General features: G+C 44.7%; 6 protein-coding genes and 1 pseudogene across 10 annotated transcripts; 6 read left to right on the top strand and 1 right to left on the bottom strand.

Moving 5' to 3' along the window:
* Window positions 1–5,170: 5,170 nt before the first annotated feature.
* adss2 (adenylosuccinate synthase 2) lies at window positions 5,171–26,755 on the bottom strand. The gene is made up of 13 exons (XM_030106657.1): window positions 26,476–26,755; window positions 18,886–18,988; window positions 14,901–14,969; window positions 14,732–14,782; window positions 14,509–14,575; window positions 11,572–11,679; window positions 11,077–11,158; window positions 10,872–10,998; window positions 9,785–9,939; window positions 8,359–8,483; window positions 8,016–8,113; window positions 7,640–7,789; window positions 5,171–7,522 (listed from the first exon to the last, which is right to left on the bottom strand). The coding sequence occupies exons 1-13, from the start codon at window positions 26,656–26,658 to the stop codon at window positions 7,470–7,472; spliced, it is 1,371 nt and encodes a 456-aa protein (XP_029962517.1). The 5' UTR covers window positions 26,659–26,755; the 3' UTR covers window positions 5,171–7,469.
* Window positions 26,756–31,309: 4,554 nt separating this feature from the next.
* Window positions 31,310–34,572, top strand: LOC115399862 (zinc finger and BTB domain-containing protein 49-like). The gene is made up of 2 exons (XM_030107499.1): window positions 31,310–31,539; window positions 32,375–34,572. Exons 1-2 carry the CDS (start codon window positions 31,365–31,367, stop codon window positions 33,322–33,324), a joined length of 1,125 nt encoding a protein of 374 aa, XP_029963359.1. The 5' UTR covers window positions 31,310–31,364; the 3' UTR covers window positions 33,325–34,572.
* Window positions 34,573–34,875: 303 nt separating this feature from the next.
* On the top strand, window positions 34,876–38,796 carry LOC115399365 (zinc finger protein 239-like; annotated as a pseudogene).
* A 14,947-nt stretch (window positions 38,797–53,743) lies between these two features.
* On the top strand, window positions 53,744–76,773 carry LOC115399570 (equilibrative nucleoside transporter 1-like). Of its 2 annotated transcripts, none has more exons than XM_030107010.1 (13): window positions 53,744–53,840; window positions 66,401–66,481; window positions 66,657–66,738; window positions 67,177–67,349; window positions 68,362–68,501; window positions 70,916–71,050; window positions 71,496–71,593; window positions 71,920–72,004; window positions 72,447–72,532; window positions 72,706–72,814; window positions 73,700–73,785; window positions 74,973–75,172; window positions 75,268–76,773. In XM_030107010.1, the coding sequence occupies exons 2-13, from the start codon at window positions 66,453–66,455 to the stop codon at window positions 75,377–75,379; spliced, it is 1,335 nt and encodes a 444-aa protein (XP_029962870.1). In that variant the 5' UTR covers window positions 53,744–53,840; window positions 66,401–66,452; the 3' UTR covers window positions 75,380–76,773. The 2 variants fall into 2 exon arrangements, with proteins under 2 accessions (XP_029962870.1, XP_029962871.1); XM_030107011.1 differs by lacking the exon at window positions 53,744–53,840 and adding an exon at window positions 65,740–65,759.
* A 4,941-nt stretch (window positions 76,774–81,714) lies between these two features.
* On the top strand, window positions 81,715–98,853 carry LOC115399483 (atlastin-2-like). 3 transcript variants are annotated; one of them, XM_030106890.1, is made up of 15 exons: window positions 81,716–81,831; window positions 87,129–87,295; window positions 87,404–87,616; window positions 91,829–91,963; window positions 92,054–92,158; window positions 92,232–92,282; window positions 92,368–92,424; window positions 92,654–92,746; window positions 92,860–92,998; window positions 93,107–93,234; window positions 93,529–93,585; window positions 93,669–93,740; window positions 93,893–94,324; window positions 96,143–96,157; window positions 96,358–96,999. In XM_030106890.1, exons 1-15 carry the CDS (start codon window positions 81,759–81,761, stop codon window positions 96,478–96,480), a joined length of 1,860 nt encoding a protein of 619 aa, XP_029962750.1. In that variant the 5' UTR covers window positions 81,716–81,758; the 3' UTR covers window positions 96,481–96,999. The 3 variants fall into 3 exon arrangements, with proteins under 3 accessions (XP_029962749.1, XP_029962750.1, XP_029962751.1); XM_030106889.1 differs by having other exon boundaries at window positions 81,715–81,831; window positions 96,143–96,999; XM_030106891.1 differs by lacking the exon at window positions 96,143–96,157 and having other exon boundaries at window positions 96,862–98,853.
* A 2,123-nt stretch (window positions 98,854–100,976) lies between these two features.
* On the top strand, window positions 100,977–103,349 carry LOC115399541 (amine sulfotransferase-like). The gene is made up of 6 exons (XM_030106967.1): window positions 100,977–101,178; window positions 101,265–101,473; window positions 101,585–101,711; window positions 101,830–101,924; window positions 101,997–102,171; window positions 102,284–103,349. Exons 1-6 carry the CDS (start codon window positions 101,025–101,027, stop codon window positions 102,409–102,411), a joined length of 888 nt encoding a protein of 295 aa, XP_029962827.1. The 5' UTR covers window positions 100,977–101,024; the 3' UTR covers window positions 102,412–103,349.
* A 15,547-nt stretch (window positions 103,350–118,896) lies between these two features.
* LOC115399649 (amine sulfotransferase-like) lies at window positions 118,897–121,488 on the top strand. Of its 2 annotated transcripts, XM_030107162.1 has the most exons (8): window positions 118,897–118,973; window positions 119,655–119,819; window positions 119,986–120,194; window positions 120,308–120,434; window positions 120,714–120,808; window positions 120,950–121,118; window positions 121,188–121,196; window positions 121,341–121,488. In XM_030107162.1, the coding sequence occupies exons 2-8, from the start codon at window positions 119,666–119,668 to the stop codon at window positions 121,343–121,345; spliced, it is 768 nt and encodes a 255-aa protein (XP_029963022.1). In that variant the 5' UTR covers window positions 118,897–118,973; window positions 119,655–119,665; the 3' UTR covers window positions 121,346–121,488. The 2 variants fall into 2 exon arrangements, with proteins under 2 accessions (XP_029963022.1, XP_029963021.1); XM_030107161.1 differs by having other exon boundaries at window positions 121,188–121,488.
* The last annotated feature ends 16,081 nt before the right edge of the window (window positions 121,489–137,569 follow it).

Here is a 137,569-nt window from a genome sequence, read left to right as displayed (position 1 = left end):
CATAAAGGAGGTGCATGGTGTAAAGAAAAACACAAAAAACAAGCTTCAGCAGGAAACTCTGCGGACTTCCTCACCTTCACACCCCTGGACAGTCACTGGTGAGGCGGGCAGCAGATACTTTACCGAGCAAGCTCTCTATAAAGCCTAATAAAGTCTAATTCCGCTCTAATGTGACCATGTAAATGCCTGGAAACTTTAATCAGAATTCATTTTAAATTCGAATAGCCCAGCAGGTTTCTTCTCCTTTGGAATCGGAATTATATGCTAATTAGCAGCGACTTAATTCTGGTGGTTCTGCGCATGCTCCGTCGTGATGACGCAATTTTCCAAGATGGCGGCCCGCTGTCCGCGTTTCGACTCATGTGGGGACAGTTTAGTTAACGGCAGTTTTAGATTAATTGGATACAAAGAAACGAACAGATTGACGGGCGCTCAACAACGCGGACATTTTCAAAACTGCAGCGTCAAAGTTAATCGAGAAAGAAAGACGAGAAAAGGCTATTTACTTCCGGGAGACGTCATACGTCACGGCTGCCCCCTGTCCAATTAGAACGCTTTGCTGAACTACTTAATTCAGAATAAAACAAATTCCAAATTAAAACCACCATGTAATCACACAGTATGTAGGGAAAACATGCAAACTCCACAGAGAAAGGCCATACAGCAAAAAGAAATATTCTACTTAATTTTGTGACTCTAATTCCTCCTCTGTCAAACAATTGTAGTATTTTAACATTATTAACTCCCTCAAATATTTAGAGCTTTTAATCAAATAAGGCTGAAAAAAACAACAACAACAAAACAACCCTTGTGTGAATGGCAGGTTGGATTTCACCCTGGAAGTTTGTCCTACAACTGTTGTCGATGGTCGTTTGGAGACCGCACACTGAAAGGTTGGAGTATGAAGTTACACACCGCACAGGAGCCGATATAAGAGCTGACAGCTGTTAACAGCGTTGGCCGTCACACATCTGCTGCATTCGGGCTGATTCACAGAGCGGCGGTGGTTCAGATGGGGGGGAGGGGCTGGAAAAATGAGTAGGGAGGACAACCGGAGCAGGTGAGCCAGGGTCAGAGGAGATGGCGAGGTGAGATCAGCCGTCACAGGCTTTTACAGCCACACATTCCTCTCAGAGGTCAGAGTCACGGGTGAGCGGTGGAGAAGATCAGGTAGAGGGGTCGCTGGCTCCGGAGCACTGCAGCAGTAGTGCAGGACTGTCGAGCTTCAAGAAAAAAGACTTGATGAAACACAGGAGATAAAACACAGAGACTTGAACTTCTCCTGATGGTCAAAAACCTGATTTCTGTAAGAAATCTGAACTGACTTTAAGGCTAATAGCTGTGAATATTTGGGAAAAGGAGGCCGGATAAAACTCTCACAGGTGAGACAAATGCTGCTCCCTCTTGACCTTTGAACACAAGTCAGACCACCAACCAAACCAGAAAGAGGATCCGTCCTCGGGGAGGGGCGAACTCGCCGAGAGCAGATCTGCTACGGTGACAACCAACAAGGAAACAACTCAAACTGCCGAAGGTCAGAGATTCAAAGAGTTTAAAGTGCATGAAAGACCAGGTTGTGTTTCTCTTCTAGTCCAGAACTCCAAATACGAACGGCAGACCATTTATTTCCTCTTTTAGATGAGTTCACTAAACAGAGAGATCATACCTGCCCCTGGTTTTCATTTCAAGTTCAAGTTTATTTCTCTTAACATGTCCACTAATATATTAGCTGAACAGACAGTAAGAGCTGGTGTGTTTCTGTCAGTGTGAAGCAGAAGCTTTAGATTCATTTATCTGGATTAACTCTTGAAGATGCACCTCCCTCCTGATTACGGGCTTCCCTGACTTGCCTCAAATCCACCACAGCGTTATAATACATATGAATGTACGGTGAATGTATTCATGTATTTCAGGTCTTAGATTTAATATTTTACTCAGAGATTTTCAACCTGAGACGTTGTTGGTTTAAAGTGAGGTCTGTTAAAAGTCAACGAGAAATATCCCAAGAAATTCAATCAAAGATTTCACAATGCAGCCTGAAAAGATGTGAAGTTTTTTTTCCTTCTATTTTCTCTCTTTGTTTCCTTTTTCAACACATTTCCAGCTGCAGCAATCTGCAGGTGTTTAAGTTGAGAAAAAAAAAAAAGGTCACATGAATTTGGTTTCTTGGTTTTACGGTTAGTGACGGTGCAGAGAGGGTGGAACGATTCACAACGACGGAATTTAACAACGTGTGAGAAAGTATCGGTGGGAAAATCAATAAGAGGCAGCTTTTTTTTTTCCTTTTTCCTTCTTCCACTCATCAGAGCCGAGGACGCGGTGATATATGTCTGTCTCTGCTGTCTTCCCTTTGTCTCCGGGCCAAAGGCCGCAGACGATACAAAGGGGACGACATTCGGTTCAGAAAACGCTTCAAACTTCCTGAACGGCGGCGTCTTTTTGCATGTGGGTGTCTGTGCATGTCGGGCAGAGCAGGGCATCAGTGTGTGTGTGTGTGTGTGTGTGTGCGCGTGTGTGTCCAAACATCACAAACGTCTGCAGGAGAAAACTCATTTGCTTGTCCATTTACTCTGCTTCCCCTCGGCAGCACAATGCAGCGGCAGTGGCTGGACAAAGAGGCCTCGCTGTGGGATTCAAATGAAGGGGCGAGGAGGGGGGGAGGGGGGGTAATGAGAGGTTGACGGGGTTGTTGGTGGGGTACGGACGTTGAGTTTGGAGAGTAGGACTGAATGGGGGGGGGGGGGGGGGGGGGGGTTGTTACAAAATTAGAGCAGGCCCGACCCCAAACGGCGTGGCAGCGGTGCCCTGCGGCCCGCCGCGAGACGCCGTCCAGCCTCTCATCAGCGCCGCCGCACAACTCGGAGGAAGGCCAGGCTTTGTGCCAGACGTGTGCGTTTTCCGAGCGCTTCAAGGTGACACGGCTCATTCAACAGGATGACCTCTCTCTGGGGCAGCTGCCCAGAAACGTCCACTCACTCTGTGTGTGTGTGTGTGTGTGTGTGTGTGTGTGTGTGTTTTCTCGTCGCTGTACGCATCTGGGTGATTTCTCTGTGTGTTCTGTGGGTTTCTTTTTTCCCAAGGTTGTTTGTTCATTCAGATGCAGTCAAATAAAGAGAGGAAGCTTGGCCAGAGCAGGGAAATGAGCTGCAGGTGAAGCTGCGGTTGAAGCCAATCTGCGGTCGCAGCGAGTATTAAAGGCAAACACAAACACCGGGCGGGCTCGTATCTGATAAATTACACTTGCTTGTGGTTTCCCTGTCTTCCGGTGCACATATGATATAAAATCGGTTGATGCGTGTGCATGCCTTAAAAACTTCAGAGTAGAATTGATCCCACGGCTCCTATAAAGTGTTGAGCGGTGATTTGCAGTCGAATGGTGCCCCCTGGTGGTCTGATGGGGAACTAGATGAATAATTTGACACAAACTAATTAAACCAGAGGAGTCTGTTAACATTTTGGTATTATATTCTAACAATATTAACAAGAAAATATAAAAAATGGATATTTTATTTCTTTAAATGAAACGTAGGTTTTGTCTTTGTTAGGATCTGGTTCGGGACATTTTTCTATGCAGTTTTTATTTTGCTCAGATCTGTGAAGTGAAAAGCAAGAGAGCAACCTCTCATCAGCCAGAAACTGTGATCAAATTAAACTACTTCATCTCATTAATGTGAATAATGGGATTAATCTGGAAACTGGAGTCTGTCTCACCTGTGATTTTCAAGCCAAAACGTTCACTGTGAAGAAGCTTGAGACACAAAAGGCTGAATTAAAATACATCAGATGGACATATTGTGATATATACCAACAGCAGTCAGTGAAGTATTACCAGACAGACGTGGGTTTTCATATTAAAGCTCATCATTTCTCTTAACTCTCGATGAGCCTGGAGAATTTAAACACGGCCTGCTGGACGACATCACACAGCTTCCCATCTGAAATACCATGAAAAGAGAGCTGCGTGTTTTCACTATATAATGATCCTTGAATATATTTCTGATCAAAAAGAGATAAAAGTCATGACACGCTGGTGAAATGTCCCCAAAGAAAAGGGAACATGGAGAAGAATACCTGCAGCCGGCTGCAAACAGCTACAACTGCCCCTCCACCAATCCTCCAGGGGCAGCCTCCAATCCTCTGATATAAAAGTGCTGTTGGTGTTTTTGTCTCTCTGCAGCAGCTGTGCAAACTGCCTCCATGCTGCAGCTAAAAATACCCAATAAAACCAGTATTTTCAATGACGCTTTGCCAAGACTGAACGTGTTGTTTTTGGTAAACAGCAGGAACTTGGTGCAGGCCTGATGTTACAGTTTGGGGTCCTTGTTGTTCAGCTGCAGGCCGGGGTCAGGCCTTTCTTTAGATCAGGTTTCAAAATAAAAGGCGGCTGTTATTAAGGCGCCCAGGAAAACCAAAGTGAAACTAGTTCTGGGATCAGACGGTGCGGCGGGGAGTCCAGAGGAGGCAGGGAGCGTCTCCAATAACATCCAACCTCACCAGTCCAGAGTCTCCACCTCCCCGTCTGGTTCTGCAGGTTCCTTCATGTTTAAAGACTCTTTATCTATGTTTGCTCAAGGGCAATCGTTGGGTTTTCTCTGTAAAGGTGCCTTGAGATGACTGCATTGTGTTTGTTGCTTTATTAGAAGAATTGATTTGAAAGGAAAGTCCAGTGAGTTCACACTAAAACTACTTTCCACTTTCCATTACTCCATTTTTTCAGATTTATAATGCACAGTAACATAGAACATATTGTTCCGTTTTAGTAATTTAATCCCATGGAAGATAAAAAGTCCATATATATATATATACATTTTGGGCTTATTTTTGTATTTAATGTATTTAAATTGTTTCGTAATTGAATTTTCAAAGATTCCACCTGAAAATGTTTATAAAAACATTCAAAGTGTTTGCCTCTTACTATTTAGCTTGAGCAGTTTATTTTTCCTTGAAGTAAATTTCCTTGTTGTCGACCACATTTACCTAAACCATGTTTCAGATTTCAGTACATTTCTCTGGTCTGATGTTAAACATTCTTCAAACTCAATGAACTTTATATAACTTTAAAACGTCTCGGTGTGAATCTGCAGAGAATATGAAGAGGTATTGTTTTCCAACCTGAAAAGAGGAACACGGCGGGTGAAGGGTTAAATAAGGCCACAGGAAAGACAGCTGATACAATTTCTAAAAATCCCCTTTTTATTTAATGTCCTGAGGTTCAGACTGTATGAGAGCCGCGGTTCAGTCACAAGAGACAACATGAGTTACATCTTATACCACCGAAGGTGAATTTTCAAAAATCAGGCTTCATATTGACGGTGGGAGATTCCCATTCGAGTGCAGTACAGCCGTTCATGTCGCCGCGCGTTGAGTTGACGGCATCAAACTGTCTTTAAAGCGCTCGAATCTCTCGATGTGGGAAAAAAACTAAACAAAAAAAACAAGGATACATTCAGAGACCTGTAAGATGCCGTCTTTGCTTTTAGTGAAGGATTAAACATTTGGAACAATGTTGTTAGCAGGATTTGATCCACTTCATCACATGAAACAGCTCATTAAAGGGACAGTCCGCCAGCTTTATCTGTCTGAGGGAGCCTGCGGGGAGCTTTCTGAGTTCAGCCTCTTCTAATGCTACATTCATCTCTAATGAGTTATTGCACCTTTTTAATCATCATCCCGGTAAAAAAAAAACAAAAAACAAAACAAAAAACCAGATGTAACGGCGAGAAATTAGAAAATATTTTAAATCTTAAGTGATAATTCAACTATTTTGATCATTAAAGGACAAAGCGTCACACTGTCCACTCCGACGCCATGAAGAACTTTGTTTTCAGGAAAAATATTGGGATTAAATTTCAAAACAGAAAAAAAAGTCTGTTCATTTGTATGCAAATCAATGGAAAGCTTTACACCTGCTGGCTTTTAGCACCAATATTTACTTCAGTCCAGCAGTTATGAGAGGAATTCTGTGATATAACCTGCTAGAAAAGTTTTTTTTTTAACTCATGAATTCAATCCACAGAGCATTTTCACGCTTCTTGCTTAAAAAAAAAAAAAAATCTGGGGAGTTAAAATTGACTTAAGCTCAAGTTTAGATCAAAACCAGTCTCTACCTTTTCTTTTGTTTAAAGAAGCACGTTTAAAAAGTGAGGACGAAGGAAGGTTCGTCTGGATGTTCTGCACGGCGCTGCTTCCTGGTTGTACTGCACCGTTCATGGAAAACTCGCCTGCTGACACTAAAACTGTAACACTGGGCTCTCCTCACAGTACAGGAAGATGTGCATCGGCTTTACATAATCAGCATTCAGTGGAAACGATCGGTAGCTACAAGTAGATAAATGAAAAGCAGAGGTTTTTCTTCTTCTTCTTCTTCTTTTTTGGTTGAATGACAAGGCAACAGAAGTCCGAAGACAAAAACAAAACAAAAAAAAGGACACAGATTTAAAATAGTGAAAGGATCCCTTTATCGTGTCAGGATGTGCCGCAGACCTGGCAGAGTAAGATACCGAGCAGAATAAAGTCCAAAGCATCTAAAGTGCTGAGGTTCAAACTTTTTCAAAGGATTCACACCGAACTGGCACAGCGCGTTTAAATCACAGCATAGATCAACAGAAATACACTTGAACAGATCGATCAAACACCTGCAGACACCGTCCTGTGACTGCATCAGAGCGTGTGTGTGTGTGTGTGTGTGTGTGTGTGTGTGTGTGTGTGTGTGTGTGTGTGTGTGTCCCGCTCCCTCGTGTCCTCTCAGACCTGATGGCAGCTGGTGTCTCCTGCATGTCTGAAGCGAACGGCTACGACACGAACAGGAACCGATAAAAGGAGGAACGAGTGACGCTGCTGCTGCTGCTTTAAGCCAGGTTTCCACTTGCACGATATCTGTGGCACGCATTGGCACGAATCGAGCCGCAAACTAATCGTGAAGTGGCGTGAGGTGCGCGTAAACCCGTCGTGACTGCGTGCCATGTCGGGACGAGAATTTTGAGACGTTCAAAATTTTGGTCACGACAGAATATCGCGACCGGGCCGTGAACTATGCGCCAACTGTTCGTTAACTCCTCGTGAACGCGGGACGATGCGGGAGGATGCGTGCCAGTCGTGGCATGGCACACGACACCACGCCCGACGCGTTCACAAGGCGTTCACGAACAGTTGGCGCATAGTTCAAACGGTCGCGATAAATTTTGTCGTGACCAAAAATTTTGAACATTTCAAAATTCTCGTCACGACGGGTTTACGCACACCTCACGCCACTTTACGAGTAGTTTGCGAATCGATTCGTGCCAATGCGTGCCACAGATATCGTGCAAGTGGAAACCTGGCTTAAACCTGGCTTTACAGTTAAAAACCCGGGAGGAGACGTCGGGAGGGTGTGTGTGTGTGTGTGTGTGTGTGTGTGTGTGTGTGTGTGTGTGTATGTATGTGAGTATTAAAGGAGGGTACACTGGATTGGCTCCTCTTCCTCCTCCAGTCTAGAACAGCTGGATCATGGACTCCCGGCTCTTCCCCACTCCGATCCATTTCACTGAGGAGGAAGAGGCAGACGTGATTCAGTCCCCCAGCCCTCCGGTCCCCGTCTCTACAAACAGCTCTTCCTCCGTTTTCACAGGATGATCATAATGTGTGGCGCTAGGGGTCGTACCAGGCACTCCCACGTGGTCCTCCACGAAGCGGACGTACTTCTGGGCGTTCTCGGGCAGATCCTCGAAGCTCCTGGCGGCCGAGGTGTCGCTGTTCCAGCCGGGCAGCGTCTTGTATTGAACTTCCACGCGCTGCAACACCTCCTGATTGGCTGCCACCAATCAATGAGGGAGGAGGGAAAAAAAAAAACAACCCATCAGGCCATTATCTCTGCAGGAGAGCGCCGTCAGAGAGCCGTGACAGAAGATCGATCGGTCACGTCTCAGCCTCCTGATCAAACTCTAGAAATAACCTGGCAGTCAATATCCACTCCAGCCAGACGGCCATCAACTCCAGTTTGTGTGTGTGTGTTAACGATCTGACCTGCTCCGGCTCACCTGGGAAATGAGGTATTACTTGGTTGTCCACTTTGTAGGCGACGCCCACCTTGATCTCCGGGAGCACGTCCAGGATGTCGAGTTTGGTCAGCGCCAAACTGAAAGAGGAGCAGCGGCGGGACGTGACACACTGATTATTTGATTACTATCAGGAAGTAACTGATAGAAAGAGAACGAAAATAAGAAAACAAAACAGGTAAAGTCAGATTTTTGGGACTGTGAACTCTGCTTTTTTTTGGTGTGTAACAAAACTCCACATAACAGCAAACACAAGAATAGGAATCGACAGTAAGTTCTAATGTTCTCTGAAGACGAAGAGCAGGAAGAAACGGCCGAGACTCACGCAGTGAAGCCATTAATCATGTGTGCGTATTTGATCAGCACCAGGTCCAGCCAGCCACATCTCCGCTTCCTGCCGGTGGTCACGCCGACCTCCTTCCCCCGGGTCTGAAGCAGCTCGCCGATCTCCTGCACGCACGCACGCACACTCTACTTCAGCTCCGGTCACTTTCAACGTTGATGTATTTCAAATGCATCACACGCACTCAAAACATTCAACAATTTTTGGTTTGTTTGATTCTTTATAGGTTGAGGGTACACAACTTGGAAGCAAAAAAAAAAAAAAACACGACATAGTGAATTATTCAAGGTCTTTCCTACTATTTAAACTGGATGCATTCATTCATTACAATTGAAATTCAAAGCTTTTTAGTCTGTACATTCTTAGTGGAGAAAGGATCTTCACATCTTTAAGTATAATCCCTTTTTCAAATCCATCTGTTTAAATCAGATAGTGGTAGTGCATCACAATCTCCCCCAGGGGGCGCTGTTTGATTAGAAAACTGCAGGCTAGCGTTGTTGGACACCTTTTCTTTAGATAGTCTTTTTATGGAAACTAACATTTCATTCATAAATAAAATAGATATTTAGATACGCTTCAAAATTCCATTTCACATATTTTTCTTACTGATTTCAGTTGTAACATTATCATAATATTATCTATTACCATATACTTTAACTTTTTTATTATATTAAACTATTATCTTCTTTATTTATTGATTTGTCTTAGTGTTTCCTTCTCATTCACCTGCAAAACCCTTTTAGTAACTCTGGTTAACATGACTGCATGGCTTTCACACGACATAAATGTGTTCTGTACATAATATAGAACTAGAAGGAAATCTGATAAAAAAAATATGGAGGTGAAAAGTAGATCGAGGGTGAAGTTAACAGCTTCACGTCGCCTTCAGCGCAGACCATCCTCAGTGTTTCGGTTCAACTTTCAATCTGCACTCTTATCTTTAACCGCCGTTCGGTGCATTTCCACAGCAGAAGGTTGTTTTTCTCTTCAGTTAACTTCTGGCTAGAAGGAAACAACATGACTACAATACGTCTTTGGAATTGTTCTGCAGATATATGGAGCATGAAGAGTGTGTTATTGGTGTAACTTGGCTCCTCTGCTGTGTGCATTTGCCAAATCTCTCTCTCACATACACACACACACACCGAGAGATCGTAGAACGAAGTAACAGTAAATCTCTTGTTTCAGCTCCCATTTCAGGCAAATAAATCCTGCAGCACATGAAGTCGTTAAGTGACTCCATTTTTTCCCCTCCACGCATTGCTGGAATACTAAAAAGTTACTGTAAGAGTTAAAACTCGTAGAGGGGAGGAGATGAAGTGTGTGGTGAGCTGAGAAATGCAGGTACAGCGCACTGATCACACGTCTCCGATATTCAGCTCGTCGTGTTGGAATGTGCTCCTCTTACGTTGTCCTGCTCCGAGGGGAAGGCGCCGATGCCCACTCTGGTGGTGTACGCCTTCACCACGCCGTAGACCTCGCCCACGTTCTGGGGCGGCATGCCGAGGCCCGTGCACACCCCTCCCACCGTGCAGTTGGAGGACGTCACGAACGGGTACGTCCCTGAAACGACAGCGGGACGCAGGGAGAAAACTGAGTCTGCGGGCTCGGACGGAACCGTGTTCTGGATGAAGCTGACCGATCTGTTCTAAGTTTTGATCTGTGATCAGACACTTTCCTCTGCTTCCCTCGCTGACAGCAGCCTGCAGCCACTTGTCTTAATGACGGGTCGACCCGGGAGGAACAGCGGGTTTGAAGGAGCAGAAAAACCTCCAGTGACAGACGTCAGAGGAGCTCGGGCTCACGTATTCAGACAGCCGAGCTCAAAAGTATTTTCAACGCAAAGGAAGACTGTGTGAGTGAGTGAGTGAGTGAGTGAGTGAGTGAGTGAGTGAGTGAGTGAGTGACAACAGAGCGACTTTTAAAGCACCTTTAAACAAGTTTTCTTTCAAGATTATATCATTGAAGGTGAAACACCTCATGGAATGAAGCCCAGGTGAAATTTGACTCTTTGTTCACATTTTTCTGACAGGAACGCTTTAGTGTGTGTTTATTTTTTGACACACCGTCGTTGTGAAATGTTACATTTTCATTTCACGACGTCTGTAAAGTGAGCAGGTGCGTTTCCCGATGCCTTCCAGTTCAGTGTGGCGTGATGATCTGACGGGAAACAAACAAGAGTGTCATGCTCTGACAGGCCGGAGGAGCAGCTCCTTCTCCCTCTGACTGACACACGGTGCCCACGTGCTCATGCACAGGCTTGTGTTTGTGAGCGTGCACGTCGGCAGCGGCCCCGCCGCGGCCGAAACTCACCGTCTGCGGTCCCGAGTCTCCGAGCAGGACATTTGTAAAGAGAATCGAACGAGGCTTCGCGGTGAGAAACGAGCACGTTACTCTGAGAGCGCATGTTAGCACAGACAAGCTGGAAAATGGACAGAACCAAAGGAGGTTAGGAGCCGTGCACGCCGGAGGGGCCGGCCGGGGACGCCACTGACCGAAGTCGATGTCCAGCAGCGCCGCGTTGGCGCCTTCCACCAGGATCTTCTTGGGGGGGCCGTGGAGAGCCTCGTACATGTAATGCACGCCGTCCCGCACCATGGGCTTGATCTGCTCCACGTAGGTCTGCACAGAATTCAAAGCACAGCGCTGGAAAGGGGAGCGCCGGGCGTTTCCACGACGATCCGGTTAGATTTCCGTTACCTTCAGTTTGACCAGCTCCCCCTCGACGTCGATCTCCAGGGTCGGGTACATCGATTTGTACTGCTGGGCCAAAACCTTGAACCTGGAACAGCCAACATGCAGTTCAGCCTCTTTTACTGCAAGCCCTTAACTAAAACAGGTTAAGGAAATCAGTATTTTCTTCAAATCATTTCCAGGGCTGGATTAGGCTGCAATTTCCCTCCATGATCTACCGCTTAACCGCTTCCCGCTGTAACTAAACCGTTACAGAACCGTTTTCAGTGTGTTTGTCTGTTGAAATCATTTCGAGGTCCAAATGCACTTGAGGTTTCTGACCATTGGAAATGGGAGGGATAAAGTTTTACAGTCCTGGAAGACATAAACTGTTACTCAGAGACTTTTATTAACTGCTAAACGCTCAGCGATCTCTGGAGTGTGCTGCCATCGATAGTCGTGAATATAAAAATTAAGACCTTTATTTTAAAAGAAAACCAACCCGGCGCTGTGTGAACTGACCTTTCAGAGAACTGTGTGAAGTCCGCCAGCAGGTCGCATATCCTGAGGCCGCTGCGGGCCGCCTTGGCCGAGTACACCGGACCGATGCCCTTCTTCGTCGTCCCGAGGCTGAGCAGGGCAAAGAAGAAAAAAAAAAAACAAACAAAAAAAACCCCCAACAACATTAAAATTAAGTCTAAATTTATAATCCTCCTCCAGATGTGGAGCTTCACCGACACAATATCACATCACTCGGTGGTTTTAACTTACAGAAGCAATTATATGACTGCTTTCAGAGTCATGAGACGCCCCATATCAGATTCAACCTCACCAAAATAAATGGTAACTACAGTAAAGCACAGATGTGTAAAACAGCTGTTCCCTCAGATGTGGCGGGGAAACTTAAGGGTCTGACAGAGAGCAATTTCCTGCATCTCCGCAGAAAACCATCAAGCATCCAGACACTGCTGCTGCGTCTCCATTGGCATTTCCATAAAAGGCAAAAGTTGCTTTAAAAAAAAAAAAAGGTGTCAGAGAATGAGGGAAACACACATTTGCATATGTCAACATGCCGTGTCGACGCGTGCCACCGGTGACTCGGTCTATTAAAAGAAAAGCTCGGCGCGGCACTATTTGCTGACCCTGCATGCAAACCAGGGAACAGAAATAGAAGAAGGCCCTGAGTGGTTATTGAGTTTCCTCATTAGGCCTGGCCAGAGGTGAAGCACGCAGTGTCCAGTCACCACCAGCGCCCAGAGCCAGAGCGAAACGGCAGCGTGTTCTGAACAGGTGGCGGACCGGAGTCAGACTCACTCCGCGACGTCTACAGCCTGGCCATTAACGGGTTTTTATGCGACCAAGTAAACTTAGAAAGATGGTAAAACGCTGCAGCGGCACGAAGATGACAGATTTATATAAACATCAAATAACCAGAAGGTTTAGTTAAGCGCACGATATGACATCAATACCAAACGTGAACAGGAGAAGAAGGACAAGCATATGAAACGTTAGCAAAGAAATAAACTTTGTGCGATTCAATAAACGAACATTTCGAATCCACTCATGATTCTTTTTGGAAATCAGAATCCGAAAAATCAAGGAAAAATCACCAAAGACAACAAACTACTCCAGTTTTGAAAGAGTTTGCTGGTGGGAAGTGCAGAAGTACGAGTGATGGAGAGAGGGGAAAAATCACAAACATCTGAACATCATCTACTTATGGTTTGTGTTTACCGCAAATTAGATCATTATCACAATACTGAAGGACATTATGGCAGATTGAATAACTGCTAACCTGATATTGTGCATTTCTAATTCTTTTATTTATTTTTAAACACTTTATTTGAAACAGGACTGACAGGCTGCTTTTGTTTTTGTTTTGTTTTGTTTTCGGACCAATCAGTCGTCAGGAGGAGTGAATGTATTGCCATATGTACCTTTATAGATCCGTAAGGATACGTTTTAAACCATAGATGTTACATTGGTGTGCTTGGTCAGAGTGTGCATTAAAAAAAACGACATGTTGACGTCCTCTGACGTCCAGCTGCACTCGTCATGTCTGGAAATCCACCAGCCTCACACAGCAATCTGCTAAAAGCTTATAATGACTGTGCCATTAAAGCCGCCTGGTGAACACACACACACACACACACACACACACACACACCTACACACACACACACACACACACACACACATTCTCTCTCTCTCTCTGTCTGTCTGTCTTTGCTCTCCCACACAAGCTCACATTTGAACAGCAGCAGTTGTGAAGTCTTTTTCCTGAAATAACATGTTCCTAAACACCTTCACCAACACAACCGATTCCTTGATTTGACTTTACTTTTATGCCCAAAACCAACTCTCTGAGGCAGGCCACTGTTTTTTTTTTTATATCCTGGAAAGATTCATTTGGTGAAAGTGAAGCATGGAGTCTCCATGCTCATTCCACCTGTGTGCCCTTGAGCAAGTGTCTGAAAACACTGACTGTGGAGATTTATGGCCGTGACTCTGATACATGTAAAATGTAGTGAAGTCTCAGATTTGAATCATTTAAGTTTGTGTACTCGCAATTTTTTAGAGCCCACAAAGGGTGACAACACAATCAAACAGTGAAACAAACACACACGGGAGCTGGGGGGGGGGGGGGGGGGGGGGGGGGGGGGGGGGGGGGGGGGGGGGGAGTTTGGGGCTTTGGCCACGGAGCCGGTAAAGACAGGCCGGCTTTGAGCAGGAACACATGGCGTCTCCGCTCCGCTCTGGACCCTGAACGCTGCTCGGGCTCGACTTAACATTCCTCACATTCGTCACTCTGGTTCGCCGACTGCACGTCCGCTAATAAAACTGAAAAAATAAAGCCTGACTAATGAATATCTGGATTTACAGCTTGTGTCTACGCGAAGGGTGTAAAAATACGAGCGGCAGCGGGAACCTGAGAGGCTCTGTCTGACCCAGAACTCCAGATCAGACTCTCCAGTTGACCACAGATTCAAGTCTTTCCACTGAGGAAGGAAAATCTGCAACATCGCTTTATTTTCCCCAAATATCCTCCGATAAACACAGGACTTCCAGCGACTTTCTTGGTGAATCCACCACTCAGTTATTTTCCCATATGAGGATACCTTAGTATTGTAAAATCACACACTACTGTTTAACGGGCTGCTGATTTTGATGGCGATCGACGCTACAGGTCACCGCAGCTTCCATGCTTCTTCCTGCTGCACCTAGAGCTCGACTCCGGCTCCACCATGCTCGATGTCAAGACCTAGTCTGATGCACCGCCAGGAGGGACAGGATGGTTTAAGTATGGCAAATTAATCTGTCAGCTGACTGGATCAAACCCAGCTCGTGTTTTCTATTCTGGACTCAATAGCTGATTATGATCCTCAGGGTGTGTGTGTGTGTGTGTGTGTGTGTGTATATGTGTGTGTGTCAGCCGTTTTAAAGCAACAGGTTCCTTACTTCTTGCCTGCTTGCTCCTGCCTCTGCTGTTCCTGAACGCCATCAACCGCTTGGTGGAAGTCAAACACTGCGGAGGAGGGAGAGAGGACACACACACTCTCACACACCTCGGAGAAAGCTGGGCTCGTGCTCCCGCACGTTTAACAGTCAAACGTCCACGAACACGCGCGCGCGCGCGCACACACACGCACAGATGGACGGAGCGGCGTCAGGGCAGACTTACCGATGTGTGCTCGGTCAGAGATTATCAGTCTTTTCTCCCAGTCCTTCAGGCCTGAACGAACGCAAACAAAACACACTGAGTCTCCACGCTCAACGACAGCGGGGAGGATACACTTGTTTTCATAGAAATACAACATGCACCAAAGCAAAAACTGAGCAAATGGACTCACTGTTCCCTTTGCATTCGTTTGATTGTGCCTCTTCAAACAGGCCCGGGAGATGGATCACCACACCGTTGCCTGAGAAAAAAGACATGAGGTCAATTTTTAGGTTTGTTATCATTACTGACACAACGGCTTTTAACTTACACCAATCTTATGTCCTTTGTACAATCAAACGGAGCTCATAATCCTTTTTCAAAGAATGGTTCAGCTGATAAAGAGGCAGAGGCAGCTGAAACTTGAAAGGTGGACACATACTGCGGAAGGACAGAGACACTCGGTGTCAAGAAGAAAAACAAAGTTCTGCCTCAGATGATGAGTAGAGAAAACGCTGAAGAAAATGTCTTTTTTTTCTGTTCGGGAGCCCTGGGAGAGATTTCTGTTCTGTGCTTTTGGCTGATTGCGGCTCGACTTGATCGAGTGTGTCATTCTAAAACCCCAAGTTTGCCATTTGGTGCCTCGTCTCATCCTGCCCATTTGCCAAAGTGTGTTTGTTCAAAAAAAACACTCAACTCCAGATTCTCACCAACAGTGTGTGCTTACACACTGCCTAGCGATTGCCAACATTTGTGTGTGTATGTGAGCGTATGGGAGTATAAGAGAGACCGTTTTTGAATTGTGCATTCAGACAGCTCACGGGGTGAAATACGCCATTTCTTCATTTCATTTTCACAACGTTTCAGTTTGACGACAGGCTGTGGATTACTCAGTAACTCGGTGTTTTTCCGTAAAATCCACTCAAAGGAACGCGGACCTGGGACATCCGTGTTGAAACAAAGTGCAAGCGGAGCGGCGTGGCGAGGGGTGCATCATGTGATTAGATTTCAGGAAAAGTCACTTGTTTGATCAGGAGGTCAGCTGTTCCCGGAGCTGCTGAGAAGCGATGAGAGCGCTAAACTCAGCTGCAGGCTGTGATACTGTGGAACAGATTCCCCCTGAGCTGCCCCGCCGATCAATACCGAGGACATCTCAGGATTAATTTAATGGCTCGGGTATAATAAACATGATGAAATTCCTGCCCCTAGCTGTACTCTACAGCGTTCGTCCACCTCTGACAGTCAGCCTCCATCAGACTGCTTTTCTCTCGTAGTTTATCTGTGAGCAGAACATGATGCCAGTATCAGCTTCTGATACGTTTTGTTTTTGTTTTAATCCAGGATTAACCGTCACTGTCAGGGGTTGAATGAACTGGGCAGCGAGTCACATCAGCAAACCTTCACTCCATGTTTATTTGGCTGAAAGACGATCGTGGCTGAAGCAACTGGATGTTCTCAGATTACTCTAAACAACACTTTGTACCAGAAGTGAGAGACATGATTGTTTCTGCAGCTGCAGTGACGTTAGGAAGACGTGTTTTCTGTAAAGAAGCCTGCGCTGCGCCTGTTTCTGGACACACTTTATCATATCAGTTACGCTTGTCAATCATAAACTTGTCAAGTAACTTGTGATGACAAAACCCGTCCGAGTTTAACAAAGGAACAAACAAAAAAACAAGCCAAAACTGATTAAAAAAAAAAAAGGTGTGACAATGAGATAAAAAAAAAAAACAAACAAAACAACATACTTTCCACTTCAGGAATATTCAGCAGATTGAAATCAGTGGACTATCAAGTAGAGACATGAGTTAACTTGGAGATAAACAGGTGCTGAGGCGAGTTTATCTCTTGGGTGCATCCATCCATCAATCTGGTGTCCTGGTTTGATCTGAACCAGTCCATCCATTAGCACTGGCAGCCCAACTTCACTCAGGATGTGTGTAAAAGAGCGAACAAGAGCGCTCAAACAGCTGGCGCTAATTATCTTTTAATTGGGTTGCATTAAGTGAAGGAGGTGAAGTAATTACTTCAACTAAACTAAATGTATTAAATGCAGAAATTTGAGCTACTGAAGCCTCTTTTTTTTTTTTTTAATACTGTTGCTGGAATGCATGCAGGCAATTGAGATATAAACCACTTACAGCAGGAGAAGCCTGCACACATATTTTCTCCAGGTGCTCCTGAAAATCCACTCACACACAGAGTACTTTCCAATGGTATGATATTTCTAGGAAGTATTGTTATGTTAAGCTGGGAATTACAAGATATAACGAAAGCATGAATGCAAAGTTCCTATAATCTGAGGGAAAATCTGTTTGTCATTGCTTGAGAATTGTTTTTCTTGCATGACTGAAAACCAGCAAACTGCAGAAGAAGAGCCTTCCGGAAAGCTATTGTTTTATGTGCGTACGCGACCAACCGCACAAGCAGCTTGTCACAAATACTCCCAGCAAGTTTTTCAACATTTTTCCAGCCATTATAACTTCACTGACACGAATTAGATGGCTTGTCTTTTTGTGCCATGCCATTTCAGGACTTTCTGGTTAGCTGTTTTTGATAAGATTGTGTTTTCATGAGAAACACTGCAGAGGTCACCGACAAGTTTTGTATTGATATGGGCAGCTTGGCTGCAAAGCTGTGAGAAAGCGTTGGCTCAACGTTGAACTTCGATATTAAATATAGATGAATGAATCCCTAATGGGGCGATAGTCCTTCTCTCAATTGGTTGCGCTGGTTAAGCGAAGACATGAGGTGAGGGTGAAGCGAGATCCGTGAGAGGAAGAGCAGGCTGGGCATTCTTCATCTGAGGACAACAGTCTGATCTGGGGTTGCGTTAAGTTTTGTCCGTGAAGCTGCTGGACTGCCGGCGATCACTGATGGTGACATTAGATTAAGAAAGATGAGTCTTTATGCAGTGTGACTGGGAGATCGGGGTTCAAGTTTCACCCCGAATCACACCGAGCGCTGCTTCAGGACCGGGCTTCTTTGTTCGTCATACACTTACACTAAGAATGACCTGCTGACAGCACTCGAGGTGAAGTCATATCAGCGAGGATCCGTTATCGGGAGACTCTGTCTGCACCACACTCACTGCAACAGATCCATTAACTGATAATACCTCTGCCTGCATTCGAACTGTGCCACACAAATGGCATGATAGAGGCAGATATGCTCAAGCTATTTTATCTACATTCAGCAGAAATTATCAGATTTTATGAAACAGTTTCGATTTCTCAAAAAAATAAATGAATGACTAAATGACAAACTGTTGCTGGAATAATACTGTATAATAACCATCTATGAAGTTACACTTACAGAGGAAACACACATACAAATAGACAAAGTGATAGATGCATTACTATGAACACGTTCGCAGCTGTCTGGATACTTCTGCTAAAAGATTCCCCCAAAATGAACATTTAGATCTTTGTAGTTTGTGTCTTTCAGGTCTGTAATAAGAGCAGCTTGGAAATCGTTCTTGTTTGAGAACATTGAATTAAACCTTTTACTGCTCTCCTGTCACCGACAGGATCCAGCATGCATTGCTACGACTGAAAACCATGAGTCAAAGACCATTTAAGAGATTGAGAAAATTCAATAATCATAATAAAACATAGAAAAGGAGCTCCATGCCTTTATACTGCTCATCACAGTGAAGCCTCGGGACTTGTCACATGTTTCTAACATGATCTTCTCACAAAATCACAAGGTTTCTTTCTATATTTGTCCTGATTCTCTTTTGTGTTTTAACCATAGGAGCAAGAAATGAACCAGAACCTAATGCTGTAGCGTGATTATCAATGGGCGGGGCGAGTGCGGCGTGTGTTCGAGCCAGCAGGGAGGCATTAAAGTGTCGCAGTCGAAACATGAAGTATGGAGAGATCATACGTCCAAACATGTTAGAGTGCAGCTCTGTGGAGGGCTGGGAGTCTAGAAGAAAAGAGTAAGAGCCCATTAGCTAATGAAGTTACTGCAGATGAGTGGATGTGATGTGGGCTGCAGTCTGGCTCCCGGTCAAACTCATCACACTCACTGTGGCACTCGTCAAAACCGAGGCTGTAACGGCAACGACGGGAGCCATGCTGAAAGGCATCCCGATCAATTCACCCAGGAAAGGAGCAAGGAAAGGTAGCCTTGAGTTTGTGTGTGTGTGTGTAGGTCTGCGTGCTTTTACACACCGATGAAAGCGGTGACCTTGGGGTTGATGATGCCGCTGGGGAGGAGGTGAAAGTCGTACTCCACCGAGTCGACCACCACTGTGTGTCCTGCGTTGTTGCCGCCCTGCAGAGAGGAAACACAGAGCGGTGAGGGGAGGCGAACACACACAAGCACGCCACGCACACGCACGCGCGCGCACAGAGGCCTACTGGAGGCTCCGCAGCGTTTGTTTTGACAAGCGGCAAGTCGGCGCGAATAGTTTGGCGAGTAGCAACAAGCATCGTACACAAACCGAACGGCTGTCTGTTGGTGTGTCCTGTTGCCTGGAGACTCCTGCTCACATCTCCAGTGAAGGTCTCGCCGCCGTGCAAACTCACTGACGAATGGAAGCCGCGACGAGCCGCGAGGAGCGTTGGTGCTGCATGTTAAACGTGCACGCAATCCTCCCGAAATCATAACGTGAACAAAACAAATCCAGGACTCCCCGCCGTCTCAGACGTCGGTCATGACACTCATGACGTTACAAGAGAGGACATGTAAGTGGAGAAAAGGGATTTACGGCTCCCTCCAACAAGCCTGATGGAATCCAAGAACAAAACTCAACTCAACAAAACTTCATCAGTTGTCACTTAAGTTGTGAACAATAGAGGTGAAGCTGCATAAACTCATGTAAAAAATAGGACTTGTCTTAAATTTGGAGTCTAATATTGAGCTCCTGGTGTTATGCAGAAGTAGTCATCATGGAAAGAAAACAAGAGGAAAATGCTGGGTGTGATCCACAGAGTCGAATATCAGGTGTGACTTGGCGATCACACCAGCGGACAAAAAAACAAGCCTCCAGTACTTTTCAAAGGCTTTGAAATGGGTTTGGATGGCAGGAGAGAAGATACTGAAAGAGCAGGCGGAACTAGTTGAATTATCTGTTGATACCTGAGATATGCTATATTCATGGCCATGGTCTTCATCACGCAACATTCACTCTGCTGATCTGTCTGGATCTTTTTACTGAAGCCAACACAGCAAAACATTGGAGAGGAAGTGGATTACAGATCAATAAACCGTGTGGATTATCCCAGGTGTGTAAATGGTTCCAATCACAGGCGAGCCACAAAACTGGCATCAGTAGTAAATATTCAGCTGAAACTAAGACTGAATCAATGAAATGATGAGATAAATGCTTCAGTGACCCACAACTTTAACTCGAACCACTCAATGCGGAGTGAGGGATATCAGGAGGCACAGGTTGTAAACGCCGTGCAGCACGGTGGCGTGTTTCTCCTCATGTCAATCAGAAGCAGTCCTCCTTTTGATGTTGGCCCCACTTTGTTGGAAAGAAAGAGTTCTGACGCTCAGATGTTGTTTCCAGTCGCTGAAGACAGAACACGTTAACTGAATCAGCTGAAACCAGTTCAAGTCAATAACAAGTCAATAACACTTTTAGGACGCATTAGTTTGAATGCATGGATCATCTACGCTCTGCATGAGAAACAGACTGTTGCAGGTTGAAGTATTTTCTGGATTCATTCAATTCCAGAATGCAGTACCAGTAATATCTAAGTGGCAAAACGGCAATCTGACACCAAGCACAAATCCTTTCAGTCATTATCGAGACTCTTTAGCCACCAAGAGACTAATTGTGGGTATAAAATTGTAAGTTTCAGGCTCCTAAAACAGAACCAATCACCAATCAAATCCACTGTTTGTTGAGTTTAGACAAAAAGAAGACCAATTACACAACTGTTACAATGTGTTTGTGTAAAATACTCACACCAGTCAAACTGGTTTTGAAAACACAAACAGCTCAACGTATGCATAGAGAAGCTGAATGGACGTTGTTCAGCAGTAGGGACGAGCAGAATACTGTGGATCACGGTTAATCTATCACTGTTTTAGTCCAGCCCGCTGTGTGTTAATGTGCACGAAACATTCAGGCTGTGGAGACACAAGCGGAGCCCGGAAAAGGGAGCAGCGAGTGCCTGGATCGCAAACGTCACAGCCTGACCCGCTGCGCTCTTCTCGGTGAGGAGTTTGGGCCGATTGTCACAGAGAATGAGAACACGGGGGAAATGAATACGCGGGGAAGCGAAGGGACAAACAAGCAGATTCTTTCCCGGCACATGCGTCACTGCTCGGTACCTGAGGTGACGCTTCAGCCTCATCTATCCTGCAACCAGGATGTGCTCCTAACGCTGCGGCCTGTGGATATAAATCAAGCTCAGCATGTGCTCTGACCACATGGAGTTATTCCTGGCCATGGCCATACCCTGAAGGTGGAGGGGGGGGGGCAGATGCCTCTCCTTTTTAGATAGTACTTTTATGACCCGGCCCCTTCCCCCACGGAACCAAAGAAGTCCGGTCTTCCTTCAGTCCCATGATCCCCGTCCCACCGTGAGAATTTCAACTCTTCGCACCAAGTTACAGTCGCCGTCTTTGTTTGTGTGCCGGTGGATCATTCGGCGATCTCTCCAGACAACACGGTACAAAACTGAGACGAGGAAAACATCTTGCTCAACGCGTGGAGTCACGTTCTCCGACCTGGAGCGGCGACTCCGTCCCTGACCTGCGGTTGACGCGCAGGTCGCACGGCGCAGTGCACGTCTGTGTGGGAGTGCCGACATGAGTTACTATTCCTGCTCCGCGCGTCACGTGACTCATATGTCAAAGGCGCCATCTGTAGTGGTCAACCCCACCAACACTTTCTCCCCAAACCGTAAAGCACTTTACTTTCAGCGCACTGTTTTCCTGTAAATTTCTTTTTGTAATGACATTTTTGGCTGTTTTTGCAGAATAACCCCTCCCCAAAGACGCTGCACCCTTCCTGCAACACAGGCTGCATGCAAAATGTGTCCCTGCTCCATGTCCTTGAGGAAAACAGAGCTAAATATCATCATAGAATGATATCATTTTAAACTTGAATCAATCAATGGAGGGAAACTCACCCGAAAGGCAAGACGCTCTGCTTCATGTGAGCACAGACTGTTACTGAACGACGACTTCAAACAATCATTGTCTTTCACAGACAAATCAAATATTGGTGGAACTGCAAAGACCTTTAGTTAGACTTATAAATCAGTCCCACACAAATACAAACAGAAAGCAGAGAATGACTGAAGAAAACTTCTAATGCTCCACTTTTACTCTGTGTGTGCACCGTCACGCTGAATCTCTGTGTGTGAAAACAAAACAGGAACTTCTCCGGTTAATGCTGCAAACGGAAACAATTCCCCGTAAACGGTTCCGCCGCCCGACAGGCCCAGACCAGTCATGACCAGATATTATCAGAACACAACTTTTTTTTTGTCCCTGACCGCCACATAAATCTCATCACGAATAACATCTGAAGTTTACTCACTGAGGGTGGAAATCATCGGCGCGTTTAAATAGTTTGACCTGAAACGTGCGGGCGCTCGTCATTCACCACAACACACGCAACTGACCTCTCTGATGAATAACTGATAAAAGAAAAGCATAAAACAAAAACAAATATTTTTGAGTTTGTTGCAGTTTGGCCTGTAGATATTTCTGTTTGAAGGATCAGATTCTGACACAGTCTTGTTCCTTTACTGATGCATTACTGCGAACAACCAAGGAAGAACATCTGCTAGCCAACAAAGCTGTGTTTTATTAGCAAAAGTCTCCATAACAACCGAGTCCCAAGCGCTGAGCGCTGTGAGCGAATCCATTAACAGTCCCTCGCCATTATGACACAAAGCGTGACATCTGAAAACAAAACACTCTGTATTCATCTCCTTCGCTCATTTACAATGAAATGATTTCAAAATTGAAACCGGTTGCCTTAGACTCAGAGCCTTGGAAACCAACTCCAACAAACCCGAATGTGGATTCCTGCTGGACCGGATCCTTCGCCGTCTCCCTGTCTTTCACATACCCTGAAGGTGACTTCAAGTCGAGTCAATCAACAAACTTGGCGTGAGGCGTAATGTTCATTTGACCAAGATTATGTAAGAGTCTATAGAGAAGAGCAGTGTGCTGCGGATCATCTGACAACACAGCTGTCATGTCAAACAGTATTTATCCAATGAAAGAAAACCGAACTTCATGTCTTTTCAGAAGGAAAGTCTGGTCACCAGCTTAGAAGTATCACTTCCTAAAAAAATATTATGGATGGACAACGGTGGTATCGACGTCTGGATGGCAAGCTGCAAGTTCACTGGTATGAATACACACTCGCCCGCCATCTGCATCGGGAAGGGCATCCAGCGTAAAACCGGTGCCAAAGCAAACAGGTGGGTCACATGAGGATCGCACACGAGGAGCGCCTGAAACCCACCACCACACCACTCGCGTAACAGCAGACATGTTGGTTTTCATTCAGTTACGGAGACATTGCAACAGTTGTTCTTGGCTCTGAACGTAATTCTCCCCTGACAGTTGATACAGTTTCAGATTTTGGGTTCAACGCAGCGGTAATCTCACTCCGATCCTCTCACTGCTCTGCTGGTGTCAGCGAAACGCCACTGTGACCAAAACTGTGACTTCCAGGAACTCCAAGCTGTAATATCTGAGCAGGACTGCTGCTGGCAAAGCCGCTTTTATAAAAAGATCCACGGTATCTGCTCCAGCACTTCACTCCTCACTCACACATCAGCAAAACCACCAACACACACACACACACACACAGCGACGTATAGACAGGCTGCTGTGCGGGGCCTGCCGCCAGAAATTGTTCTGATCTCGCACGTCGCCAGTCTTGGCAGGAACGCAGAAACCAGGAAGCTCAGGAGAAATCCTTGTTATGTCAGTGTGTTATCAACAGAGACAACTGACAGTTCTCTGAATCTCAGTTATTTCAAGCAGTCGGAGCGTTAATATGAACACAGGATTTGCTGAAGAAGCTCGGGAACTTTGCAGAAACTCTTGAATTCGAAGAGAAATGAATGACGATTTTGACAATGTGTCACTTGTTCAAATACAAAAACATTTACATCATTGCTGATCAATTACAGGGTTTTCATAAGCTACTGTTTCTGTTCAACATCAGGCAGTTATTACATAGTACATAATGTCTGAAAGAAAACATTGAAAAAAAAAACATACGAAGCATTAAGTAAATTTCTCACATCAGTTCGTCTTACTGTAGAGAAACCAGTGGCTTCCTTCGCGTTTAAACGTACAGCACATGCAACCATTATAAATTTGTTAGTTTTAATACTTAAATTGATCAGTATTCGCTCTAAGGGACATTTCACTGCTATACTGGTTTCTGTGAAATAGCTACAGCTTCCTGAAACATGAGTAGACTAAATGTGGCCTCTCCCTCGGATGCTGGCCACACCTGAGCTATCTTTGATCGCACCTGCGATATCGAGTCTCCTCTCCATCACTCATAAGATAATACAACCCTGCTCTACAGCTTCCGTGTGACAATATCTGTCATTATTTTTAATGGCCACATAAGAAAGCAATGGTAACCGGGGTATACTGTAGAGGAAGACGAGAGAGCCATTGAGCACGTGCGAAGCAACACCTTCTGCTACTTTAGCATTCATCCTCCACTGACTTTGCATGAAGAAACCAGAGAAAATGCAAATTCAGTACGAGGAGTCACGCCCACGAGGCAACAATACAAAATGACAGCTTCATTTAATGAAATCTCAATGATCTGAAGGACTAAATATAACTACCAAGCAGAATAATTACATTGATATGTGAGTAAATGTGTTCAAGAGAGTACGTGTGTGTGGGTGTGTGTGTAAACAGATATCACTCAGTCACAATGTCAGGGAAGTTGTGATGAAAAAAAAAAACAAAGATTGTGTGATATTGTTTCTGTTTTTATTTTTTTCCTTGCAGAAATGCTGATATCTGAAATCTTTCAGGTTGATCATAAATGCTAGATTTATATCCGCAAACCTCAAGTCTCTTTTGGCGTGAGTATGTGGATGAAATGTAATGCTTTTCAAAATGCATCACTTGCAAAATGAGAAAAATAGACAAATTTCTGTAAAAACATATCTTAATTATGAGTATGTATCATTTTCTTTCATAGAAACGTAACTGTGACATAAAGCAAACTATTCAATAATCTTCTATATTGTCCTATTCAACTTTATGTTGCAGGACAAACATGTCTGCGAAGATTTTGGGACGCTGACGTGACGGTACTGTGGACAGGTCAGCAGCCAATCACAGGTCAAATACAGAGATAAGCCCTCACATTCACACCTACGGCCAGTTCAGAGTCACCAAGGGACTCAACAAATGAGTCCCGTCTGCTTGGATACTGTGCAAAGACCTGACCATGCATGTGGAGGACCTGGGCTTGAATATGATTTGCAGCAGGAAGGGCATCCAGAACAGAAATCAGCCAAGTCTGAGGTACAAGTTGCAATGGCTTTCAGTGGCGAAGCCTGTAAAAATGGAGCAGCTGAATAGACACTTTACTTTAATGGCTTTACAAGCATGCTTTATAAACTGCAAAGACGAAAATCTGCAGAGTGGAGAGGAAAAAACATTAAACTATAACAGTGACAGACCACAGCCTGGAGTGGAACAGGACCATTTTTGACGGCACTACATCAAGAACATAACAAAAAGAACTTAAAGAAAAAACAACTTGTTGAATATCATCGAATCCAACAACTAGTAATAATTTAAAATCAAATAAACAATCAAATTGTCTGCTTTATTAAGTTTTAACAACAGTTGTTTAATTTCAATGGAATCAGTGCTGAGTTGAACACCAGAAAAAGAAACCATGAGAGAATCAGTCTGCTCTGACAGTGACCCCGGCAGCGACAGCTCTGTGATTAAACTGATCCTGTCAGACAGGGAAGCATCCACGGCAGACGAGCCTCGGATTACAGCCAGGTGAAGCGTCCAACTTCTACCCACTGCTAATGGGGGCCATGTCAATGGAGAGCAGCACACACACACACAATATACACACACACACACCTGGTCACTTCAGTGAAGCAGAGGTCCCCCTCAGCTTAATCTCGTCATGTGCACAAGACAGGGTCATCACAGGAGTGTGTGTGTGCGTGTGTGTGTGTGTGTGTGTGTGTGTGTGTGTGTAAGAGTGAGAAAGAGAGAGAGAGAAGCTAAGCGGCTAGCAGCAACTCAAGGTGACATTAGCGAAAACACTGAGAGCAGCCTTCACCGACACGTTAGCTCTTCATCCAGACGTTACATTTCTTCACACCCGTGCTGCGTTCACGTAACATACAGTAAAAGAAAAAAAAATGGGGGGGGGGAAAGGAAGATGCGTTTCTCCTGCTGACAGCCAGGGAGGTTAGCCCTGATGCTAACCCTACAATCACGCCTCCTCCGCAGCATTTTCACTTTTCATCCGCATCATTAAACGCATCTGGAGCAGTAAATACTGGGCGGCTCTCCTGAAGCGAGCTGCCGGGATGAACTGGACGCGACTGTCAGCGGTGGTTCAGCAGTCGGTCGGTCCTCCAGCTTGTTGACATCTCTGCTGTCAGACACTGAGGATTCCCCCACCTGACTGCGCGTAATTCCGATTTCAACAATGCGTCCGTGAACGCGACGTGACGCCTAAACACAACGGTGTTTTCATAACGTTCCTCCTAACAAGTGAATGTGCATCGCGCGTGTGTGTGTGTGGGGTGTGTGTAACTAACCTGACATCTGCACACCATGTCGGCGTCTTGTGCCAGGAGATCCACAACTTTTCCCTTCCCCTCGTCGCCCCACTGCGCTCCGAGCACCACGGTCACTTTGTTGCCCACGGCGGGTCGTGATGCCCGTTTCGTGGGGCTGCCGTTCGGGGCCGCGGCGGCTTCCTGGCTCCCGCTTTCCGACATTTGTGCTGCTGGGTCCCTGGCTGTGAGGAGTCCGTGCGCCCTGCCGCACCGCGCTGCGCTGAAGAGAGCAGAGAGGACTGGAGAGAGGAGGAGAGCGGAGCGGAGCTCACTCCACGGCAACGTAGGACGCCGGGAAGCGACTCGGTCTGCGCATGCGCACACGAGCTGAAAAGAAATTCTTTATTACTCAGGGGTCCGTGAGTCAACTTTCTGTTGCATATTTCTCTCTTTGAAGGAGATGTAAAAAGAGGGGACAGGTAAACAAAACAAAAAAGCAATCAGCAATAACCAAAAATATGAACCGAAATGCATCCACTTATCCATTCTCTGTGTAAAGTGCAAATGAGTGATTTGCACATCTACCAATTGCGCAGCGCAAATAATAGATCCGTTATTTGTGCAACGTACCCTTCCATATAGCATGCAATGGTATCAATCAACATCGATCGTCTCTGCTTTTTGCAGATGATGTTGTCCTGTTGGCTTCATCGAACCCAGACCTGCAGCATGCACTGGGGCGGTTTGCATCCCGAGTGTGAAGCGACAGGGATGAGGATCAGCACCTCCAACTCCGAGGCCATGGTCCTCGACCGGAAGAGGGTGGTCTGCCCTCTTCAGGTCGGTGGAGAGACTCTGGCCCAAGTGGAGGAGTTTAAGTATGTTGGGGTCTTGTTCAGGAGTGAGGGACGGATGGAGGGTGAGATTGAAAGGCGGATCGATGCAGCAGCTGCAGTGATGCAGTCGCTGTATCGGTCCGTTGTGACGAAGAGGGAGCTGAGCCGAAAGGCGAAGCTCTCGATTTACCAGTCAATCTGCGTTCCCACCCTCACCTATGGTCATGAGTTTTGGGTCATGACCGAAAGGACAAGATCCTGGAAACAAGCGGCTGCTGAGCTTCCTCCGTAGGGTGGCTGGGCGCTCCCTTAGAGATAGGGTGAGGAGCTCAGTCACCAGGGAGGAGCTCGGAGTAGAGCCGCTGCTCCTCCACATCGAGAGGAGCTTGCTGAGGTGGCTCGGGCACCTCCTTAGGAAGCCTCCTGGGCGCCTCCCTGGAGAGGTGTTCCAGGCATGTCCCACCGGGAGGAGACCCCGGGGAAGACATAGGACACGCTGGAGAGACTATTGTCTCTCGACTTACCTGGGAACGCCTTGGGATCCTCCCGGAAGAGCTAGCTGGAGGAAGTGTTTGGGGACAGGGAAGTCTGGGCATCTCTGCTGTCCCCGCGACCCGGCCCCGGATAAGCAGTGGAAAATGGATGGCTGGACGGATGGTATCGATCAATTAATCTTGTACATTTTGTTAATTTTCCATTGATGGAATGTGCTAATTCTAAATAAGGATCCATTGTCACCTGTGGATATCTATCATTTCAGATTATTATCTTGTCAAACACTTCTTACAACAATAATTTTAATGAAAAGTTTGTATCTAAACAATCTTGCAAAGAAATAAGTACAACGACAAGCAATGTGCACAAAAGCAGATGTAGTTACATAAAATGTTACAGTTTTTGGTCTTTCAGCTGTTCCCTTCAGTGATCACATAAGCGGATAATACTGTAGGGTCCTGTCTCTGTTTGCTCTCAGTATGCAACAACGTGCTTTTGGGATGCACTTCATGAAGTTATGGGTAAATAACGTTTTTAAACAGTCTGGCGCCCTCTAGCGGCAGGTGTAAGCACACTCATGTTCATTCCCGCATCTCAAACTTCAGTTTCAGCTTCATTCCTTGATGTAAAGACATAAACATGAACAGAACATAAAGCCTGCATCCGTTTTTTCCACAATATTCATGAAAACATACAAATTGTGGTCTGAGAGTTAAGAGATTTCTTTTAAAAATGGGTATTAATAGACCTTCATAATTCGTAAATCTACCTACTCAGCTTGAGGGACAATAGCACATCTGTTTTTCACAGTCGTCATTGTTTTTTACCTGCTGTGAGTAGAGATCAGCAGCAGGTAGGGCCCACATGTCATGACTCACACTGAGCCTGCTCTTACGCAGGGATCAGATTGATACACACATAAGACGAGCGCGTCTAAACACAGACCTGTTTCCATGGGTGTTCACTCCAGCTGCAGGCCTCCAATGATATTTCCTTATTTGGGTTTTTGGTGCTGGGTCCTAAATCTCCAGCAGGTGCTCCGCTGAGTGCCTGGTGATTGTGAATCATGGTATTTTATTACTTAACATGTTTTGACCCCTTTGGAATCCTGTGGCTGGATGCATTGTCATACTTACAAAATGATCTATTTTCAGAAACCACAGAATGGATGTGATCACTGACAAAAACCTCCTGTTGATCTACAGCGAACATTTCTGCGATGACGCAAAGACATACAGCAAACATGACACCAAGTCCATTAATATATACGTACATAAAAAGTCTTCTAATAGAATTCCATCTCTCCAACTGTGATGCAAGTTAATCTAATTTGGGCTCATGGTACAGTCCGGACAGGTAAAAATTCCATGACAGGACAAACAAAGAGAGTTTGAGAATAACACAGACATTTACACCTGCAGAGAATTTAGAGATGTGGCGTCTTTATAATGATATGAGAGCCAACCACATAAAGCACCACTTACAATAAGCGCGATTTAAAGGTAAGTAAGATGCTGCAGCATGAGGAAGGACTATTTTTAAGAAAACAGTGATCAGGGTCAGTGGTCAGAACTGCCTTTTTGTAATCCCTCTCTGGAGCTGATATAAGGGGACGCTGCAAGGTGAATCTGTTCCATTATTTAGAATTAGAATCAGAATCAGAATAGCATTTATTGTCATTATACAAAAGTACAACGAAATTGGACAGCTTTTCCTTCAGTGCAAATATAATCAGCTAAAAAAGAAATGCCAGAGGGCAACAGGTCATACAGGTGGGCACCGGGGTGTGAACTGTCTTTGATGATGTTACGAGCTCTGCTGAGGCACCGGGTGGAGGAGATGTCCATCAGGGAGGGGAGAGGGCAGCCAATGATCCGCTGTGCTGCCTTGACTGTCCTCTGAAGCCTCCCTCTGTCCGCCTCAGTGCAGCTCCCATACCAGGTGGAGATGCAACAGGTCAGCAGGCTCTCAATGGACGACCGGTAGAAGGCCAGCAGCAGCTCCCTGTTGAGGTTGTTCCTCCTGAGGACTCTCAGGAAGTGGAGACGCTGCTGGGCCTTCTTGATGACAGCTGTGACGTTGGGGGGCAGAGTGTTCAGTTTAATGGCCAGTATGTCCGGGATGATTGTGTTGAAGGCCGAGCTGTAATCCACAAAGAGCATCCTGGCAGAGCTGTGCCGTTGTTCCAGGTGGCTCAGCACCGCATGCAGGGCTATGGTGATGGCGTCCTCTGTGGACCTGTTCGCCCGGTATGCGAACTGGTGGGGGTCAAATGCGTGGGGGAGGCAGTCCTGTATGTGACGAAGAACCAGTCTCTCGAAGCACTTCATGATGATTGGTGCGAGGGCAACAGGGCGATAGTCACTGAGGCTGGATGCGGGTGACTTTTTCGGAATGCGGATTTCAGGCAGGTGGGGAGGACTGCTTGGGCCAGAGAGATGTCAAAGACCCTGCTGAAGACTCCGGACAGCTGGTGTGCACATACCCGGAGCACCTTTCCAGGTGTACCGTCAGGGCCCGGGGCCTCCCTGGGGTTCACTGCCAGGAGCACACACCTCACATCCTGCTCGCCTACAGTTAGCGGGGGGATGGCGGGACTTGGTGCGGGTGGGGGCAGGGCTGGAGCAGGTGAGTGTCGCTGCGGTGTTTCAAAGTGGGCAGAGAAGCTGTTGAGCTCCTCTGCCAGCGACACACTCAGGTCTCCTGACGTCACATCACATCCTTTGAAGTTTGTGATGTTCTGCAGTCCCTGCCACACCTCTCATGGTCTGTTGCTGGCGAGATGGGACTCTTTCCTCTGGTTGTAGTCCGCTTTAGCTGTTTTAATTCCCCTTTTCAGGTCAGCTCGAGCCGCACTGTACAGAGCTCTGTCGCCTGACCTGAAGGCGGAGTCGCGGGCTTTGAGGAGTGAGCAGACCTGGCCGGTCATCCAGGGTTTCTGATATGGAAAAACCCGGATGACTTTAAAACCCAAGTTTGTCAAAATGTTATCGACAAAAAATAACTTGACCTTGATAAACTGCTATTAGATATCTAGATGGAAAATGACTGTGTGAATGGATAAAATAAGAGTACAGTTTGTTGAGAGGAGGGATAAACTATTCCTCTTGGACTAAATAAAACTTTTTTGCCTGTTAATCATAGGGGAAATAATCTCTCCTGCACATTCATAAAAGCCGTCCACATATAATAGAGAAAATATATAAATGAAGGTACATTAAAATTAAAATAAGTAAACCAGAGCTCTCACTTCTCACGCAGTGGGTCAATCTGAAATCAATTTGAAATTAAAGATTTCATATATTTCTCCCCAAAATTGTCAACAAGTTTTGTTTTTACTCCCATATAGTTTCATTTGAATAGGATTATCAATAATTACAAGGGAAATACGCCATCAGATTAAAAAAAAAAGGTTTCAGATGAATAGTCCTGACCTGATGCAGTACTGCCATTCGTCCTGCGGGGGGCAGCACCTCTCCACCGTGTCCGTTCTGCGACCCGCTCCGGCTTGTTTACAGTTACTTCCGTAACGTCAGCTCACAACAGTAAAACCTGTTCCTGCAGTCGTTCTGGTCTTCAAAAAAACATTTTTCAAACATGACCTCTCCGCTGCTGCTCCGGGCCTTCGTGAACGAGCGGCTGACGGCTGCTGCCGAGGAGATATTTCACGTTTTCGAGCGGACGATGGTGAAATATGAAGAAGAGGCGTCGAGCTGCAAGCAGGAGATCGAGAGACTGAGAGGTCTGCTGCTGGAGAGCCAACAGAGAACAGGTCCAAACCCATCACTTTCACCCCTTTAATGTACTGGAGAGCCAGCAGAGAACAGGTTCAAATTCATGAGATATATTCTTACAGTGTGCTGGACAGCAAACAACAGCTTCAAACTCATGTAACTTTTAAATGCACTTGTTCAGCTGTCCCATTTTCAGGAGTTTTTTTTTTTTTTTAACTCAAATGTAGTGGCCTCCACTTTCCCCAGACCTTAATGTCATAGAAAACCTCTGGGATCAGTTAAGTAGCTCTGTAGGGGTTGTAGCTCTGTACACCAGGACATCAGTGACCTGAGGTGGAATGCTGTACTTAAGCAGACAATGAACAGCATGAGACGTGAAGTCAAGCTCACAATGCTCAAGGACACATGACAAGAGGCCTGCTGCACCATGCCTCCCCTAATGTTGATTTCATCCTTAAGGTTGGAAAAAAAACCCCAGTAGCTCTCATTGCAAGCAGCTTTGTTGTAACTGGGAGAGACCTGAAACATCTTGGCCCTTGAGGACCAGAGTTTGACAAGTGTTCTTGATTATTTGATTATCTCATTGTTACTTTATACCCACATAAATCTAGCTGGATGAAAGAAATATTTCTTCACCAGCAAAATAGAGCTTTGGATTTCATCCCAGCAATTAATGCAAAACATATACTTTAGCAGCTGTGTTTGTTGATATATTATTTTCATCTATTTATACCAGAAAGTCTGTTGGCCTGGCTCAGGAGAACATTCCAAAAAAGAAAGGTTTTTGGTGAAAATAACCACAATTTCACCACCATAGTGATGCTCATTTGCCACAGATGTGAGAGTGACAAAGATTTATGCTTCTCCTTCCAGATGTTTCTCGGTCGCCTGTCTGGAAAGAGGAAATCCCGTCCGAGCAGCAGCACTGTGAGGTGGAGTTGAGCCTCAGCGTCCAGCAGGAGGACGCCAAGCCTCGACACATTAAAGAGGAGTCTCCTGAGCACTGGGCCGCTGAGCAGCAAGCAGCAGAAGAAGAAGAAGAACAGATGAAGCAGTTCAGGACTGTTAATGTCTTATACGCTGCTCATTCACCCATCTGCGAGCAGGACGACACAAATCAGTCATTGCCAAACTGTGAAAATGAGGATGAGTTTGAGGAAAGTGAGAATTCACAGGTCTTTTTACCTCTTCACTCAACTCCGTCACCGCAAACAGTAGGCCAAAGCCAAAGCTCTGAAGATAGAAGAGAAAGCGACAGGCCCGCTGAACAAGTTCAGCCTTCTTTTCAAACTTCCACCGAGTTGCCTCACGCAAACTTGTGTAACTATCAGTGCTTTTTGTGCAATAAATGCTTCTCCTCCAGCCCAAACCTCATCAACCACGCCATCCGCCTGCACTCCAGCGACAGCAGCCTCCTCTGCGCTGTGTGTGGAAAGACACTGGAGTCCACCGAAAGCCTTAATTTCCACCTTCAGACCCACAAGGGCTCCAGGTGTTGTCACGTGTGCGGCAGACACTGCAAAAGCACCACAGCCCTGACCGAACACATGGCCAGCCACGCAGGGGTGAAGCTGCACCGCTGTCCCGTGTGCGGAAACGAGTTCAACCGCAAATCGGATTTGAAGGTGCACATGAGGATCCACACCGGGGAGAAGCCGTTCTGCTGCTCGTACTGCTGCAAAAGCTTCTCCACCAGCGGACATATGAAGAGGCACATGAGGAGCCACACGGGAGAGCGACCGCACCGCTGTGAGGTCTGCGGCAGAGGATTCCTACAAGGAGCACACCTCAAGTACCACTTAACCACCCATGCACTAAAATGACTCCTCCACCCACTCGGAGCTCTAATTGTTTATAATTTAGAAAGAAAAAACTGTTTAAAGAGACCATCTGACCTTAAAATGTTTATTTAAAAAAAAAAATCTGCAAACTTTTGTTGATTAAAAATAGAAGTTTCATCTTTCCTTTTCTTCTTTTTTTTATACGTAAGTGATGGGAAAACGAGAGTCACACTGTAACACAGGTATTTACACCTACAGACCTGATAATCCAAAGCCAATTTTGTTTAAACCGTGGTGAGAAAGTCCGTGTACGCAGAGGGACAACATGCAAACTCCACACAGAAAGGGGGAAGACCACTGCACAGTGATGTGACTGGTCATGGGTTAGTGTATTTTCTGTCAAATGAATCAATTTAATTTTCTCAGATTCTTGATGACTCTGGTATGATCTGTACACTCTCAGGGAGTCGTTCAATTGGTGTTGATATATCAATATTCCATTTTCTCTGAACTGATGTCTTATGTTGATGAGGACAAACTCTGGCCTCTGTATTATGTTGAGAGGGAAAACTGCATGAAGTACATTCAAGTAAAATGCTCTCATTTTGGAACAGTAAACAGGACTCAAATTACCTTTTTTGCCCATTTTTTTTTTGTCTGTTGACCATATATGGGATAATCTCTTCTGCACAATTGATGAGAGCTACTGAGCCCATACAATGGACCAAACATAAATAAACCTTCAAGTGGAATTAAATCACAGTTGTCACTTCTGCGCTCAGCCCTGACCCACGTGGAACAACCAAACACATTTTTCCTCCATGCTTTTCATAGACTTCAGCTCTGCCTTCATCTCAATAATCCCCCACAAACCGGTTGAAAACCTCCAGGTTGTTGGAGTTACTGCCCCACTCTGCACCTGGATTATGGACTTTCTTACCAGCAGGCTGCAGACTGCAAGACACGCATCAAAAACCATCATCCTGACCGCTGGTGTGCCCCACCCCATTCACCCTCTTCACTCAGGACTACACCAGCATACACCCCTCTAACACTACAGTGAAGTTTCCCGACGATACCACTGCAGACGGACTCATCAACGATAAGAAGAGGCTTGGACAAAAACCTGTTTCTGAACACAAACCAAAGCCAAGGAGATCATTGTGGACTTCAGGAGGACTTATACTGTTTTGCCATGATTTGTTGCTGATTGATTGCATCCAATGAAGTCGTCTTTTTTTTCAGCAATGACAAGTCTTTCAACACAACAAAAAAAAGCATTAAATTGAGATATTGATATACTGTGTTACCTGATCTCCTTTCATTTGGATAGGACTACCAATAGTTACAAAGGAAATTAGCCAACAAAAATATTTTTTATTATATGCAGGACCAGTGAACGTAGACGCTGACCTGATGCAGTACTGCCATTCGTCCTGCAGGGGGCAGCACCTCTCCACCGTGTCCGTTCTGCGACCCGCTCCGGCTTGTTGTTTAGCGTTACTTCCGTAGCATATTAGCTCACAGAGGAGCCGCTTTGTAGTAACGCCTTTTTCTGGGGTCATTCTGGTCTTCAAAGAACATTTTTCAAACATGACCTCTCCGCTGCTGCTCCGGGCCTTCGTGAACGAGCGGCTGACGGCTGCTGCCGAGGAGATATTTCACGTTTTCGAGCGGACGATGGTGAAATATGAAGAAGAGGCGTCGAGCTGCAAGCAGGAGATCGAGAGACTGAGAGGTCTGCTGCTGGAGAGCCAACAGAGAACAGGTCCAAACCCATCACTTTCACCCCTTTAATGTACTGGAGAGCCAGCAGAGAACAGGTTCTTATAATGTGATTTTAATGCAAGGCAAATTAAATTCTATTCACACACAATGCAGTTTACAGTGCTTCGTTAGGAAATGCAAGAAAGCAAGGTTTTTATGACTTATAGGTGATAATGAAACGCATCCTCACAAAGCCATTAGTCCTTACATACTGTCCAGGTCAACTTTGACAGCAGTAACAAGTACCTGTAACGTCCTCTAGTCTGAAGTTTTGTGAATTTTGATGTAGTGACCCAAAATACATTCAAACAAGAATATTTCATTCACAACTGTCTGTATTCACAAAACATTTTTTCTAGGCTCGCGCAAAGGGAGTCCTGAAATACTGAAATAATAAATAAACCTCATAGGAGTGATCTTATGGACTATATGCACAACTCAACCACTTCCTGAACTTCAGGAGGCTCCTTGTTTCCTGTCTTTCATGATAGGATGAGCTGATTAATCCAGGTGTGTCTGACCTCTGTAACCACAAAAGTAATGGTCAGACACACCTGCATTAATCAGCTCACCCTATCACGAAAGACATGAAGGAAAGAGCCTCCTGAAGTTCAGGAAGTGATTGAGTTGTGCATAGAGCCCATATGGGTGCGTAAAGGGAACAGAAGTCTTCCAGCAGTCAAACGGGATGTGCACCATCAAGCACTGGCTGTGTGATAAAATCATGTACAAGGTAGCAATTCGTAATCTGTTTGGGTTGAGAGGGGGATAATAACATTATAAAGGTACTTATGAGCTGCTATTTCAGTGACAGACATCATGGCTGCAAGACTTGATGAATGTCCATCAGGCTCTGGACCTACTCTTCCAAGATAAGTCTGATCCTGATTTAGGGGAGCATGTGTCAGAGCAGAAAGACGAGGAAGAAGACTCCGTATCTGATAAAGATGACTCTGATGGAGAGGCGCAGACATGTACGTTAATAAATCTGTCAGTTCCAAATCATGTTGCAGGCAGGATGGTCAGCAGGAAATGTAATTCAGATAAGTCCAGGGCCCAATAGACTGGCCAGCTCCCATGCAGCTTAGCATTCCAGCTCTTTCTCCCTCCAGCCATTGAAAAAAAAAAAAAAAACTTACTATTGGAATGGCAAAAGAGGAGGGATGAATTGTTCTGGCCAAGAATGGAAGACCATGGATGTGACTGATTTACATGCCTACGTTCACGTTATGCAAGTTAATGGACATTCAAGTTATGCTTTGAACATGCACGTTTACACAGGGAAGCCAGCTGGTGGAGCTCCAGAGAACAAAAACAGGGCATGTGTGTTGTACTGGAAATGTCGGAAGGTTTGAGAGGACACAGTGTGACCCGCGAAAAATGTTTTGCTTCACATGAGCATGAGCTGGTGAAGAAAAAAAAATTGCAATGGTTGGCACTGTAAGGTGGAACAAACCCGAGCTGCCATCTGCTCCCGAACCACTAAAGGGGAAGAGATCTTTTCTTTCAACTTTTTCTCAGACATTCAATCATCATCGCTCCAACCAATAAGTCTCATGATATTATTTTTTCATATAGCTACTTAATAGTCTGCGTAAATAACTTACTAAGCATTTCCAGGTAATAGCAAAATAATAAATAACTAACCAGCATCATATCAAGCTGTGAATGAAGTAGTTATTGTGAGAAATGTTAATTTAATTTTGGAAACAACCCTAATTTCACAGATGTGAGAGTGACAAAAAATTGTGTTTCTCCTTCCAGATGTTTCTCGGTTGTCTGTCTGCAAAGAGGAAATCCCGTCCGAGCAGCAGCACTGTGAGGTGGAGTTGAGCCTCAGCGTCCAGCAGGAGGACGCCGAGCCTCGACACATTAAAGAGGAGTCTCCTGAGGACTGGGCCGCTGAACAACAAGCAGCAGCAGCAGCAGAAGAAGAACAGGTGAAGCAGTTTAAGACTGTTAATGTCTTATACGCTGCTCATTCACCCATCTGCGAGCAGGACGACACAAAACACTCGTCAAACTGTGCCAATGAGGATGAGTTTGAGGAAAGTGAGAATTCACAGGTCTTTTTACCTCTTCACTCAACTCCGTCCCTACAAACAGTGGGCCAAAGCCAAAGCTCTGAAGATAGAAGAGAAAGCGACAGGCCCGCTGAACAAGTTCAGACTTCTTTTCAAACTTCCACCGAGTTGCCTCACGCAAACTTGTGTAACTATCAGTGCTTTTGTGCAGCAAATGCTTCTCCTCCAGCCAACACTTGCTCATCCACGCCATCCGCCTGCACTCCAGTGACAGCAGCCTCCTCTGCGCTGTGTGCGGAAAGACACTGGAGTCCACCGAAAGCCTCAGTTTCCACCTTCAGACCCACAAGGGCTCCAGGTGTTGTCACGTGTGCGGCAAACACTGCAAAAGCACCACAGCCCTGACCGAACACATGGCCAGCCACGCAGGGGTGAAGCTGCACCGCTGTCACGTGTGCGGGAAGGAGTGCACCCGGAAAGGCGATCTGAAGATACACATGAGGATCCACACCGGGGAGAAGCCGTTCTGCTGCTCGTACTGCTCCAAGAGCTTCACGCACAGCGGACACTTGAGGAAGCACATGAGGAGCCACACGGGAGAGCGACCGCACCGCTGCGACATCTGCGGCAGAGGATTCCTCCAGAGCGCGCATCTCAAATGCCACTTAAGGACACATGATCAAAAATACTGAGGTTTTTTTCCCCCACTTGGGACTTTATTCCTTAACAAAATACTCAGTCTGAAGGTTACATTTATGAGCGATTATTTAGTGATGTCTTTATTCATAAATTAGAGAAACAAAAGCTTTCAAAAGAAAATCTGACCTCAAATGTTGCAGTATCTTCAAATTCTGCGTGTCTGCCGGTTAAAATACCCTAACGGGAACTTCAGATTATTAAGCCTCAAAATTCATTGGTTTTGTTGCACAGAGTTTTATAGAAGTTATGAGAAATTTGATGTATGTTACCAAAGTGAGAAGGAGCTGTAGCATCTTATTTGAAATACTTCTTTCAATACAGCTGTTTCCAACCATTAAATGTGTGAAATGTATTCTTCCCTGAATTCAAGTGACTTGTGTGTGTGCGTGCACATCTGTGCATGCATGGTAACCTGTTGCAAAGAAAAGCCGAACTAAGAATTAAAATGATTCATCTAGAAGCAGATGTGCAGCAGATGTGCAGTCTGACACGGCTTGTGTCGTCACAGAAAAAGAATCCGTCCAGCTGCTGTGCGCTGACTCCTTCTGTGCTGGATGTCATTTTTATGAATGTTTTATTTACCAGATACAGAGTTAGTGTTTAAGTTTAAAAAAGAAAAGACACATTGAATAACTGCTCGGTGTTTCCACTCTCTCAGACTGTTTTAGACGCATCACCATAATACTTTCACACACTTCACACTCACGTCTTCAGAAAGATAAAGAGACAAAGTGTAAAAGATCGATGGATGAATGACAACATTTGTCAGTAACTTTACTCAGCTTTCCGCTCCTGACAGGGTTTGAGACTTATTGAGATTCTTGGTTTTTTTCTCTGTGTGTAAAGGAGTGACATTCACCACTAGGTGGCACTGCAATAGCTTTTATTCATCTGAAAGTTGAGTGAGAGCTAAATTATCCTAACCTGATTGTCATTTTGAGTGTAAAGGCTAGTTGCTGTTTTTCTGCTTATTCAAAAGCAACAACCTCTTTTGAATTTCAGAGTAGTTTTAAATTAAAAAAAGGCCGAAGCACGTTCACAGTAGCTGTTTCTTAAAACGGTCTCAGGAACATTAAAATAAATTCCTGCTTCATGATAGTGTTTGTATCTCATATTTAGTTTGTGATTGTTGTTAACATGATAAAATACTGATGTGTGCACATTTTCCATGGTGATAATCGAGCCTGCAGCTCTGTTAAATGTCGTTGCTCCTGCAATTCGTTCTTCCCTGCTCCGTCCAGCACTTTTTTTTTTTCCTGCTTAACTGCTCCTCTGTTTTTCAAAGGACGTAATTAAACCTCTAATTACTTCTCACTTTCTCAGAAAACCGTGAGCTTCACACGGTCATCCGGATTTTAGCCATCCGTGCATGACTTTTTCTTCTGCGGTGAAAAGACCACCGGGCCCCCCCCCCCCCACCCCCACCACACACAAAAAAAAAAAGCTCAACTTGGATCGCTCCCAGGTGGCCTGAAAATCTCCCCCAGAACAGAAGCTCATTCAGGAATCTCTGGTGTTTGTGTGTGAAGCTGCTTCAGGCGATTCAGATTTCAGATTGTAAAGCTAAAGAGCTAATCGGGCCTCGCTGACCCCCCGAGCCTAAAACTAACGGCCCTAATCAGGTTACGCAACCGCCCCTACAGACACAGGCCTGCCGCCAGACACCTCTGGATCCTTGGGAAACGGATTCCCACACGTCCAGTGGGGATTCAGCGAATCACGTCTAATGAGATGATTTGTTCAGAAGACCCTGCCTGAATCGCCTTCAGCTACTGTAATGTAGTCTGCAGTTTGCGTATCAGGCAGTATAGTCCAGCTGAACGAGCTGCATGGGAAAAGTGGCGTCCACCTTCTTATAAAGGTCAAGAGGTTAATCTTCTGTCCCTGAAATTATACGAAACTTACTCAAGGGAACAAGAGGGATTTTCTATATGTGGGTCAAACTGGGTCTCAGAGTTTCAAACAACAAAGTGGGCATTGCATTGACGGCTTTCTTCTGAGCATGTGAAGAGTGACATTTTGCACCCACCAAGAATTCAGCTGGAACACAGCCGTCCGTCACCATGAATTCCACAACCCCCTCGGTTGCATAACTGGGTCAGGGAGCCGCTCGCTAACCGAGTCCAGGAGGGATGACGAGGCCGAGTTTGATGGAAAGGACGACAGCGAACATCTGGTGGACGTGACGGATGAGGTGAAACTCCCCCATCAGAGAGAAATACGTTGAGTTTCGCAAATCCCTCTGAATGTGGGAGAGGCTGGAGGTTGATTCGGTTCATACTTGGATCCTGGGGATACTGACGATGCCGTTGCGGCCTGTGGTGTAAACGTATGGCCGCTTTGTTCTGTGGAAACATCTTGAGGAAGCCCAGATGATACATTTGCAGCGTGGTTTACTCTCAGCTGCCAGTCTGTGTATTTAGAAACTCTTCATACATCAAGCAGCTGTTATTAGAAGCTGCTGATGATCGTGTTTCCTCAGATGAACCCTGTGCAGAACAGGGTCAAGCAGAACCTTCTCTCTCAAAGCATGCTGCCCTTGCCATCATTTACAAACCAGAAAGATTTTTTTGAAATATATTAACTGAATAACGCATATCTGTTTGATTAAAACTTGCAGAGAGATTTGTTTTTTTACAGCTGCCTCATTCTAAGCTGTTTTTGTTTCAATCTCTCCCTTTATTCCCTGTTTTCACTACTTAACATCTGGTGATGATGCAATTGAGTCTGCATTGGTCTGCATTGTGTTTGTTTTGAGTGATTTATCACAAAAAAAAACCCCACTCAGTCTTCACATGTCCAGAACAGTTACATTTTAAATTCAACATATCTTTAAGAAGAACAGATTTACAAGTTGATACATTCTTCATCCAGATCAATACAATCTTCCAGGTATGTTAATTCACTTGTCTGTATGAGTTTTGATGCAGTTTAAGCAAAAATAAGCAATATTCACAACAGGCCATACATAAGGCGTGATCTGTGCTCACACCATCCACCAGGACTCCCTCCAGCATTTTTAGTCATACTTTGGAATTTCCGCTTCCAAATCACAGTGCTCTTTCTCTTGCCCCGGACCAGCTGGTGAATCCGCAGAGTGGATGCAGTCACAGTTCATCCCGGTTAGATTGGTATTTTGCCACTTGTACGATGTAGCGGTTAGCGCTCTCACGTCACAGCAAGAAGATCACGGGTTCAAATACTGACCAGGATTTTCTGTGTGGAGTTTGCATGTTCTCCGTGTGTGTGTGTGGGATTCCTCACGATCCAAAAGCATGTTAAGAGGTTAATCGATGAGTGTTAATTGCCCATATAGTTAGAAGGTGGAAGGATGGATTTGAGGTCCCGGTTCAGTTCCAATAAGCAAAAATCATTGCTAATCCAAAAGGACTGGACCTACGCATAACATGTGGGTGCATCGGGCCCCAGTGACCACCAGAGGGCTCCCAAGAGCATGTAAAATTTAGGTTTTTTTTAATATATAAACAAACATTGCAAACATTTTTGACAAAACATGTTCAGTATGCCGCTGCCACCTGAGTGCTTTGAATATAAGAAAAGTTTTTCCAAAAGAAGTATGAAGTTAACATGATAACAGCCGAAAGTGAGCGCTACATGTGTATGGTAACCCTTGTAAATGGACAAGTTCAGAAGAGGGGGGCTCCGAATCGACATTTGCATCCATCGGGCCTCTCAGATGCTTGTGCCGGCACTGCCAATCCATACCACTTCACTCTCCCAGTGAGGTTACTCTGAGGTGTTTGTTGCATGTTTATAGGCCTTGTGACTCTCTCTCTCTCTCTCTGTGTGTGTGTGTGTGTGTGTCTCTCTCTCTCTCTCTCTCTCTCGCTCTCTAATTCTGTACTCGCGTGTTTCTAAAGCATTACAATCTGGTGGTTAATTTGTAAAGAAAAAAGAAGTCCAAAGTATCCATCCAGCCTGCAGTTCGTCTGAATGTGGACCAGCAGTCGCAGACCCCCCCCCCCCTGCGCGCCCCCTGCAGCCCGCGTATCCGTGCCAGCTGCGGGAGCGCGGAGGGAGCGCTGAGTTTTTTTGCAGATACGAGAGGAAAAACAGGCGGATGCGTGCAGCAGCAGCAGCAGCAGCAGCAGCGGCTCGAGAAATTAAATGAGGGGTAAGTCCGAGTGTCTCACTCACACCTCGGCGACCCGTGAAGTGCGGAGACTGCGCGCGCCGTCTGCAGACACAGCCTGCCAGAAAGAGCTGCGGAGGGGGGGCGTGCACGAGGATGCCCACAAAGTGCATGTTGGGGTTTTTTTCCCCCCCCGGTGCAGACAGTCTCTGATATTGCAGGTGTTTGTGTCTGTGGCAGATTTTTCTGGCGAGAGACGGTGACAAGGTCACAAAGTCGCAGTGCGCCGTTCGGACGTGACCGGTTTTTCCTCCATGTGCGAATGCGTGCGTGCCGTGCCGTGCCGCCCATTGAACGGTGCGCGGGTTCTACCGGGATCGTCTCTCTCCTCGCGCTGCATCGTGCATCCATGTTGTGATAGCTGCAGAGGAAGTTGGCAGATGACGAGGCTCTGGTCTGAAAGTTGCTGCGGGCCAGAGGTCCAGACTTGGACTCAGTTTGAGTTGAAGCATCACAGCTGGTTCCAGTGTGAGAAATACACTGTAGAGCCCCCTCTCTCACACTCACACACACACACACACACACACTACTCAGCAGGAGATAACATGAAAGGGCTCCGAGAATAGACCCCACTGAGCTAAAAACACTCCTCACTGCATCATGTAAGCACTCCTCCAGTGCATCCACATGCTCTCAGAGTCCTGAGCTCCTTGCAGTGTTGGTGGAGCGTGGAGGTAACGTTTGATGCCGACGGAGCGGTCCTGGGGTTTGGAGAAAGCTGCCTTTCTCACAGTGATAAGCTGTTCTGTTGATGTCAGTTTTCACCTGCAGTGCACACTGCCCGGCGCTTTGGGAGGGATGAAGAAGTTCACACCAGGCTGGAAGTGTTGATCGTTGTTACTTAACCCAACCCGCCATGTGGGTTTCAACATCTTATCCAACAAGCCTGACCTCAAAAACCTCTTCAGTTTATTTAGCTTTTTTAATAGATATAGTTAACACAAAACGAAGACTTCTGATTTAGTTTGTATTTAACATCTCACATGTAATCCTATCCATCCTGATCAGTGTAGTTTCGATGTACATCGATGGATCACAGGACAGAAGTTTGATCCCGCTGTTCCTCCCTGTGCCTCCGTCAAACACTTGATATCCACGCGGGGCCTCGTGTCCTGAGACAATTACAAAAACTATAATTAGCACGGCCGCTCTGAACACACAACAGGGCAGACGGCACGTACTGGATATGCAGCTGGGGAATGTGATGTGGTGGAGCGAAACCAGGTGACCGAGACTGGATCACGCACTGCGTCACTGTGTTTACAAATGGACGCCCTCTCACACAAGGTCACCGCTGCTATAAATCATTACAGAGACTTTCTGAGGCCAAAGCATGAGGGGACGCAAGTTCAGATTTGTTTTGTGAGTTTGTATGTACGTCAAAAATATTTCCTACTCATGGTTTCTACTGTTGAAGTGTTTTAATGTATGAATGTGAGTGTTCCAGTGGATATAAACTCACCTACAGTCATGTTGGTTTGCAGGGGGCAGAGAAGGAACCACACGGCACTGACCATTGCAGGCGTATGTTTGGTGAGGCTGGCAAGCTTTACGTTTCTGGGAAACTCCATTTCTGTCAACCTCAAAATATCACAGGAAAGATGACCCGCTTTGCCAACTGGGTCTTCAGGACGCTTCTGATGGCTTTGGTATTCTCCTGGTTGTTTCCGTGTAATAATAAAGTATCAAGTTAAAAAGAAATCTTATTGGATTTTGCATTGCAGCTTGTATTTCCGTTGAAATCATCCAGAAACTTGCCGGGATGTGTTGTTTGGATGTCCTGTGGTAAAGTTTGTTAGCAGAGCTGCAGGTTCCCTGACACCATTGTTTTGGACTCACACTCCGCCGGTTGATTGTGTGTCTGTTGCTTGCGGCGTGGTGGTTTGATGGTTAGCAGGAAGCTTGAAGCCTGCGTGTTCTGGGGCCCCATACAGCCCAGTTGGATCTGAAATGGGCCTCACCTTTGAAATTATAGCGTAATAATTTAAAAATACAGAGTGTGTCATGTCACGTCAGCGGAGACAGGCTCCGTCTCTCTGTGATCTTCGTTTGAATAAACTTGAAGATGTTTGGATGTCTGTGTGTGACTTGGCTGCAGTTTATTATTTTGCCTGCTTTTGGAGCCGATTGGAAAAAAAAAAACAAAACAAAACAAAAAAAAAAACAATAACAGCACGCATATATTATCTCGATTGAGCCGAAAGCAGCTGGAATGTGTCTTCATTAACTTCATAGTCTCTGGTTTGTTTTTCCACGTTGAATCCGCTGTTGAGTTCGGAGGAGGCGAGCTGGGGTCGCGCTGGCTTGTATCAACAAACATTCACATTAATTAACTGTGCATATTTCCCAATAACAGAATGAAGTGTTGTCATAAAATTTCAAGCAGAAAAAAACTAAAAGGAATTTTCATCAGGGAGTGAATGTTAGAATTGTGTAACCTCCCCATGCAGGTTCAAGGAAAGGCCTTCAGATAATTGGAAACATATGTTTTGCTTTTTGAAACTTTTGAATAACATTGAAGCATTGTTTTAAAGGTCAGCGGCTCTGCGTCCTTTTCCTGATAATATACCCCCCCCCCCCCCCCCCCCCCCCCCCCCCCCCCCCCCCCCCCACCCATATATACATAAGCAAAGACAGAAAAGGATCAGGAGGGTTAGTTTGTTTTCCCTGCATGCATTGAAAAATAGCAGTTATATTACAATGTAATATATCAATGTGAAATTCCAACTTGTGCTTGAGCTTGCTGCTTCGCATGTGACCAAGTTCATGCTGTTTGGGATCTTTATACTCCAACAATCTCTGTTTTTTTTTTTTTTTTTTGTAGTCTGTTGATGAAATTGGAAACTTTGAAAAAAAAAGAAGCGGGTTTTATTCGTCCTGCAATGAAAACACTCCAGCAGAAGGTAGAATGCATTGACAGGATGGAAGGAGGATATCCAGTCTCCCACTGAGAACCACGCCCGGCGCACTGGGAAACTGCCCTGATGCCTGGAAGAAACTCTGTGAAATCCAGAGTTATTTAACTCGAGGCCTTCTGATAGAAAATTTCAGCCAAAATGATCTCAGCGTAACATTTTACCATCTTGTAAAGACTGGAAGGCTCTGTTTATACATCAATATTTTGAAGGGAAAAGGGACAAAAGCCATCCTACTGTCCTCTGCATGCATGTGTGGGAGGCTGTATTCCTGAAAAAACACATCACAGCACCAATTTAGTGGTCTGACATGCAACACTCCACTTAACTTGACGGCACAAACTGCTCTGGTTGGGATATTTCTTCTCACATGTGCTTCGACATTTCTCTTGTGACAGAATGGAGCCAAGACCAAACACAGATAGAAATAAAGACAAGAATCTAAATGGATTATAGGCAGGGGGACCACTGAGATCCTCCAACCTGTCAGCTTAAAGTAAACTGTTTCTCTCCAGTCCAGTCCGAGTCAAACAGGCTTTGTCACAGTGACACACTGACGTGTGAAAATGTATGTAGTAGTGAAAATGAATCAGTAGTAGTGTTCAATCATATGTGTGTTGTTGCTGATTCTTATCAGCACAAAGGGAATGCTGAAGTGAGACAAATGATGCTTCGACCTTCATAACTTCTTGCCTCCAGAGCAGAGCGCTGTGTCCCGCAGTCTGGAGAAAACATTTGGCCTTTGGCTTTCATGTTGAGCACAAACACGTTTGAGGTTTGTGAGGTTTTTTTATTAATTTTTTTTTTTCATCTATGACTTCCTGTGTGTATGAATAGACTTTGGTCTTTCTGTGTATTCAGGGGTAAAATAACCAGTACGCAGATGTGTGCTACAAAAATGATTAATACGAGATGTCAATAAGTCCGCTGTGTTACATTCAAAATAGATATAGGAATTCATTTTCCTCTGACGTGGGAACACTAAGCAGGGAGTTAGCACGAAGTTGGACTTGACAGCCTTCCTGTGGATCCAAGGACATCGCAAAAAAACCCAGCAGGCCTTTATTTATTTTGCGGACTGCCTGCTCCGTGCAGAACACCAGAGCCAGAGGGACTTCTGAAGCTTTTCCATGACTCAGGCTAATTTCAGTGGAAGACAGATGTATGCACAGGTGGTGGTGGTGCTGCTGTCGACGGCGGTATGTGCTATCATGGCGTCGTGCCAGATATATGGCAACCAAGCGTGGTGGAGGATTACTTTAAGCACAGTAGGCTCTCGAAAACGGCACAGAATCAGCTGATTGCGGCGCTCCTCACAGTGAAATCTGCAGTCAGTGAGTGATCAGGCTGGCCTAGTTTTATTTGGGGAAAATCTGGAGTAAAAATAGACATTTGTGTGAAGAGAATGAGATTTCAGCTGTGAAACTGGGTAATTCTCATAACTTCAGATGGTTTGCAGACGCTGCTAAAAATGTAATTTGGACACAAGTGATAACAGCATGTGTTCAAAAATAAGGACTTTAGTGTTTTGTGGCCGACGTGGTTAATACCATAAACATCTCCAAGAGAGAAGCGCTGACTGCTGTAGAATACGAGGATGGATTCCAGTTGGAGCCTTTATACTAAAGACGAAGGTCAGTGCAGGACGAGGACAGGAGAAGACAAGAGTTATGTGGTTGTTTTTCACTCTTGACCTGAGGAAATTCAACCCCGCCACCGTTTTGGCAACTCGACATCACACCATTTTCAGGAAGTGCAAGGCCATCCGTATCTGGACGAGGATTCCAGTAAGGAGGACGGAACCAGACATCATGGGAGTAACTGTCCTGAAACAGATACAGAAGATTGAAGTTTTTTGGCACAGTTTGGGACAGTCGCAGCCTAAAAGCCTGAGTGTTTTGAAAAGCAAAGAAAAAGAGAAAATGGATGCATGAAAAAGCAGAATATCGTTTGGTTATGTAGACTTACTTTTGAAGGAATGAAGCTCCTGTTTTGTTCCTACTATAACATAATTTTTTTCCACATTTGGGATCAGTTAAAAATCCATTTTTCAAACACAGAATTCAACACTTTCCCACATTTTTGTGAAATGTTACCGTTTCACTGCGCATTGATGTCCCACTCAGCTATACATGGGAACTCCCTCAATGCTCAGATATTGTCGTAGACAGATTAACGCAAACAGTTTTGAGATAACAGACAAATGTAGATTTACAAGACAAAACATCCTGTTGTTTGAAGTTGGCCAACATTGCCTTTCTGTTGATTGTCTGCTATAAATGGCGACCACAGTCTGGTCGTGGTGTGTAAACTCGGGCTTCACCTTTCATTGTGTCATTTAATGACCTTGGAGCCACACAGGGACACCGAAGAAGTCAAATATACAGCAGCTGTGAACCGAACTGTTCAATAGTCGACGTGCTCATCGGCGATACTCGGTCTTCAGTCGACATGTGGAAAGGAGACCTTTCGCTGATGTGTGTGTGTGTGTGTGTGTGTGTGTGTTGGGCTTTTATTTCACACGCACATTCTGGTCGGTGAGCCGTGACACATTTCACACACAGTGTGTGTGAGACATGCATGTGGCAGATGCATCTCAGTAAATCATACGGATGTCACATAGTCCACATGCATCCCGCGGGTCCGGTGTCATTCTCTGAAATTACCCAACCTCAGCAAGTTAATGAAGACAAAACGGAGGCAGATGTTTCTCCAGAGTGGGTTTTGGTCAGACTTTTTGAACTTTTTTAAAGGAGAAACATTTGGTGTTGGGTATACTTCTAAATTATTGCGTGGATTTTTCCTGGTTCGGCCCACTGCACATAAAAAACATGACTTACTAAGTCTTTTGGAGCAATCAGTCAGCTGCACCTAAATGTTGTTGTCGACAGATCATTGTAAAGTTGACTTATTGTTCTCTTTGCTGTAACAATAACCTCCCAGAGCATCTTTCTCGATGACTTTCGCAGATGGCGTTCACATTGAGAAAACAGTCGGCGCTCCATAGGGTGGTACCTATAAGACGGGAAAATACAACAGAGGAAGAACAATTGTATAATGGGCAAACAGGAATAGCCACGCCACAGAAAACATGGCAATGGCTGCTGTCATATCTCAAAAAAAAATAATACTTTGCCCTCAATTAGCTTTTTTTTTTCAATCACTTTCCACATCAGGTCAGGAACACAGGATGACTGCCGGCCGCTGATAACATAAAGGAATGTACAAAAAATGATGGAGGATCAGGTCGGACAGGAGAGGACGTCTTACACACTGGAGCGTTTAAACACATGAAACTGTCAGCAGTGATTTCAGGTTTCCTTAATGGATCCAGCAGCTGATGTTATGTCCATAAGCACACAAAGAAAAACCTATCTGCACACATGTACGTTCAAGATGCAAACACACTGGCGCGACCGTGAATCTGACACTGTGCACTGTGCAGCGCAGGAATGAGCTGACCCTCAAGGAAAACCCCTCAGACCCCTCAGACGAACGCGCCGGTACAAGCTGTACCGTGATGAGCAGCGGCAAAACAACCGGGGCAGAATTCAAAGTGGTGTGTTGGAGGAAATTTATTCATAAAAGCACCTCAACTTGCAAAGAAATAAAAATCCCAGAATCCATTTTTATAAAATTCCTCAAGAGGTAATTTTGCACTTATGGAAAACAAACTCATGCATTTTATCAAGGTTGAATCCTTTTTTTAATTCATTTTTTTAAGTAAAAAAGTAGTTTTTGGCACGATTCAATACTGTTATTTTGTAAAGATTTTGAGAGTTGCACAAAAACAATGTGAGAAACGAGACAGTGTGATTTTTAGGGGGCATAATTTGAGACAAATACCAGTTTTGAGGTTGGTGGACTCCGATAATGGACTCTCCTGGATTTAAAGGGATCCTTTGTGTGTCTTTCATAAGAACATGTGACCATTCAAAACTTCTCACACTCTGCTGGGACTTGGAAGGGGCCTTTAAGGTAAAAGTGCGGAGGTATTTCACCCTCACAGACTTCCCCGAGGAGGTTTTTCTTCTCTGTGCCATTATCTAAAACCCTGAATCCCTGAAAACAGAATCAGGCCTCAAAATCTTAATCCCAAATGGGATTAAGTTCCTGTGTCTCCCGGGTCATTCCGGGGTTGAAGAGGCCATCCACTGGAATTCCTTTTTCTACTTTGTCCTCTCAAATCTCTGTATGTGGTCAAAAAGTCACTTCCAGCCCATTCATATCATAGCCTCCTCCTCTGACGGAGCGCCCCTCTTATGCCACAGACTTCACAGGACGTTCTTAATTTGGACGTGCGCGATGTTTATTTGTCCATAAACATATGCTCTAAAAATGGAGGAACGGGGAACTTTCAGGGGTCAGCAGGAAGGGAACCCGTTAAGATGCAGTCCGACAATGGGAATGCTTAAAAGCATAAACCAGAAAGACGGACCTTTGATTGTTTTTTCAGCTACTTCTCAACAATGTTTCGAAATATGGGTTTGTTATCAGGTTGATTTGGAAGCTTGATTTCAGCCTCTTGTTGCACAACATGTATTGTCACCGGTGTTATACGTAGTTTGCGATGCATTTTTAAAAAAGGGAGTGGATGTGCTCGAAAAAAACGTATTATTTGGGTATGCAACTGTTGCTGTCCGAATAATGGTTGCATAATCAAATAATTTGTATAACTATGATGGCACCTGCACTGTATAAGTAAGTCTAACGTCAATGTGACTCATTAAGTTCAGTTAGAGGAAGATGCTCTATCATCTGGATGTTCGCCGTTCATCAAAGACACAATTAAGAGAAGAAATAACTCAACTTTAAACTGTACGACAACACATTTTTTTTTAGTAACAGTCCTTCTCTCACAGGAGAAATCGGCTGGTGACAAAGACCTCAAAGCCACACACCCTGATTTACCGTTGAGATGGTTGGAACTGCGGGTTTTGTCTGCTCTTTATCACCTGCGCTCATCTGCAGGGTGGCTCTGGCCCGGGTGCTAAAGGGAGCTGCTCTCCAGTCCCACGGTTGAGGGTTCGATCTCCCACGGTGGCTTCCATTTGTGGGCATGCATCACCGTGGGAGGTAATTGCTTTGTGAATGGTTGATTTTTGCCTAAAGTGGTGACACTTCTTTTATTTCTCTTCTTGGCACATCATTTAGTGTTTGTGCTCGAAACTGTGCTCGTCTCTGTTTTCCCACTTCTCCTTTTTCTGTTGTTTCTCTCTTCTCTCCATGGAAAAAGCCAGTCTACGTTCTGTTTTTCTTTACCCAGAAGCGTCTTCCTGCACCGAGAGAAGGAAACCCAGAGAGAGAGATGTCAGGCTGCATCCAATGGATTTATGTAAATGATTACTGAGGCCGATCAGACGGAGCTGTTGGGTTCACACCGGCAGAGAGTGAGACAGACAGTGGGGCCTCAGTCCTCGGCGGCTGGCCGCCTCCTCCTCGTTGGGTTCGGGTTTAGCGAAGACGCAGTCAGACTCGCTCTCTGTCATAGATGGTTTCTGTCCAGAAACCGCAGCAGTCTTTTTTTAGACGGCGGGGGGAGACAGGGTGTGGATGACTGCGCACCACTACCTACCACAACTATATGAGTAAACAGCGGAGACCAAAGCTCAGTGTGTCCCGGCCCACGCCGCACACACACGGCACAAAATACGTCCATAAACAACGCCTCGGCGCGGCGGTTCAGACGGGCCCACGTGTTCATGGAATTATGCGCTGGTGCCACTTCTCGCAGACGCTCGAGAAAACAACCCGTACTCTGAAGGAGGAAGCCCGACATGTTTGCTTTCTCTCCTCCTCAGACAGATTTACATGGAGGACGCTGGGTTGCATAATAGCATCTCTTCTGATTGCACATTTTTCCTGCAGAAAGTCATTTTGCTAAACCTGTCATTGAGAGCCAGAAGTGGATGGGGGTTTTTTTCATTTTCTTTTCATACCCAGTAAACAGCCTCAGTGGTCACATGAATTCAGCGCTTTTCACAGCTTCACAGCACTCAATACTTTTTTATCTTCCCCTCAGCAGTTTTGTCTTCCATGCCTCAAAGTGGTAAACACAGTCAGCTTTAACCTTCAGTCTCATGCAATCGCTTAGCATCAGGACACATTGTAATCAAGTGTGAGCGTTGCACACTTTTCTGACTCTTGATAATGAACAGAGCAGAACTCTTCCTCTGCCGTCTACTTTTGTACATTTATACAAACCAGAGCACTTCATCGTTATTGTCTTTGAATTGAACCTTTGGAGTTGTAGCGGTGCACTGAATGTGATTGGCTCAGTTTATTAAAGGCAGATCAGTCTGCTCCTGCAGTTTTAGTTTTGAACTGTTCCGTTTTCAGGATTTCTTCCTCGCTGGGCAGTTTCAGCTCTGAGTCACAAATTATTTCCAGCAGCCATATTTTTTTCTGCCAAAGTGTGTCAAAAACAAAACAAATTGAGCAAGCAGGGGATCCTTTTCTGGAATGATCAATGGAAAACGCAGCTAAGAGTTTGCACTTTGTTACTCTATTTTGTATGTATCTGTACTGCACTTGAGTGTTGATTTTTTTTGTTGAGTTTATACTTTTCTCCCCTGCTTTTGAACACAGAAGTCTTTATTTCCTCTGTTTGCACTTTTAAAACTGGCTCATTATTTCATTGGTATGTTCCCGAGTTAGGGTGAAAGGATAAAAGCAGCAACAGCTAAAAATACAGAAGCAGCCTCGACAAATTTAAGAGAGATCAAGTTGCATTGATAATGGCTCGATTCCAACTCTTTCTGTGTCAAAGACATAAAAGTCCTTTGAAAAAAAAACAAGTTTTAAATGGAATTCATCAATTTTTATTAATCTGAGCCATGCTCTAACCCATTTTTTGTTGTTGTAATGTAATTTTAAGTTGGAAAATGAATGTCAAACGTTTGGGCTGACCACAAAGGGGTTTTTAAATAGTTAGAATGAAAATGCACAGTGTTAATCAACATCAATCCATCTTAGCTACAGCTATTGATCACTGAATTACAGAAAGCTGTACAGTTTTATGTGAGAGCTCAGTGGGGCAGTGGTAGAGGGTCAGTCTTCTTAAAATTTCAATTTGAGTCAGAAAACATTAAAACTGGGCATAGATAGAACACATTCAGAAACCACTGACATTTTAAAGACCTCCCACATGAAATACTGAGACGTTTTCTCAGAGGGAGAGGAGGGGGACTACACTAGTGATTGCTTCAGGGACACATGGAAAATGCAACTATGGATAGTGTGTAGAAGTTTATTACGTTATATTATATATATTCTTTATTATGCTAGATCAGTAAGTGACACTCTGTTTACAATTACAATTATTTAAACCTCTGATTGGAGGAAAAGATAGGCAGCAATACAAATGCATAAACTTGCTAATTTGGACCATAGTCTGCAACAGTGACTATTATTCTACTTGTTAAGCATCTCAGACATTTTACAGTAAAATCTTTGTAATTTTGAGCCCGTCTGTGTTTTTACTGTGTTTCTGATAAGGTAGTCTACTATGTGTGGTAATTTGCAATTGTCTTGGGTCTTTGACGTAAATCTCGAGTTTTGTGTCTTATTTTCAATATTTTATACATGTTTGTAGTGGTTTTATGTCATTTTACTTTTGCATCATTGTGCTTCTAGTTGTGGCTGTTTTCGATCTCTAGTCTGACTTGTGTCACATTTTATCATACACTTTTTTTATTTTTTATACACTTTTTGTGTTTTTAACTTGTTGCATTGATCATTTTTCACCTTTTGTGTGTCCACTTGTTTTTGTAACTTTCCTCTAGGACAAAAAAATTTCCCTGTATTAACGAAGATTCTGCTTTTGCCTGGTGCACAACTTAAATAATCACTGAAGTTTCCGTCTCGGTCAGTGTCACTAAAAAGACATCGTTGCCCTTTTATTAACTTCAGAAGAATATTTTATAATTTCACGAGCTGCGATGCGAGACGTGTGATGCTGATGATCTGGGCTGACCACATTATGTGTGTGCCTGGGCTCGCCTCAGGGTGGGGTGGCAGTGGGGACGGCTGGGGCCCAGTGTTTCAGATAAACTGGTTTCCCTCTTGACCAGTGACAGACTTCCTTTAGGGTCCTGCGATGCTGCTAGTACCAGCAGGTGTTAAAATAAGACTCACAACCGGTATGGCATAGATACTCTTAATTGTAAATGCAGTTAAATGGCGCTCGACAGGACAGCTATGGGTTTCTGTCGGGTTTTTAACATTTTACGGCAACAAGGGAGGATCACCAGTTAACATGGAAACCATTTAATCTGAATTAAAGATGGACCCACTGGTAATGCACTACTGAGCCTTCTACACACTTGTGAACTATTATTATTGACCTATATTATTGATACTATTATTGACCCATGCAGTCCCATTATGACAGATGATTGCATTTGGCACAAGTACACCGGCACAGTCCTACTCTGAGAATGAGAATGAAATATATGTACATATTGAGATACATTTAGATTAAAGTGGACAAGGAAAACAGGGGGTGTTATTGTTCTTTTTGGAATACCTTTTCAAACAGTTCTATAATTCTATTTCATTTTTTAATGTATTAAAAAATTGATTATATATACCGTAATCAAAGTATGTGGTTACACTTTTATGGTAAATCTTACTATTATTTTTAGGTAACCTTATTTTAAAATGGATTCATGAAGGCAATCAAACAATGGATGACTTATTAAATCATTTTCACTATTAAAAAAGGTACAATTATTTTTTCAATTTTTATTAGATAGATGTGAATGGTTACATATATCTTTTTACATAAATTTGTATTTGTTTGATTTTATTATTGATACTAAATTGATAAGGTGACAAGTAACCACGCCCTCTGCCAATCAATATCTGTAAAACTCAACCCGGGTGATTTTCTGAGCGGAAATGAACTGGTGGCTGTGAGCGCGCGCACACAGACACAGAGACACGCGGGGAGAGAGTGGCCCAGACAACAATCCTACACACTCTGGGACAAGACAAGAGGTAGGAGTTCATCTCTCTATAAATGTAACTCTGCCTACTAACTAACCGGGTCACTTTAATGGTTGTTTTATCCGGACGGTGGTTTTATCTGAACGGGGGTCGCGCGCTACTTTAAACCGACCGTTACGTCCTGTGTGGCTGATTAAATATACTCACTCGCTTTAGACGCCGCGCTTTGTTTTGTTAATTTTTTTCAAGAGAAGCATGGACTTTTCTGTGCCGTGTCTTGTCTGAACACGAGCCGCTGAAATGAAGATGACATTTGCCGCTTCTTTCTTTTTTCTAATGCCGGATATTGTTATCGCTCGCTGCGATTCTGAATTTAGCGCCAAACCGAAGCGTGGACTCGGACGGACAGGGGCGACCCGGCGCCGGGCGGGCAGACCGACCCCCGTCCCGGGGTGGCGGACACGGCTCCGGTGCGCGGGGACTGTGAAGTCGTTTCTAAACACTACTTTCACCGGCGAGCGGCATCTTATCCCGGCGTCTTTCCCCCTACGAAGGAAAACTTTGTCAAGCGGTTCAAGGAGATATTTGTGGAGGATTTCCGAGCCTGCTCGTGCTTATCATGCGGGCTTCGTCTGTATTAAACGAGCACGTGTGCTTATTAATGGTAGTTGTGCCGTAGATTCGACACGTGGGTGCATCACAGGAAGACGGGCACACGGACGACATGAAGGATTACTCACGACTAGGCTGACACTCGTGCTCCGGTAATGCAGATCAGAGGAAACTCCCACTGAGAATTAAATGAATGTATGCGTTTTCAAAACTCCCAATTCACTTATTATCCTTCAATTACTGACATATACTATAGTTTATGGTTGGATAAGACGTATATCCCATGATTCTCTTTTGTAGGTACTGAAAAATAGAGATAAGTAGTGAATTTGAAAAATCTTACTGTTTATTTCAGTGAAAAACTTTGTAAATTGAGCTATGGCTCCTGACTATGTCGACTATCTGCCACACTCATGCATGGCTTTCTGCATATTGCATGTTAAGCAGAAAAGAAGTGCCATACATCTGTGCCACACTGTTCACATTTGCTCATTTTTAGTTATCAGGATGATATCATTATTTTTTTAAAAATGACTCAGATTAGCCAATGTATTTTGCATCCCTTAATATTTCAGCCTGTAGGTTGTAATGGTGTTGACATTGACATACGTCTTCAGTAATATATGTTTTACATTGAACTCCATACTCCAGCACATGTCCAGTGCCTGTATTGACAGTGTCTCTCTGTGCTGCATGTTTCAAGAGGTTATATCTTTGTGAGTGAGACCGCACATGTAGTCATTCACATGCAGGAAATCAAATTCTTGAATGAGGTCCAGTTCAAAGTTGATTGTTTTTCTTCAGTTTTATCGCCAGCTCACCATCGGAAATAACCACTTTGAGTACAAAAAACTTGCTTGCTGTCAACTTTTGATGTATTTTTAACATTTTGTACACTGAATTGGAAGTTTCTTGCTAAAAGCGTGGAAATTAAACTAAAATCTCTAATTTGACTTGTGCTGTTGCGATCATAATAAATGTGTTCATCTTGATAGTCAATACAGGTCACTATATCTATTTGGCAAGCTAAATGCTCGTGTTTCCTGTTTTTTAAGTGTAACTGTTTTTCTTCAGAAAGGCATTTTAACTCCTCTGAACATCCGGGGGTGTCTGTCTGACTGAATGATGGTGTGTTTTCTGGCTTTGGCTCCATGTCACACGTGTCTGTGCTATTTGTGACTCTGCTGACCCTGAAGCAAGAAGAGCAGTGCATCAGAATGAGGGCTTTGTTTTCCACTGAGCCACTCGTGGGACAGCAGCATCACTTCACCGCTGGATGCACATACATACATCTGTTTCACAAGGAGAGGGAGTTCAGTTTTCCCCCACTTGTTGCCTCTGTTGACCACTCTGAATGAGAAACAGGTTTATTTTTATGCATTCTGTCGGAGCAAGTTTGTCATTTCAAACCGTTGTGAAGAGCAGATTCAGTGAATGGGGAACCGCATTAATCTTACTCTCTGAATCTATCAGCATTCACTGTAGTCATGGTGAAAAATGGACTTGTTGTTGCCTGTTCATCGGTTTGTCATTCATCCTCACCTCGAGAATAAACTGAAAAAGATGGGCAGATGCAGTTGGTCTTTGTTCCTGTCTTGAAAGATTGGCGGGAGAAGGATTTGACATGTAAAGGGTGCGGACAATGGGTCCTGCCTTCTTTTGGAATGGACAAACCTTATTTTTTTTTCAGTATGCGGGGTTCTCCCTAAGGATTTAATATGTGCTTCTCTCATTAGTGTTTCACAAAGGTCTGGATTCCTATCTCTATCATCATTTCCTGCTGTTCCTTGTATTGTGCTGATTTCATCCTCAGTTTAAGAGAGAAAGCGTGTCCCTGTGTTTGCTCTGGCATAAATTACCATCCTTAACTGAACAATGCACTAAGCTCATCAGCTCCCACAAAAAGCACAACCTCACCACAAGACGCTGTTGGATACTTAACCTGAGTGTGGCCACAGTGCTTCTCTTTGTGCGTGTGTTTGAGTTTGGTTTTATTTTTTGACTGTAAGATTTGTTGACAATGTATATTGTTTTCCGAGATTGCTCACTGTGACTTCATGGAGACTTTGGGTCACCACAGTGACGAGCATGAGTCCACAAAGTTTTATTAGGGACCGAGCCCGGAGGGCATGGTGGCCGCAGGCCACCATGCCCGGAGGGCAAGGTCTCTATTGTTATTCGTTCGTTTGTCGTTCTCCTCCTCCTCCTCCTCCTCCTCGTTCTCTATTATTATACTAACGCCCAAATAAACGCGAATTTGACCCCCTAAACATGCACGAAAACTCACCAAATTTGGCACGCAAATCATGACCGGCAAAAAATTTTATAAAATGGAAAAATTGGCCCCATCTGCTCTCTAGCGCCACCTAGATCCCAAAAAACGTCTAAAACAGTCGCTACGGCCCGCAGGAATGTCGGAGAGAGATCAAACCAACACTCATGCGTTCGTCTCATCAAGATCTACATTTCACGCGCTCACACCCCTGACCTAAATCCAACAGGAAGTCCGCTATTTCCCTTTCAAAGTAAAATGTTGATCAAAATCACTCCTCACGAAAAAATTATCTCCTCCGAGACCGTTTGTCGCACACACATAAGAGTCACGCGACGTGAAAGAGGACAAATTTCTCTACAAAAGTTGTGAACAACTTTGTCAAAAGTCTAACGGTGTGGATTTTATTAGCGTTCAAAGTTGGAAGTCTGAAATCCTGCCTTGCTCCGGCCCTCATCCGTTATAATGGGGAAAAAAGGAAAAAAGTCGCCTTTTTTCAGCACCTCAAACAAGTGGCGACTGCGGCTAAACCGTGACTGCTATCAACAAACCGAGCACACGTAAAGTTCCAGCAGGTTCTCCTGAACAAGATGATGTAACATAAGTGGGGAAATATGATGATATATGCATGTTGACACAGGTAAGAATTGGGGTGCGCTCTGCATTTTTTTTGCTCTCAGTTATAATGGAGCCGGATGGGGAAAAATCTCGCGCTTCTCACAAACTGAGGCCTCTGGGGTCCAAACTAAAAGTCTCAATGATCTGAAAGCCTCACCAACTGAAAGACAACTAATTTTCCTATCAAACGTGATATTTTTTGTTCAGTTTTGCCAAACAGGAAAGGTACAAGGAGCAGTTGTTTCGCAGAAGGAAACTGTAATTTTCTCCTCTCTCCACTCTAACTGAAATGACCATATATGGACATGCAGAGCAGTTACACAGCTGACAGCAGCTGTCAATCAAACTCTGACACTCAATGACTTCATTCAGTGACTCAGGAAAGCAGATGGCAAAAGCTAACTACTCCTTGTTAATGGATGGGAGATGCTAACGACTCCATGTTAGTGGATGGAACATGCTAACAACTCCATGTTAGTGGATGACTGAAGCCACCAGCTCCATGTTAATGGATGGAACATGCTAAGAACTCCATGTTAGTGGATGGGAGATGCTAACTACTCCATGTTAGTGGATGGGAGATGCGAGCTACTCCATGTTAGTGGATGGGAGATGCTAACTACTCCATGTTAGTGGATGGAAGATGCTAACTACTCCATGTTAGTGGATGGGAGATGCTAACTACTCCATGTTAGTGGATGGGAGATGCTAGCTACTCCATGTTAGTGGATGGGAGATGCTAGCTACTCCATGTTAGTGGATGGGAGATGCTAACTACTCCATGTTAGTGGATGGGAGATGCTAACGACTCCATGTTAGTGGATGGGAGATGCTAACAACTCAATGTTAGTGGATGGGAGATGCTAACAGCTCCATGTTAGCGGATGGGAGATGCTAACAGCTCCATGTTAGTGGATAGTAGATGCTAACAGCTACATGTTAGTGGATGGGAGATACTAACAGCTACATGTTAGTGGATGACAGACGCTAACAGCTACATCTTAGACAAAGGGAGATGCTAACAACTTGCATGTTCCTGGGTGGACGTCTCAGTCGCAGGCCGGCGGGGAGGCTCGGTCCCGACCAATGCCGCTTGCGGCTTTAATTAGGGACCGAGCCCCGGAGGGCAAGGTGGCCGCAGGCCACCTTGCCCGTAGGGCAAGGTCTCTATTGTTATTCGTTCGTTTGTCGTTCTCCTCCTCCTCTATTATTATACTTACGCCCAAGTAAACGCGAATTTGACCCCTTAAACATGCACGAAAACTCACCAAATTTGGCACGCACATCATGACCGGCGAAAAATTTTATAAAATGGAAAAAAAAAACAACATCTGCTCTCTAGCGCCACCTAGATCCCAAAAAACGTCTAAAACAGTCGCTACGGCCCGCAGGAATGTCGTAGAGAGATCAAACCAACGTTGACGCGTTCGTCTCATTGAGATCTACATTTCACGCGCTGACACCCCTGACCTAAATCCAACAGGAAGTCGGTTATTTCCCTTTCAAAGTAAAATTTTGCTCAAAATCACTCCTCACGTAAAAATTATCTCCTCCGAGACCGTTTGTCGTACAAACATAAGAGTCACGCGACGTGAAAGAGGACAATTTTCTCTACAAAAGTTGTGAACAACTTTGTCAAAAGTCTAACGGTGTGGATTTTATTAGCGTTCAAATTTGGAAGTCTGAAATCCTGCCTTGCTCCGGCCCTCATCCATTATAATGGGGGAAAAAGGAAAAAGGTCGCCTTTTTTCAGCACCTCGAACAAGTGGCGACTGCGGCTAAACCGTGACTCCTATCAACAAACCGAGCACACGCAAAGTTGCAGCAGGTTCTCCCGAACAAGATGATGTAACATAAGTGGGGAAAATACCATGTTATATGTATGTTTTCACAGGTAAGAAAAGGTGTGCGCTCTGCATTTTTTTGCCTCTCAGTTATAATGGAGCCGGATGGGGAAAAATCTTGCGCTTCTCACAAGCTGAGGCCTCTGGGGTCCAAACTAAAAGTGTGACTGCTCTGAAAGCCTCACCAAGTGAAAGACAACAAATTTTCCTATCAAACGAGATATTTTTTGTTCAGTTATGCCAAACAGCAAAGGAACAAGGACCAGTTGTTTCCCAAACAGAAACTTTTATTTTCGCCTCTCTCCACTCTAACTGAAATGACCATATATGGGCATACAGTGCAGTTACACAGCTGACAGCAGCTGTCAATCAAACTCTGACACTCAGTGCCTTCATTCAGTCACTCTCAAAAGCAGATGGGAGAAGCTAACAGCTCCATGTTAGTGGATGGGAGATGCTAACTACTCCATGTTAGTGGAAGACAGATGCTAAGAGCTCCATGTTAGTGGGTGGGAAATGCTGAGAACTCCATGTTAGTGGATGGGAGATGCTCACTACTCCATGTTAGTGGATGAGACATGCTAACTACTCCATGTTAGTGGATTGGAGATGCTAACTACTCCATGTTAGTGGAAGACAGATGCTAAGAGCTCCATGTTAGTGGATGGGAGATGCTAACAATTCCATGTTAGTAGATGGGAGATGCTAACAACTCACTATTAGTGAATGGGAGATGCTAAGAGCTCCATGTTAGTGGATGGGAGATGCTAACTGCTCCATGTTAGTGGATGGGAGATGCTAAGAACTCCATGTTAGTGGATGGGAGATGCTAGCTACTCCATGTTAGTGGATGGGAGATGCTAACTACTCCATGTTAGTGGATGGGATATGCTAACTACTCCATGTTAGTGGATGGGAGATGCTAACTACTCCATGTTAGTGGATGGGACATGCTAAGTACTCCATGTTAGTGGATGGGAGATGCTAACTACTCCATGTTAGTGGATGGGAGATGCTAACAGTTCCATGTTAGTGGATGGGAGATGCTAACTACTCCATGTTAGTGGATGGGAGATGCTAACAGCTCCATGTTAGTGGATGGGAGATGCTAACTACTCCATGTTAGTGGATGGGAGATGCTAACTACTCCATGTTAGTGGATGGGAGATGCTAACAGCTCCATGTTAGTGGATGGGAGATGCTAACACCTACATGTTAGTGGATGGGAGATGCTCACTACTCCATGTTAGTGGATGGAAGATGCTAACGACTCCATGTTAGTGGAAGACAGATGCAAAGAGCTACATGTTAGTGGATGGGAGATGCTAACAACTCCATGTAAGTGGATGGCAGACGCTAACTACTCCATGTTAGTGGATGGGAGATACTAACTACTCAATGTTCGTGGTTGGGAGATGCTAACTACTCCATGTTAGTGGATGACAGATGCCAACAACTCCCATGTCAGTGGGTGGACGTCTCAGTCGTGGGCCGGCAAGGAGGCTCGGTCCCGACCAATGCCGCTTGCGGCTTTAATTTCTGCTTGCTGTTTGTTTCTGATGTATCTGAGATAAAAATGGTTTCATAATCCCGATATATCATTATGACTTTGTGATGAACCCCCTTGTCCGATTGCTTTATGTGCAGGTACTGTTGTTAGATGTGTGCTTTTGTGTGTTTCACCTCAATACCCAAAGTCCTCTCTGTCCATGTGGGCTTGATGAGCTGACCTGATGTTTGGCCACCTATCAATATAATCAACAGCTGACGTTTCAGGAAAGGACTTCTGGTGTGTTTCAATTAGTGGATTTGTGGCTGGCGTTTGAAAAGTGGTGTTCTTTTGTGTTTTAGTGGAGTAAAATCAACATTTGATGGGAAAGAGTTTTCAGCTTTAGGTTTGATTGATTACAATTTCTATAAAAATTCTACATTTCCTACTCCAGCAAGAAGCCAATAGCTAAAAATGAACGCTAACTCCAGAGCATTGATTTTTCTTATCTTCCCTCACACAGAGTGTGAATTTAGACACATGACTACTGCTGTTAATTGAATTTGCACATTTGTTTACAGTGCAGGTGATAATCCAGACTGTGTGCTCAGTGTGGACTGGTTCATCACGGTCATTTCAGAGTGAACAGTTTGTCTGCGAATCCGCGCTGCTTCAGCAGGATGCAGCTTGTTTTTAGTAGATTTCCAGTTGTTTTTGTGCTGATGTTGTTGAAATATGACATTTTCTAAATGCTGACAGAGGAGCTTGATTTTAAATATTTTCATGGTTTAGGGATGGATGTGAGCTGTTGAGAAGTGAGGGGCTCACATCTTATATTGTGGATAAATATCTCCTACAGAGATCAATTTTCAAGCCCGGCAGTTGTTAAATGTCCATTTAAAAAAAAAAAAAAAAAAAAAAAAACATTGGCGAGACTGAGTCAATAATTGTGTCCTTGAAAGAAGAGCGTGGGAAACGCTGCGTGAAATTGGACTTGAGGCGATGAAAGTCAATGTGCTACGAAGTAACTTTAATGTGTTCCTGGATAGGCTCGATCTGGGTTGTTAAGCCAGCCGGGTTTCCTGTGTGTGTGTCGATCATGTTGTGAATGGTGTGAAATGGGAAACTCGGCTGTCAGCCGCTGTTACTGTTGTGAACAGCAAGCACCGTTGTTGTGCAGAGGAAACCCTCTCTAATGCTGAATTATCTGTTGTGCTTTAACGTAATCTACATCACAATTACCTTGTCGTTACTGCGACCCGCCCAGACACTGATAGACACATTGACATTGTCTGGCCTAGTTAATGTGTCAGTAGTCGTTTCTGACCTCTGAAGGTGACAAAGTACACTTTGGTCTTGTATAGAAAGAGATTGATCCAACTGCTCAGATGAGGATCTCAAGTCTTCCTCTTCAGTGAAAATCTGGAGATCTTCACTCATTGAAATCAAGGCTTAAAATTGCACTTATCGTTAAATCAATTTTGATAAGGTATGTCAACACTGACTGTAAAAGAAAGTATTTCCATGCTGTCCAACCCTCAAAAGTACACTCCAGTCTGATGCTGCTTTGGGGGGTGGGGGGGGGAGTGCATGACCTGAAAGGGAATCTGCCACGAGGAAAAGGGTTACGTGTCCCCTCGTCATATGACCATCATCTATCTTTGTGCTTTGAGTAAAGTGACCCTGTGTTAAAAAAAAAAAAAAAAAAAGTTTACTATTTGAAAAGCAAAGAGGACCATTCTTTTCTCTAAGATCCATCCCAAACCAGGGAGGTTGTTTCAAATCTCCAAAACAGTAATCACATTGTGCTCACTCAGCTGAACATGCAGCTACAGTGATGTTGATTGGTTTTCAATGTAGTGGTCCCTGGAAAATTCAATCAGTTCCCAGTTTAAAAAGTATTTCTTCCTACTTATTATATTGTTCTGTTTCTTAAATTGTAGTGTTAAACTCCTAGACCCTGCCCACATGTGCCAAGACAATGTTTTTTCTCCCTGTGGTTCTTAAAGTTTCCTGTTCCCACGGCATTGCTGCAGTAATTGTCTGCCTCCATGCAACATTTAAACGACTAAAAACGGTGCAGTACATATGCCTGGCCTTTAGATGGCACTATAACTGCCACAGATATACACTACAATGGAGAAGAAGAGAAGGCGCGTACACATTTGGCTTGAGAAAAATGAGGCGGAACTCCAAATACCTGGATTCAGTGTTAGAATATGTTTTTAACACTGAAATATATAAAAGAATTGTGAGCTCTGTTGATCAAAAGTAAAAGAAAGCATTAATCCCTTGGCACAAAGGACTAACAGCTGAGTCAGACAGCCAGTCCTCAAAAATTAACTTTGCTGACACATATTATTCAGTTGTTGTACAATGGCGAAACATTAAGTTTGATCACTCGTTCATCGACTGTATCACATTTCTAGGCACACGAGCACAGCGACGCAAGATGGTTAACACCATGAGCTCAGTGTCCAGCGCTCAAGGACAAGCACACAAGTAGAGACAGCAGCAAGACAGAAGCCCATTGTGTGCAGCCGGCAGGTGTGAGGAGTCAGAAGATACCCACAAGGAGTCAGGAGACACGCATGCACACACACACATGCAGAGACGTCAGCTGTTACACAGGCATATCAGCAGGGATAGGAAATTAACCTCAGTTTTATGCCCTCAGACTTGATGCGATTCCCTTTCCGTTTCAGATGCTCAGTTTGGGAAGTTTATCGTTCCTTCAGCTCTTGTTCCCTCCATTGGCCTGGAATTGGCGGGTGCTCCCAGCCTCCCTCTTATAAACCCCTCGTACTGTGCAGTTTCAACAGACAATCCGTGGCACAGTAAAAGCAGCATGTGGTTAGTCCCACCAGCCTCCACCCGAGTCACTGGCTTAAGGCACAATCCTGGTGTCAAAGATGGGATTTTTGCAAGTTTAAAGCAATGCATGAGGAAAAAAAACTCTTTTTTTTTTAAGTTTTATAGTTAAAATGTTGGGCAGAGCTTTGACCTTGGCAAGCAGACGCTTCCAGGCTGCTCCACTTTGGCACAACAGTTTCTTTTACTGTGACTTTAGAGGAGGAAACAGTAAATTACCTTCACTGCAGTGAAATCTTTGTCCCTTGAAGTGCTGGTCGTTGGAGTTGGATGTCAGTCGGAGGCCAACCAGAGAAAGTGTTAAGTGTACCCTCCTGTAGACTGCAAAGTGCCTGTGAGTGTGTGTGTGTGTGTGTGTGTGTGTGTGTGTGTGTGTGTGTGTGTTGTGGGACCTATTTCAACATCGAACAACCTCTGCCAGCTGGCTGGTCTTGACGACACAGTAAGTTGAGAGAGGCATGCTTTGCAGGGCTCTGGGACATGGATAGACTCATGGAACTCAACAGCGACCGTTTCTGTTGTCTGTTTTGATGAAGTTGAGAGGTTACACGTTTGCCATGACGACTACAGCGAGGCAAAAGAAGACAGACACCAGTATAATGCTAATTTGGTTATCTTTGCTCAAAAAGGGAAAAAAAAAATACATTCAGAAGTGGCCAAGATGTTGTCCCATGTACCAACTTACTGTAGTAGATGTCCATGTTTCCGATGGAATACTGAATAAGTGTGTCACTCAGGGTTTTTTCTGGACTCAGAATATTTAATTTAACATTGTATGGTGTTAAGTTCTCTGCTATAATCCCTCCAAGAACCCACTGAGTTTGACACGACTTGTCAGTTCTTTGCTGCTCTTGTTTAAATGGTGTCACCGAGCATAGGGCTCCGATCCTGTTTTTTCTTTTTGTTTCTAAGCAACTTGCTCTTGTCTTAATGTAATTTACCAGCTGTATCCACAGTTAGTTGGCAGAAAGATGATTGGATGAAAAAAGGGATGTTTGACATTGTGTGAAAGTGAAGAAATAAAGCAGGAAAAATGTTTGAGAGTAAAGATGGGCAGTTCATGAATGCTTCCTTCCTCCCTGAACATTATATAACCTTCGTTTAAAAAAAAAAAAAACATCTTGCAAGTATTAAGAAAGCAATTTCCAGTAGGGATGGGAACCCTGAGATCTGGTGAGAACAGAGTATAGCTGCTTGAAGAACTGCCTCTCCTGGGGCCAAAGTGTCATCTTCTATAAATATGACGAGGAAGGTGGATCGTGTCAGTGTTGGAAGCAAAAAGCAGTTTAATCATCGCTTCTCTCTACCTCCTCTCCTTGGCCGATCGATTACAGTCTGAAGCTGCTGTAACTGTCAGATGAGCGCCTCCTGAAAATGGTCAGTTATCACAGGTTTGAGGTAGAAAGGTGGGAGAACGGTGATTGCAAACGATTCAGCTGTATCTCGTGAATTTGCTGTGGCTAAAAATGAACAGTTTGGTGAAATGACGTTCTGATTTACATGGATTTTGAAGGGTCCAGGTGTTTCCTGTCTCGTTCTGAGATGTTTCAGTAGAACCCTGTTGTGCCGAAGACGTTTTCTGCTTGAGTTTTGTCCCAGCAGACTGACCTTCCACAGAGGATTGTCAGAATCGCTCCCGTGTAGTTTCCCTGCATGTTGGTTAATGCGTTGTCGTGTGTTTGACCCCCGCCGTATAGAGGACTCTCTGTCCTCGCTCACAGTATGCTCATGACTAATTTAGCCACGGGATTCAAAACCAGCAGGAACGTATAGTCAGCGCCGCTTGGTCAACCTGTAACAGCCTCAGGTTCAGAGCCCACTGTGTGTCTTTTACATCGCTGAAATCTGAACAGTAATCCACGACTCTTCTACTGGAATGGTGTTTCTATCCGCCAGCGGCTTCTCCATCAGTCACCTTCCAAGCAGTCGCTTTAGGTTCTCAGGAGGCGAGGAACTCCTGAGATGACCTAAACATTGTTCTTATATTGTTTAGCTTGATTTGATGCCAACTTGCTTTGTGTGCCGTTAATGAGGAAGCGCCAGAAGAACGTCAGAGGTGAGGGCCGTTCGAGGTGAAGGGGGGAAGGAGGGAGGGGCACTGAGGAGTGAAGAGGGGCCGGTCCGGCGGGCAGCTGGGCGTCGGCCTCCTTCAGCCGCTGTACAGCATAAAGTAAAGCTTCTGAGCGTGTCGAAACCTTTTGTGTCAGTTGAGCATCTGAGTGGGGGAAAAGGGATTCTCGTCTTTGCCTGACCTCTCCTCAAAGTAAGTTGCCGTGTTTGTTACAATAAATGTTTCTCCCACATTTTGGAGAAATACCACACTGTGATGTGATGCAAGTGTGTTGGATCAATTGTCCTTTAGACTTCACATGTGACTTGAAGGTGGAGAAATAATTTTTCATGATTCCTTGTGTGTAATTACGCTTTAACAGTAAGTAGAAAGTGCAGGTTGCACCGTCTGGGTGCAACATCACAGCTGATGTTGCTGGCGTACGGCCTCTAAACATGATCGTGATTTTAAATGCATTCTGGACCTGGGGAGTTGTTTATCACAGTGTGGATTAGCTGACCAAAGCAGAAACTGAAAATCAAAGCTCATCAAAAAATGACGACCAATATAGCAAGAAGGAAAAGTCTGTTCCCCCTTCGGTCAGAATCCTGAGCAGAGGAGAACAAACTGGGCTTTTTCTCCAAAATGCATCATGATCAACATGCAGTGATGCTTTTCTCTTGTGTGGGGGGGGAAAAATCATCCTTGTTAGTTCTCAGGAGGTGGGCAGGCTGTCACGAGACTTTCCTGTGACACACATCATTTAATCGTGTTGGTCCGTACGTTAAATGCCTCTGCGTCGACTCGCTGTGTTTTTCAGCTTCACAGATGTGTGTCTTAACTGTGTTTTGCAGACCTGGTGCCAACCTAATACAACACTGAACACGTGCCCCAAACCCCACCACGATGACGGCCCTCAACGCACCTCGAGACAAGTAAGAGATGCTTTTGTTTTTTGTTTTTGTTTTTTTGTGAAGTTGTTGTGTGTTTGTTTAAATCTTCGAAAAAGTTTTGATTAATTAATGTAGTCAAAATAAGATTTGGATGAATCCCAGACATCGTTGATGTTCAGATTAATCAGTCGACTAATGAGAATCTCCTTGGTCGCAGATACAATGCAGTGTGGATTATTTTCTTCATCCTGGGCTTGGGAACCCTCCTGCCGTGGAATTTCTTCATGACGGCGACAGTGGTAAAAACCACCACACAGATGTAGATAGCGTCAGACGGTTGGAAGTGAAAAGATGCAGCGTGTCTTTGTAGTCGGCCGTAGCTGGTCACTGTCTTTAACACTCGGTAAAGGAAAGGTCAGCTAAGCTTTAAGGAAGGTCACCGAATCTAGAGATAACAAGGATTGTTTGTTTTCCTCCTTTTCTCTAAACTGCTGGTTTCAATCAGGAGAGCTGCTGTGACTCCAGCTCCAGGTGGAGGAGCCTCTCTAAAGCCCGCCATTCTTCTAGGGGTTTAAACACTTACCTGCTTAAAAATGCACACAGTTTCACTATGATTGAATTGAGAGTTGTTCATTGTTAGTCCTGTAAATTGATTTACGGTAATCCAGCCTCTTATAGAAACGTTTTCACTTGATTGCAGTCAAAATGTCAGCATGCAATCTTTCTGTCCTCTTCAGTACTTCACCAGTCGGCTGGGAGACGAACCCTCCTCCAATACCACCAGTAACCATACTGTGGACGGCGCCGATACTCGTAATGTGCTTCAGTCGAAGTTCAACAACGTGATGACGCTTTGCGCCATGGTGCCTCTGCTCATTTTCACCTGCCTCAACTCCTTCATACACCAGAGGTACTCGGCCATCTCCAAACACACAGCTATTTTCCTCAAACAGAAAACACATGGAGCCAAAATCTTCTCTTCTCACCAAGACTAAATGCATTTCTTAGAAGCAGAACTGCATTCTGACTCATTGACATTCACATCCCATGTCAAGCACTCAGTCTGTGGTTTTTCAGGGTTACCTAAAGGTAAACGGCAAAATGATGGTTCAGTTTACAGAAAGATGTGATTTAATTCTAATTTATTACTTGATAAACATGCTGTAAATCATATATGAACTTCAGTTTGAACTCTGAATTCAGCAGTGAGGGAGTGAAGTCTTAAGGTATGTGATGGAAACGCCTCTATGAAGGATGGCTAAAATGTGGAGGGATGCGCTCACTTAGATTTGTGGCACATCATTTCTTTAGTTTTTATTCAAGCTGATTTTTTTCTTACATGACTTTTTCTCTACTTCTGATGCTTTTTTTTTTTTTTTCTTCTTCTTATCGCTCATCCTTCGCTCAACCCATGCCCCTGCAGGTAACAGGATCCTGTTATGTGAACATGGGTCCGCATGCCTCCAGTATGTTTGGTTTAATTAGAATCGGATTGGGAGAAATCTGGGGTGGACGCCCACCACGACTCGAGTCTTCCCCTCCACAAACACACCCAGGAATGCTATTTATGTTCCCTGCTTCTCCCCCACTTCAGCTCTGCCTCTCACAGCTTCTCCTCCTGCAGGCTTTGTTCTTTTTCCTCAGAGTTTATTCATCTTCTCTCTCCTTGAGGATGCCCTCCCTACACTAAAACTTGGAAGTGCTCTCTGCTGTGGGTCGTAGTCTCGCATGTTTTAGCTCTCGCCCTGCTTCAGCACAGCTCAATCTGATGTTCACCATGCTTGTAGAAGCGCCCAGTAGCGAGCCCTCGTCGCAGTCAGGTGTGCTGCAGCAGGGAGAGACCTGAAGCATGCAGGGTCGAGCAGCCCCGTTACAGAGTCGTACGTTTCATGGCGGTGGTGTTTTCTCTCTGCGTGTTTCAGGATTCCTCAGAAACTGCGGATCTCGGGCAGCTTAACGGTCATCCTGGTGGTTTTCCTGCTGACCGCAGTGCTGGTTAAAGTGGACATGGCGCCGGTTCCTTTCTTCACCTTCACAATGATCAAAATCGTCTGCATCAACTGTACGTGACAAATCGGAATAATTGATATAATACATCATATTGAATTTATGGGGATTATTACTCCACTTGTTTCTTGTGAAATTAATTTATATTCGGATTTTGTTTTTATGGTGATAATGACCAAAAAAAAAGGCTGCAAGATCTAAAACAGAATAAGTAACAAATCCCAACATTGGAAATGTGAGCCAAACTTAATCTTTGCAAGGTCAACAATGATAACAGCGTTGCTAAAAAAAAAAAAAAAACTTCCTTCAAGAGTCCGTTACATTGGATTCATACGAGATTGTTTTCGTATCTTCTCCCTCTGTGATCAAAATCATCTGCATCCAGTTTGTTGGGAAAATTCACACATGTTTCCTCGAAGCACACCGAGCTCCAAAACACAGTCTGTGATCTCGGAGTGTTTTGTTTATTTGCAGTAGGTCACTGAGCAGCAGGGATAAGCTCACCCCACCCCCCTCGCCCCCTCGCCCCCTGTGGGCCAGTCCTGACCCCCAGGCCCTCAGGAGGAACGGCCCATCATGTTTGGTTTAGAGGGGAGGATGTGGTGACCTTCGAGCTTTGATATCTGTGTTGGCACATTCCTCGAAATGCACACGCGCTGCAGAAATGTCTGCAGCCACATCCATATTTTCTGTGTACTAAAAAGTGTATCCGGCTAAAGCTTTGTGTGGAAAAACCAGGTTTTCTAGGAATAGAGCTCCATTCTCTTAATGACTGTAGATTACTTAATGGAGCTTTTATCTGTTGCATGGGAAATCAGTGTTTCCCCGAGGATTGGCCCCTTGGGGGGGGTTTCGTGTCGGTTGTTGTCGCCGTTGTACAAAAACTCTAAGGAATTTGAGTCATAATATGTTCTTCTTTTTTCATTTCTAATTAGAGCTGGGCAACGATTTCTTAATCGCGATTAATTGCACCCCAATCCTGGAGTTAATCGCGATTAAAATGGCTCATTTGAAGTCTGCCGATTCCATTCAAAATGTGTGTGTGTTACATAAATAATTTTACAATTGATCAAATATGATTTATAATGGCTTAAAATACCAATCTACCTTTACCAAGATTGCCCCCCATCACACACACACACACACACACACACACACACACACACACACACACACGCTCAGTCTCGTATTTCTATCCTTGTGGGGACCTTCCATTGACTCCCATTCATGTCTAGCCCCTAACCCTGACCCTTACCCTAACCCTAACCCACACCACAACAAAGCCTAACCCTAAAGAAATGTTTTTGCACTTTTACTTTTTTCAGTAACGACAACATGGTCAAGAAAACACTGTTTCTCCTACTTAGGACCGGAAAAGGGTCCCCACAAGGCACGTCGTTCCACGTTTTGCTATCCTTGTGGGGACATTTGGCCCCAACAAGGATAGAAATACGAGAACACACACACACACACACACACACCAATAGCAGAGCAGATGAAAAATGGAAGTTTCTCATGAGCGCTCACTTCCTCAAACTCCATTCTATCTCCAAGACAGCCTAAATTCAGTCACGCCGAATTGTGCCTCATCCTTACCTTTATTAAGCCTGATTGTGGGCCGAAGGGAAATGTACTTTATTTTGTGTGTTTTCAGCGCCTGAAAAACGCCCAGCTGGCCGAAACGCTGCACCCACAAAACTCGGGATTTAAGTTTCACTTTTGCGCTCGTTATTTCAGTTTGTGCCTCATACCAGCATTTTCCTCGTGATTTTTCTGATAATTCGGCCGAGTTCGATATGGCAAATAATGAGGAATGGATCGTGTTTCACCGCTGAAAGCGCATGTGTGTTTTTTGTTTTTTTTTTTTTTTTTTTGACGCTCAGCTGGAGCGCAGTGAGGCTCTCCTACTCGGGGCGCAGGACAGGTTCGGCTAGTGGCGCACGCGCGGCAGTCAGATGGGTTAATATGGGAGGCGAGAAACTCTGTGCGCGGCGCTTCCGCGTTCAGTGCATTCCCCCCGTACGGCACTCGCTGCAGCACTCCACTGTGTCTACTCCCCCCCGTCTTGTAAACAGTCACACTGCCCCCCCCCCCCCCCCCCCACACACACACACACACACACACACACACAGTCACCACACACACAAACACTAGTTTGCAGCGGCGCGTCTCCTGTACGGACAGCATGTGGAGCGGCCTTTATGCAGGAAAACTAAAGTTTGCGTTTAAAAAATAAAGTAACAATTATTTTAATTTAACTTGACCTTTTAGGGGGGGCGGGGCGTGCCGTTGGGGGGGCGGGGCGGCCCCCTAATATAACGGTAGGGGAAACACTGGAAATTGAATAAAGATATACTATTTGTGAAGCACTTTTCTTTAAAAAATGAAGTGCACGTTGTCCCCATTTCGTGTCTTCTCAGCCTCGTATGGTAGTTCTTACTAATCTTTTTCTTTCCTGTCTCTCGCCAGCGTTCGGGGCCGTTCTTCAGGGCAGCCTGTTTGGATTGGCAGGGATCCTTCCTGCCTCCTACACCACTCCCATCATGAGTGGGCAGGGCCTGGCCGGCACCTTCGCCGCTTTCTCCATGATCTGCGCGCTGGCCAGTACGTAAACAAGAAGTGGCGGATTTGAATTTGACAGGGCAGGACACATTTTGAAATTTTAGCTGAATTATGTAACGGCTTTTAGCCATTGATAATGAATGAATCTTTAAAAACATTCAGCTAGAAAAGACGAAACACCTCCACATTCCAGCTCTCCATTCTTCCAGAGATTCTGCCAGAAGGTACACGTAGAGAGAACATGTATGAATGAATGGAGATTGACAAGAGAGACCTGTTGTGTGTTGAAGAAAGTCTTCAGGGCATCGGAACCTATAGCATGTAACTAAAAAAAAATGATCCATCCGAGTCATGATAACTGGACAGGAAAGTGTCAGGTTTGATCTTCAAAGTAATTTGACTTACTGTCTAAATTTCGAACCAAGTACCGTCAGGATCTGAGAAGCAAAAAGCAGGCAGGGTGAATGATTTTGTGTTTTGTCTCCAGGTGGATCAGCGCTGCAGGACAGTGCTTTCGGTTACTTCATCACAGCCTGTGTGGTGATTCTCCTGGCCATCTTCTCCTACTTCATTCTGCCCCGCATGGTGAGGCGCTTTCAGACTTCCCAAACCAACGTTATTTCAGGAAGCATTTGGATTTATTTCCACTTCATTTACTTTCCTATTTTTGTAGAAATGACCCTGCAGTTTTCCATGAAGTCTTTTGCCTCCATCACATTATACAAACACTGTATAAAGTTTAGAAGTTTGCTTTTTGCCACGGCAAATATCAGGCGAAGCTCTGTGGGCTGATGGAGAACTCATGTAATCACATATTACATTCACATCATCTCAGTGGACATGTCAGCACATTGCTATCCGGGTGCAGTTCTGCAAACTGAGGCGTTTCTGGAAACGGTTTTCCTCCACAGGAGTTCTTCCAGTACTATATGGAGAGTAATCGAGCCAGACCTGCTGCTGCTGATGACGAGAACAAGATGGACTTGCTCAAGAAAGGTACGGAAAACATAACCTGCAGGCTCAGCTGCACTCTGCATCCAGAAAGTATTCAGTCCTCTTCACTTTTTCCACACTTTCTTTTGTTACGGCCTTGTTCCAAAATGGAATAAATTATTTTTTTCACTTCTGAATCTAAAATACACAGTAAACAAAATGGAAAAACTAAAATTATCACATCCGGAGCAGGATTTCTCTCTGTCATCTCCACCATGCCTCACCATAGTGACAGTATTTGCCGGGCGATAAGCAGACGTGACGTTCGGCGTTCAGGCCAAATGGTTCAGTCTTGTTTTTATCAGACCAGAGAATCTTGTCTCTCATGACCTCAGAGCCCTTTAGGTGCCTCTGGGCAAACTCCAAGCGCAAAAAGCAAAGGGGATTGAATACTTTCAATACTCCACTAATGTCGTACTTAACTGTTTGTTGTTTTCCTCCCCAGAAAGTTCTGCAGAGAAGCGACCAGTCGTGAATCTGATAGACGATGAAACCAAGCCCAGTGTGTCCGTGTTTAACATCTTCAAACAGGTGAAACCAGATTCTTTTCCACAGAACAGAAGTCGATCAGATCTCATCGCATTGTACGGTCCGCTGGCGGCACGTCGCCCTTCAGCTTCATATCAAAGTGTGATAGATGAGTCCTTATCGTGCATATGGTGAATAAACAAGCTGACCAGGCTCTCCCTGTGCTCCGTAACCAGATCTGGGTGATGGCGCTCTCCGTGTGCTTCATCTTCACCGTCACCATCGGGACCTTCCCAGCCGTGACCGCCGACGTGAAGTCCGAGGTGGCAAACGGAAGTGCCTGGGGTGAGTCTGCACATCCGGCCTCTCTATAAAGGTACCAGCGGCGGTGGCCGCTGAGCTGGTGGGTGTTTGGAGGACGCTGCGTAGTTAAAACCTTGGGAACAACCAATCCCCTGTGTCTGGTATCTCTGGAATTCTGCCGATATGAGGATGCATCGGTTGGATTCACGGAGTTGATACAATCCTAATTCCACATGCGAGTGCACGGTTTTCCCACTGATGCACACCAAACAAGTGTTGGTATTTCTCTGTCTGGCTGCAAACTGTCATAAAAGTGGATTTTTAAAGAGCCCTTGAGCCGTGAAACTGCACAGCCACCCTTCAATCTCAAATACTGAGATGTTTCTAAAACAGGCCGTCGTTGTGTTACCAGAGAACGCTCTTCTATTTATTGACAAAATAATTTCTGAACTAAATAATACAGTTTGAATGTATTTAGAGTGTTGTGGGCACTAATCTTTATAAGCAGACGCAGTTTCAACTGGAAGTGTCCCGTTTTCTCTGTAAAACAAGTGCGCATAGCAGAATCAATAAACACAGGATGTGATGGAAAATTGTCCTTTGTGCCAATAGATGTTTCTCACATGAGGTTTGCGGGGTGACTTGATGTTGAGAATGGCGTGGGAGCTTTTGTCTCAGTTATGGGGGAGGATATAAATCCCGGGACACACCATCAGTAGTTTGCCTTTGAATCATGGGGCGTTTCAGGCTTTCAGCTTCACACACCCTCGCCAAAAGCGGCCAACATGCAGGGTGGCCGATCCTGAACTTCTGTCTCGTACCTAATCGTAACGATTACCTGGTCGTTTAAGACTGCATCCAAAAACCCAGGGACATCAAGAAAAAAGTGTGAAAGCATTTTTAGCTGAAGCTTTGCTTTCTTTGCAGAAACGTACTTCATCCCTGTGTCGTGTTTCCTGCTCTTCAACCTGATGGACTGGGCTGGCAGGAGTCTGACGGCCGTCTGCATGTGGGTCAGTAACCGCACTGAGACCTCTGGTGTTGCCACCGTGCTTTTGTGCAGAATTCAGTCTTTTAGACAGAACATTGATCCGTCTCCAGTGGTACGACTCAAGCATTTGATCACATGTACATGAAATTGATCGACGGTTGAAAATCTCCCAGTAACGAACAGAGAAAACTTCAGTTTGGAAACAGTTGGACAGGTGAGAATTCACTTGAAATTACGTTAAAGTATTTACTGTGAGCTGCTGCTGTCGTCATTCAGCGAGAGCGGCGCAGAGCTGCTTAGTGTGAGTCACCTGGAGTAGAAAACAAAAGTCACTCAAAATCTGTGTGAAGGAAAGTTTGTTTGCTAAGATCAAAGGTTCGTTTTGGAGGAAAGGGTGTGTGTCTGTGTGTGTGGGTTTTGTTTCCACACGTCAGGAAAAAAGTGACAGTGGGGTTAATCTGAAGCTTTCCTCATGTCTGGATCAATTGCGATGCTGTTTAACACTCACAGCTGATTCACATCTGAACAGAATGTTAGTTGAAGTAGCGTGATGTTTGGAACCTGCCTGTAGATTGAGGTGGATCCACTCTCTTCAGATGTTGTTATACCCACACCGTCCCATACATAGGATTAACCATTCCGTCTCTGATGCTCCCGCATTAAACACGGCGCTCGTGTCTCTTCTGCTGCAGCACAGATCTGCTGCTGTCCCCAGAAAACCAGAAATTAATCAGGAAATCTTATTTTCTGCGACGCACAGTTAAGCAATTTGATGTGATCAAGCCGTTTCTGCACAATCGGAGTACAGTTGGCCGACTGTGTGACCTGCGGAGGAATGTGGCTTCTCGGCGCAGATAACAGTAGTCAGCTGCCGCCGGACCATGTGAGCTTATTTATCATCGTCAGACCACACGGACAAGGATCCGCTCAGTTTCCTCTGAGGTGCTTCGAGTCCTCAGGAATGAGACGGATCTCTCTGGACGGGCACAGAGACACGTGCACGTTTAATTCTGCTTAAAACTGATGTTTTCTAACTGGTGAGCACAGCACTGTCCGAGCACATGATTATATTTAAAGCTAATTAAGTCGGTCAACGCTGCTTACAGAAGGATGAATTATATTTTATCCCTGATTACATTCTGGTTGCTTCCTTGTAAATGTCCCATTAGAAAGTTCCTGACGTGTCGGTGTGCCTTTCTCTGTCTTCAGCCCGGTAAAGACAGCGTCTGGCTTCCCATCCTGGTGGGGCTGCGGGCCGTCTTCATCCCTCTCTTCATGCTCTGTAACGTCTCGCCGCGCCACTACCTCCCCGTGCTGTTCTCCCACGACGCCTGGTACATCATCTTCATGATCCTCTTCTCCTTCTCCAACGGATACCTGGCCAGCCTCTGCATGTGCTTCGGACCCAAGTAAGGACTGCGGAGATTATTTCAGATCCTAACAGGATCTCTACGGCATTCGGAGCCAAACTCACGTCATTTCTTTGCCTCTTTCTCCCCAACAGGAAGGTGGCGCAGCATGAGGCGGAGACGGCGGGCGCCATCATGGCCTTCTTCCTGTCCCTCGGCCTGGCGCTTGGCGCCGCGGTCTCCTTTGCTTTCCGGGCCATGGTCTAAACCCTCCAGCAGAGAAGCCCTCAGTAGACGTAGATATTAGACCCCCACCCAGGAAACGGCGCCGCAGACGAGAAGACTGGAGACGCTCGGTCTTCCACGCGTTCGGCAAAAGACTCCTCATCAATCAGCAGAGCCTGAAACGTGTTACTGAATTAGATTGTACTCTTCAAACCTTGCAGTCAAAACTGCAAACTTGTGCCTGTTTCCTTTAGATGTTTTTTTTTATTTTTATTTTTAAATTAATGCCAATGATCAAATGGATGAAGAGATCAGAACCAAAATTAGTTGTAGTTGTTGAATAGGAGAGAAACTGAATAAGGCAGCGTCAATGAAAACAGCCAGCATTGTGCAGCATCATTCATATTAACTACAAAAACATAGAAACGATTGTGACTCTAAATTACGTCTTGCGGTGTTTTTATCACACTTTCGAATTCTGCTGTTTGGCTGGATAATATTAACCAGATCATTTAATTCGTGACTTTGTATTTAATTTTTGGTTTTCAGACATGAACCATGACCTTTACGTCTCTCTCTGGACTGTCGCTGCCTTTAAACTCTGATCAAACCAAATACACAAAGACAGCATGGGGAAAATATGAATGTTGAAGGGAAGCCCTCCGCCCCTCAATCCGTACCCGAAGCGCTTCGCTCCCTCTCCGTTTTGACTTGAGACTACTTTTGTTTTAAAGCTTCTTCGTAACAAGTCGGTGAAATTCTTCAGAAGAATGAAGTGAATAATGAAGACGGCCTCCCGTGCCGGGTCTGTATTGTCCTAGTTGGCATTGGTAGTTTTAGATGAAGTCGTTAGCTTGGACCTGTTCGATCTGAAAACAGACCTCATCTGTTAAAAATGTATTAAAAAACAGTTGTTTTTTTAAAAATGTCTTCCTGATGAAACGCCAGATTTTTGCTGCTTCATATTTAGAAGGCAACGCAAAACAACACATGCAGCTGTCAGTGACATGAAGTGAAGTGTGCCATTCTGAGGTACTGAGGTGGCTTCTAATGCCATTTCTCGTTCATATGTTCTCATTCGAGTCGAGTTTTATACCAAGTTTAGATTTCATGGTTTCACTGTGGGTGTTTAAAAAGCCTGTCAATGTTAATAATTTAGTTTAGTTGTATTTTTTGTGGCCATTTGATACGTTTTTTTTTTTTTTTTTTTTGATAAATAAAGATGCTTTACTTGTTCATGTTCCGTCGATACTTAAGTGTATACATCCTAACAGCCTGCTTGTTTAAAAGCACCATGTTGGTCTTTGCTTCTGTGTTTTCTTTGTTTTGATTTGTATGGGAGTTTTGCAGACACCATTAAAGAAGTGACCTATGTTTCATCATCAAACAGTTCTGTGGTTTTAAGAGAACGGCAAATAAATGTGTATTTTTAAGACTTTGGCACCTCTTGTTGGTGTTTGCGGGTATTGCAGTCATTGTATGATTTTCATTGGTGAGCGAAGATTCCTGTTGAAAGTTGAGTCCAAATTTTGTACAGAAAATCTCTCTAAGCAGGAATTGAATTTATGCGGTGTACACTTTGGAAGTTTCCTTCATTATCAAACTTTTAAGATGAACATTTGATACAGTCACCAACATACAATACACCAAGAATCTTAAAACATTGCAATATAATAGTTGTTTCCTTCATTTTGGAATTTAGTTTTTCACAGATGTCTAAATTGTCCTTGCTTGGAGGGAAAAACATCCTTTAAGGTTTGTCCATTGGAGCACACCCCTTGGTTTCCTCTCTTTCTAAAAATCGCTAATCCACACTGTGAATAAATCCTTCCAGTGTTGTGCTGCACCTGTTTCAACACAAGAAGTCAGATGTGCTGTTTTTTCTGCAGCCCATTCATTCAGACTGATGTCTTTCTTGATCAACAAGAGCTAGAACACCCATTTCCTATAAGAGAAATTGAAATCAGTATCCTATTTTTAGACTTTTTTTTTCAAGTGGACCTAATCATCTTACTGTAAAGTGTTCTGTGGGCCTGTTTATCCTCACAGCATGATGCAGTGAAGGTTTGTCTCCAGTACTTGTAGTATAGAGATGCTGCCTCTAGAGGGAGCCTTCTGCTCAATGTCCATCATTTCCTGAGACACATCTAAACTGACTTCTGAGACTGAGAGGCAAATAATCTGGACTTGTAAAATAATCTCTCTTAATAAATAAAATCTAAAGCATGAAATCCGAATCGGCCTTCAGGGAAGGAGTCATCAGGTAGAAGCCTGCGTTCCTCGACAGTCCCTCCGCACATGTGTCCTCACATCTGGAGTCCAGTGCCAGTCTGAGGGTTGTGTCGCTGTTCTCTGACCCCGTCTCTAAATTTATCAGAGGGTGCCATCACGTGTATCTCTCATATTTCTGCTGGCCAGCGGGACCGGCTAAGAATAGGCCAGACGCAGATTAACACGGCTGCTCCCGTTCTCCCCCTCGCTCCTTCAAAAAACCAATTATTTCCCATCTGTCACTCTTCCTGCTGCGACCCTCCTCCTTGTGTGAGTCTCTCCTGACCTTCTCCTCTAAACCGCTGACCTCACCTATTATAGTGTCTGGAGCAGACTCAGGCAGAGGCGCCCACTGTGAAACCTGTGCACCAAACATGGAGCTGAAGACAATAATCCGAGCCAAAGTTGGTCACATTTTTTAGTATATTAAAGGGATTCTGGTGCAGATGAATACACCTTATTTCTGTGTGCCATACTTTCCAGCACAGGTCATTTGGATATTTAGCAACATCCTGCAAATAGGAAAAATAATACGGAAAAAAACAAGTTTAGATTGTTAAAAATGTTTCTTAACACAAAGCGTTTATCAATCACTTCCATTGTTTAATGATGTGTTTAGTTTTATCCCACAGGAAAGGCTTCAGTCACCTCCAGTGAGTCCTAAATGTCACATCTAATCCTGGGATGGAGCAGGATCTCCTGGACATGTGGGGCTGCCCCTGAGAGAGAGGAGCGTCGATCCAGCATCCGTCAGACATCCAATCACATTTGGCCCAGTAAAACCCCTCTGGCTCCTCTGCAGGGTCGTTCGGGGTGAGCTCCGAATCCATCTCCAGTTCGCCCTTCCCCTTCCTCTCCGTCTGACTTTGAGTGAGCTGATCGCTGTTTGTGTCCAAGTCATATCTGTCAGAGTTTGGCCTTAGAAAGTTAAAACAGCTTGGAAAAGCGTTTAGTGGAGGCGAGTGCCAAAACAAACGCGCCTGACCTGCTGCAGCGAAGGCAAACAGACAGAACCAAGGCCAGCGCGCACGTGTCTGCTGCACGTCTGACTCTCAACGAGCGTTTCATCAACGCTGCACAGGATGTGAAGCAAAGCTCAAGTCACTGTTTGAGGCTCAATTAATTGATTGTCCAAGATTTTATAATAAGAGATTGATTTTATTTGCAGTGTTTTTCTGATAACACTAATGATCACATCAAGTTCTAACAGTTTTTTAATTTGGTTGTGATGAACCAGGGTAGATATTTTTACTTCTTGTCCGCTTCCAAGCCACATCTTAGGTCAAAAACTGGCACAAATGGTTGAACTATGTCAGATGTGCTGTTTGTAGGTCGACGTCTCTAAAATCTGAGGTCTCGGATGAAGTTAAAGGAAAAAGCTAAAACTAAACAAGTTAAGCTTTTTGTAATTCTCTTCCTAGTTAAACTCTAATGAATACAAAAGGCTGATTTTAGTACGAGATAGATGCATCATAAGCTTAAAACTAGATAAGAAAAACTACACATGAGTGAATATGAAAACATTAAATTAATGACTTCTGAGCCAGTCTCCCCTGCATTCACAAGTAAAACCAAGTCTTCACAAAGACAAGCTTCTGTCTTTACGCGGCGTCAGTAGTGCTGCATGGATGTGAACAGCTGGGCAAACACACGAAGGGGCTTTATCCACTGAGGAGAAGAGCTTTTACGACTTTCTGTTGAACCATCATCATCACTGAGAGCAATTAAAACACCATAAAATTAGCGAGCGGAGGAGAGTCTGACTGAACATGAGAGATACTGCTTATCTTTACTGTGACTGGCTGTGAAAGCAACATTAACCTCTGGGGAATGCTGTGTGCCGACATTTCATCATGTCTGAGAACGGAGCGAAAGGATGAAAATGAATGAATGAAAGGGTAGACTGACACTAGACTGACAGTCATTCAGCATCTTTAAGGTGAAGTTCAGCGCATCGAGATGCTACTGAAGTTTCCTCTGTTCCTGAAAACCATCCAGGTTTCTCCTCTGTCATCTTTACTGCTTCCCTCATTTGCATTGTTTGGATTGTGTTACTTTTTGTTTGCTTTCCTCTGTATTCATCTTGCATGTTGTGGTTTTGATGTCACTTTGATTGCTCATTTAACATCTGGTCAAGAAACAGAGCCATTTGGCTAACAGTGGCACATTTTGCAGCTCATAAATAAGCAATATATCTGAAGTTTAAACATAATTCAGTACAAACAGTTTGGCTTTGTGACGAGGAAGCCCGATGAAACACTTTGAGGAGAGAAAAACTCAGGATGGGGTTATAAATGTGATAAAGCGCAATGATATTTTGCTCAAAATTTAAAATGTTTAAAAGTCAGAAGGTCACCACTTACATTGATTCAATTGTTTGTCCTCTAAATAAGCATCTTTGAAAGCCTGTGTTTGTGTTTTTACAACACTTATCCATATTATCCATATATCTACACAGATCTGTTTCAGGTCAACAGACTAAACAGCGGAAGACTGTCCAAACAAAATGAAACAGTGCAGACGGGATTCCGAGACATGCAGAGGAAATGGATCTCATTTCCTTCAAGTTTTCTGTCTCACGATAATAAACGAAAATGTAACAGTGACGGAAGTGCGAGTAGAGGAGACACACTTCAGTGTGTAGTAGAGATAAAAACAGATATGTGCTGTGGGTTAGTGGTCATAAAAGTCAGATTAGATATGTTCATTTTCTAGATTTCTGTAAAAGTGTCAAGTAATCGGTTGGATAGGAAATACCATCAGACTCAAGACGTGACCGTACAACTGCTGATGATTCAAGATGTGGTTATGTGAATGAGGAGAGCGAGCACTATATTTGCGTTCATCAATTCTTCTTCTGTACCGCTTTATCCAACGCAGAACACCAGTGCATGCACCAGTTTAACAAGTGACATATATCCGCAATACAGCTCAACCGTTTTCATCAATATGCTCTTTCTTCTTATTTTTAATTACACTTGCCCTTGTTGTGTACATAGTCAATAACCATTTTTTTTTTCTAGTTTTCAGTCAGTTAATGTGACGATGGTCAGATTTCCAAGGTTTAGTTTGTGAATGATGTTATGTGCATACACTTAATAGCCTACTTGTGTTGTTTGACTTTTAAACAAACTGTGCATAGTGCATCAGTGGAATCAAGAACATCACGATCCTTATCTTGGTTACTGGATATGAGCTCCACTGGTGAATTCTTACTTCTCTCTCACAGAGTTTTTCAACCCCTACAAATGTTAACTTGATATGTGAGGGCTGTCCGGTGAGTGTAGTTTGTGGCACAGAAAAGCACCACAACAGACCGAGATGAATGTCTTGTGTTGCAAATATGATGCCCATGTCAACAGGACAGGGAACATGTCAAAAGGAGAAATACTTTAGTAAAAAGTTAAACTCTTAAAAACTCAAACGTGTCAGACAGATTGTTAAAGCCATATCTGAATATTTAAGCCACAGCAAGACCCCTTAAAAGAGGCTCACAATTTAAACTTGAAATCTTGGCTTACTTTTCAAGTGGTATTTGTGTTCTCTAATTCACATTTGAACTTTATTACAGAGACTCACACTCTCTCTATAAGACATTACCTTTTACCTTTATTACCTTTACACCTGAGGCCCAGACTACTCTTTGAAGAGTTATTATTGTTTCAAATCAGCCTGAAATCTTTAAAATAACTTTCACGTAACTCAGAAATACATAATTGTTAAACATGTCACATTGTTAATTTATGTCAAATGTTAAATTTTAAATTACATTTACTTCGTGAGTTTGGTAAGGTTCGTTAGTGCTGTTCACCGTGAGGACGGGTGTTGGGTTCGCCTCCTCCAAAAGTTAAACTCCGCCCCCCTCAATTGTCAATTCATCCTTAAAGGTGTTCACGAATCACGCCTCTGTTTCACAGACAAGTGGTAAACAAAATATTAAAAAACAAAACTAAAAAAGTCTAACTGACAGAACGCCTAAATAAATGTGCTTTCAACCAAGAAAATACATTTCCAGAGGAAGGCAGACGCTAGTGCCCGCAGAGCAGTGAGCCAAAGCCAGACGCACCGCAGCGGGACGGACTCCGGCACTCCGCCACGAGGAAAAAAGCGCTCCTCTGACGTCAGCCACGTTAGAGCTCAGTAGTCCAAGATGGCGGAGGTGAGCGGGTTGAGGAGCACAAATCACTTCGAGCCCAACTGTAAAACCCGAACCGGAGACGAAGGTAAACTTCTTTACATTGAGTTTGGTGGACGTGCGGTAGTCAGCCGACGAGGACGGGGTCGTTACGGCGGCGGTTTACTGAGCGCGGTGTTTATTTGTGTTTGGTCTTTGTGTGTCGCTTTTCCGTTAGCTTGTGTTGTCAGTTGGAGCGGTGTTATGCCAAATGTGGTGTCCCAGCCAGAACATGTCTCCTTTTTAGCGGATAAACACTGTTCAAACTGTGCGGCGATGCGCTGCCAGTGTTTTGTCTGAGTGGCTTGGCCAGAAACGCTGCTCCTACATTGATCCTCGACACCTGTCGGCTCGGTTGTCCCGCGGCCGTCACTTTCACCTGGTCCAGCGGAGCAGCGAGCGAGCCGCGGCGGCTCTCCGGTCCGCTCTCCGGTCCGCTCCCCCCGCTCGACCATCTTCCCCGGGGTCCAACATCCAGCTTCAAGTTCACTGCTCACGAACTTTGTAACCAGTTTATTGTAGCAACGTTTCAGGCTACACAAACACGCTAATCTCATTTCACTAATGACTCGGATATTTTTAAATGGGCTATTATTAGTCGGTTCAGTTCGTCTGCAGGTTTGTACACTAATTACAACATTATGTCGTCCGTTAACGCGAGTAAATACAATCCTGTAAGTTATTTATAAATAAATATACAGTTGCACTTGCCTGTGCGTTCATTATAACCATCTGGTTGCTTTTTTTTTTGCTTCTAAGCATCATTTCTGTTTAGTTGCTTATTTATAAACCACCTTAAAAGCACTTTATCAGCACATTTGTTAATTAGCCTCTTTGCTTAATTGACTCCAGTGCTGCCCTTGAATAGAGCACGCAGCATTTAGTAGAGCTGACTCTTTTAATCTGCTCTTTGAAAGTGTGCCTACTCTTACAATGATTCTGAGCTAATAATTTTAACTACCCAATATTTATTTTCAAGATCAATGACCTTCTTTGATCGCCTGACTTTGGTTTGCACATGGTCAGAGCTTGTTTACAGTCCCTCCTACAGTCTGACTACAGCCTAGAAGGTCTTCAGGTTATCATCCTGAGGAACAGAATAAACATCTTCATTATCATAAAACAGGCAATATCTTTTGAAATTGGAAACTGGCTCAGTCTGATACACAGATTTCGCAGTTTTGATATGGAAATACATTTTTGTATAGTACTCGCACATAATTTTGATCATTATAGAACTGAAAATAGGTTTTTGTTCCCCTCACTTGTCTTCAGCATGTTGGTTGATGCAAACTTTTATTTATTTCCTATTTAGTTTTTCTTGGAAATGAATGATTCAATATGCTTGCTTACCAGAGTAGGGAAGAATATTATCAACACTCCCAATATATCACCACAACAAACTACTACTTATCAAAGAACATTTTTTTTATATTGCCTGTTAGATTGTAACTAATAAGCTTTCTGTTTCGTGTGTACAGAAATCAGCCCTTTGCCCTATTAGGTTGTATTCCAGCAAAAGTTACATAATTTACATATTTTTTTAAAGACCTAGTCATTACTTGATTTCCCAGTATGTCCCAATGACTGCTTCTGCAAAGTAATGCTCATACCACATGCTCGGTATCAATCCATGTTTGTCAAGCTGGTAAACAAATCTGAAACTCTTCTCTGCCTAACTCATCACTACCCTGTTATCACGATTACCCTTTACATCTACTTTAGTACACATCAGCTGATGATGTGGCAACAACATTCTCCAACCGAGGTTGCTCTTAATCTGCACTTTGTCCTCGCAGCTTCCCCATTGGTCTGCCTGCGGCAGCTGAACGTTTGCCCTTCTTGACTCGTGTCCAGAGAGGCCGAGTCAGGTTGTCTTTTGGTGCTGCTGTGCAATGCGGGGAAGTCGGTGTGCCTGCATCTTAATGGTTGATAGTGGACTTCTGTCTTTCTTTCATACACTCAGCTTCTGCAGACTTGTCTCTGCACATATACAACAAATACTTTTCTTCCAAACGTAAGGGCTGGATATTACAGGTCTATATTTCAAATGAAATGTCAGAAGCAGTGACGCATCAGCAAATAGTGCACATAATCTTGCTTGACTGACCATCTGTGAGATGGTGCAATTTAAGTTTCAAATGCTCACTTTCTTTCTTCAGTGGAAAGTGTCGGTGAGATTTAACCTACGAAAAATACCATATTTAGACAGCTGCTGAAGTGAACTGTGGTGTTATCAAAGTCAGCCTCAGATATAGCGCAGGAGCCGAGGGAAGGGGAGGAGCTCGTTCGGGATACTGTGGCAAGATGTAGGCTAGCTTGCGTAGTAATGCTATTCTTACTATGGACAGTTAAAGATAGGCCCTCATCAGGACTGGAGGGGATGCAGGACTGAGTGCACTTGTGTGTTCATCCTTGATGCTTTTTATGCATGCAGCTACACAGTGTGCAAGCCCACCTCATCTCTTATTAATGTTGTTGGTGAGTGTTGAAGCAAGGAAATGTGTCGGCCGGTAAACATGTGCTCAATACCACCATGAGATAAGAAATAAGGTGGTTAATTTTAGGTCTGAATTCGTTTTCTGCAAGCTGAGGAGCAAGACAGTGCATTACCCACTTTATCATAATGTGTGAGGGCACATATTACGGGTTGATGAGCAGTAGTTTTCCTCGCTTAAACCATGGTGAAATACAGACTCCTCACAGTCCCGACAAGCAGCAGAGCAGCGTCTTTGTGTGGGTCCCGTCTAGGGCTGCTCTCTGTGCCACTTCATCCTGCTGAGTGCTGCTTTGGACTGGATGGGAAGCTGCAAGGCCACAGGCTGAGGAAAAGACTCTGGCCTAATTTGTGTGCGGAGCAGATTACTGTAACTGCTTCCTGTTGCAGCCCCTCCTGGGCACTTTTCGAAGGACCCAGATACTGCGGCTTTCACTTTGAAACAGGTCAGGGTTTTTAGTTTCGTCCTTTTTTGTAAGTCTAAGTCATTATAGATTAGTGTAAGCATTATGAGTTTCATCATTTCAGCTTCAAGAGGTCAATGGCTGACTGCATGAGGCACCTTGCTGCTGACGGCGCAGATGAAAAGAATAAATATGCACAAGGGATTGAGGATTATTAGCCTTGATGAGAGGTGTAGGTCTGTTTGAGTACCTGGGTGTAATAGCTGTTTATCAGTCAGTCGTAAGTTTACAGTGAATCACAAAAGAATGTACTCCAATGCAATGCTTTGAATATTTAAAATCTACAGCCAGCGCATTGTTTCAGATGTTACCAAGATTACCAATTTTAATCTCTCCCTTCAACTCTTTTACTTTTCTGACGCTTCTTTTTTTCACTTTTTAATAAATGGTGCTGAAACTGGAAACAACTATAAGTTTTTCTTCCTTGTTGCTATTTTTTATTGAACATCTCTATTTTCCCAAAGTTAATGAAGCATCATGAAGTAACTTACAGGAGCAAGTGGAAGCTTAGTTTTGTTTGCAAAGCAGATACAGATCATGACTGTCTTCACATTTTGAGCCCAGAAAAATACTTACAATTTTATAAATTGGATATCAGACTGTTAATGAATTTGTGTGTGTTTGAGTTTTTAACTTTATGCTGCCTTTACATGAAAACTGCTGTATAACTCCAGGTTCATCTTGTTTACTGATTATTGAATCATTTCACCCCACACTGGTGGCTGGTGCACTTCATTTTAGTTCTGTGGAGCTTTTGTGAGATTCTTGCTGCCTGTTTTGCAGTCTTCTTTTCTGACTTTTCTGTTTACATAACTGTTGAGCAGTTCCAGATCTTTGATAGCACTTCATCCATCTCAGGTGGAGTGGGGCTGTAGCTGTTCGTTCAGTTACACCCTTGACGGGTCATCTGTTTGTCTCAGAGCTTCAACATTGCTTCAGTTATGCCAGTGAGATTGTGTTTAATCAATTCTAGCCACATTTTGAATAAAGCTATTGATGTTGCAACTGCAACTTTTGCTTTTTCTCAGCAGTTTACAACCGTTAATTGTTTAGTCCTTAAAATGTGGGGGGAAAAAAGAAGACAACGATGCTGTTTTCCAAGACAAATACTGCTATTTGAAAGAAGTAATTCTTGTTAAGCAACATGACTGAAACCTAAATAGTTTCCAGTCTAATTTGATGAATTGATGATCGGACAAATTTGGAAATAGTTTTTTTGACTTCCATTACTGGACATCAAATCGTCTCCCAACTCCAGACTGGTTCTAACTTGACTGATTCAGGTGCAGCAAAAACACTCGGTTTTGTGAAGTTACCGTCCAAACTTCCAACATCTTAACTTTCTTTTTTTTTCTTTGTGACATTGAAGCTGTAGTACTTTTTTAATCTCTGGTCTTAATATTGAACTGGTTGCATAAAAGGCTAGAGCAGATTGTAAAAGTCTTGAAGAGTTCTCATCTCTCAGGTTTTCTGTTTGTCAGGACGTAGTTGCAGATGAAGTGTCTTGTCAAGACCAGTAGCCAAATAAAGATGGGATGGGTTGTGCCAGAACGGTGAGAAAATTCAGTGCAGCCAGACAATGAATCACTTAAATATTTGTATGAGTAAGGTTTAATGCTTGTTGTCCAACCTGTTGAATGAACTGCATGCTAATCATTTGACCAAGCGGTCATAATTCATGAGGTGATTTAAGAAGGGAGTGTCTTTTAATGATGCATGATTTGATTTCTGTCACTAACAGAACTGGGATAGCCTGTAAATGAAAGCTGAAATGTTAATTTCATGAAGCTTAGTTTTTGAATGAACTAAATCAGCAGGTTTGAGTTGCTGAAGGATCGTTTTGAGAACATGTCATGGCAGTTTCACCTCCTCCTGCACGCATATTTTGTGGTTTCTTTCTGGTGTTATATCTGCATCAGTTGTCGTCTTTGGCTTGGCAGACTCACTCACGCCACAGTCGTGGTATGTGACAGGAAAGAGCCGGTCCTGCCGTTTGAGATGACATGTGGTTTAGATTTGGAGAGTCTCACAGAGGCAGTGAAACAGCTGAGCAGAAAAAAATGTAGAAGCGCTGTCCTAGTAACTTACTTTGCTTGTGTCCTTTCTCCTGGCCCTTTGTGATTTTCATTGCAAAGCTATTTTCGAGTTTGACCTAGATGGGCTGGACCAGAATGGATAACAGCCCAGCAAAGAAGGCTTCACTTCCATGTGGGCCATTTTCACTTTTCAGGCTTCAGCTTCACAAAACAGTGAATCTGTAACACTCACTCTTCAGGGAGTATGCAAGGGTTGTGTTCTTATTACAAGAAAAACTACTTCCATGTAGCATGTTGTTATATAACCAGTGTAACTGAATCTTTTCCTACTTTGTCTTATTGTCTAAAGGCTTGAGAGGTGTCCAAGATGTCCCTATTGTTCGACGTAAGAAAAGGCCGCCTGTAGCCCAGCCTGAAGATCTGGACGATGTGTTTCTCCCCACCTCCATGGCCTCAAGCTCCAGAAAAGACTCCGGCGTCGCCCCCGTGTCAGATGGAGAGTTTCTGGAGGAAGAGGTGGATTTTGCCTGTCATAACCTTGTATTGTGCAAGTGATGTTAATATAAATCCAAAGAAAATTATAAATCCTTTCTTAGCTACTTCTTTGCTATCTCATGTCCCCAGCCTGCGGTCGAAGAAGAAAAGGCCCGGCCCATCCAGATTGTCCTGGCCAACGAGGAGGAGCACAGCTTCGAGCTGGACGCCGCTGCGCTGGAGAAGATCCTGCTGCAGGACCACGTGAAGGACCTGAACGTGGTGGTCGTGTCTGTGGCCGGGGCCTTTCGCAAGGGCAAGTCCTTCCTGTTGGACTTCATGCTGCGCTACATGCACAATCAGGTGAGATGCACATATTATTCGCAGACGTGTGTGTGTGTGTGTGTGTGTGTGTGTGTGTGTGTGTGTGTGTGTGTGTGTGTGTGTGTGTGTGTGTGTGTGTGTGTGTGTGTGTGTGTTAGGGGTGTGCCATCTAAGGCACCTCACGATTCGATTCGATTACGATTCGATTATTCAACGATTATCACGATATTAATGATAAAAACGATTATCATGATTTTTTTGCATTTTTTTCCCCCTCACTTAGTGCCCACTTCATACTTTGAAACAATGTACAGCTGTTTCTGAAACCATGTTTCTGCAGATATGTCATATATGCAGATATATGTTCAATTTGAATTTACTACTTGGCGTGCAGCATATCTAGACACCTACATCTAGATATCTATGTCTATATGTCTAGGCGGTAGTGTGACGTCAGCGGGAGCTACGGGAGCTGCAGTGTTGTTGTGTGCGTGTTTTTTCGACTGCCGATGCTAACGCATGTTTCTGATCCCTGCTCTTGGAATAAACATCGTCATGCTGCCAAACGCCTCTGGACTTCTTTCAGGCATATTACAGAGATAAATGTTTTGGTTGTTTTGTTTACCTCTGACCTGAAAGCTTTGTTTACGGCGCCGCGCCATGCGCAGTACGGCTCATTGTTTCCGGGGCTACATGAGGCTACACGGTGCTTTTTGTTCCAGTGTAGCGTAAAATGGACGAATATCTATTGGATGAATATGTTGTGGACGAGAACTTTGAATGGTTTTCTCTTTAGCAAAAGCAGCGCTGGCATTTAGCACTAGCTTTTAATCCAGAAGAATGAATCTCACACTCTGTTACTTGTAGCTAAAGAGCTAGCTGTCGCCATATTAACCGGTCCGTCACTACAGATGTCCGGGTGGTGCGCAGGAACAATACTTTGGTTCCGCAAGTGGCGTCCGTGCTCCTGGCGTCTAGTTATTATGAAAAATAATCGATTTTAAATATTTATGAATCGTAATCGAATCATTATGTGTCGCATCACGATTAATCTAATAATCGATGTATCAGCACACCTCTAGTGTGTGTGTGTTCTCATCTGAATATATAACTTAGAAGCTGGGATATTTTTTTCCTCTCATCTCTTTCTGTCTTTTTATCTCTGTCATATTGTATTTTCATTAATAGAAATAGAAACATTTTCCAAATATTAGCTTCACAAAAGAAGGGGTCAACTTATTACCACAGTCATGTTTCATTGAAATCAATACAGTAAGTTATTGCACTGGTGCAGCATTTCTGTACAACCAATTTAATGTTTTTAGGTTGGTACAAATTCCTGGAGGAATCAGCTGATTGCCTGTTTACATTCAGAACACAGTGTGCAAGCTAGAAAGAAATCATTGATCTTTAGATGCCTAATATTGTGTAATAGCTGCAGCCAGAGTGCAGAAACCAAACTGGTGTAAAACAGATGAGATAAACAATACAGCTTGTACTCAAGTGTGTAGGTGACAAGTAGGGCTGGACGATGTGGCCAAAAATTTTATCACGATATAGGTCTTAATTTCGGTCGATACGATATAATTCCGATATCGATATAAATAATACAAAAGCCTCAGAAAAACTGTTAAGAATCATGTACATAATTTACTTCCTGTAAAACTAGAAATTATTTATCCAGGAAACTCCTCCAGTATAACGTTTTCGAAATAAAAACTACAATAAATTAAATGTTTACCTTTTATTTAAAAAATATGAAATCATTGTCAAATAAATGTAAGTTTCACCTTTTTCAATATAAATAGCTTTAACTTTGCACTTAAATACAGTTACGTTATTGTTATGGATTCAAACAAAGGTGCTTCAACCAGGAAGAAACAGAAAAGTGTTCAGAATTACTGCAATAAACATAAAAAAGAGTGAGCAACAACAAACAAATATTACTGGGACAGGGAATTGAAATAACTGCCATACACTCACCTTTTCAGTATTAATAGCTTTAACTTTTAAACTACAACACAGTTTTTCTTATAGATTTAAACAAAGGTGCTTCAACCAGGAAGAAAAATAAAAGTGCTCAGAATTACTAAGGTTAAGTACAGAATTACTAAGGTTGTAGTGATTATGGTGATGCTGCAGCGAATCCCTATACTGTTTTTTTTTTTTTTTTTTTTTTTTTTTTTTTTTGTGGTATTTGTCTTCACTGTTGCAGCGTCTTGTAAGTTGTAGACGGTCCCTTAACCCCACAGCACCACCGGCTGCTAATCGAAAACATATTGCTTCTGATGCTTGATATAGACAGATACTTTTAATGAAAATGAGCTTGTAGCATGTAGTCCACCTCACAACGATGGGATGGAGGCGCCCTTTGTATGTTACTGATGTTTTGTTAAAGAGTTATTGAGACCGAAAGTCCGCATCTGTCAATATGCTGCTAACTTTACCGGACTGTTCAGTGAATGATAGACCTAATTCGTGGCCACAAATTAATATTTTGTGCGCACGATTTATTATTTCGCGGCCACAAATTAGCTTGTGGAAGCTTATTCAGTCGCGTTTACATCACGAGTTCTCATTTTGGAGCTCAAACTTACCGCGGTGGAGCTTAGCTTGTAGCCTGAGCTGAGGACAGCCAGCTGTGGTGTGGCTGCAGAGCACTGATCACTCTCTTGCGGCGCTTTCTGCTCGACTTGAATCAGCGGTGCCGTGAACAGCAATTAGTGATTGTGAAACGCATACTGTAATGCACTATATCGAAAATGTGTTTAAAACTCATATCACCGTTATTGAATAAAAATATACCGCGGTATATATTGATATCGAAATTTTGTCCAGCCCTAGTGACAAGCAAAGGCAAACGTTTCCACAGCTTACTCTCCTGATTGAACTCGTCTCCCAGTGTGAAACATAATAAGCGGAGCAGAGTGGTTCCCTCTTCAGAGTGAGACCACCTCAACCACCCTCAGTTTTTGTGTCGGTCTTCCATGTGTGTTTCTTTCCCACAAGTTGTCACACTACGCGCACGGTTCCACAAAACACACACTCTTGTTCAGATCCATCCGGCAAGTGTGTGCGAGACACAAGTGTCAACAAGTCCTTCAACCCTCTGACAGCAGCTGGACACACAAACAGCCGGGATCACCTTACATCCACTTTGCAAATACTTTTTTGCAACACAAACACACGCGCGCAGGCAGACAAGAAATGCACAGCAGTGTCGTGGCTCGCTCTTTCTGTTGTGTGGCTGAATGAGCAACTGCATGCAAGCAAGTTTGTACACGTGTTCCTGCTGATACTGTGTGTGTCAGTTATTCATGTGTACAGTTATGTGTGTGTGTGCTGTTCCCTGCCGTGAGTCCATGTAGACTGCATCGATTTCACAACGTCAGAATCCTCATTTCCTTTTCATGTCATCATCTCTGTGTTGGAGACTCTGTGTGTCTCAGACCTGTGCTGGCATGTTGTACTTCTGACCTGTAATCTGTGCTCCTTCATTTTCGGACTTGCAAATCAGGTATTTGTTTCTGAGGTCGCATTTCCTGCCTGTGGTCAGCTGTCTTCACTGAGTTCAGCAGGTCACTACGGGTCAGTTTTACTTGAAGCTCATGTCCACAGTTGAAGCAGTTTTGGGTCATCTAAGGGTTTCTGACCTACTTCTGAAACGGAGTCTGATCTCTTGTTCCACATTGATCTTCTCCTGGGAACATGCTAATATATTTCCTGTAAAACTGTAAATAGTAGCAGATCCGTCACAGTGACCTCTGTCTAAAGCCGATGGATGACAGATGCGGTAACCACTCTCCTTCAAGTGTCCGGGCTTGTCGGATCACTAATTTCAGCACTTGTATTATAAATATGAGCGTCTCTGCAGCCTTGACGTGCACACACCAGTTATGGACAAGCAAGTCAAAGTCACATGTTCACAGAAGAGAGGTTCAGTGTGCTAGGATGAAAAGTATTGCAACACATGAAGCTATTCACCACTTCTTCTTGGAAAATGAAAGCCTAACGAATGCTGTTATAATTACAGTGTTGCTGTTGTTGCATGGAAGAAGCATTGTGAAAGTACATGCAGAATTTGTAAAAGCCCTCGGGTTTTCCAAAAATGTGTACCATTTTACAGGATGGAAAAAATGGGAATTTCAAGGGGAAAGGGCATAGTACTGCTGTATTTTTATTTCGAAAATGATCCTCATATGTTCTCTTTTGAGTCTTAACCACTATGAATCTCCTTCATTTCTGTCTCAGGAAAGTAATTCATGGATCGGCGGTGATGATGAGCCCCTGACCGGCTTCGCCTGGAGGGGAGGCTGTGAGAGGGAGACCACAGGAATTCAGGTCTGGAGCGAAGTGTTTGTGGTGGATAAACCCGATGGCAGCAAGGTACACCGTCTCCAGATGTCCCAGAAAGAATCTTCCTGTTGAGTTGATCTCAAGCATTTGAACAGAGAATCTCCCCGTGGCTGTTTTCAGGTGGCGGTTCTCCTCGTGGACACTCAGGGAGCGTTCGACAGCCAGTCCACCATAAAGGACTGCGCCACTGTGTTTGCCCTCAGCACCATGACCAGCTCCGTGCAGGTGACGCTTTCAGTGTGTGTCCGTTTGTCCAGACCGTCTGTGTTTGCTGAAAACTTAACACGTCTGTTTTCAGGTGTACAATCTCTCTCAGAACATACAGGAAGACGATCTGCAGCATCTACAGGTCAGTGTTGTTAATGCTCAGCGGTATCTCTGGTACCTGTCATACTTTTCTTGATTATAGCTCTTTTTTTCCTCTCATATTACAGCTTTTCACTGAATATGGCCGCCTGGCAATGGAAGAAATCTACCTGAAGCCTTTTCAGGTACCGGATGTTACTGTTGTTCTGGTGTTCATCAATATAATCAGAATATAAATAAAGAGAGTTTATTGTAAATGCTGGTAACAAGTCATTCGTTTTAAGATGGAATAGCTTAATGTCAGGCTTCCACTTGTTTGTCCGAAACATTAAACAGTTTCTGCAGATGATGAGGATGCCAGCGGCCCCATGCCGAGTCAGGCTGTGTTTCTGAGCTGCTGGTTGTGTGTTTCAGTCCCTGATGTTCCTCATTCGAGACTGGAGTTACCCGTATGAGCATAACTATGGACTGGAGGGAGGAAACGCCTTCCTGGAGAAAAGACTTCAGGTGACTTTTCAAATCCTTCTGCATTGTGGATAGTATGTGCATCAGCCTGCGCATCCACTCTTTCTCCTAAATTCATTGACGGACTCGCACCTCGCTGCTGTTTCCTGATGCAGGTGAAACAGAACCAACACGAGGAGCTGCAGAATGTGAGGAAGCACATCCACTCCTGCTTCTCCAACATCAGGTGCTTCCTGCTGCCACATCCTGGCCTCAAGGTGGCCACCAACCCGTACTTCGATGGCAGGCTGCGAGGTGAGAGTTCAACAAGACAAAGGCCTCTTTCAACATGCAGACTGATCGGCTCAACTGAAATGCCTTGGTACAATAAGTTACAAATCTGTGTGTGTGTGTGTGTTTCAGACATTGATGGGGATTTCAGACACCAGCTTGCCAAGCTGGTGCCTCTCCTCTTGGCTCCAGAGAGGCTGGTGGAGAAGGAGATCGGAGGCAACAAAGTCACCTGCAGAGATCTTTTGGAGTACTTCAAGGTGCCACATGACTTGATGAAGTCCAGTTTCTTTTCATATTAGCTCCAGGACTATAAAGATCAACTCAAATCCTAACATTTCTGCTCCAGAAACCTGTTAGATATCAAATTAAACGAATGTGCTGAATCAAGCATGAAGTTGGTTTTCTTTACTAAATCTGCTTAATGAACGACACACATGCCTGTTTGTTTCCACTACTTGACATGTTGATAATTCCCGGTTTTAGCTACAAGTGCATTACCAGCATGAAGGTAACACTTGTGTTGAAATTAGCTTTCATTTTCATTCCTGCAGGCTTACATAAAGATCTACCAAGGCGAGGAACTTCCTCACCCAAAGTCCATGCTGCAGGTCAGTGGGATCTTTAGTCTCACTCTTGTTATTTTCGCTGGTCGGTGTACTTTGAGTCTCATGTTGTTTTCCATTTACACCAGGCAACAGCAGAGGCCAACAACTTGACCGCTGTAGCAGGAGCCAAAGACTTGTACAACAAAAAGATGGAGCAGGTGAAGGAGATGATTCTTTTTAGTGTAATCTGTACAGATCGTTTTTACTGTGATGGTCCATTTCTAGGATGCAAGTTAGTTCTTAATGAATATCTAAGTGTAACTCGTATCTCCTGCTCTCGTGTGCATCACACTGTGGCGTCCTCCCGTAGGTCTGTGGTGGAGACAAGCCATACATCGCCCCCGCCGACCTGGAGAGCTGCCACGAGGAGTGCCGCCAGCACTCGGTGCATTACTTCCGCTCCGTGAAGAAAATGGGCGGCGAGGAGTTCTGCCAGCGCTACCAGAACCAGCTGGAGTCGGAGCTCAACGAGGCCTTCGTCAACTTCTCCAAACACAACGACGGCAAAAACATCTTCTACGCGGCGCGCACGCCCGCCACGCTCTTCGTGGTCATGTTCGCCACCTACGTGGTCTCCGGCGTGACGGGCTTCATCGGCCTCAGCACCTTGGCGGTTCTGGCCAACATGGTGATGGGCGTGGCGCTGCTGTCGCTCTGCGCCTGGGCCTATGTGAAGTACTCTGGGGAGTTTCGGGAGGTGGGAACGCTGATAGACCTGGTGGCTGAAACGCTGTGGGAGCAGGTGGGTAATCGGTGTGAGACGTGTGTGTGTTTACGTTTTATTTGGCTGAGGCTTGGCTTGTTTTCTCTCTTTTTTTTTTTTCTTGTAAATTAGAAATGGTTATTGACAGGTGCCACTTTATGTTTCAGGTATAAATTCATATCAGAGCTTCTGACATCAGGCATGTTTGAGGAGAAGGATTTTCAGTTTTTGCAGCCCAAAAAAATTCATGCATTCAGTCAGGAAATCATTTTTCAAAGGTGTACAATAATGTGGTGAGCCTCCAAACTCCTTTCTAAAAATGAAAGTCTGTTCAGTGTTACATGTCAGGGGTTTCTGTATCTCTATTCTTTTAGCTATTCTCTAATGTTCTGACAGGTTGATGCATTAAGACGCCGTTTTTCTTAAAGGTGCAGTCACTAACTTTGCGTCTCATAACGTTCTTCCCTCCTCTTCGGAGAGTGCCGTGCAGGTTGCCAGTATAGGAGAATTTCGACAGTTTAGGGTTGTGCTCGGCTGACGTTGCACTAGTGGCGCAGACGTAAAATACAGAATGCTGCGCTGCTTGTTTGGCAACTTTGGGAACTCACATATGATTGACTCTGGAACCTAGAAAGAGTGACGTGCTAGCCCCGCCCACTGGGGTTGCTCGGCCATTGTTGATACAGAAGATGGATTGTTTAAAGCAAATGTTTCTTCAATATCAGGTGATGAATGGGAATGATTTTTAAAAAATCACCTTTGATTGCTTTGTCGGTCATACTATATCCAAACATACCAGTACATACATCCTGGCACCACTAGATGGCACTGTAGTGTTAACATTTTATGTGACTGTCACCAGAAAGAAAAAGCAACACTGCAGAATTTTAACAAAAAAAGACAAAATGTGCAGCAGAAAACAGAAACAGAGTAGAAAGAATTCAGAGTGTCTGTAGAAATGAAGGATTGGAGAAAAGCAGAGGAACATTAACTGTGGTGAAGAAACCAAGTAAGCCCGTTCCTGAGCTGAAAGTACCGTGCAGTGTTCTTACCCACATCATGGGACTCGTCAGTTGGTGACATGTTGTGTTCAGTCTTCATTAGGACGAGAGTTCTCATTCAAAGCATTCAGCCTTGGTTTGTGGTGAAATTTATCTGCTCTTCTTTCCAGAAGTGGCGACTTGTCAACTTTCAGCTGCCGTCATGTCTCTGGTCTTTTGATCACATTGTGATTTATTTAGTTTGTGGGAAATGCTCAGATTTCTAGGAATGAAAATAAGCTCTCCGTGTTCCTCCATTAATGACAGACCTGAACATACAGCAGCTGAGGCAGTTCACTTTTTACTGATATACCAACAAATTTCTGCTTTACAATCTGGAACCAATGATTTTTTTCTCTTTTTGAAAGTAGTTTGTGTTTATGCTGATTGATAACCCCCCAAAAATGTTCCTTTTTTTTTGTTGACACTCTGTATTTGTTGACTGTATTTATCAGAGCCGATATGGAGCTTTAGATTTGTCAGGATTGTGCCGTGTTCAGTGTGTGTGTGTCTGACGTTTGGATTCACAGGGATCTTTCTATTCAGTTGGTGTTCCAGTCTTTTGTTTTTGTTTTTTGTTTTTTTCAAATCTTCAGCTATCGCATTAAGTTTGTTTTTTTTCTCACCTCACTTGGTTTTCCCATCAGCCCCCTCACCGCCGTTTCGCCGAAACCCCGACAGCCTCTCTTCCTTCACTTCTCCTCCCTCGGTTGTTTTTATCTGTTTGGATTTTCCTGACTCTCGCAGGACTCACGTCTCTGTGACCTGTCCCTCCCCTCTCTGTTTTCTCTGCCCTCCCTCCCTCACTGCCTCTCAGAGGACGGTCAGAAAGGTGAGCGGCGCCGCTTCCCGTCCCTCCGACCTCCTGCCTGATTTTCTTCTCCTCCTCCCCGCACTGCATTGTTTCCTGACCCGGTCTCTCTTGCTTCCTCCTCATGACGTTTTCCTCCATCCTCCGCCCCGGCGCCAGTCCTCCGGCCGGACTCGGTCCGTCTTTAACCTGTCCTGTTCGTCCCCCTGCTGTCCTCTCAGGTGCTTTCCAGACTGCTGGAGCCCGTCAGGAGCCGCCTGGCGTGGCCCGTCTCTCTGCTGCCCTCCACTGTGGGACTGCGAACGCTCTTTCCTCTCAACAACAACTACAAGAAGACTAACTAGCTGCTGGCCGGCCAGCACATCCACGCACTGTCAAACCTTCTGCTCATATCAGACCTCCTGCAGTTTGCCGGCTTCTTTCATTTTGGTTTGATGCTGGACTCTCGTTCTTTAACCTCTGGGTGCGCTCGCCTGCGGTCAGGGCCGTCTGGGGACCACAGGGACGCGAAGCCTGCGCTCACGGTTTCCTCTTCACCTTACTCTCAGTGTGGAGCGAGTTTGAACTGTGATTTCAGTTGGACTTTTTCTGTTGGGTTGCGATTCTGTGTGAGAGGTTTTAGATTTCTGTTTTCCTTTACTTTCCTGGTTTTGAGCTGGTTTTCAGTGCGTCTGGTCAGCGGTGTAAAGTTCTGCCTCTTGTGTCCTCCCTCCCTGTCGCTGCAGGTTCTGAAGCCTCTCAGTGAACAATATATGGAGGACAACGTCAGGCAGACGGTGGTGAACTCCATCAGAGCCAGCTTGACAGAGCAGGGCTCGTCGCACACCAAGTTAAAGACTCACTGATGCTCTTCCTGCCCCCCCCCCCCCCCCCCCCCCCCCCCCCCCCCCCCCCCCCCCCCCCGTCATGTTCATCTCCCACCCGTCCGTCCGCTCAGCCCTAGAACTGTGGAACTAGTTCAACACCAAAGCTTGTGTAATTCCCCCCCCCCCCCACCATCATCACGCCGCTGCCCTGTGGATCATGTGAGGACTCGTCCCGCTCTCCAGCGCCCCCCAGTGCCTCCTGCCAGACACTGCACCAGAAGCCTGCGGCGTCGCCTCTTGCCAAAACCCGACGGCCTGAAGGATCCTCCCCCGTGTGCCAAGCTGCGACACTTGCATGCTGTGTCTGTAATGCATACTGAGGGCTCACACACACACACACACACACACACACACACACACACACACACACACACACACACACACTCACACACTCACTTTCCTGTGCATACGTCGCCGGGAGCGGACTGCATTTGCAGGACTGAGTCCAACTTCAGGGAAAACCCGACACCGCTTTGGGCAGCTGTGAACGTCTGATGCAATCCGAACTCTTCAGCGTGCTTCGAATCCCTCGGTGTGAGAGTTTACTTTCTCCTCAGCCCGACGAAACGTTTCTCACAAGCACAAGTGACTCATCAGCTGGATAGTAAAGAGGCGACGGCCCCGCGCGGCTTCTCTCCTGCATCGTCACTCAGTATTTACTCATGAAGGAAAGCTGGAACAGCAGTAAAAGCCTTCAGCTGTTTGTTTAGGGAATCCAGTCAAAGCGGTTTGTAACATTTGTATCATCGAACTCTGGGCTCAGGTCGCTTTGAGAACTTTAGTTGTACCTTTGTCGGACTGTTGTACGAGTTAAGATCAGTAGAAAGCCTCGTTAGTCCCTCGCCGGTTCTTTAGGCATTATTCTGCAATCCTGCGTGTTTCTGTCGGGCCTTCGGTGTCTGGTGCAGCCCGGCCTCCTGCATGGTGTTTAAAGAGCCGCTGCTTTGTATCATGAAGCTTAGCGAGGAGCTTTTATAGCGCAGTTATGAGTCAGGCTGTTAATTTTGGAGCGTTGAAGCCACGATGGCTCAGACTGTTTGTCTGCGCTGCTTCAGGACCTACATGTCGGAAGCTCCAGCTCAGACGTGGTGCGAGTCTTTCAGGTTTTCCTCCCCTTTAATCTGTTTGAAGATGGTGACCCGCCTTCCTGCCGAGGGGTCGATCTCATTGGTTGACAGCTGACGTGTAAGATTTTGTTTTCTGTCCAGCGGTCACAGTTTAAAGTGTTGCTTGTCAGAGCTGGACCTTCCTTAATGAGCCGATTCCTCCACAGCGTGAGGCTGCACCACCTCTGTGTGTTTGTGTGTGTGTGTGTGTGTGTGTGTGTGTGTGTGTGTGTGTGTGTGTGTGTGTGTGTGTGTGTGTGTGTGTGTGTGTGTGTGTGTGTGTGTGTGTGTGTGTGTGTGTGTGTGTGTGTGTGTGTGTGTGTGTGTGTGTGTGTGTGTGTGTGTGTGTGTGTGTGTGTTTGTACGCGCATCGACTCCATCCAGCACCGGTCTCGTATTCTGTACAGTCGCTCCTCCTGTGTTCCTATGACAAATCGGGCATGTATATCGGATTAATTATTTAAATAAACTTTGTATACATTTTTTAGTGACTCGGTTGATAATGGCTGTTCGTGTTTCTCCTCATGATCAACTCACCCGTGTGCGGTTTGTTAAACGACGTTAAGTTGCTGCTGTAGGTTTACGTTTAGTCGGTCCTTTTCCCCGAGAGAACGGCCGTCGACAGGATCACACGGTGTGAATATTTGGATTCTGATAGAATTGTGACGAGTGGGCCGCAGACGATGTTTGTCTGCCTTTTAAAGTTATCACTGGTAATTTATTTTTGAATAAAATGTTTACCTCTAAGAATAAATCATCTGCGCATCTCGTCTTTTTATCTTTGTGTGTGTCTGCTGTCGTCGGCTTTCAACACGAAGCTGTTCCGCTTTTCATCTCCATCTTTTCATTTTTGCAGGTTTCCCGCTGTGAGCGGTGCAGCTCTTTACACACATCACATCACATCACATCCTGTATGGCACAGACGGGGAAAAATGTACTTTGCTTTGAGAGCAAACTGCTTTCCTGTTGACTGAGGGCTGGGATCAAACAGCCTGGCTCCTCACGTCGCAACTCAACTATCAACTTTCTTTTGTTTAAGTGTGAGTCGCAGGGTGGCAGTTTCTTCTTGTCTCACAATCAGGAGGCTGTTGGTTTGATTCTGCCCTGTCCACATGCCGAAGTTTCCTTGGGAGAGACACAGTGGATGGATTGACCGCCTTGTGTGGCGGACACCGCCTCTGAAAGCACCATTTCAAACCTCACCCAAAGTATTTTAGTGGCATTTTGTGAAATTGTAGAGATCTCACTGAGGAACAGACATTTTCAGGTTCTTGAAAAACAAATAAAACCCCCAAACGAGACGGTCTCCTTTCAGGTTTTAGAATACTGTTTAAAAATAAAAACAAAACTTTTTACAGATTTTCCTTATTCCTATTTCTATTATATAAATGCACCGACGATGGGTTCCTCGTTTCTTTCATTTCACCTGCAGCGAGAAGAGAAGTCTGGTTCAGTCTCCACGGTGTGAGAGTTCTGAGGTCCCAGAGTTTATACCAAACACCCCTCCCACTGGAGAAGTGACTGGGTTCATGCCTCTGGGCCCCCAAACTGCCACTGACTGCAGCTTCAGGTTGTTTCACAGATCAAGCAGTCACCTGACGGCAGGTTGAGCAGGATTCCTGTAAAAAGAAACCCAGGAGCATCAGTTCCCTCACTCCACTGGTGTTTCACCTGCTGTGAAGGTGTGAGTATGAAATCTCATCTTATGAAAGGGAAAAGAGACACTGGCTTTTTATTATTAAATTAATTAAATATAATTGATGGAGGGAACAAGGGTTTGCCATCAAAGGTTTGAACATGTTTGATAAGCTCAAAGCTCTACTTTTTTTTTTTTTTTTTTAATTTTTACATTTTTAGCTTTGGAATAAAATTCTTGATGTGTCTGGAAAGGTCAGCTCATGTGTGACGTGATGTTTTGTAAAATTAACAGTTACACATGTATTCCTTTATTCCTCCACCCTGTGGAGTCCAATTATTTCCATAAGCTCTTAGAGAAACATTCTCAATTTTTAGATTTCAAGTTAAAATGTCAGTCAGGAGCTGACTGCGTGGAAAACATATTTTCTCCAGTTTACGTGTTTTGAGTTCAGAATCAACAAGAATAAACGTGCATTTTGTGCATTTGAACAACTGGGCAATTTTTTAACAGTCGGTTGCAATAATATTTGCATTTCCATTCATAAAGTAAATAAATGTAAATGCTTGTGGCTGGAAGTCATCATGCAGACGGTCCATCTGGAGGAACCAGTCTATGAATTAAAATGATGCTGATTTCACTTTGACACAGAAGATATTGAGCCACTAACAATACAGCCTCAAACAAAACATCCACCAAGGTGGAAAATAATGACACGTTTCTACTTTGTTCCTGTTCTGAAGCTAATCTTTCAGGTGACTTAACTATATTTACAAACAAATATCTGTACTTTCTCCTCCTCACATTCTTCAAACTGACCTATTTTTGCTGGAACGTCTTCGAGGCTGATTCAGAGTTGTGCAAGGATCAAAAGCTGCTGACGGTAACATTTATTCATGCTGACGATCCCTAAAAAGGCGTTTACTGTTTCCGATTCGCTCAAAAATGCAGGAAGTAATAAATGGCGAGTGTCATTCGTAGAAACAACTTGTCTCAGTCAGTGTTCAAACACGTTTAGCTCATTTTTCACTATGAAGTCTCCAAACATTCTGTTGTGGAATTTTTATGAGATGGAGCCAAAGATGAGGAGTCAGGGTTTGTTTCAACCTGAAGTGTGACAGTCTAGCCCGACTTGTTCCATCCCATACCTCTCAGTTTGAAAGGAAGAAAATTTTCCATTTCACATTCAACTGAGGCAGCAGATTGAGGAAATGTTTTCTGGGAGAAGGAAAGCTTCATGTCATCTCATTGTCTAGTTGCTTTGCGTAGTTTCAGCGTCCATGGATGATCTGGACTTGCTGAGTCCGCACCTGTTCAGGTACAAGAAGAGGAACTTTGCTGTCAAAAACAATTTTTTTCCCAAACAACTTGATGCTCTCCTGGACCTTGAGATGAGACCGACCGATGTTTTCCTCATCACGTATCCCAAGTCAGGTTAGTTTAACCTTCATCTGTCACAGCTATTGAAAATGTGATCGATATCAAGTCTGAATGAATGAAACTGGAGAAAAACCCTGCAGGAACAATTTGGATGCAACAGATCCTGGTCCAAATCATGGATGCGGCCCACCCGGAGCAGGCAGAAGACGCCACCAACAGGAACAGAGTTCCCCTTCTGGAGTCGACGTTTCTGGATGACCCCAGCAGAGAAAGACCGGATCCTCGACTCTTTCGCACCCATCTGCCCCCAGACATGTTGCCTCGTGAAGTGAAAAACAAGAAACTGAAGGTTTATCTACAACCTGCAACGTTCGGAGACTGATGAACTGAAAAATCCACTGCTGGATTCACAGTCACATGCTCAGTGCTGTAACAGGCGTGTCTCCGTGTCTCCTGTCAGATCGTGTACGTCTGGAGGAACCCAAAGGATGTCTTGGTGTCTTTTTATCATTTCTCCTTCAGCTGGGTTTTCCTGGAATCTCCAGAGAGCTTTGAGACTTTCTTTCAGCAGTTCCTGGATGGTGATGGTAAGTCAGGAATCTCCTCCTGCAAGTTTTTAGTCTGAATTTTAGAACACAGAGGAGGATGCTGCGTCTTTCATCCACAGTGTTCAAAGAAAAGATGAGTCTGTGCTTCTCTCAACAGTTTACATGGGATCCTGGTTCGATCACATCAGAGATTTCTTCTCAGCGCAAGACGAACTCTGCATCCACTTCGTCAAGTACGAGGACATGCTCCAGGTAGTCAGAGCTAACGTTCCCTCACGCACCGTTTGCCTCACAGCAGGATACTGATGGAAGTGTGCTTGACAGGACTTCAGAGGAGAGGTTGTGAAGCTTTGTGCCTTCCTGGGAAAAGATTTGAGCGATGAAGCTATCAATCACATTGTTGAGATGTCCACCTTTGAAAACATGAAGACCAATCCCAAAGCAAACTACAAGGATTTAGTGGAAACGCATGTCTACGTCAAGGAAACCATGCGTAAAGGTGTGTTCCTGGTTCTCTGTGCTGTTTAAACTGATCAAGAAGATCCAGTCCGTCTGGGAATGAATGAGCAGCAGGAAAAATGGGATATTTATGAGTTTTTGTGTTGAAACAGGCGTAGCAGGCGACTGGAAGAACTACTTCACGGTGGCCCAGAATCAGCGGTTTGACCGAGTGCTCAAAGAAAAGATGAGCGACCTTCCCCTCAGCTTCACCTGGGAGCTGGAACCGCCGCTCCTCTGAACCTCGGATCACTGTTTTTCAAGTTTTTCACAAGATTTTCAGCTGTTCAGTAAATTTCTGAATCTTAAGGAGAGACTATTTTTAAACTAAAAGTGTATTTCCTTATATTTTCTTCATAAGAAAATATTATCATCATATAATATTATCATGATAGTGTGATTACCTTAATGAGTAAAAAAATGTCTTTGACAGAGTCCAACGCAAAGAGCGTGGAGCCCTTCACACCTGGGAAAAGAAAGACAACATCACAATCCTGAAGTTAAAGTCAACTTTCAGAGAAAAGACAGAATTCTGAGATTAAAGTCATATTTCCAAGTCAAAAGTCAGTACCAATATTTTTTAAGACATGTTTTTTTGTGCACTGCCTTACTCTCCCCTGTAGATTCCCCCTCACACTCAATATTGCAAATTGTCATTTTATCTGTCTCCTTTGTTCAATCAACTTTTCATTTTTAATGTCTTATTATAGTTGCAGATTTCTGATTTCAGTTATACTCTGTAGAAGACGGCGTTTCAAGAATTTTCAGTGCTGAAAAACTATTTTTACGATGGTCTGAAAAGGAATTTAATCTAAAGGCAGATCAAACCTCTATTATCATGGTTTTGTGCTCTTTTTCTATTGTAAATGTTGGGAAATGTAGCAGATATTTCCCCTGTTTTTTTCACTTCTTGGTGTTTTTTTTTTTCTTGTGGGTTCTGGTTGCCAGTCTGTCTGAAACAGAGCAGACAGTTGACCTTCCCTTCCCTTATTCAATCCGTTTCTAGAAATTCATGCTTTATTCAAACTCCCACCACACGGGGGCAGTGCAGGCCTGGTTAGTGGTTTGGCAGCAACTCAGTATCTCCCCATCCTTCTGCTCCCTCTCTTCATCAGGGCTGAAATAAATACTGTTTCTCTTACAAAAACCGACTTTCGCCTGCTGGCCTCCAGCACTGAGTTTGGATAAAATACATTAAGAAATAAAAAGAAAGAAATTCCTATTCTTGAAGCATCACTTTTTCCTTCATACCTAATAGAAATCCAAGTATTGTTTCTGGTTGAATAAAGGAAATTTCCTGAGATAAACGTCTCATCTCCACACAGAACAAAACTTCATCACACACAGATGCATCTTAAAATGAAACACTTAAATCTCTGCGCTTCTCCTGTGTGTGTTCCACCAAAGACTTCCTCCACAGCACTTTTTATTTTCCTTTGCTACTGTACTATAATTGGACAATAACAATATTTCGTCTGTGTTTTATTTCATGTCATAAAGATAGTTTTTCCTTTATTATGTTTCTGTTGGATTTCTGCTTCGCCTTTATATGACTAAAGTTCCCATAAACACACATTGGAGGAGTGATTTCAGGAAAGGTCATTTTAAAAACACAACTTCAGCTGCTCCAGTGTCATCAGGATTATCTTTATGTGAATGCTGACACATTACATTAAACAAACACTAAACAGATATACAGTATTAATTTTATAAAAAGGTGCAATATTGATTCACAGACCAGAAAAACTATATGAACGAATCCTTCAGAGGAATCACTTCCATCCCATTATGGAGTAAGAATCCAGATTTTAATATTTATTTATGACAATAAATGAAATGGGCAGTGTTAATAAATTCTTTTGCAAACAAACGTTAATGTTCGACAGCCTCTTGACTGTAATCCATTGGAAATTTTCCAATCCATAGAATATTAATTGTGATTTTATTCCTGCCTCTGTTGCAAGTGTCTCTATTTTGAATTATTAAGTGTTGCAAAGCCATTAAAATTTCATAACTGCGCACGAGAGACAAAAAAAAAAAAAAAAAAGACCCTTCTTTCTCCTAAAACTCGGCCTGTATCCACCGCTTCCTGCCCCCCAGCAACAAGTTTATTGCCCCCTCTCCCCCCCCGTCTCCTCCTTACAGTTCGGCTGCTGAATCAACAGCATTGCTGCCAGGTTGTCATGGCGACTGATGTTCGGCCGCCGTGTCGCGCACCCAATCCCGGCTGGACGTCCGGTCGAGGCCTGCGGCCGGGGCCATGGTCGCCGCGGCGTCCGCCCTGGCAGCAGCGAGGGTCGCATGGTGTCGCAGTGGGATTGTTTCGGGGGGACGCTGCGTGGAGTGTGTGTGTGTGTGTGTGTGTGTGTGTTTCATGGCTGTTAGATACTTCATAAACACAAGTCACTTTTTTCTCATGTCGTTCAAACCTTTAAACCGCTTTGAAGAAACGCTCACTGTTAAAGTTAAAGAAACAAATATGGATCCAAACCTTGGAAAGTGAATTGAAAACACATCACTCATCTTTCTAGTGTTTCAGTTTCAGTCTGCTCGTAGTTCGCATTCTTGCCTCACGGCGAAACTGTCCCGTTTGTGTTTGGGGGGATCTCTGACATCCTTCCCCGGTTCACTAACAAGTGTTGGAGTTTAAAGGAACAAGTGCCTGAAGGTGTTAGACGTAATGTTCAGACTCACCTTCAGCCGACTGGGACCGGCTCCAGGATCCTGCAAGGCTAAAATTAGATTCATTATAAAATACGTGGATGACATTGAAATATTGTCAAATAACAGATTGATTACAACAACTGGATTTAGACTTTAGACTTGAACTTTTGTTTGATCTCAGTTGGTTTCTGCTCTACTAAAGTCCTTATCTTACAACAAACAGCCGTTTCTCTTGTAGGTCTAAAAACTCTGAATCTGAATCTGTGAGTTACAGCTTCTGCGCCAGACATGGTGGCAACTGGTGAAGCTGAAGCCTCCGCTCCTCTGGCCCTCCGGGGCAGCAGCGTGAAAGGGAAAGCCAGAGAGGAGAGTCGGAGGCCGGGCCAGCCAGCGCAGCAGTGGGGGCTCCCATCAGTCTCTCCACACTTCTGCTGTCACGGCTTTTGTTCGGGCCACATTACTCACCGGAGAGGCCTCGCCTCCCAGGTAACTGTACTGCTGACTGGTGCTGCTGCAGGAGGACAGCCCGGTGTGCTGCATTCCAGGAGAGGAAGGTTTAACTGCAGGACATCAGCTGTGAGAACGGACTACCTGTGTGAATTTGGGAGTTTTTTCTCGAGAAACATGAAGCCAGTTTTAATAATGTGTTGCATTATGCATGTTTTTGCAACGTCACCCGGACAGCAAGACTTTGATTTGTGTAGCAGTCATGTTGTTGTCTTTTCTAGTAACATCACTGATCCGTCAGCTCCAGTCTCAGTGTTGTGTTTTATCCACCACTCAAAACACTGATTCAAATTCACAAGGAGCTTCATGGCTTGGTGGCCAGATTGGAGCTTCTTGCTGGCCAGTTTTGGCCCACGGGCCTTATGTTTGATACCTCTGACCTATAATCACACTGGTAGAACCACAAACTTTAAAATCCTTAACTTATTCATACTGCTGATGTTTTACAGAAGGGTTTCAGTCTGTATTTCAGGTTATTTGCAGTTTGACGTCGAGTGGGTGACACGGCGTTGTTCATAAAAATCCAAACTAAGAAGCAGTATTGATAATCCTCCATCTTGAATCTTCAAGGAACACAATATAAAGGATATATTGATGAAATGCATGGCTGTATCACATGTTATGGATCAACACTATTGTTATCATGAAACATCTGTGTGAGTTTCTGTTTGTGAAGTCGTACCGTCTTTGTGAACAATAATCAATATGTCAACCAGAGGAGCTGAAAAACACCAGAAGAAGAAGAAGTTTCACCTGTAAAACAGCAGCAGTTTAACCGCTATTGGTTTTGTCCCTGTACGTTGTTGATACACAACGTCAGGTTATTGGCCTCTGATTGATTGATTGGTTGTGTTGTGTGAATTTGATTAAATTGAGCCAACTGTCATTTACCGTTGCCATATAGCAAAAACTAGAATTTCTCCTCCAAAACATGTTATCTCCTTTCTCTTGTTCAGCACATTAAATTTATTCTGATCAGACTTGAACGATGGTCAGTAAAAGATACATCACTACAAAAATGAAATTCAAACGGTTTATCTGTACAGGCAACAACAACAACAAAAAAGTTAGAACACAACCTGGTATTACTGACATACTTTAACACAAAATAAAAAGAAATAAATGAAGACTTAGAGGAACATGTTCCCTTGTATCCGGGCAGTGACGAGCAAAGACAGGATCAACGTTGCTTAAAATGATCCAGTGTTCGTTCGGCTCTGAACATCAACTTGTTTCTCAGTTTTGTGTTCCTCGGAGGAGAAAAGTTTGAGTTCCCTCCTCGCCGTCGCTGTCTGTCTCTGGTGAAGAGATGCGGCATAATAACAGGGTGCAGATTTGATTTCGGTCGTCATCTCTTGTTTACCTGAATCCTCCACAGACCGAGGATGGATTTTAACAACGTTGTGTCTTCTGCTTTCTTTCACACGTTTCCATTTGCTTTCCCTCCGACTATTCAAATTTACAGCTCGCCCCCCGGAGTCATGGCATACACGGAAAACCCAAACCTCAATAAACAGGAAGGTAGCATGTGGAACGTTTTTGCAGGAGTCACGCTGTGATTTTTAAATGTTCTTTTTGGTAGTTCTAAATGTTTTGGCATTTACTCGGTAATTATCTATGCTTTAAACCTCATCAACTCTCAGCAAAATTTGATTGTTTACCACATTTTGATCTTTGAAGACACTTACCAATCATTTCCAAACAATTGTCTCTTTTCCTCAAAGCACAAACTTTTACGCCTTTTCTCCGCGTCGAAGACAGTTTTTACGCTGTACTGTTCGGTAAGGTATTCTAATCTGCGGTAAAGTTAAGTTCAGGCAAAACCAAGCGTTCTCTCTTTGTACAGATGATCTCATAGACGGAGAGAGAGAGAGAGCGAAACGCTTGCGGACACGAGTGCAGCTCCACCACCTCTCCCTCTTCCTGTGTGCAGCTTTGTGTGAAATCAAAGGCCCTGAGCAAAGAGACATGGGCCTTAATTGTTGTGCTTTATCAGGGGGATAAAGGCGGGATGGGCAGCAATTTAGGATGCCTTTATGATGGTACAAAGTGTGACAGACTGACGGAGAGATAATTGGCAGAGAGGGGAAAGGAGGATGGGATGAAAGAGGGGAAGGATGGAGAGATGAGGAGAAGAGGGCATGCGGATGAAGGGGCGTTTGATCGGCGGAGAGGAGCAGAGGACGGGAGACGCCGCGAAACCAAACTCCACCAGATGAAGCAGCTCCTCCAGTTGAAACCATCCAGCTTGTTTTGCGGGAGAGAAAATTAGTCCCCCGTCAATAACTTCACAACCCGCAAACGAGCAGTTTCTTAAATCCAACAATAAAATAGTTATTAAAGCTCCAGAATCGCTGGATCGTCGTCGTTCTGCCAGCATGTGCAAAGCGTCACACCTCTCTAAAACCCCCGCTCTGATTTATTCAGCAATCATGTGAGTGAACTTTTTTCCATGTTACATAGCATTTAAATATTTAATTTCTGAACTGGTTAATTACCAGATACAATGTTAGCTTTGATGCTCAGACGTTTGCAGTGCAGCCATTTAATGTCTGTCCTCGACATTTTGAAGGATTTCCCGAATTTAAATGTTTGCAGAGTTAAGAGTGGGTTGTTTGCCGGGGTTTTATATGGTGTTTTAAGGCTTTGTTTAGTGTCAGGGTACACTGGCTGCTTAGCTTCCCTGCACTCCACAGCTTGTTAATGTGACAGGATAATGTTGGCCTCCTTCTATTACATCTGAACTAATGTGTTTGTCTGATTACGCGGCGGCGATCCGCAGAATGTAAAACAAAAGCTTCGCATCATTTCCAATCTGTTCTCTACTCAACACGCTAATTACATTACTTAGACTTGATGCATGTTTTAATACGAGTCAGGAATGCTCAAAAAAATAAAATGAAATAAAGGGGAGGTGGGTGGGGGGGATCAAAAACCACAGAGTCGGTTTTATCGCTTTCTGTTCTGCTCCATGAAAGAGACATTAGTTCAGTGGTTGGGTTGAAACGCTGCATGTTACTCTGTCATCGCCACAAATCACACACGACTCCCTCTCATCATAGTTCACACACACTGACTGCCGCCCCGAGTCCCCCGTCCCTCTCCTCTGCTCTCCACCCCTGACATGAATATATGAGTGTTTTTATGTGTGCAGTGAAAAGGCGTCGCTGAGTTAAGTGGCCTTGTTGTATTCTGCCCGGGCCCTAACGGCCTCTGCTGGGGCGGAGAGGGGGGGTGGCGGCGGCGGCGGGGGTGGATGAAGGAGAGGCCTGCAGCACCATGCCTAATCAGCCTTTCTCGCCAGGGTCAAGACTTTCTGTCTGGGTCCGCGGTGCTCCCTGCCACCGAGGTACTCGCCCATTCAGGCGCACAATGTCCCTGTCAGTCCCGACAACACTTCCTGCCTCCGCTGGCTCCAGCCCTCGCAGGGATACACAATATTTCACAGCTCCCAACAATGGCCTGTCTGCCTGCACCCACCATATGGTTACTATGGGCCACAATATTGACACACATCACTAATTATTCAAAGACCAGAGAGAGAGAGAGAGAGGAAGAGAGGGCTGAAGAAGGCATCCACTGGTCTGGTTTCTCTCTGAAATTATAACAAGAAAAGGCTCCAGGTTATAACTTCACCACATTTATCTTCCTGTTATGTCTTCAAGAATCAGATTCTCTCTCTAAATAAAACCCAATTTAGACTCTCATTTCAATTCCGATTGAAATCAAAGCGTAACGATGACCGATACGAGTGCAAGACACAAGAAAAATGACAACGCACCGTTAAAAAAAGAGAAAACTTTTTGCGAGAAACACTAATTACGTTATTATAGCTCTTTTAATGTTACTATTTTTGTAAGTACAAACACAGCTGCTGTAAATTAGAAAGATCATTAAAAATTCACAGTTTCGCGGAGAAGAAAACGTTCCGGGCGTGAGTCAGATAATGTGTGGAAGCTCCACATCAACACTTTCACCGCGATAATGCCAACAAATGTAAATATACGATGTTAGTCTAAATTGCACTCGAGAGGGAAATAAACTCCTACATTTATACGGCGAATGTGGATTAGAATTTGTTTGAAATTCCATCTGAATGAATGGTTTTATGTGTGAGGAGCGCTTGAGAGGATGCGCTCCATATTGAGCGTGTTTTGTGGGAGCCGGAGGACATCTGCGCCGCGGTCTGCAGGAATCCAGGACGCCTCCGTCCGGCGTATGTCCTCTCTCATTCGCTCAAAAGCTTCTTCATCAGGCAGGAAACGACAGAAACGCAACCTTTTGGTGATATAACCTTTGACCTCTGACAGGATGCGGAGGACACCGCCGTCCCGGGTCTTGTGTGTCCTCCAGCGTACGGGAAGCTGAAACAGTCCTTCCTGCTTCAGCCTCACTCTGGAGAATCAGCTAATTACCTGTTGTTTGCTCTACTGTGAAATTGTTCTCCGATTGCTTAATTGAGCTCCAGTGGCTGCTGCGGTGTGTTATTACGGCGCTGAGTGTTATCTGAGAAACTGCAACGCAAAAACTTTTTTTTTTTTTTTTTTCGCCATCACAACCTTGGCAGGAGGGAAAGTTGTTTTCAGATAAATAAAGAAATCATAAAGTCTTAAATTGGTTTCAGATGCAGCCGTTTCTGAAGTCTGTATTTCGGCTTTTTTTTGTTGACGAACTGCAGTTTTCAAAGATGTGGCTTCAGATCAGGTGGTGCTGGCCAGCAAATGTAAACTGCGCCAACTGATGATATGCCCCTAAAAATCAAAAGTTTTCATCCATCCATTCCAGATATGTCCAAACACGCACACACAAAATATAGATAGAAAAATTATATACACACACATACAAAAGTAAAACCGAGACATTCACACTTACATAGAAATAAAATTACAGCACATATATCTAGTTTAACATGTTCAAAGAGGGATAGGAAATAAAATTTGTTTAATCCTACGACTTCTATAATAGTCAATAATCACATTTTATGATAGGTTCTTGAGCTTTATGCAAAATATTGAACATTTTAAAGATAAATTTTACAAATATTACATTAAAGGTGCCGTAGGCAGGATTACCTTCGCAAGATGGCGATTTGAAACCCGGAGTCCCCACCTCGGGGTGCCGAGCAGGGCCGGCAGTGTCACGGCCGCCTGCGCCGGCGGGTTGATTCACCTGTGACCTTTTCACGGCGGGCCTGGGGTCAAAGCCTTTTTTTTAAGAATTACAGTAGAAACAGACAGTGTCCTCCTTTAGATGATGTTATGGCTAACGAGGCAGGTAAGTATGCGGGCCTGGACTTCCTCATGCGCGTTCACGAGAAGCAGAGCTTTGAAGCGCCGCCCCTTGACCAGTCAGGATAGAGCCTCAGGGGCTCTTCTGATTGGTCAAACATACCGGGAGCGGTCGAGAATCCTTTTCAGCTCAGAACAGAGACAGATGGAAACACTGCGCCCTGGCGGTAGTGCAATTATACTACACTCCTAAAGGATTATCAATGGATACTCTAACATTTAATCCAAAGAAAACAGAAAAATTAGCATTGACTAGCAAAATCCTGCCTACACCGCCTTTAATTCCCATATATACGGTACGTTCATTCAGACAGTGAAAATCACCCAATGGAATTAATTAGTATGTAGAATCATACAGTATCACAATAAACATGAAGCAGCTGATTCCCTCTGTTCATGTTTTGAAGTGTGATTGATGAAGAAAAGACAAAAGAAAATGTTTCCACTCCAGATCCGCCACTTTTTGACTTCACAGACACTAATCCTGAAGGTGAAGCCGTTCACTCACTCACCTCACTTCCTCACTTCCAGCCACACCCCAGACTTTTCACATCACTCCACACACACTATGTGCTTAAATGTATGTTTCTTCGTGTTCCACTCTTTAAACGGAGAGAACACACTTATGCACTGAAAGTCGCCTACCATTACACTTTCTGTCTGTATTAATTTTGTTTTCTTCTGCGTTACCTGCTGGTGGAAGGTTCCATCCTGAAGTGGTGAAAGGTGTGGCAGAGGACTGATTGCCAGAGACCCTGATGAGCTGAACCACGTCAGAGAACAGTATGACTGGACTTTGTTGTAAATTTACATTTCATACAATTACTGAGGTAATTGGGTAATTTTGTTTGAATGAACTCATTCTGTTGTACTGTGTCTGTGTTTTCTCTGTTTATTAGAGAGCTAATACTGCTGTCTGTGCTACCATCAGTTGTTGAATGTATTGGCTGGGTGTAATGGCAGTTCTGTTGCTACTGAAAATCTCTACAAACCTCAGTTCTAAAATATTAATGCTGAGTCTAGATTGTGATTGCTCAGTTGGGGAATAAAGCCTCAAATAAAATTTATCTCGTGTCTACTTCAGTCATTTCATGAAAATTGTTTTTTTCTCATTGTTTTTGTATTGTTGGGATCCCCAAACAGGTTTTCCATTCCCTGCCTTCACAGCAATCATGAATAGAAAGCTATGATTGTGGATTCTAATGATTCATGAATGAATGTGACTAGTAAAAGAACATTTTTTCATGTTAAAGGAATACTCTGAAGATTTTGGACCCACGCCCTATCCCTATCATTGACAAAGTGAGATAAGCTCATAAGTACCTTTTTTGTGTCTGTGCGTCCAGTGGCTGTATCCCAGCTGTTAGCATCGTAGTTAGCTTAGCTCAATTGCTGGAGGCGAAGAGGAGACAGAGCTGGACTGATGAAAGTGGACAAAATACTCCTTCCAGTGGTCCAGGGGATGGCATATTAGCACGTGAAGTAAATCCGAATAGTTATAAAACATTTTAAAAGAGGTGTTTTCTTTTCAATCTGTTAAAATAACATTTTGATACACACAGACCTGCGCATGCGCAGTGCTCCGCGGAAGGATATACCGGAGCACAGCAGTAGAAGCATAGACTTGGCCGCTGTGCGCCGGCATATCCTTCCGTGGAGCACTATGCTTGTACAGATCTGTGTGTATAAAAACATTATTTTTACGGATTGAAAAGAAAACACGTCTTTTAAAATGTTTTATAACCATTCAGATTTACTTCACGTGCTAATACGCCGTCCCCTGGACCACTGTAAAGAGTTTTTTGTCCACTTTCGTCAGTCCGCCTCTGACTCTTATTCACCTCCAGCAATTGAGCTAAGCTAACTATGATGCTAACCGCTGGAATCCAGCCACTGGACGCACAGACACAAAAAAGGTATTTATGAGCTTGTCTCAATTTGTCAATAACACGGAAAGGGCGTGTCTCCAAAATCTTCGGAGTATTCCTTTAAAACTGCAACTAAAAGTGAGGCGTTAGTTACCTCTGAAGGATCTTTGTGTTATTTTCCAATTTATTCAACCAGACTTAATTGGTGCACATCTGTATTACTGTGGTGACGCTGTGATGGAAAGCTGAGCTGTGAGCGCGTCAGGCGTGAGGACGACGTCCAATTATCAGAATGTAGTAATTGAAAACACAACTTTCGAAAAATTGCTTCCAAAGTGAAATTTTCTAAAAATGCTCCGACGTGGAAACAAGGGAAAATACAACTTTCTGGAAACTCCTGCGCAGCCGTAGTAAAGAGCTCTCCTGCTCAGACGGACAATAGCAGAAATGTTTTCCACCAGAGTGTCATGACTCCCAGTCCAGATTCTCCTGGATCTGGTAGCTCTTCTGTCCATACAAATGTCTGTGTACTCGCCATTGTTAATGTTTACAGCATATTGTTCTCTGCACGGTGTGGTTTCATGAGAAAAACAAACAGCAGCACCCACTAGTGGCCCAAAATGAAAACTACATCCATTCTCAGCATGTCTGCCATATCTATAGAAACCATTTTCAAAAGGTTGCTGTGTAAATGCAGAGCGATGTCAAGGAAAATAGCAACATAGGTGTTGTCAGTGTAGTAAAAGAGCTAAATCTCAGTGACTAATGAGCCTTCTCAATTAGAAGTATTATGTGTGTTGCTAATGTCAGCTAATGTCTCCATGATAGCACAGACGTAAGCTTGAATCTACTTTGACATGATGACCCGTGTTTTTTCCGCACTCCATCCCAGCGTCGGCCGTCACATACGTCCCGGTATGTCCGAGGCCGGCTGCCCCCTGAGTGGTGGGAATATCCTCCTGTGCAGCAGGCCATGACAGGCCCATGTTGGGACCGGCCCCAGCGCTCCACTCCACAGAGCAACTGATTGACAGCCCTCACTGGGGGAGGCGGGATTCCTCATGCGTCTGTCAACACGTCGCCGGAGATGAAGACGCGGTGTGAAGGACTGCGGGCGCCGCCGTCCCCCCCCCCCCCCCCCCCCCCCCCCCCCCCCCCCCGCTCCTCTCCTCCACCGCCCTGAGCAGCACAGCAAGGTAAAGTTAGCTTGCTGGCTGAGGGTGAAGGTTGCCGCAGGCCCAGATGTTCCCGAGGTTCCCGGTCCCTCTCCCGGCTCGCTGGGATGTGCTGTGCCACATCTGTCTGGGCAGAGGTGTGCCATATTGCCTCCCATCTGCCACATGGCACGACTCGCATTCACACAGAAGCAGAGGCGCGCACATGCGGCATGCCCAGAAACTGCCCATTTTAACCAGGGCCATAAATGGCGTAATTCATGGGTGTGAAACAGCGGGTTTTTAAGAGCGCTCGGAGGAATGGAGCGGAGCTGGAACCTTTGGCAGCTGACGGACAGATTTTCTGTTCCTGGTAGCCGCATGAAACCCTGTGAACTGCAGACTGAACGCACCGAGACCGAGCGGCAGAGAAGAGCTTCTGGTTCCGAAAAATGAGAGCCGGACCGCTTCTGTCCCGCGCCGTCTTCTCCTCTGAATCTCCCCGTCCTGCTGCAGCTCGCCATCTGGATTCTCTGTCTCTCTTCCTGTCTCGCTTCTGTCCTCTTTCTGAGCCAGGGGGGCCGTACCAAAGTGAATGTCACCCCTGTCCCAATGTTACTTAAGGGAAATTGACTTCTTAGCCTCGGCTCTGTCAGCAGCCATATGCTGATGTTTTCATATTCCAGAGAAATGAGGAGAGGGAGTCGTAAAGACTGCTAAAGTCAGAATTACAGCCCTGGCTACCATTGGCGAGGAGAGGGAAAGGCCCCTTCTGTCACACCACGAGCGCCGTTAAAGCCCCGGTCCCTCAGTTCGACGCCGTGAGCTTCTGAAGCATCACATTAACGACGGCGTTTCAGTGAAAGTTGCATTTTTTTTTTTTCCTTAATATGTTGCTCCTCTGGCGTGCGACTGGGTCTTACTCGTGGATTGTGGGGCGGCATGTTCCCCGTCCTTTTCTTATTAAACATTCACGGCCTGGTGGAGGGCGCGGCGCGGCGAGGCTCAGTCGCTCTGCTGATCGTGGTTTTAGGAGACATCGCTGCCTTCCTCTGCACGCACTGCCGAGCTATAGGCAGCGATTCCAGCTTATCTATATTTCATGCTTTTATCTGCTCTCAGCATTTAATTAGGCTGTTAGCAGCTCGTTAAATTCTATTGGGAGCAAACTTTTACCTCGTTGCGAAGTTGTGCTGATGTTGAGCTTTTCCAGGCGGGGTGGGGGTGGGGTGGGGGGTGGGGGTGGGGGTCTTTTCACTACCTTGCATCCACCGTGTCATGAGTTATTATTGAGTTGCGTGGTGCTGGTTGGTGGCTGGTTTAGTGCCTCGTATCTTTCGGCGAGAAGACCCCGTTTTGAAATGTCTTTGTCCTTCGCGAGACAGATGGAAACATAAATAGTTCGTCAAGAAGCCAGAAGCTCCAGTTTACATCCCGTCACACCGCCGGGGGGGGGGACTCCGGCGTTTCAACCCGGCGACTTCAAAACCGCACAAGTTTGAGCAGGAACAGATTTAGTACCTATGAATAAGATTCCCGTGGAGTAATTCATCACTATTAAGCTATTAACTGACGAATGCACCGCCTTCCGAGGAAAAACATCTGGCTCTTTAGCTTGTAAATGTCCCATATGTTCAACATTTAGCATCACCTGTACCTGACGACTGGTGCAGGACAGGTAAGAAATTTATTTCACAGTGAAACAAGATGTACTATATATTTTTCAAACAGCACCAAACAAGACTGAAAATCAAGAAACCATGTTGTTTCTTTATGCTACATGACTAAGCATACAAAGCTGCTCAATTCACTACTGTATATTATTATGCTTTATTTATAAATAAAGAAGTTCTTACTTTTGATAGGGCAAGATTAGAGTCTTACTTTGCTTCCTTCAGACTTGGGGTGTGAAACTTTGCAGCAGCAGCAGCCAGTGGACCCGGCTGTCCCACGTACGCCAGCCGGGGCGGTTACGTAAGCGCACGGCGTTTGAAAACGGCGGCGGCCGGTCACTTCGATATGGCTTGTTGCTGATAATCGGCGGCGTGGTGTGGTGCGGCGTGCGGCTGACAGATGCCTGCTCCAGCTGGTACGGGGGGGGTTTATCGCCCGGTTGGAACGCGGGTCCTCACACCCCTCCACTGTGCTGGCCACCGTCGCCGTGTTTAATGAGTCACGAATTGCCTGTTTGTCTTCTGCTCCCTGCTGTTTCTGCACTCCCCTTTCCAGAACAATCCCTGAAACACATGCTGCTGCGCTCCGCAGAGCAGCCAGACAGGCAGCCCGAGCCAAACTGTTGTAAAGAACAAAGTTGTCATTTTTTATTTCTTCCCTTTTTTGTCATTTTTTTTTTCTTCTTCTTGGGCGTTCATCTAAGAGAGGGATGAGTTGTTCTGTAATAAAGCTGCCTTTTTAGATGCTGCGCCTGACCTCGCCAATATGGCTACCCCGAGAAACCAGTGCCCATTTGAAGCCCCTGACAAACACATAAATGGCTCTATAATTGGGCCGCTTTGTTGTGCGAGGCGCGCGCTCGTCTGAAAGTGCTGTTCAACACTTTGTGGTAAATGGAGTTACATTACGACAACACATGGCAGTTGCTAAAGGAGCGGAAACTGGCACGCTGATAAGACATAAGCAGGTGGCGTGAACACAAAAATGGTTTGTTTTAAGTCAGTCGAAAAAAAAAAACCAACAACACACAATTTGAAAAAAGAAACTTTTTCTGCGACAACTAAGCAGATCACAAACCAATCTTCAGGCCAGCGACGGAGCTCTGTGACTCGGCGAGAGAAGAAGGGTCCGCCTCGGAGTCCAAGTAAACACACAGAGACGCTTGGATGACCATCAAATGGAGCGGCGCAATCACACGAGCGCGCTCACAGAAGGGGTGTTTTTGTCGCCAGTGTTAGGGGATGTTCTGCAAGCTGCCCGGAGCTTTGCCTTAATCTCACCTGTTTAATCTGCAAGGTTGGGCGACAACTTCTGTTGCAGGAACAGGTGGCTGAAACAACTGCTGCCGGACAAACTTGGAGAAAGAGTTGATTAAAGCCCGATCTGATTATTTTTTTTCCGATGCATACTAATTGGAAATATAAACTTTAGTTGCACTGGGGTGGTGTGCAAGAGTGACTCGTTCCTTTTGCTGCTGCAGTTAAACTTACCTGTGTCACGTGCACACGCGCGCGCAGGCACGCACACAGACACTCCGATGGCCAGAAGAAGTGGGAACTCTCCGCGGCGTCTTGGCAGCGTCCGGATTCGGCCCAGTGCCGTGAAATCCTCATTCTGCAGGGCGGCTCTTTGTGGCCGACTCCGGGTTCTCGGAGTGGCATTCTTCTCATTGTACAGGTCACTGAGACAGAGGCGGCCAGCCTGAAAAGATCCTCGACGGGGGGAAACAATGGCTTAAGGCAGCCCGTAAATGTCTCCTGTTCAGCTCCGGCCCATTGACTCCCGGCCTCCCCGCCAAGCAGGGCCCTGTCAGACCAGCCTCTCGCTCTAACAGCTTAATTAGCAGAAAGAACAACAATGTCCCAGCCTGTTTCGACTGAAATAAAAACAAGAAAAGACCCGAAAGCCGCTCTCTCCGCCTCTCATTGTTCCCGTACGGCCCGAGATAACAGAGCTCTGACTTTTCTGTTCAACTTAATACAAATAAAACAACATTCCTGCACTGTTCCGTGAGGAGCATGACGACCGGCTGATGGAGGCTGGAAGGGGGAGACCCCGGCTGTCTTCGGTCTGAGACGGGAGCTTCTGATTTACTACGAGGCTCTTGTGCTGATTTATCTGCGCCTGAGTTTGAGGATGTTTCCGTAAAATTGTGGAGGGAGATTCTACGTTCACATCAGAAAGCCGCGTGGCTGAAGGCTGAAGGTGATTTCCATTTGTCACGATGATGGTGATGGAGGTGATGATAATGCAGTTTGCATTGTGATGATAATCGGAGCTCCTGGCGTCACAGAGGGACTGTGGACGGAGACGTCGCACTGGTGGCCTCCACGCCGGCTTTGAACCTTCTCCTGCCCTCTGATGTCGGACTGACCAATGGATTGTCTGTATTTGACTGAAACACAGCCAGTCGCTCACTTTGCCCTCCTACATGCATGTTTCTGTCAATCATCCTGTTTGTTTTCTTCCTTTTGCCTTCATTTAGAATCTATCTGTGATATTTAGCATTGACTCAGATGCTGACAGACCCAGTCTTCTTCACACACACACACACACACACACACACACACACACACACACACACACACACACAGCACATCTCTGGCCTGTCCTCAGTTAGCACAGGCCTCAGGCATGCCTTCATACCTCTACATTTTATTTTTTTTTTATCTGCCTCACCCATTAATCTCCCTGTCTGCTTCTGAACCATCTTTCCATATCTCCCCGCTGTCACTCTTTGTTTCCTTTCTTTTATCTGCGGTTCACATCAAACACTGGCACCAGATTGATTCTCATGTGAACAAGGCTGCGGTGGGGGGCCAGGGACCTCTTCAGGGGCTTTGAAGATCCTTCCCATCCCATGTCACCGCCTGAGCACACACACAAACACACACACACACACACACACACACACACACAACCTCATACCTAACTCCCACCCGTGTCCCCTGCAGTAGAAAAACTTTAACTGTCAGTGCAGTCGTTATTTCTTTCCGAGCCAGTTTTCAACATGTGCAAGCGTCCTTAGTTCCTAAAAGTTCAATTCCTATTGTCTTCTAATATTTCCATGAAATAAATATGGAAATTATTTACTGCAGCATCAAGCGTCCTTGAGAAGATGCACGAGGAGTTCCCACTGCCTCCGTGAATGCAGCTCTGGAAGGAAGCTTTGTTTTCTTTTTTTTTTTTTTATTACATTTTCGTCAGTGTTTCTTCATCCTCTAACTTCAGTTGATACACACTGATCATGTCTGTATTAATGCCAGTAGACGTAAATGCATGATTCGACTTGAAGTTGTGAAATGTTTCCAACTGAATTCACTTACAGGAAGAACAAGCTTTCCAGGTTTTTTTAACGATGCTCCAGTGAAGACAGCTAAATTATCCTTTTGCAGATTGTGACTGGAAGCATCATTAGTCAGGTACAACCTGACAGCTGTCAAAGTTTGATTGTGTACATTATTCACGTGGGAGTGGCAGCTGACGCTACAGAACTCCAGTCCTGACCTGTGTTTTAAACTGACGTGGTGTACTGAATACATCCTGTACACAAAAATCAACTGCTGGATGGCTTCGGTATCAGTCCGCTTGAGGAGAGTCGGCAGCGCCTCTAATACTCCTGCTCACGTTGTCGACTGCTGTGCTCATGTAAGTAGAAAATGCAACAACTCTGAACTGAAAATGTTTCCTTAATGTGATAGAAATATGCAGAAAAACCTAAAATAAAACTGAAGATTACCATTTAGTTTGTTTATCCTGTATCGTTATAGGTTATGGTTTTATTTTTTCCAGCCAATATTTTTGTCATAATCTGAATCATTGTGTTTGTCATTATTTAATTTGGGACATTTTGAAGTTATTTTTGTTCCTTTGATTGCTAAAGAGATACTATTCCAGTGATCAATTATGTTCAGTAACTGTAAAGAAGGCAGAATTTATGTCTTCATCTTGCATTTTGTTTTGACTTTTGTAAACATTAGTGTGAAGACAGACACTGTAAACCTGCATTGACTGTATCTAATATCTAAAAGCTTAATTTTTTCTTGCTCCAGGAATCAAAATTGGAAACTTTTTTTTTTATTCAACTTGTTCCTTTTTTTTTTTTTTAACACAGATAGTTAAATTGTCATCCATTAGTACAGTTTTCAGTCTTAAAAGATAATTTTTTACATCAATTTAATGAAGTGAGGCTGACCCAAAATGTGCCTGACAACAGGTTTTCTTCTGCAGACGACGAATGAATGGTATGCAGCCTCATTTTGCATTATCCCAGTGGATGATTTGAGCAACCAGATTTACGAAGTAACCTGCTCGCTTGCATTTCTGCAGTTTGAGCATCAATGGAGTCTCTGGACTTGGTGAACCCGTACCTGTTCAGGCACAAGCGGAGAAACTTTCTGACAGGTGGCAACATGCTACCCAGCGACATCGACGCTCTCCTGGACTTCGAGATCCGCCCCACGGACATCTTCATCATCACATACCCAAAGTCAGGTCGGCTCCTTGTGTTGCTTTCAGTTTTTCTCCTTTACATTTGAAACATTAAGAAGTGGAAGGCAGATGAAACTGTTAACAGTTAATGTCAGTATTGATCCAGCTAAGATTTGAATCGGGGTTTTTCTTTCTGTGACGACTATGCCGTGATTTCTTCGCTCTGAAGGCACGGCGTGGATGCAGCAGATCCTGGTGGGGATCATGGACGCTGCCCATCCGGAACGGGCGGAAGATGCAGACAACAGGGCTCGAGTTCCCTTCATAGAGGAGAGAGCCAAAGACGATCCTTGCCGGGAGAGGCCAGATCCTCGGTTTTTCGGCACACATCTGCCGCCTGATATGCTTCCTCTTGGAGTCAGAGAAAAGCAAGTGAAGGTTGTAATATCATACAGTTTTAAATACATATTGAAGCATGTACTGTGAATATTTAATTCAAATCCAAAACACCAAATTCACAAAACTGAAGCCTTTGCGCCTTCTTCTGTCAGATTGTGTACGTTTGGAGGAACCCCAAGGACGTGCTGGTGTCTTTGTACCACTTTGCTCAGAGCTGGGTTTTTCTGGAGACGCCTCGCAGCTTCGAGGATTTCTTTCAGCAGTTCCTGGACGGCGATGGTAGGTTCAGGTAGCTGACCGGGTCAAATGGATATCTGTGTGGAATATATGCAGGACAAGTATTTTGATCCTCTTTATGTAGTTTAGCTGGAAGCTATCGCTTTAGCTTGTTGGTTGCTTTATTCACTTTGTGTTGCAATCAGTCAATTTGTAGAAATTCAGCTTAGTTGTTCTAAGTTAGTTTCTTCGGAAGATACAACAAATCTTCAGAAAAAAAAGATCAGACTCTACAGAGAAGAAGTTGGAGTGCTTCTGACATACAGTTCATTTCTTTGACAGTGTACATGGGATCATGGTTCGACCACCTCAGAGAATATATCTCTGCACGAGACCAACTGAACATCCACTTCGTGAACTACGAGAGCATGTTGAAGGTGGTGAATCATCTTTGTTTTCTCCAAGAGCAATACATGCTGCACATAGATCAGAGTTTTCAACTGAGAGATAACAGGAAAGATTCTGTCTAAAAGATTACACATTTTTTGGAAATATTTAAAAACATCTATGCCTGACAGGACCTCAAAGGGGAAGTTCTGAAGATTTGTGCTTTCCTGGGGAGAGATTTGACGGATGAAGCCATCGATCACATCGTGGAAAAGTCCACCTTTACCAACATGAAGAGGAACCCCAAAGCAAACTACAAAGACCATGACGTGGACTACAAGCAGACCACCATGCGCAAAGGTTTGTTCCTGCACCGTTTCTCTACTGAAGAACAGCAAGCTCACCTCTCCGTGTGTTTTGTCTGTGCAGGCACGGCAGGTGAGTGGAAGAACTTCTTCACGGTGGCCCAGAATGAGCAGTTTGATCGACTCTTCCAAGAAAAAATGACCGGCTTTCCTTTGACCTGCGTTTGGGAAATCCAGCCATAGATCAAGACCCTCATTTCACTCCTCTCTTATCCAGTGTGACATTGTGAACTGGCCAGGCGTTTTCACTTGAAATGTTGTGTCACTGGGGTCTTCGGCAATAAACCACGCGTCTTCAGAGCATTTTAAAGTAAACGTAGAAATTTGAAGCGGCACTGCATTGCATGGAGCGATTTTCACCAAATAAAGTCTTCCTCTGAAAAAGTGAAATGTGAATTGATTCAAGCCAGCGAGTAATGTACAAACCTGATTTAAATTTCCCTGTGAAGCAACTTTTGAGGAATGAACTGTGACAAGAAGAAGACATATGCGCAGCAGAGGGGAGAAACAGACTGCCGGAGCAGTTAAATTAAACGATTTCTGCTTTGTGTTTGAATAATTGCATTATTTAAATGTATTCACGTTCAGATCTAGTATGGAGGAAAGTTGGAGGAGGGAGGAAATGAATAATCCGAGCAGGGCTTGGTGGAGGTGCAGGGGAAAAGAAAGAGCAACATATCACCACAGAGCGAAAACACGCTTTTCTATGGTTTCAGAGAACTGACCCTTGAATGCAAAGTAGAAATAAATATTCACTTAACAATAGAATTGGACAATAACTCACCATAACGGTGTGTGTGGAGCATCAGCGCAGTGTCTCTATTCCCAAGGTTTCATTTTCTGCCGCTGAGTTCAAGGTTGTGGCGGTTCGGAGGTGTTCAGTGAGTTTAACCATCATGGTTTTACGCATTCTGCTCTGCCGAGGCTTTGATGAGTCGTCAATAAATCCGCCGGAAACAAGTGATGTTGTGACTCTTTCTTTTCAGCTGGACGGTCAAGCATGAAGTTCAGCGTTGGGACAGCCTTGTGCCTCACTGCGCCAGTATTGTCAATTTCCTGACTGCGTGAAGACGGACGGCCCACATAACTTATTTTTTTAACAGCCGGGCCCTTTGAGGGAGTCCATGGCTGAACCATATTTAACCTTTCCGTGTCAGACCACCCGCCAGTGGCTGGGCCTCCGGCGGCCCATTCACCACCGCCGTGGCACCGACAAGCCAGCCGAATATGATATAGAGCCGGACGGCGGAGGAACCGCGCGATTTATTTCCCACAAAACCCAAACATCTTTAGAGGACGTGTTGTTCGCCGCATCACAAAGGCTCGGTGGGCCACAATGCCACGGCGGCGGCGTAAATTACCTCCGTGTTGAGGTGGCGGGGTTTATGTTAGAGAACGTCCAAGCCCTGCTCTTCCCATGATGAAAAAAAAAAAAAAAAAACACTTTTCCCTGGTTATATCACACACGGGGGTCCGGCTGGGAGCGCCGCAGAAGGCATGGGACACATCCGTGAGTGATCGGGGATGTTTACATCGAGAAGGTCAGGGGGAGAGTTTTATTTCATCACATCTGTGAGGAAAAATTAAACCCTGTACCACAGTCCAGCAATAAGACTAATCAGATAAACAAACATTTTACATTTTTATTTAATAAAGTTTGTTTAATTGCATTAATCTAACTAAAAATACAATTTGAAACTTGGTTGTGCTTAAAGACTGCCTATGCATTTCTGATCATGTGCTACTATTTAATTGTAGAAATGTACAGAAAAAGTGCCTTATATATGACTAACTAGCAGCATTGGGGGCATGTGTTTGACAGTGGATATGCTGCTAATGTGTGCGCATTAAGCAGAAAAATAAAGTATCTTTATTAATCATTAATTGCATGAAGTTAAAAACATTAGTTTGAAAATAGGAAATTGGAAGAAATGCAGATGTTACTAAACACGGTCCCTTTCAGGGGTTAATTAGAAGGTTATTCAGCCATATCATAGACAAGAAGAAAACACTCTGCTCTACATCTGAAATCTTCCTGTTGAGAAATATAAAATTCTTTAACCAGGAAAATTCCCAGAGATGTTTAATGAAGAGACAGAAGAGTGGCTCATGATCCGGGCTGCATGGAGAGAGACTCGGTCGGTGTTCAGGCCTCTTCTTCCTCGCTCGGCCGCCTCGACACGGCCTGGACCGACGCTCAGAGGTCCCTGATGATCAGAGAGCCGCTGGACAATCCCCAGAGGTTAATGATTACTCTGAGCCCGCGGTGGAGGAAGCCTGACCCCAAGCATGACACAGCAAGGCATCGGCGACCCCGAGGACCGCTGATGAATGAGCGACCGCCTCTCTCATTCCGCGGGAGACCAGGGGCAGAAAGATTGAAAAAGTGCGTCTCATAAACAAGCAAACAAAATCAATGGTTTGACTTTGTGCTGATCTTTCATGTCGTCCCTCCTCGTGCACGCTGGGAGAAAGATCCCACCAGGGGAAAGGCCGTAAAATACCACGGCGAGAAGAGAGGAAGTCCAGCAGAGAGAAAATGACAGAGCGATGCAGACTCGGCGTGCCAGAGGCCGCGGCTTTTCTCAGAGATGAACATTAATAATACGGCGAGTCACAATAGAAGCCCTGAGATCAGAGGGATCACCTCCATTGTCCCGCCATCTCCTACTGACACCGACCGCTCTGGCGAGGGAAGAATGAGAAGAATGGAGGAGCATAACCTGGCCGCTCACCACGCTGCTCTTTTTAAGATACATAAAGGGCCGCGGTGCTCCGCCATGCCCGTTTACGGCTCTTTGTGTCACCGTGTGATGCCCAGAGATGCTGAGGTAAAGTCCATGTTTCAGCAACACCGACAAACGAGGTCAGGAGACATGAAAGAAAACTTGACCGATTCAGAGTATGAGCATTCACTGCATTGTATTCTGGGGAGAAAAAAAAATAGTCAATAGCTCCACTAACATCCCACTAACATCTGAAGCCGTTTCAGCTTCAGGCAGTGGTTGCATTTGGTTAAAGAAAGCGATTTGCTTTTTGTTGCTTTTTCTCTGTGCAGTGTTCATTTTATGTGCAGATTATGTGCATTCCAACCATCACTTAGCGCACAACAAAAGCGCTGTGATAAACTCGCGAACTTTTAAAACAAGCCTATAATTAGATATATGCGAAGGAAAGTGGTGGTTTGGTGTCAAAAAGGTATAAATATTGGCAGACTTGAACATATCTTCCATGTGTAAAAATATTATATGAAGATTTATTGTCGTTACAGGCGCACACATGTATAGAAGCAATCTTGGCGTGGTTTATAATGCACTAATCTAATGTGTCAAAATAGCCCAATAAAGCATTTGTTGAAATATAGCTGACTGCATAAAATTTGATGACAACCCAAATAAAAACTCTCATTATGCTCAACTGCCCCTTTCATACAATTCATGATTTTATTATCGCTGATGCATCATTGTGTTTTAGCTGCTGGAGCTTATTTTAACCAGAACATACAGAGTCAGATGCCAGCGCTCTGAACATGTCGGGGCTTTTCGATGCATCGAGAGCAATTTGAAGCAAGTTGTTAAAAGATCACAGGAAAACAAAATGGTCAAGATCTGCGACCGCCAGCGCCGAGGCTCGGCGGAGCTCGGCGCTGCCGCTGGACACAGTGAAAGGTGGTCCGGTGTCGACGGGGCAGAGGTTCAGCGGCTGACCGGGGGAATCCCTTCGGTCATTAATCATCAGGCTGGACAGCCGCGGACACGCCGCTCCGAGGTGGACGGGTCCGGGACGCTGGACGACAACACGTCCTTGACCTTATCTGTGATTTCGTCAGCTTTAGATTGACATGATTTCAGCTGCTCACGCTGTTTTTAGTGCTTTGGATTGCCGTATTTCCTTGGTTTTATGATTGTTGCATGTTCTGTTCACATATTTCCATTGAGTGAATTGATGGATTAGATGCTGACTTGAGAAAGTTCTTTCTCCTGCTGACAGACATCTGGATGACAGAGAGCAACATCCCAATTTAGCTTTTCAGGAGTTATTGGCTTCTAAATCAGTGTGGAGGCCTGAAGCACTGTGGTTTCGAGATAAGGTCATGACCTTATAGTGGACGGAGGAAAAAGAAAGAGTTATTTCAGGAAGGTTTTACATCTGAATTTGCAACAGAGTTTGTGCTTGAACTTAAAAAAAAGAAAAAAAAGAAGGTCCTCTGGTGTTTTCTGGTTATCGTGCCGTCTTCCAGGAATGTTTATTCAAAGCCTGATGGAGCCGAAGGCCCCCACACTCAAAGCGTTAAAGCCCAGCCCTCTGTCTGAGCGTGAACCCACTCTGGCAAATAAAGAAGATGAATGTGTGCAAATCTGAAAGCAAACAGCCGAGATTGTCGGCACCGCGGGAACGCGATAGGGGCCGAGTGAATGATGGCGTCGCTTAGCTGGCTGACAGATCACTTAGTGGGCTTGAGCAGGACTTGTCTCCTCTCCTCTCCTCTCCCTCGTCCTCTCTGGGGAGAGACCCTTCGTCCAGAGCCATTTTTCAGCCAATTTATTTCTTGATGTGGTCTAACCTGGGGCAAGTCCCGCAGGGGGAGGCTTTATGTGGTGATTAATGACGGGTATTTAGCCCAGGTACCGGAGGGAGCCGGAGCCCATCTGCACAACACTGACAGGTACAGCGCTGCTCTCCAGGACCACACAGGACAGGACGGGACAGGACGGGACAGGACAGGACAGGACAGGACAGGACAGGCCCGCTGCAGGAGTGAGGGACATCGCCAGCCGCCGCTACACCCTCTCCATCACTTCTGCCAAGCTGATGCTGCCTTGCTTCAACCCCGAGAACAACGAGCTCTGATCGATTCCACGAAGAATCACGGAGAAAAAAAAATGAAGAGGACCTGCTGGTGGAGGCCAGACGATTTAGACGTTATTATACGCTTGAACGCCTTGTCTTCTTCACTCCATCACGGGCCGTCCCTCAGCAGAACAGGCCCAGATGCCAGAAGGACGCTAATGAGATTAGGCTGCGGACAGGTTGGTGGCCAGTAGCTGTCACAACTACTCCGTCTGTGTGTGGAGAGATTTATGTGCGCGGAGGAGGAGGAGGAGGAGGAGGAGGAGGCGTGCTTTGCGCGAGCTCGCGCGGGGCCGCTCGCATGTACGCCACCGCCGGTGTGCAGTGCGGGCGAAGCGAGCGCGCACGAGCTGCCACGCTGATGGTGATTAATGAGCGGGGTAATCCATAGTCTGGTTCTGTCAGCGATAGACACGTCAACAGACCCCCAGAGCCCGGCCAACAGACTGCACAGCTCCATCAGTCACAAACACAAACACACACACACACACACACAAACACACACACGCAGGTAAATACAAATAAGGCGGGAGGGCTGACTTTGTGACAGGCTCTTGGTTGTTTTCCAGTTTATTATTGGATCAGAAAGATTTAATCTCACACGGATAATGGATGATTTATCCAAGCAGCCCAGTTTGATTTTCTTTTTTTTTTTTTATGAACATATAAGCTGTGAGCCGTGCACGGTTTAGTGCACGCACACCTCAACCCTGAGTGATAATACAATGCTAGCGATGGGCCGTCCCCAAAGCCATGGTCTGCACGCACAATGCTGGAGACCCTGTGGCCCCAGACTGCTTTGAAGCCCACTGAGATCAAAAAGCGCTGCTCCATGGAGCACAGACTAGGTGAGGAATATGGGCAGAACAAGAGAGGCGGGGAGGGAGGGACGCGGGACAATGCCTGCGGGACAGGGCCGCCGACTTCCGAAGATAAAATCATATTTGGAGGGCAGGCGTCCAAGACTCCCCCGTCCGCCTCCGTCTCCCCTCCCGCCTTCCCTCCTTTCTTCTCTGAATATGGACAATGACTGTTTGCGTTTACAGAACCATAAATCAGAGGTGCCCATTGCCACAGAGCAGCTGGCACGTTTGCCAATAATTATAATTATTAATCATGCCGATTTCACGGTCTTCAGTGGGACGGCGGGAGGCTGCACGGGACAGGGTGCGGCTGGCGCCTCCGGGACCGCAAAGCAGGCTGGGAAGAGGAGGACGCCTGCGGGAGGGTCGACGGGAGGAGGAGGAGGAGGAGGAGGAGGAGGAAGAGGAGGTGGACAGTGTTTTACAGACTGGAGTGAGCGCGAATGTTTTGTCTCATTCATCAATCAGAATCTGAAACAAGTCGGATATTTTTGACATCTGCTTACATGAGAGAAGCAGCTGCGGACGGGAAGCTTCAGGGAAGACAAATAACGTCCAGGGAAGTCCATGAAAGGAAGGAGTGGATGGACGGGAATGTAAAACGAGACCAAGGAGAAACAATTCCACACAACTGTGTCGCTGTCTGTGAAAGTTCACCAAATTATAAGCAGATTTAAATGATGTACGTTAAAAAGTTGGGATGATCTGTGCTTGCCGTGGCAAAAATATGAAACTGATCTGTCATGTCTTTTTGCTTTTTCTTCATTTTTTGCAAAATATCTTTACATAACTGCAGTCAGTAATTTAGTAAATGAAACTCATTCAAGATATGCCTCAACCTTTGATGCTCGGCTCGTGAGAAACATGCATGTAAATGGTAAATATTGGAGGCAAAAATAATCTGGACATTGTTTTCATGGACGTTTTCAATGTGTGGAATTTTACGTTTGAAATCAGTATTTTTATATCAGTTGATTAATTTATGTTCTCCCTCAAAAACATTCATTCATTCATTCATTCAGATCGAACTGTTTCAACCATTTCAAAGTGTAAACATGATGGTTTTTTGGCCTTTTATTTGCACAACTTTTAAACTTTTAAACAGTTTGAAATCATGTAACTCCATAATAGACACCATGCATCAAGTGTGCCTTAAATTAAACACACTGAATATAAAACAGATTTATTTCTGAATGACAGTGATCTAGTTTTTTTGACAAGTGATCACTGTAGTGAAAATACAACTTGTAGCCAATCACAAAGCGACTCCAAACTCTTTCTGGCGTCTTGTTCCTCCTTACAAACAGCACAGCTTTGTTTTTTTTTAACTCCCACAAGTCTTATTTGCATTTCACTTTCATCCTTTTGCAGAAATCGGGAGCTTCAGGTGAGCCCGGAGCCTCTGGAGGACTTGTGTTTAACTCTAGCAGCTGCTGCGGAGTCCCTCCTCCTACTGGAGCCCTCTGCTAACCAGCTGCCTGGCAGAGCCCGGCGAAGCTCGGCGAGGAGCTGCCAGCTTGTGTCGTCTGCCTTTCTCCTCCGCGCTACTGTAAATATGAGGACGACTGTATAATTAGACGGTTAACTAGCAGAATATGGTGTTTTCCTTGTTAAAGCGCGTGCGCCTTGGGAGGCTGCCCGTCTGCATTTCTAAACTTGAATGTGTTTCTGTGTGCGAACATATGCTCTCCGGTGTCCTTTTGTGCCGCTGCTGTACAGTATGTATTCATGTGTGCTGTTGGTTGTGGGACGTATATCACTGGCTGGACAGATGGTGGCTGCACGGCTGTGATCAACAGAGACCTGAACCCTGCTTTTTTTTTTTTTTTTTTTTTTTTTTTTCGTTTTCTTTCTTTCTTTTCTTCTCCTGATTGCCTGTACAAACCAAATACCTGGAGACCTGTGGCTGTGGCGAGGGGTCACCACATGTCGGCACTGGCACGAGCGCAAACCGAACAGATGCGCGATTCAAACGCGGAGACAAACAGCGGCTCGGTGTGGTTCAACAGGTTAAACGATGTGGGAACAAATGCGATAAATGCGTAAAGTTTTTCTGTTTGCGGTGAACAGAGGGGCTGTTTGATGAGCCTTCCTGTTTTTATTTTCCTTATTTCAAGACACATATTGATTTCACCTCTACATTTTGGCCAAAAATGGGATTTTTGCTTCATTTAAAGTTTTGTTCATATGGCTTATGTGTGTTTATGCTTTTGATGGGCATAAAATCTTGCCCCGATAGTAAAAATGATGAATGTAGATTTGATTGAGCAACAGCAAACGAAGCCTGGGGGATCTTGGCAGACGAATGAAGCGGCCATCTTGAGATTGATGGATCGGCTGAGCTGCAGAGGAACTACCTGCATGTAAATCCGCACCTGTTGGAGAAAACCGATGCCTGGAGAACAATTAAAGCTATTCCAAAAAAAGAAATGTAAAAAAAATGAGGCCAAGCCGTTGTTTTGTCCCTGCGTGTTTGCGGTGTTAAGTCACTTTCTTTTCCTCCCCGCAGGAGGTGGGAAAATTGACAGCAGGTTTGACGGATGACCTCCGGTCGACTCTCCCTTCTCCATCTCCCCACTGCTCCGCCCTTCCTTCTCCTCCGTCCCTCTCCTCTGGCTCTCCTTATCCCCTCCGTGCATAACACAGCCCCCCCCCGGGCAGGCCTGGACAGGGGGGCTGGTCTGGGAGGCCAGACCTGGAAACAAAGCAGCTCTCTGCCATTCAAATGCCCCCCCCCCCCCCCCCCCCCCCCCCCAACCTCCTCCTCCCGGGCCCCCGTCCTCCGGGGAGAGCGGCTCTCTGCTGAGCCGGGCCTGTTAATAAGCTGCTAATGAGAAAACAGGCCACTGTTCTCCAGCAGCATCAAGACAGATGGACACGCATGACATGTTTGTTTTAAACTTCCTACCGACGTGACGGACGAGACGGATGAGGCCGCCGATTGGCCGCCGGCGCAGTTTGACAAGCGATCGGTGGCAAATTTTCAGCCATTCTAAATACATATTTATGAATCACTGAAATGGTTTTCCAGAAATCAAACAAATGGCAGTATAATGCGGTCGCTGACAGTAACGAAGCATTCGTCGCACAAGACAGAACTCCTATAAAACACATCGGCAACTTTATTCCCTCTTTTCCCCTGCTGTTAAACTCCGAAGCACTCAGTGATACTTTAACACGTGCCACGTTTTGTATTGTTCAAAATGCAAAAAGAAAAGTATTTATAGTCAAGTTTCAGCTATTTGGTATTAAAAGTTGCAGACAAACTTTAAAAGCTTCTGTTGTTATATAAATTGAACTGATCATGAAAAGTGTGTCCAGAGAATTCTCTAAATCTATACGATTATCATATTTTTGCCACAACAAGAAGAAAACAAAAGTAAATCATCTATCAGCAGATTTTCAAGAAATTCAGCCCTCACATGGATCAGACTTCCTCCCGCTCTCCGGCCTCCTCTCTCAGGAAGCAGCACGCTGTAAAGCTCTGCGGGCCAGATGTGACGCAAAGACACAACTGATGGCATCAAAGACGGCGACAGGACGAGGAAGTGTGCCTTTTCAGACCCGGCATTGTCCGCCCCGGCCCGTCAGTGCAACAGGAGGACTGACAGGAGGTCCGCACTCCAGTGCCACGCTCACACTGGAGCCCCCTTCCTCCCCGGGCGGCGACAGGAGGCCCATGCGGGGCGGCCTTCGCCGGGCGGGCCGCCCGGCTGAGTGGAGCGGCTGGAGGCAGAGCGGACAGGTATTGATATGGATTTCTCTGCAGCGGGCCCCAGCAGAGCGCCCGGGGACTGTTAATGGGCCTCTAACGGGATGACCGGCCCGGGGACGGCCCCCGCCGACCCCCCAGAATCAGGGGAGACGGGGAGATGATAACAGATGGAGGGGGGTGGGGGCTCTTCCTGTTTGACAGACAGTCAGAGGAAGGTGGGGATGAGCAGGGAGGAGTGACAGCAGCTCCTGACGGGAGCGCTGCGACTCTGACAACTGTTCTTTACTTTTCAATAAGTGTGAGTGAAATGCTGACAAGCTAATTTCAGTAAAATATTCTTCCAAGCTCACTTAAAAACAAACCAGGTCTTATTTCTGTTTTGTCCAATTCACTAACTTTACATGTTTAAAGGGGCTGTATCATGCTTTTTTAGCTAGTCCAAACCCTAGCTTTGGCATTAACATGGTAATAGTTTATTTTTGGCGCTAAGGAAAAGTAATTTTGTGTGAAATAAAAGATTTGCTGGGGCTAATTCTGAAACCCGGAAGAGAAAACGCTCCGTTTCACTGAAAATCCCGCCTCTCCCCCTGTGGACTTTGACTGACAGCGTAGTTCAACCAGTCGAAGCTTCAAAACAAACACGTCATGCGTTAGCTTCTCTCAGAGGTAGCTTTAGCTCTTTAGCTCTAGCTTCTCTTCATGCAAAGACACGCGAAAACGTCTTTTCCTGTTAGAAACTCACCAAGCGCAGACCCTTCAGACTCTTGCTCTTGCTTGATTGTTTCTTTCAGAAGATGGTTAAAGTTTGGGGGGGGGGGGGGTTTCAGGGGAGCCATCTTTTCCGTGTGACGTCAACATGGGGAAGCAGACCGTTTTCACGGGTGTGGGAGGGGCTGCCTCTCTGAGCAGCAGAAAAACGAGGAAAGCTCAAACATGCATGAAGACATGCATGCATGCATGAAAACTCTTTGGGAGTGTTTTTGATGAGTACATAACTATATAACAAGGTTAAAACATACAAAAAGTGAATTTTGCACGCTACAGCCCCTTTAATGTTTTTTAGTTTTTACTTAAAGAGATGTCTGATCAAACGGGACTTGGTTTATTCAGTAAAGGCTTTAAGAAGAATCAGATACAAAACTTCATTCCAAATGTTAACATGAATGTGGGGATGTAGATGGAAAGGACAAATGGGGATAAAAGAGGTCTGGAAATCTCCTCTGCTCAGAGAAACCAAGAATTGTCCCACCTTCTGTATGCTTGAAGCAACAAACTCCAATGATTATGTATATGAATTTTCTGCTTTTATCTTTAAAATATGATGTTTGTCTACTCATATGACACTTTTAGTGGTTTGGTCCATTTTCCTAGCCTCGTAAACCAGACCCGCCCACTCCTCATCCACATTTGGATTTGGAGTTAAGCTTAGTCTGGACAGGAGCCCATTAAAACTTCTTGCAGGGGGTGTCGGTTACTCCTTTGACTGACAGCGCACTTCAGCCAGTCAGCGCTTCAAAACAAATACGTCATCAAAATGCGTTCGCTTCTCTAAGGGTTAGCATTAGCTCATTAGCTCTAGCTTCCTTACACGCAAAGACACGCGAAAACATCTTTTCTTGTTAGAAACTCACCAGGCGCAGACTCTTGCTCTTCCTTGATTGTTGTAATTCTTGGTATTTTGGCTATAACTTTACTGATTGCAGCTTTCAGACAATGGTTAAAGTTAAAGTCCGTCATCTCCGCTACGCGCAGCGATAGCGTCTCTTCCGGTTTAGCCACTGGAATTCGCCAAAAAAAATTTGAAAACAAAAAGCGGCAACACTAATTGGCTCGGCCATTTCAGACCTAGTGAAATCCCCCTCTATGGGCCCCTACCCAGACTGAGCTTAACTCCAAAATCCAAACACGGCGGGGCTGGTTTACGAGGCAACCATTTTCCTGCAGATCAGTGTAGGATGAGATGAACAGGTCCACCTTAAAGGCCAGTCCACCTTAAATCATGTTCTACTCCTCCATATGATCAAAGTATGTAAAGAAGCTGCTCCTTATTCTTAGTGATCTGATTAGAGGTAGTGTTGCTTATCAAGTGTGTTCATTTGTTTTAATCTTATAAATGAATTCCTGAGTGAGTGCATTTCAGCTAAGTAATTAGCTTATGCTGAAGGTCAGAAGGCCACAAAGGTCAAGCTGATTTACTTAATTCTGTCATGACTGTGGTAAAATTCACCCTTCATTTAATCAGCTTATTAGTTAGGGTTAAATCAAGTGACTGACCGTTTATTATTTCTTGTCCTCAAGGTGAAAAAATTATCTGCAGGAAAATGCAGGTCTGTGAGTCTGACAGTGAAAACGCAGAAGATCAACAGCCGGCTTGCGAGCGATGTGTGTGTGTGTGTGTGTGTGTGTGTGTGAAGAGGAATGGGCGCCATCCAGCCTCTTCCTTCAGAGAGTATAAATTGAGGCTCATGCTGGAAAAAAGGCACTGATGAAGTGTTGTTCACTGCTGCCCGACTGCAACAGGGTTGTGGATGGCTTGGCGCGTCTCCCCGGTGGTAGTTAGTGTCATGGTTACCAGCTGCTGGATTCCAGTGCAGCATCCAGTGACTATTAGCGCAGCATCTGCTGCCGCTGACATTTTCAATATAGCAAATCAGAGCACTGCTGCTTTTACGACATTATGCACTACAGAGCGAGATAACTGTACAAGGCCGCCTTAACTTTGTTTTACAGAGCGTGTTTTATCATATCTGCATCACGATTAGCGGAATGAGTGTAAGCTCTCTGTGGCACTCTGCGGGGATTTAACTCCACAACAGCGACACAGATTCATGGACCAGATATGTTGTTTTATTTTGTATCCTTTTTTCTGATTCATGCATGGCGCGCTCCTGTCTCAATCAAAAGTTTTAGAGACATTTCTACATTTTTAGAGCACTACGCAATAGTTCTAATAGAAAGGGAACAACAGCAGGTGTCATCAGTGTGATTATTGTCTTTATTATCATCCGTTAGAGTGAAAAACGAAGCAACTCGCCTTGGAAATGACTGATATGCGCGGCGCTGTAATGGGACAATCTGTGGCCATATGGTGCAAAATAAGAAAAGAAAACATACCAAAGGAGAGGGGAAGGCACTTCATTTTGAAGGAACGGAAAAGACTCATTGTGAGATTACCAGGACTCACAGATAAGTTGTTTTCTGTAAAGCAGAGCTGAACCCGCCCCGTCACTGATCTCAGCTCTGCAGAGGGTCTGGAAATGTGTTTGGCTCCATCACTTCATGTTGCACAAGTCTGCCATGATGTGCGCTATAAATGTGGTTGTTCTTTAAAATATGCAGTAGTGAAGCATGAAATGACTCTGTGGTAGCAGAAGGGTCCCTCTCACCCCCTGCCCCACACCCCCACCCTCCCACCCCGCCGCCATCACCCACCATCACTTTAAACGCTTTATCTGAAACCGCCGATTAAACTGAGACACATGAGATTCAGATATTACAGATGTTTAACAAGCTTTAATGACATGTATGAGTTTCAAGATCATCATTTCATCTCTTGTAACGCACACGCACACACACACACTCACACTCACACACACAGACACGAGGAGTGAGGAGTAAACACACTTCCCCCAGCTTATCGCTGTGTCCTGTCTGATGGGTGAAGTCTCCAGGGAGTCATTAAGTACAAAGCGTTAACATCTGCCAAACATTACTGAGCCAGAGCAGTTGTGATTTGTCCATATGATGACTCTGGCCCATACAGCCAGTGTGTGTGTGTGTGTGTGTGTGTGTGTGTGTGTGTGTGTGTGTGTCCACTGCTGCTGTCACTTCTGGTTTCACACCCATGATAATGCCTGTTTATAATTAGAGCTGTCCCTTCCTGGTGTGTTTCCCCTTTGCTTTGGTGCCTCCAGGTTCTCGCCGACGAGCCTCGCCACGACGGACCGGCGATTGGAAATGTATTTGTTAAAAACAAACAACAAAAGCATCTTCAGTAAAAACTCATAACAAACACGATAAATGAATCTGGTGAGATGTACATGAGGAAAATGAAATGAGCAAACAGCAGCAGCTGCTGAACGCTCAGATCTACTTCCACTAACATGCTTATATCGTCACGTCTGTATAATCTTTATGTTTTCTCTAATGTTGTCTTTAATTCACTTAATTTTTGATTGCTTCCATTTGGGTTTAATCATTTTATGTATTATTTGCTCCTCTTCCTTGTGAACAGCAGAGAAGGAATTTCATTACACGGAGAAATATGCTTATTTGCTGACGGACATCTTGAACCTGTATAAAGCCTCCACCAGGCTGCTGCATGCATGCACGCTGCAATATTTAGTGGAAAATGTTTTTTCTTCATTTGGACTTGCTTGAGCACGCACAAATCCCAAGATTGTTAAAATATTGTGTCTTCATATGAACTAAAGTCAGACTTCACACAAAAGCCAAAGATTTAGTGGATTTTTATCGTCTATTCATAAAAAAACAACAAACAAACAAAAACCTTTTACCATCAAAGAGCAGTGTTTCCAGTGAAAACAACCACAACCCCCCCTGTCATTATAGACCAACAGAATTACTCACATTTAAACGAATATAACATGAACTTTACTAGGAAATTAAAAAAAAAAAAAACATGGCAGCTTCCACTCTTTTGGGACTCAAACCCTCAACTCCCATGTGAAACCAGAGCTACTACACTGATGAGGACTGTAAGGGAATAAGGGAAGATTTACACTCTTAAATTTGGATGTTTTCTGCTAATTCAGTTGGAAAATAAACCAGTTTCTCAGTCAAGTCGACCGAGATGGCGCATAACGCTAAAGTCAGCAAGTTCTCCACGGCAGAAAGACTCGGTGAGAACAGCGATCTTGCACTTTGTGGTGAAGCTCAGACCGACGCCTTCCGTCTCTCTTTGCTCTCGCCTCCATTAACCACCTCGTCCAGAACGTCAGGACGTGTTGATGCATTATTTACATGTTTGTTTGTGCTCCAACAAGCTGTCCGGGTGTTGTTAACGTTGATATTGATCAAAATCACCAACTGTGACGGAGTTGGCCTGGCAGCGCCATCAATGAGGTCCGAGCGTGCCAGCTGAACGCCGGCCAGAGGGAGCGGGCTCATGTCTGCTTCCACGTCCTCGCCAGCTCACACACAGAGGGAGGCGGCGGGCTAACGCCGGATCACATGGCCACAGGCAGACCTGAGGAGGTGATGGACATTCTTCTGTTTTAAACATCTGGTCCGATCGGGAGGCAGTGGAGAGAGAGGCGTGGTGTGAACGTTGCTTCTGCCGCCATGAAGCACATGATCGGCGAGAAGGTCGGACTGGAGGCAGGGTGTAAACGTGGGCTGATGCCAAGCCACGTATCTCCTGTCGGTGGTGGGGGGGCAGTGGCTGTCGATGTTAGCGTGTGACTCCCAAAGGGACATTGGAAATCTTCCTCTTTTCCTCTTTTAATTCAGCCAGAAATGTCAGAGTGACGAATTGTGACAAGAGGTCACTTCAGTCCGAACACAACAAAACACAGCAAAACACTTCCCTTTAAAATACGACGTTCTGCTTGTGGAAATGAAAAATCTTCTCTGACTTTGTGATAAAACTGTAAGTTATTTTCTTGATAAGTTTTATTTTTTTTTATTTGTACAGATTTGCAGAAAATTACATCTGTGATTGAACCTTTGTGAACATTTGTGTATGTATTTATGGACGAGATCAGATGACATAGCATAGTGCTACTATCGGAGCAAACTCAGCGAAAGAGGGTACTATATGTAGAGAAGGTGGGACTAATGGTTGGTCAGAAACCCCACATCGAAACTGAGACTACTCGCTCAGTGTTCAAATATCCGAAGGAGGAAATTACTGTGGCAATTGGAGACTGATGGGGCACAGTGTGCCTCATCCACGGTACAAATATGCTACGACAGGGAGGAGTCAGGACGCCGGTTCAGTATGGGGGTGATTACAGCATCACCCCCAAACAATGAGATTGGGTACCAAGTCCCAATAGAAGAACTGCTCAAGGGGAGAGCAGGTGATCATGAAGTCCTGGGAGAACATGACTAAGGCTAAAGAACAAAGCACCAGAAAGATCTCTACTGGATTATGTAAACACAGCGCTGCCTATCCCTACCCAGAACATCACCGAGAACAACCAGCTCATCTACAGCACGGCATCAGTCATCCTGGAGGTGCTTGGCTACAAGATGAACAGCATGAGTAGCCAGAAGTCAGAGCCTCCATGGAAAAAAAAGGATAGAGGCAAAAATCAAGGCAACACGGAAAGAAGTGAGCCTCCTGGCAGAACTGAACAGAGGTGTGCAGCTTAAGACAAAACATTCTCCAACAACCCAGCAAAGGTAGACTGCTGCTTAGAGAAGGGAACCACCCACAGTGGTGACCGACGGTGGAACAGTGTCCTGAGGCTGTACACAAAGCACAGTGAGGGAGGTCGAGGACTGGTGAGTGTCAAAGCCACCATCCAGGAGGAAACCTCATCCCTCCAAGAATACATCCAGAAAATATCCCCCAATGACAACCTGCTCAGTGAATGCCTCAGACAAGTGGAACCCAGTGAGGAAGAGGAGCCAGCGGTAGGGTCATGGAAAGACGAACCCCTACACGGCATGTACCACTGGCAAACTGAAGAAGCGGCTGACATAGAAAGAACATACCAGTACTGCTCCTACCTTGGCTCCAAAAAGAGATTTTCAATATCAGTGGGATTTCCTGGGTTAATAAATCCGATGCTGGTTTGATTTAGTAACTCATCCAGAAAAGTCTTTCTTCGTAGCATGACTAAGAAAATACACAAAACTGATTAATCCAGCAGGCTGTAAAGATGAACAAGTCGATAAATGATGTTTCATCGCTGATGTGTTGATGAGAAACACATGATCATCCTGAACACAGGAGAAACTGAAATTTGTAAGATACATTGACCAACCATTCCTCTGTCTATTACACTTCCGATAATGCTGTCCATTAAGGGAAACAACCAATCGAAA

This window comes from Salarias fasciatus, chromosome 13 (genome assembly GCF_902148845.1).
Source record: "Salarias fasciatus chromosome 13, fSalaFa1.1, whole genome shotgun sequence".
Taxonomy (NCBI): domain Eukaryota; kingdom Metazoa; phylum Chordata; class Actinopteri; order Blenniiformes; family Blenniidae; genus Salarias; species Salarias fasciatus.
Note: the sequence above shows the minus strand (reverse complement) of the source record. Positions and strands in the feature narration are given on the sequence as shown.

Bases quoted from the DNA above. Each gene is read 5' to 3' on its own strand.
- LOC115399570 (XM_030107010.1), top strand. From the start codon at position 66,453: ATGACGGCCCTCAACGCACCTCGAGACAA. The intron at 71,594-71,919 runs GTGAGGCGCTTT...TTTCCTCCACAG, and splicing joins ACTTCATTCTGCCCCGCATG to GAGTTCTTCCAGTACTATAT. The intron at 72,005-72,446 runs GTACGGAAAACA...TTTCCTCCCCAG, and splicing joins GATGGACTTGCTCAAGAAAG to AAAGTTCTGCAGAGAAGCGA.
- adss2 (XM_030106657.1), bottom strand. From the start codon at position 26,658: ATGTCGGAAAGCGGGAGCCAGGAAGCCGCCGCGGCCCCGAACGGCAGC. The intron at 11,159-11,571 runs GTCAGTTCACAC...TGGCTGTTCCAG, and splicing joins TTCACACAGTTCTCTGAAAG to GTTCAAGGTTTTGGCCCAGC. The intron at 9,940-10,871 runs GTCAGTGGCGTC...CTGTCGTTTCAG, and splicing joins GCTGCTGGACATCGACTTCG to GGACGTACCCGTTCGTGACG.
- LOC115399649 (XM_030107161.1), top strand. From the start codon at position 119,666: ATGGAGTCTCTGGACTTGGTGAACCCGTACCTGTTCAGGCACAAGCGG. The intron at 120,435-120,713 runs GTAGGTTCAGGT...TTTCTTTGACAG, and splicing joins GCAGTTCCTGGACGGCGATG to TGTACATGGGATCATGGTTC. The intron at 120,809-120,949 runs GTGGTGAATCAT...TATGCCTGACAG, and splicing joins ACTACGAGAGCATGTTGAAG to GACCTCAAAGGGGAAGTTCT.
- LOC115399862 (XM_030107499.1), top strand. From the start codon at position 31,365: ATGACCTCTCCGCTGCTGCTCCGGGCCTTCGTGAACGAGCGGCTGACG. The intron at 31,540-32,374 runs GTCCAAACCCAT...TTCTCCTTCCAG, and splicing joins GGAGAGCCAACAGAGAACAG to ATGTTTCTCGGTCGCCTGTC.
- LOC115399541 (XM_030106967.1), top strand. From the start codon at position 101,025: ATGGATGATCTGGACTTGCTGAGTCCGCACCTGTTCAGGTACAAGAAG. The intron at 101,179-101,264 runs GTTAGTTTAACC...AAAACCCTGCAG, and splicing joins CATCACGTATCCCAAGTCAG to GAACAATTTGGATGCAACAG. The intron at 101,474-101,584 runs GTTTATCTACAA...GTCTCCTGTCAG, and splicing joins TGAAAAACAAGAAACTGAAG to ATCGTGTACGTCTGGAGGAA.
- LOC115399483 (XM_030106889.1), top strand. From the start codon at position 81,759: ATGGCGGAGGTGAGCGGGTTGAGGAGCACAAATCACTTCGAGCCCAAC. The intron at 87,296-87,403 runs GTGGATTTTGCC...TCATGTCCCCAG, and splicing joins GAGAGTTTCTGGAGGAAGAG to CCTGCGGTCGAAGAAGAAAA. The intron at 91,964-92,053 runs GTACACCGTCTC...GGCTGTTTTCAG, and splicing joins ATAAACCCGATGGCAGCAAG to GTGGCGGTTCTCCTCGTGGA.